The 141,853-nt window shown below is 49.7% G+C and overlaps 5 protein-coding genes across 11 annotated transcripts in view; 1 reads left to right on the forward strand and 4 right to left on the reverse strand.

The window, feature by feature from the left end:
- Positions 1-20,336: 20,336 nt before the first annotated feature.
- DUSP14 (dual specificity phosphatase 14) lies at positions 20,337-22,359 on the forward strand. The gene has a single exon (XM_082493305.1). The coding sequence runs from the start codon at positions 20,531-20,533 to the stop codon at positions 21,125-21,127; it is 597 nt and encodes a 198-aa protein (XP_082349431.1). The 5' UTR covers positions 20,337-20,530; the 3' UTR covers positions 21,128-22,359.
- Positions 22,360-27,524: 5,165 nt separating this feature from the next.
- On the reverse strand, positions 27,525-68,742 carry SYNRG (synergin gamma; the record flags this gene model as incomplete). 5 transcript variants are annotated; one of them, XM_082492883.1, is made up of 23 exons in its annotated part: positions 27,525-28,558; positions 29,567-29,602; positions 30,060-30,170; positions 32,989-33,137; positions 33,421-33,517; positions 34,260-34,313; positions 35,046-35,209; positions 35,565-36,167; positions 44,766-45,716; positions 48,150-48,212; positions 48,365-48,483; positions 50,962-51,098; positions 51,914-52,162; positions 53,142-53,338; positions 54,092-54,169; positions 56,660-56,884; positions 57,628-57,927; positions 59,083-59,194; positions 59,793-59,898; positions 60,221-60,351; positions 62,261-62,379; positions 63,705-63,745; positions 68,657-68,742. In XM_082492883.1, 23 exons carry the CDS (start codon positions 68,740-68,742, stop codon positions 28,427-28,429), a joined length of 4,260 nt encoding a protein of 1,419 aa, XP_082349009.1. In that variant the 3' UTR covers positions 27,525-28,426. The 5 variants fall into 5 exon arrangements, with proteins under 5 accessions (XP_082349009.1, XP_082349010.1, XP_082349013.1 ...); XM_082492884.1 differs by lacking the exons at positions 56,660-56,884; positions 57,628-57,927; XM_082492887.1 differs by lacking the exons at positions 51,914-52,162; positions 56,660-56,884; positions 57,628-57,927 and having other exon boundaries at positions 35,565-36,029.
- Positions 68,743-69,405: 663 nt separating this feature from the next.
- Positions 69,406-78,818, reverse strand: DDX52 (DExD-box helicase 52). Of its 2 annotated transcripts, XM_082493131.1 has the most exons (15): positions 78,713-78,818; positions 78,280-78,523; positions 77,013-77,143; positions 76,631-76,816; positions 76,195-76,338; positions 75,429-75,540; positions 75,059-75,131; positions 74,706-74,909; positions 74,261-74,351; positions 73,633-73,755; positions 73,257-73,407; positions 72,798-72,873; positions 71,876-71,947; positions 71,144-71,236; positions 69,406-70,583 (listed from the first exon to the last, which is right to left on the reverse strand). In XM_082493131.1, exons 1-15 carry the CDS (start codon positions 78,797-78,799, stop codon positions 70,496-70,498), a joined length of 1,875 nt encoding a protein of 624 aa, XP_082349257.1. In that variant the 5' UTR covers positions 78,800-78,818; the 3' UTR covers positions 69,406-70,495. The 2 variants fall into 2 exon arrangements, 1 of the variants encoding a protein (XP_082349257.1); XR_014269845.1 differs by lacking the exons at positions 69,406-70,583; positions 72,798-72,873 and having other exon boundaries at positions 71,210-71,236.
- A 10,790-nt stretch (positions 78,819-89,608) lies between these two features.
- HNF1B (HNF1 homeobox B) lies at positions 89,609-112,999 on the reverse strand (the record flags this gene model as incomplete). 2 transcript variants are annotated; one of them, XM_082493021.1, is made up of 9 exons in its annotated part: positions 89,609-89,629; positions 92,284-92,402; positions 93,143-93,334; positions 93,471-93,603; positions 96,635-96,798; positions 104,355-104,596; positions 105,204-105,390; positions 106,829-107,028; positions 112,662-112,999. In XM_082493021.1, the coding sequence occupies 9 exons, from the start codon at positions 112,997-112,999 to the stop codon at positions 89,609-89,611; spliced, it is 1,596 nt and encodes a 531-aa protein (XP_082349147.1). The 2 variants fall into 2 exon arrangements, with proteins under 2 accessions (XP_082349147.1, XP_082349146.1); XM_082493020.1 differs by having other exon boundaries at positions 105,204-105,468.
- A 12,621-nt stretch (positions 113,000-125,620) lies between these two features.
- The window catches only part of HEATR6 (HEAT repeat containing 6), a gene marked incomplete at its 5' end in the record, with an annotated part of 18,466 nt that continues 2,233 nt past the window's right edge, over positions 125,621-141,853 (reverse strand). Inside the window, 18 exons of the mRNA XM_082493117.1 lie at positions 125,621-126,636; positions 127,108-127,312; positions 127,757-127,853; positions 128,551-128,675; positions 129,722-129,844; positions 131,036-131,170; positions 132,189-132,275; positions 132,857-132,979; positions 133,888-134,246; positions 134,484-134,583; positions 135,142-135,348; positions 135,658-135,835; positions 136,232-136,524; positions 137,659-137,796; positions 138,146-138,247; positions 138,512-138,626; positions 140,326-140,441; positions 141,431-141,571. Coding sequence (XP_082349243.1) covers positions 126,086-126,636; positions 127,108-127,312; positions 127,757-127,853; positions 128,551-128,675; positions 129,722-129,844; positions 131,036-131,170; positions 132,189-132,275; positions 132,857-132,979; positions 133,888-134,246; positions 134,484-134,583; positions 135,142-135,348; positions 135,658-135,835; positions 136,232-136,524; positions 137,659-137,796; positions 138,146-138,247; positions 138,512-138,626; positions 140,326-140,441; positions 141,431-141,571 — 3,195 coding nt within the window. The 3' untranslated portion in view covers positions 125,621-126,085. The remainder of the gene's footprint in view (positions 126,637-127,107; positions 127,313-127,756; positions 127,854-128,550; positions 128,676-129,721; positions 129,845-131,035; positions 131,171-132,188; positions 132,276-132,856; positions 132,980-133,887; positions 134,247-134,483; positions 134,584-135,141; positions 135,349-135,657; positions 135,836-136,231; positions 136,525-137,658; positions 137,797-138,145; positions 138,248-138,511; positions 138,627-140,325; positions 140,442-141,430; positions 141,572-141,853) is intronic.

Consider the following 141,853-nt stretch of genomic DNA (forward strand, 5'->3'; position numbering starts at 1 on the left):
TACCTTTCCTCTTGCCCAGCCTCCTATGCCGTGACACATACCAAAAAGCAGTAGGTGAGCCAAATACACTGGTACCTGCTGTCACCATCCTGAGAGCAAGGACATCCCCCCCCCAGCAAACTTTAGCGATGTCCCTTTGCCCCAAACGGACCTGAACAGGTCCATGAACATGACCTGCTTTGTCCAAACACGGAACTGCCCAAACCCGAGCTGTTGCCGAGCCCTATGCTTTAGACGGTGCTAAATAATTTGGCCATCTGGTAAAATGCTGGGGAGAAAAGATCTCTGGAAAGGTGAGAATTGTGATCCGTTAGCCAGCCAGGAGGGAACCCAGAACAGAGACTTTTCCAAGGTGAGCAGGAGAGCGCGAGGCAGTGGGGAAGCTGTGCTGGGATGTTGCCCTCGAATAGCATCAAAGTACACAAACCAGAGGTTTTCCCCTTTTCACAGGGCATCATCTCCCAAGCAGGGAAGGCAACAGGCTTCCAGCGTGCCTGTGCCAGGGTCAGCGCCTCTTTGCTGCTCCTCTTACCTTTCATTGCCAGGCTCTGACACAACGTTCTGTTGTGCTGCAGAAAGCAACCCAGAGAAGTCACGTCAGGAAAAGGCTGTTGGGTTCAAACTGAGCTGAGGACCGGGGGCGGCACATGGCCATGGCCAAGGCCACCCCACCGAGGCACGGCCGTCCCGCCACTGCTCACACCCACCATCTGAGCGAGCGATCCGTCACCAGAGACGCAACCACAGCAGGATTTTGGGTACAAATCTTCACTGCTTGTAGCACCGGCTGGGGCCAGGCTGGCTGACGGGGGGGAGGCAGGACAGGGACCTCTTCACCCAAGAGCCTTCCAACCACTTCCAGCAAAATAAAACCCAACGGATGGACATGCAAACCCCACCCAGGCCGAGCTCGGCTGCACTGGCTTCAGAAGAGGGCAGGCTTTCTGCGGGAGGCTCCTCCAGGGCACAGGGGCTCAAGCCAAGGCCAACAGATCCCTGTCCCTTCGCTGACAATCACCACGGGCACGTTCTGCCCTCCGTGCTCTCTCCAGCACCATTAAACAGAGAGGAAAGAAAAGCCAGAGCTCAGGCACAGAGCGGCCCCTCTCCCCATCACTTCTCCCCCTCCTCCCAGCTGGGTACACGCTGCTATGGCCCCTCTGAACCATTTTCTGACACACCGGGAAAGTGGTTTTGGGGAAAAAAGCGACCGCCGAGCTCACGGCTGCCTCTCTGCCACGCTGGTCCCTCCTCCTTTAAATCCCGGCTCCTCTCTGACTCCTCACAAAATGTCTCTGTCGCTGCCTGCCAGACCCACTCCAGCCTCCCAGGAGCGAGCTGTCGTTTGGAGAGGCTTTGAAAGGGGGGGATCTATCTTTATCCGCACCGGGAAGCGCCATGCGCGGCTCTGGCACTGTGCAAGTAATTAACAATAATGAAAAGTTGGGGTTGCCATGGTTATGCTGTTCTATTTACAATGCGCAGCTCTCCCCATCACCCAGACCCGCGCAGCAACCCAGGGAAATCAGAACCCCATTCACTGCCTTGGCGTGCGGTTTTATTTTTAACCGGGATGCTGGAATCGGAAGGCAGCCAGGCGGGACATCAGGGGCAGGACAGCGGCTGCTCCTGCCCTGCCGCACACCGGCTCCTCCGCCGGCTGCTCAGGATGATGCTCGGGAAGCTGCACGTGGGGTTTCTGTGCTGCTCTGCCTCACCCAGACACCAGCTGCCAGTGAAAGGAAACCCCATAAAGGCTCTTTTCAAAAACCTCAAAATAACTGGTCATGACTTTGCTGTAAAAAAAGGGGGGGAAAAAAAAATATAAAGTCCCCACACAACGTTTTTGAGAACTTTTCTGCTAACGGGCCCTCACTTTAGACACAGATTTTGGACCAGTGCTAGTTTGGGGGAGGGAGGAGAAAAAGAAAAAGGGAAAACAAAGGAAAAAAGTCAGCCCGGGGGTTGTTTTTGGAGGGCTGCTGTGCAGGTCTCGCATGCACTGCACTCCAGAAACGCCAGACCTCGTTAGTACACTGCGGGCTCTCAGCTAAGTTGGCTTAATTAGAGACTCAGGTGAACATGAAAGATTAAATATGGAACAAGGCTGGGGAAGGCAGGAAGACGGCCAGTTTGGGTTAATGTGCCGATACAGGTACCCGCGGAATTAATTACGCCCGGACTCAGGCAATGCGGGGAGGTTGTCGCTGCTCCATCCCGGCACGGTCTTAGTCACCGCTAATAGCCATCGCACGAGGTATGCACGGTATGAATCTTCTTCGGGGCTGTGTTATTCGCCTGTCATTAAAAGCATCAGTGCTGGGGTTTTTTTTGGGTCTTACAGCTGCCGTCACACCAGCAGCAGACGCACTCGGCCCGGTGGTGACTCAGCCCTGGGAGGTGGGGGCTGCCTGGAGCAGATCCCGGGGGCTCGCGCCGCCCCCGGCACGGCACCGGGCTCCCCCGCTCCCCACGGCCGCTGCAGCGGAGCAGATAACACCGATAACCAAGGCACAAGAAGCCCTAGTTTTAGTGCCTGCTCGAATTCCCGTCAGGTGGGGCCGGTGAAACCTAAACCACCTCCTTTTGGAGACAAACACCACCGTGCTGGAACAGCAGCTTTTCAGCTGCGGTTAAAGAAACACCAGAGCCGCCCTCCTGGCCGGTGCGACATGAAAAAGGGAAAAATCCAAACCACTCGGTGATGCCCCATAGCGTTCTCCTCTGCTTTTCCAACAAACTGGTTCCGCAGCCTTCCGGGAACAACCAGCGCGGATTTATTAGTGAGCGCGGGGAGAGTTCACGCAGGGGTACAAGGAAAGCACACGCGTTCCCACCCCGCGCCCTTCGCCGGCAGCTGACGGAGGGTGCCGGGGAGTGCTCCCACCCGCAGCCTCACACACTCAAATGCCTGCAGCCCCCCATCCCGCCTGGCTGCTCCCCACGGAGCCGAACGCGCTTCCACGGGGGAACCACAGGCCAGAGCACACATCCCAGCCGTGCGTCAGCACACCACGGCAGAGCCAGGTCAGGAGCCGTGCAGGAACCCAACAGGAAACAATGGAGTAGGAAAAAGTCTGAGAAACCCACACAGGGGGGTCAAGCACAAGCTCGGCGCATGCGGGGCGTCCAGCGTTTGGGGTTTGTACACTGTGGAAGCTGGTAGGCAACGCCTGCTCCACTGCTGGCCCCAACCAAAGATCACCTTTTGCACCAGAGGAAGCAACCCGGCATCCCTTGAGCTTTCCGTGCAGTCACTAACATCTCATTTCTTTTGCAAAGCCTGTCTGGAAAGGCAATGTTTCATGAACCAGCATCTGCAGGCGCCAGCACACCCTAACCTTTCCCATTAAATGCGATGGGGACGCGAGCTTGGAGCACCCCTGTGCTGTGCTGGTGGGGCAGGCTCTGCAGGAGCATGCTGCAGGCTGGGCTTCCAGGGGATGGTTGAGGTCATAGAGTCACAGAATGGTTTGGGTTGGAAGGCACCTTAAAGATCATCGAGTTCCACCCCCTGCTGTGGGCAGGGACGCCTCCACCAGCCCAAGTTGCTCCAAGCCCCATCCAACCTGGCCTTGAACACCTCCAGGGATGGGGCAGAGACCCCAGCTCAGCCGCCCGGGAGGCCAGCAGCGATGTGCGGGCTGGGATGGGGAGGGAGGGAGCCACGGTGGGAGAGGTGCGAGGAGCAGTGCGCGCCTTTGGGGATGCTGAGCTGCAGGGCCACGTCAGTCCATCAGCCCTCGCTTCCCTGCCTGGCCACAGAGCCTTTCCCTGGGGCGCAGGGAGAGGGGTCGGGGGAGGACACAGAGCATCACCCCCCAGCCGGGCCAGAGGCATGCATGCCGTGGCTCTGGCTCGCGTGGCTGCACAGCCCCGTGACTCAGCAGGCGAACGCCCGGATGAAGCTCACCCCACCCTCTGAGACCAAGCGGCACCCCTCAGCACCCGACGTCGCACCAAGGGAGCCACCGAAACACAGCCTGTACCATGGGGTCCCTACGCAACGCACCATCTCCGCATCCCCGCTGCCTAACGAGGGGCTGGGCAATGCAACGAGGGGACCCCTCAGTGCAACGAGCATACATAGCAGAGCTGCTTCCCGTGACCCTATAGAGCCCACTGTCACCGATCAGGCAGGAGAGCAGAGGGAAGACTGGCCTTGGGGGACGGTGCTTTCCTCCACGCAGCCCAGGCAGCCCGGCCGGGCAGCTGGGAGCCAGTATGGATGCTCAGGCTGCCGGGGTGAGGCAGGAGGACTGCCCAGTTGTGACTAAGTCTCTGTCACGTGTGACTCCCCGCAGCTGAACGCGGCCAGGCGCAACACACCTGGGCTGCAGAAACACTTCCCGCTTCACCCACCAGCCCCCGTGAATCAGAGCATCCCGCGGATTTGGAAACTGTCACGCACCCTCACAGCCAACGGCACCCCAACCACGGCCCAGGAGCCCCTATCCCGAAATCTGCCCCCGCGCAGGGGGACTCGGCTCCATGGGTTGGGGTGTGCTACCCCCTCTGCTCCTCATGTCGCTGGAAAGCAAACAAAAACCCTGCCGTGTTGTGAAAACCCCTTGTCTCCCTGGAGAGGCCTCTGGTGACCCACATTCAGCCACTTAAATCACATGCGGTGACCTAAAGCTCAGGTTTTCTTTTCTCCTATTAACAAGCCACGGCCTGAGCGCCTGCTCAGGGATCTCTGCTCCGCGCTGTCACCTCGCATTGAACAAGAGGCGACCGATGGCTCTGCAGCTGGGTTTATCCCCGGGTCATCACTCGCTGCCTCCCCCAGGTCCCTGCTGCCGTCAGGGAGGTGAAGGCAGCGCACCCCAAAACCACACCACAGTTCTCCCGAGCGCTGTAAAGGTGCCGGTCAGCTGGGACGCCAGAGCTGTGGGATGGTCAGTGCCTGTTGCTCCATGGTTGAACCCCCTGAGATGCGATCGTTGCTACCAAAAACCAGGAGGTCCCACGTCCTTGGGCTTTTTGCATCACGTGGGAACCTTTTTTTGCATCGCGCCCGTGCAGGCGGCCGAAGGCGGGGAAGAGTAAACTCCGGCGTAGCCATGGAAACTGGAGACGATGGATGGATGGATGGTGGCGGAGCCCTGCACACATGCCATGGCCGCGCAGAAAGCAGCCATCTGCTCCCCACTCAGCCCGCCTGCGTGACCCTGCGGCTGCTGATCACATGCTGATCACAGAGCGTGGCAGGAAAACACCCCGGTGATTAAGCTAATAGCCCTAATGACCAGCTAATGGACTGCGGGCCAGACGCACCCTTCGGGAATGTGCCCAGGACTGCACCTTGCCATGCTCACCCCGGCACGCTGGGCACGGCCGGTGCGTATCTGCCAGGCTGGGCTGCAGTAAGGTGGGTTTGAGCCCCTCCATTGCCATTGCCCCCAAAGGCACTGCAGGGTGTAATGGAGAGGGTCTCGTCCCGCTTCAAGCATCTTTTGCCCCAACGCAGTCTTCATATCTCTTCCAAGAGATGCACAGGCTGCTGTGGGAAGTGGGGGAAAACCTGCCCACCATGATGTCTGCCATACAGGAGAGCTGCTGCTGCCCTGCATAACGTGGGCAGTACCTTACGGGAGCACAGGCTGCCTTCCTGGGGCAGGAGGTCCCACAGAGGCACCGCTGTCCCCCCATGCCAGGACAGAGGGTGAACAGACATCCAAGAAAGCACTCGCTGCCCGACACCTCCCCTGTGCCCCAGAGCAAACCCTCTCAGTCCCACCTGCGCCTCTGCGCATCCATGCTGGCCAAAATGGCTCTTTGCAGGAGGACTGGAGGACACCCAGCTCCCCCCTTCCCCACTCTCGCTCCCAGCGCCTGCAAGCGCACCCTTTGCCGGGGCTGAGTGCGGGGAGGAGCTGACATTTCCTTTTAGCTCCGGTACCCGCTGCATTTGCTGCGTCCTTGGGTCAAAGGCCTCCCAAGTTTCTGTCTTTGCATCCTCTAACCCACGCTAAAAACACATAAAGCTCCCGGCAGGGCAAAGGTTAAAAGCACAAGTTACACCAGCATTAAAAACATCAACACACTGTTGTGCGAGTAGTTAAGAACCACCTGTGACGAGCAGCTAAGGCTGTGCAAGAGCCCATTTCTCATTTAATGATGGCGAAATGGGGGGAAAATGAGGCATTAGGACACTTGTGGGGAGAACCCCATACATCGCTGAGGCTGCCACCCCAAAACCCATCCTCATCGTTCCCTACACTGCCTGTGGCCGACACCACCCCAGGCTCACGCTGCCAGGGCTCCAAGGGCATGGTCCCTCGACCCCAGCTCCCAAGGAGACACCCCCGGAGGTTCATCCCATCTCTCGGCTTTTGGGAAGCCTTGGGATCGCCCAGGGGTTCATCTCTGCCCCTGAAACAGTGCCGCTCCAAGGAAGGCAGCGGAAGAGGAGCAGAGCTGATGCAACACAGAGGCCAAGCAAACCTCGAGTTTGCAGAGCCGAAATCCTTACATTTTCGGTTTTTTGGCCTTTTGAGGTTTTCTTAATTTGTCTATTTTTGCTTCTTGCCCACCTCCGCGCTGAGTGTGACGAGAGCCTTCGCTGGAGAGGCAGGGTTTTAAGGAAGAGCGCTGGCTGTTATAAAGCAGCGAGAGGCTCTTGAAAAAACAGCCTCTGGAGCAATAAACAGATTTGGTGCTGAGGGCTGTGAGGGATGGCTCCATCTGGGCTGCTGAGTCATGAAACCTGCCAAAGTGAGACACAAGCCAGAGGGCTCGGGCTAGGGGAAGCTTCCTATTAGGGATTTTTGCTATTTCGGTCCCAACATGCGACAACAAAACTAGAAATCAAACAAAAGCGGGCCGGGATGGCAACACTTCGCTCCAGCAGCCGGGGGGTTAAAGTGGAGGCTGCCCTCCTCCTCCTTCTCCTCCTCCTCCTGTCCCCTGTGCCAGGCATCCTTGTCCCTTCCCTGCCATGGCGGTGAGGCGGAGGGAGCATGGTGGCAGACCCTTCCACCTTAGCCTGACTCTTCCCAGCTGAAGCCAAACTCTCCCCTTTGCTGTGCAGATCCCCCTCCCCACATTGTCCCTCCATGGGGACCCCAGCCCACCCTGCCGCTGGCAAGGGACCAGCCTGGCCCCCAGGATGGCACCACCAGGACCCATCATGGAAGCAAAGGGAAGCCCGGGCCACCCTCCTTCCTCTCCCCCGTAGGGAGGAGAGATTGGGGGCTGTGGCTCAGGGATGTCCCAAGTCTACACAAACAAGCTCAGCTCCCTCTCCCAGGGCTGTCCCCCTCCCCACATGGCACTTGTCTCATCCCCGCAGGGACCCCACCTTGTCCCCACACACTCTGGGGAACCCCGCCATGCCCCTTCATGGACCCTGTCCACACATCCCTGTCCCCACGGGGACCCCCACCATATCCCCACATATTGCCACATCCCCACAGGGACCCTGTCATGTCCCTTCATGGACTCTGACACATCACCATCTCCACAGGTACCCTCACTCCTCCCTATCCCTACAGGGATCCCAACATGTCCTCTAAAGGACCCCCACTTCTCCCTATCCCTACAGGGACCCCAACATGTCCTCTAAGGGACCCCCACTTGTCCCCATCCCTACAGGGACCTTGTCATTTCCCCTCAGGAACTCCTACTTGTCCCCATCCCCACAGAGACCCCACCATAACCTCTCAGGGAACCCCACTTGTCCCCATCCCCACACAGTGTCATGTCTTCACAGGGATTGTGCCACATCCCCACGCAGACCCTCTCACATCCCCAGAGGGACCCCGCCACGTCCCTTCATCAACTCTAATACAACCCCATCCTCATGGGGACCCCACCATGTTTCCCCAAGGACCCCCATTTGTCCCCATCCTCACAGAGAACCCCATCGTGTCCCCCACAGGGACCCCCACTTGTCCCCACGCAGTCATATCCCCACCCCTCACCCCCGTCGAGAGGGCCCGGGCTGAGGGAAGCGCTATCGCACCCCTCCCGCCGCCGGGACACGGGCCCCTGTCCCCGGTCCCCCTCAGGCGGCGGCGCCTTTAAGGCTGGGCCGGGCGCCAACTGCCTCCGCCCGCGGGCAGAGCCGGGCGGGCCGGGCCCCGCCGTAGCCTGGTAACCGCCGCTCGGCGGGCGGAGGGCGGCCCCGGCAGCGCCGCGGTCAGGTGGCAGCCCCAGAGACGGAGCCCGGCTGCCGCCCGATAAAAGTCCTGCCCCGCCGCCCGCCCGCCCGTCCGTCACCGAGCGCGGAGCCCGACGAGGAGCCATGGTAAGAGCGGGCCGGGCCCGAGCCGAGCGGGGCGGGCGGGATGGGGGGGGGGGAGGGGGGCAACAGGGCCGGGGCCCGGGAGAGGCGCCCGCCCGGGCCTCCGCCGGGGAAGGGAGGGAGGCGGTGGGCGAGGAGCGGAGCTCTCCCCGCTGCTCTGGGGCTGCTTCTGTGTTATTTACAGCTCGCTCTGGTAAGGGGGTGTCCCCCCCTCCCCGGGGGAGGCACGGCAGCTCCGGCTCTGCCTGCGAGACCACTGCGCCCCCCCCCCCCCGCCCCTCATCGCGGCCTCGGGGCTGCTCGTCCAGCGCCGAGGGGAGATGTGTGTGTGTACCCCCCGCCCCGGAGCGGGGTATTCGGGCTGTGGGAGATGGGCTCAGTTCCCCCCCCCCCCTCCAGCGGCTCTGGGTCCGGCAGTGGCCATGGCCAGGGTGAGGGTAGTCCTGCGTGTGCTGAGGCAGTGCTGGCGGCGGTGGGACAGCGCGGACCACCGAGGCAGCTGTGCCAGAAGGTGCCCGAAAGAACAGGACAAGGGGGGGAAAAAAAAAAAACAAAAAACCAAACAACAAAACAAACAAAAAACCTGCTGGCATGGGGGGGTTAAACCCCGAGTGAGCCTGGCTGGAGCAAAGGGAGTGTTTTAGGTCTGCGCCAGAATAGCCAAGTGCAGAGGTCGGGTGTTTCCTCGACCTGGACAGAAGGCTCAGCCCACAGAGTGTCGGAGCGCTGTGCGCATCCCTGGCTGCCGCCCGTCAGGGTGCTGGCCGCCCTCGGCACCCCCGGCTCGCAGGGCACCCCGGTGCCGCCAAACCCTGGCGCGTGCCTGCGGCTGGCTGGCCCCAAAACCAAACCGGTTGCCTGCGTGGCCCTTGACTCAGCTCCGGAGTAGCTGCTTTGAGCAACACTAGTAATCAATGAGTGGCATTTGGCTGTAGGGAGATTGGGAAGGATTATAACCTGTTCGACTGGGCGGCAAATGAGTCTTTTATTCTGAAGCTCTGAGTATTGACAGATGTCCTAATATCATGTTGCAAGTTCAGTTTATCCCTAATGCCACTGCCACAGGAATGGTGGAGGGATTAGCACTGACAAAACAGTGTTTTCCCTTATGATACACCGGATCAGCTGTCCCTACCCTGGCAGGGAGTGTATTCCTCCCCTTGGGCCTCTCCGTCCACCTTGGTGCGTGCAGCATTCCTGGTGGCAGGAACAGGCTCTGTAGCACTCCGGTTCCCAAGCAATGAAAAACAAGAGTCCCCAGTTTGGAGGGCATGTGCCAGTTCCCACCGGCAGAGATCTGCTGCCATGGCTTGGCTAACACCGACCCTGGTGAACATCAGGAGGGGAGCAGTAATGCAGCAGGTTTTAATCGATTTATGCCTAGAAGGCGTGAATGAGCAGCTCTGCCTGTCCTTCCTGCCGTCAGGGGCTCACCCGAGTCCTGGACCTGGGCATGCAGATCCCATCCTTCCTCCAGAGACAAAGGTGAAATCCCAGGGATTTCACCCAAGCCCTCGCTACTCTGCGGGGTCTGCTCTGGGCTGTGGCACCGCTTCCTTGTTGGTCAGGGCAATATTGAAATTTGCGTGGCTTAATACAATACCTGATCCCAGCTGGAATCTCAGAGCTGGAAAGGCAGAGAGCTCATGCTGCTCTAGTGCTAGGAGCATACAGGGTGTGGGGGAAAAAAAATCTGTCTAAACCAGACATTACAGGAGGGAGGAAAGAAAGGCAGAAGCCTACACAAGAAAGTCTCAGACAGACCTCTGTTTTGAGAGTTGGTACAAGCTTTGTCCCAGAGAACCAGCCACGTGGCGCATCTGGGCATCCAGGCAGGAGTCAGGAATGAGGAGAGCGGAAAAGGCATCTGGGCAAGGCAGTGGGTACCGGGAGCAGCTTTGCTCCTGCTCACCACGCGCTGGCCCCAGCAGAGCCATCTACTCAAGGCTGTTCACCAGCACAGCAGAGAAGCCTTCCAGGCTTCCTGCCACCGCTGCAGGACCTTCCTTCCAGGGTGGTTTTCCCTAGAAGGTGGGGGTCATACCTCAAACCAGGTACGGGAGCATCTCCCACCCCCTTTGCTCTCCAGATACACAACCCTTGCCACATGCGTGCTGATTTACCGCTTCAAAAAAAGAAGGCATGCCAAGCAACCATAATGCAACCAGAAGTTTGAACATCTAGCAGATAGGGCTCTGGCATTTGGAAATAGCCAAGAAATCTCTGAACAGCAGCCCCAGCTCCCTGGCTGCTTGGAAATAAAGCCTTAAATTGGTAGGCTAACACACTTGCCACCCTTCCTTGGGCACTGCAGGGCTGGGGGCGGCTGCCACAGCGGTGGTGCCTGCAGAGCACTCCCTACAGCTCGTGGGCTAGTCTCGCACAGCTACTCCCCCAGCTTAAAAAAAAAAAAAAAAAAAAAAAAAAAAGTATAATAAGGCATGTTTTAGTTTCCCAGCAGTAAGACTCAACAGGTGCCGCTGTGCTCGCTCCAGCCCTGTACCCCACAGCCGAGTGGGTTGGGGTATCTGGGCTGATGAGATTTAATTTTCCTCTCTGTCAACATCCCAGCCCACAGTGCAGAAGGTGGCTGTGGGTCCCTTCCACTTGGGGGGAGGCTGAGCAGCAGCTCATGCGGGCTGGAGTCCCAGTTCACAAAGGAAATTTAAATTTGCTCAGTGTCACTTCTGCTGTGGAAAATACAATTTCACCAAGCCTTGAGCAGAGCTACGTACCGGGAGGCGAGGGGCGCTGGCCCTGCACAGCTTACATGGGAAGCATTTGCTACTGCATGTAAACTTGATTCCCAACTAATTGATTAAAACTGGTCTCCCCTCCTGTTACCCTAAGCAACCCCATCGATGTGCTCAGAAGGTGACCTCATTCCTTACAGCTACTGTGGGCGGGTGGCCGGGCACCGCCATCCAGCCCATTCCCATCCTGCTTTCTCACTGCTCTCCCTTCATCTCTCACTTCCTGCTTTTACTGCCCCACGCCGTACCACTGCCAGGCCCCAGAAAACGTGGGCAGCCCCTGCCCGCCCGCAGGGGATTCCTCCAGCAGGGTATGTCACAGTCAGGTTTAACAGGGGGGTGCCCAGGCTTTGAGACACCCCGGAGAAGTGGGGCTGCATTCAGAGCACACAGCAGTTGGCAGCACCCCTGGAAAAGGTCCGGGTGAGCGCCAGCATGGAAGCTCCAGATAGTGTCCAGGGCACGTCGCAGTGAATTTGCAGCTGCCTTCAATTTTATGGGTTTTGAGGTGCACTGGCAGGGAGGGGGCAGACCCCAGGGCTGCTGCCCCAGCGCGCAGCCCTGCCACGTACACAGGAGGCACAGCCACCGGCTGCACCGAGCTGGGTGAGCCTTGTGGTGCGAGCTGAGCAGCCCTGGTCCCAGCAGGGTCACACATGAGCAAACACACCAGGTCCCTGTGTTTTGCTCAGCTAATAATGAAGAGATTGTGTCCCTCCTGTCAGCTGTGACTGCGCAGGGCACGTCCCCAGGAAAAACAAGGCTCCATCTTGCAGCACCCCAGGAGCCAGAGCCAGGCGTGGGTCTGCTCCCCGAGCGTGGCCCAGCTCCTCTCCACGCTCACACTCAGACACAGGGAGCAGGGGAGATTTTTCTAAACTCCCACCTGCAATCCAGATGCGCTACAGCTTATTTCAGCGCCAGCTGATGGCATCAGAACAGATGATATCTCCACTTGGGGCTCAAAAACAGCCCTCAGTGTTCAGCCACTACAGAATTGATGCTACACACAACTGTAAGATCCCATTTATGCCTCCTCAAGGCTTAATTCTTGATGTTTAAAGAGTGTTTCGTGCACCCAACCAGAGTTTTTAAGTAAGGCACGGACAGCTTGTAGTGGGGCCCCACAGGTGAGCCCTGTGCCCCCACCGCTCTCTCCAAGCGACTGCCACGCAGAGCGTGACGTGTGAGAGCCAGCCAGGAGCCAGTGGCTCCAAAATAACAGACACTGCTTTAAAAAGAAAGATGGTTTGTTTTTCTTGCATAAAAATCCTCTTGCTGGCTGCTGAGGGAAGCTTGTCCCCAGAGCAGAGAGGCTGTTGTCGTGCAGGAGTTTATAAATATCAGTGTGGTCTCGGTTGCACCCGTGCCTGCTCCCCGTCTCGCTCCGTCCCTGCCTGCGCACCGGCCGGGAGCTTTCCCTGTGGCAAGAGGTTTTGCTCGCAGCTGGCAGGATCCAGCTGTCAAGCGGAGAAGAAGCAGCCCTGACTGTTCCCACTCCACAGCAGCAAGGAGGGGGCGGCTGCGTGGCAGGGAGCGTGTAACGTGCCCGTGGGCAGGCGCTGCTGCCTCGCCGAGGAAATAGTGGCAGCGTGAATAAAGAGTCCGGAGCTGCCTCCCCCCCGCCTGGGAGAGGCATGCAGGCAGCAGGAAAGCAGGCAGCCAGGGATCCTCGCCGATGGGCCAAGTAGCATCCTCGGGTGGATCCTTCCAAAAACCTCACTACCCATTTTTTTCCTGCTCCTTTGGTGCTGGGAAAATAGCAAATCAGGGAGCCAGGCTTTTGGCACACAGAGTGAGGAGGGGCTGGCAGAGCACTGCTAGATATTTAGGAGCTCATCAGCCGAGTGCATTGGGCTGATTTACAGCCAACTGTAAGGCATGCCCCGATGCTCCATAAACGCTTGTGATGCTACCCGTGCGACATGCATTTTGCAATTGCTCGTTAACCCCTCATAAGTTTGCTCAGTGTATTAACCTCAGCAGCCTGGTCACAGACCGAGGCTCGGTGGCAGAACATGCCTGCAACTGAGCAGAGACCGGCTGCAAGGACGAGGATGCTGCTCCTGGGCTGCAGGAGGCAGCTGGGTGAGGCTTGCGAAGTCCTGGCCTTACCCGAGCCAACCCAAGCCTGCCCAGAGCACCAGGCACGCCATCGGTGCCCACGGAAGGGAGAGGAGCCGTGACACAGGAGTGTCTGCTGTCACCCCTCCAAAGGCAGCGTCACAGCAGGCTGGGACAGGCTAATTAGGGTTTGTCAGCCCTGCAGCCTAGAGAGCTGGCTCGGGTCATGGGAGCAGCCCGAATCGCAGGTGTGTGGAGGAGGTAGTGCCGCATCAGGGGAAACAAGACTTTGTGCTCATGGACTAAATGTGTTTGATCTGGGGTTGTTAAGCAAGGATAAGCCCGGGACCTTTTGCAGCCATACCCTGCAAGTTCCTTGTGTCACAGGGAGTCGTGCCTGAAACGCACCACGAAACCTTTGGGAAGTTACCAGTGCGTTCCTGCAAGTGTGGGAGACCCAGTAGTGCCAGGTACCGTACGAGCAGCCAGGCCTGCTCAGAGCTTCGGGTAGACAGATTATTATCTTGATTTAACATCTGACAGCTTCCATCCTCTGCTCGCCTGAGAGGGTAATGCAGGCTGCAAGCAGGAATCAATCAGGGTTCAGTCGAGGCATCCTCTGTCACAGCCCAAATCACCCCGCCGTCCCCTCCTGCTTCCGCTTCAAAACCAAACTGCTCGTCCCTTCCGTCACAAGGATGTGCTGATGGCTCTGAACCACGCGCCCGATAGGAGTCTGTAACAGCTTCAGGAGCACATCCACAACAGCCAAAGGCAGGAGAGCAAAGACCCCAGTGGAGCAAACAGTGAGCTGCGGTCACTGCTGGAAGAGACAGGCTCGCCGATGGCCTCAAGCCCACTTCCAACTCCCATGGACTCAGCACAAGCAAGACCTGACCCTGAAAATGACTGCAGTTTGTGCTCTCTGCTGAAATCTATTTTAAATGCTGTTCTCCAGGACCATTGCTGAAGCAATTTGTTGTTCAGCCTGGCTAGGAAGAGCCCTGAGCAGGCTCGTTCGTTCAGCACCTGCAATATTGACTCTTCGCTTTACTGCGGAATTAGAGAGCATTTGTCATCTCTGAAATGAATAACTTTTCCTCTCCTGGGAAGGGGAGAAGGCTTGCTTCAGTACTGACATTTCACATACCCAACCCACAAACCTGCTTCGAATCCCAGATGATGCTCTGGGAATAAAACCAGGGGCTTCAGTGTCTTTGCTCTATCAGCAGAGTGGGGCCGGCGACTCACCTGGTCCTTCCCACACACCAAACTTGCCGAGTACAGTGTTAGGGCAGGAGGAGCAGAACGGCTGCCAGAAAGCCAGGGGCAGCCCGCGAGCGGTGGCAAAGCCAGAGCAGGACCAGCCGTCCCTCCCCACCCGGTGAGCTGGGTGCTGAGACACACAGCTCTAGAATTTCACACGGTCCAGGGGCAGAAGGGCCTGGGAGGTGCTCTCACCTCTGCCAGGTACCAGCTACATTGCCATGTTACCCACACACCATCCAACACCAACTGCGAGTCTTACTCAGGTCCCTCAGAAAAAAGTCACAGCCTCTGCTCTCAAGCCAGAGGAACACATTAAAAAAAAAAAAAAAAACCAACAACAACCCAAAATCAGAAAAGCACCCAGTAGCACCAGAATAAGAAACCAGAAGCTCAGACTTGCCAACTTATTGTCTAGAGACAGACAAGGAAGGCTCTCCCCTCCTGTCCTAGAGATCACAGCGTATTTAACTAACATCTGCCTGTTTGACTGTGTCTTTTGAGCTTTCAGAGGTGTTTTCAAGCCTTTCTCAGGAGGTCCAGGAACCAGGAATGCTTTCCTGGGAGAATTTCAGCCTTTGTTAGCAGGACTATGTTCCCGGGAACAAATGCAAGAGAAACAAACTCCAGCTATTGCAAGATTTGGAAGAACAGAGCTGTAAGCACTGCCAGCAGCAACTTTTCCAAGGGATGGGACCACCTGATACGCAAACCATTATGTCAGTATTGCTTTTGAAACCCCCTTGCCTGGAGGAGAGCCACTCTGATGCCAGGAGATCCAGCCCAGGTGGGATGTGACCTGGTGTCAACGTGGTGAGCCCTGCAAAGGCGCATGCCACCAGCCTTCACAAGAGCAGCTACCACAGGCAAAGCACCTGCCCCTCCTCCCAGCAGACCCAACCATAGCCGAACCGCACAGCTTAGCCTCAGGGTACAGCAGAAACACGTGTGGTGCCCGATACGAGTCAGCCAGACTTACCTGAGCAGCACGGCTGGGAGCAGTGGGTCTGCAGGAGAAGGTCTTGGCCACAGTGGGTGCTGGAGAAGTACCCCCTCATCATAACCATGCACCCAAGGACGTCGCTGGCCAGGAGCTGTATGGAAAGGACCTGGAGGCTTTGAAGACCAGAGTCATCTCCAGGCTGTAATTACCCACTGGCTTCCCCCACCCCTGATTATGCAGATGAGAGAAATGGCAGAACCCACCAATCTGCCGGGGAGGGAGGAGGCTGCACTGATCCCGCCCCTGTGCCACCAGGGCCAGGGACCCCAGGGACCCCCGGCCCTCCCCAGCAGCCCAGCGGGTCTCTGTGCATGGGGAAGACCAAGGCAGAGTCTAGAAAGGGGCTTGCTGTGGGTCAGGGCTGTTACAAGATTAATTAATCCATTAATTGGAGTCAGCTCAGCAAACAAGGATGTGGTAGCACCTGATTCACTACCTGCCCACCACCAGCCACTCTGCCTGAAGGACTGCGCTGCACCTGCTGGGAATGTCAGCCCTTTGCAGGAAACCATGACCACATCCCGTCTCCTTTGGAAGGTGGCTTTCGGCTGCTGCTTTAGAGACAGACCCTGTTCCGACCCCTCAGTCTAACAGCCCGCGCCGCCTCCCGTCGCCGCCTCGCAGCCCGGGCACAGCGCAGCGGGGAGCGCCCACGGCCCCTTCGCAGGGTGACACGCTGCGCCACACCAGCTGAGACAGGCTGCAGCACCCCGGGGACACTGACTTCAGGCGTGTGTGACCACCCCAGCCTATGCAACCACTCGGAAACTCAAACCAAGAAGAAATGGGAGATGTGGGGTTTTTTTCACATGAGATGGTACAAATGGGCTGTCTCCGTGCAGCTGCTGAATGGGACAGAGCTGGACCCGCAGGCAGCATTTCTCCCCGTGCCCATGCAAGGAGGCTGTCGGCTGCTGCGCTGGCCTGTTCTGCCACTGTCCTTCGCAGGAACCGCAGGTGGCACAGGCAGGGCTGGCCTGTGTGCACTCCTTGTTTGATCTTCAGCTGGTTTTCTCTTTTTTTAATTTTTTTGCACACAGCAACGGCTGGGAAGAAGCTTTTCACTCTTTGCCTCTCCCTCTGCCCTGGCACAATGACGGGAAGTCCTGCATGAAGAGCAACAGTGTTGGATTACAGCAGGACACAGGATAAATCACGTCTGTTAAGAAAGGCAAATGGAGTTTCACGGGAGCGAAACAGCAGACTGTAGGAGAGCCTTTGTCTGAAGCTGGCTGGGGCCAGGCAGGGGGGTTATGAGACCGTGCAGCTATCAGGACAGATAAAGACTCACACCTGCAAACCTGGTGGTAGTTCCTCATCATCAGCCGAAGGCACTGCACCCAGCACCCAGCCTCTGCTGTATGAGGCAGACGAAGCCCCTTCCATTTTCAGGCTCCCTGCAAGCCGGCAGCTGCTCAGCCTGGTACGTGTGGGCAGGAGGACCGAGGCTTTGTCACATGCCTGAGACAGCATGTCGCAGTCAGTGCCATCCCAGCCAGCTCCTGCTGCGAGAGCCATGAAACATGGGAAGGGACACTGGCACCTGCCCCTCTCCCTTAGTGCCTTTCCCCAGCATCTGCTCCTGCCGCTGCCGGCCGGGCAGCATCCCCGGCTACCAGGGATTTGGTGTGAGGAGCACAGCAGCCTTATCTCTTGCTTATATAATGAACTCCTCTCCAAAACGTTAACTCTTTCTGGATGAGAGCTGTTCTGGTTTGAGCAGAGGCAGTCAGCCATTTGGAGCCCCAGAGAAGTGGCGTGTCACTGGAACGCGGGACTGTGGGCAAGAAGCTGCTCGTCCGACTGCCCATTGGTCTCAGCCGCCATGCGATGCTGTCTTGGGCGGCTGCTCGGGAGCGGTCTGCGTGCGGTGCACAGGCTGTTTGCTGCCAGCCCGGCGGCGGCAGAGTTTGCAGAGCGAGCCCAGCCTGTCACATGCAAATGTCCAGATAAGTTGCTGCCTGCAAACAGGAACCACTTTATGGAAAGCAGCAAAGCCCTTCCCAACCTGCCCCAAGGAGAGCTCCAAGTACCTCCGGGGAGCAGCCGGAGCCCAGGTGCAGCAGTGTGGATGTGGGGCAGGCGATGCAGGCGAGCGTGCTCAACCCCAAGCAGCGTGTCGGAGCCCTGCCGGTGCAGAGGTTCGGGTGCCCTGGTCTGTGGGAGCGAGGCAGGGACACTGCTGCCAGCGGTGCCAAGGCATCAGCAGGCTCTTGGCCAGCGAGTGGGACGAGGTGCCACGGCAGCACCCTCCGGCCTCTCCTGCTGCCCTGCAGCACAGTCGCAGGCTGCCCTCCGCTAACATTTCCCAGCCATCCTCAAGGGAGGTGCAGTGTTAAAAATCCCGTTTGGGTTTGTCGTTTGGCCTCCGGCCGGCTTCTCTCAGCTCCCCAGCGCCTGCCAGAGCCTCCCGGCCCGCCCTGCCTCCCAGCAGTCCTGCGCCGCAGCCATGCTGGCAGCACTGCGCAAAGCCTCCCCGGCCAGCCATCGTGCCGAGCAGCCTGTCTGAAGCACCGAGACACTCCAGGCGCAGCAGCTTTCCCTTCTCCAACCACAGCTCCAAAGCCAGGCCAGCCCATTTCCCCCTCACTCCCGCTCCAGAGCTCAGCATGCAGGTTCCTTCATCATTTTAAGGCCACTCACTGGGAAACAAGAGTCCTTTCCCTGGCCCTCCCTCTGCACAGCCTGTTCCGGGGAGCGGGCACCGAGCAGCCCCTTGCTGTCGGCCCCGCCGTGCCGGAGATGGCCGGTGGATGAGCTGCATGGAAGCAGGGAGGGTCTGCCTCGGTCAGAGCTGTTTTGGGGGCAGGCGTTACTCTGCTCTCCTGTGGTCCAGCAGACGGCTGCTTCACCTGCACTCTGTGGACTTGTGTTATTTCTGGACTGGCTGGAGAAATAAAAGAAAGGGGGTGCTGCCCCCATCCTCTGCTTTCCAGGAGCGGGAAGCTGTGGCTCACAGCACCAGCTCTGCCCTGTCCCGTCTGCCCCTGTAATTCCGGCAGTGCCCCAGGGAACAGGACCAGGTAGCACAGCCCTCGCAGAGGGGTTCCCATGGGTGTGCTTTGGGCACTGGCAAAAGAAACGCAGCCAGTCCCAGACCAGCTGTCTGGGACTAGGCAAGCATCGCGGTGGATGCTAAAGGAGATGTTAGAGCAAATTAATTACTTAAAACTTTTTTTTTTTTTTTTTTTTTGAGTCATGACTTTTGTGCCAGTCTCGGATTCCTCTTGGCCTACCGTGATTCCGAATGCTGTGTTGGCAGCAATTGATGACATTACGCTGTCGGCAGCAAGTGCCTCCCTAAGGCTTCTGTCTCTCCCGGGGGAGCAGGCAGAGAAGCTGTGGTCCTCCCTGTCGGTTCTTGGACAACCACCTACATTGGGTGGCTTAAGCATACCTCAGTGGAGGGGGCTGCCTGGTGTCCTGTTTGGGTCCAGCCCAGATCCCAATAAACCCCATCCTCTCTTCTCTCCCCAGCACAGCGTTGGACACGCTCTATGAGACATCCCAGCTTCAGCAGCCCACAGGGTCCGTGTCCCAGCCAGTGATTTGGAGCAGGACAGTTTGTTACCGACTGTAAGTACCTGAATCCTTTGCGTTGTCAGTAACAGCTATTTGAGAGCAGGGATTTCCCCTACTCAAAGGACTTTACTCCTTTGAAAATCCATGCCTTTCATTGCTGCTCCAGCTGGGTGACTGTGGTGGGGGTGTCCGCAGGGGAAGCCGAGCACTCACAGCTGCAGCAAAAATCTTCTTGTTGGGGCATGAACTCTTGCAGCGCCGGCACTTTGGGCCCATGGTTGCAGGAGCTGCTCAAGTAGCTGCCAGCAGGGAACAAGCCACAGAGAAGACTGTGTTATGCTCATTAAGTTACCATATCGCAAAACCATGCCAAAAATCTGCTGGCAGCATTACCAGCCACTGCTGAGACCTGTCGGTGCTTCCCAGAGCGCAGGATACAGACAGACGGCTGCACTGTCGTGTCAGGCCGGAGAAGCTGCAGTCGGGGTCTCTCAGCCCTTTGAGGACTCTGACCTGGAGAGTTAACTGCTGGAGGGACAGACGCCCTCTCACCCGAGGTGCTGAGCATCCCCCAGATCCCCTCCACGCAAAGCCCGGTGACACTTTGGTGCGCTCAGACGTACTTGGGCAGAGCAGGGACTCCCCAGCCCGTGCTGGCAGGAGCCTCCCCCCCGGCCCACCTCTGGCTGAGAATGCACAGCTAAAAGGGACTTGCAAATTATTGATGCTGCGGGGCTCATCTTGCTTGCGGCTTCCCCCCGGCTTTGGAGAAGTCCTAAAGGAGCAGGGGAAGTAAAAGTGGGGGTCCTTCCTGGGGGCCACAGGTGGGGACACGCGGCTCAGGCAGGCGAACCCCAAGCCTTTGCAGAGCGCGTCTTTCCCCAAAGCGTTAGTCAGTCATTAAAGCAGCAGGAAAAGACCAAAACCCAGCCTCTGCTTCGGTTTTGCTCTCAGCTTCTGACATAACCAGGTCACTCTTTCCACACTTCCCCAGCCTAGATGAGAGCCGATTACTGATCTGGATGGACATGACTCACTGCCTTTTCTAATGAGCAACTTTCCTCTGTTTACGTACCTTGGTGGGGCCTTTCATATACCTAAAAAAGGAGGAGGGAGGCACTGGGGAGAGGGCAGGGTAATCTCAATTGCTGGCACCTGCACCCAGCCCCAGTGAGCTGTTTCTCACCATCCCCTGGGACTCGGGCCAGCTGTGAAGTCGCTGCTTTTGAGCAGGGAAAAGGCGTAGCTAATCTTCCACATGCTAATCCGGGTGAAATGCTGTCCGGGCCCACAGGTAGGCTGTCTAAACCCTTGACGAGTAATTGGAGCTAATTAGGCTGGAAGATTTTTTTTGTTAATATCTGTCCAGGCAATGCCTGGGGGGCCCCACAGTAATAAGCACTGTGCAAACCCAGAACCACCTTACCCCAGGGAGGTTTGCCAGCGGGAGGTTGTCCAGGCCGCAGCAGGGTGAGTTGGGTTTTCCTGTTCTCTTGCGTAGACGTGGTCTCATCGGACAGCTGCCCCGCTCATGTGGCATTGCTTCTGTTTTGCAGTGACTAAGCAGAGGAAGCTCTCGCTGTCCTAGCACCACCAGGCCAGACAATCCTTCCCTTGGCTGAAGATCCCGTTGGATCCCTTCCCATAATGGAAGCGTGAGTGCCAAGATCCTCCATGACCTCCAGAAGCCACAACTCCTTACCGAGAACTCTGATGGCTCCACGAATGCTTTCCGAAGGCGCCCTTGGGGGCATTGCCCAAATCACCCCCTCGCTGTACCTGAGCCGGGGCAGTGTCGCCTCCAACCGGCACCTGCTCCTTTCCCGGGGAATCACCTGCATAATCAATGCGACCATCGAGATTCCCAATTTTAACTGGCCCCAGTTTGAATACGTGAAAGTGCCTTTGGCTGACATGCCCAACGCCCCCATCTCCCTGTACTTCGACAGCGTCGCTGACAAGATAAACAGCGTGGCGCGGAAGCACGGGGCCACCTTAGTCCATTGTGCCGCCGGTGTGAGCAGGTCGGCCACCCTCTGCATCGCCTACCTGATGAAGTACCACAAGGTGTCCCTCTTTGAGGCATACAACTGGGTCAAATCGAGACGCCCCGTTATACGCCCCAACGTGGGCTTCTGGAGGCAACTGATAGACTACGAGAGGAAGCTCTTTGGGAAGACGACGGTTAAAATGGTACAGACACCATATGGCGTCATCCCAGACGTTTATGAGAGAGAGAGGAGACCCCTGATGCCTTACTGGGGAATTTAATGTGACTGCAGACAGGAAGCACAACAGAAGGGACGCGCTGTGCTGAGTCGACCAGACTGGAGACATTCCCTTCTCCTTCTACAGCCAACTTTGGTTCTTTACCATACAGCAGAACCTCAACTAATTCTCACCTCACTAACCTGCAAGGCCAACGATTCCCTTCAAAGCATTTCTCTCTACAGGGATTCCCCCATCCGCATTTCTCTGATTTAGCAGAATGAGGTCTCCTTATAAGTTTATTCCTTTCATAAAGCCTCCCTCCCTTTTTTAGTCAGTTTATTAGTATCCTATGAGGAAAGGCCTAAAAGGCATTTGGCAGAGTTAATGAACAAAGTGCGCTTTGTGATGCGGTAGCCTGGGTATTTCGTTAATAGCTTGTTTGCTTCCTTGCAAAATCCTGTAGTGGCTAGGGAGCGGCGCTAGCACAGAGCGAGCGAGGTCCTACTCTACGGCAGTGGGTTTTTCCAAGAGCAGGAAGGCAGGCGTGCGGGGTTGTGGTGCTAGTGCTGGTGTTTTCTTTAACATCCGTAGTGACTCTCAGTATATAGTGTTTGAGATCTTTAGTCAGCTCTTAATCTGTATTCAAAGGCAAAAAAAAAAAAAAAAAAAAAAAGAGTGAAGTCAGTCCGTGTCGGCCACAAGTAAAGTACAATTTAAATTACTCAAATCAAATAAATACAAGATCCTTCTTCATTCATTCCATGCCAGGGCAATAGTCCTGGAACACTTACACTACTGAAAAACGGTGGTGGTTTTTTGTGGGTGGAAAGTAAACAGAGATCTTGTCCAGATGTGGCTCAAGACAGAAGCGAGAGGTTTGCCCATTTCTAAATCACTCCATTATGTCCTCAAGGTTATGTTGCATTCTGGAATTATTCTGCGCAAAATGGCGATCTGTTCAACCTCCCTCCCGGACAAGGATGGCTTTACGGAGAAGGCTTTGCCTTGTTCTGTGTGTGACGAGAACGATTCCAACCCAAGACGTGGGAGAAGCCTTTCCGTGGCGTTGCCGCTGCCTCCTGGACGTCGCTCCCCTCCCAGCGGATGGGAAGAGACTGGTTTCGTTGGAGCGTAACTGGAGCACCAGGAGAGCAAGGCAAGTCCATTCCTCGAAGAGACATCTGTGTCCTCTGTTGCATCTCTGAAGGAGGAATACGCAGATTGCTGGATGCCGAGATAGCTATCTGGTTTAAATGAGATTCTATACTTGTAAAAAAAAAAATCAATAAAGATTAAACAAGAACATGTGTTGGTTTCCTATTCAGAATTGCGCTAATGTATCTCAAGTAACAGCGAGAACATGGTGTAATCCTGAGCAGTGGCTTGAAACAAATCTGGACCTCAGTCTTGAGAAAAATACTGTGATCTGTTCCTGCCGCTTGGCTCACCAGCTTACAGTCCATCCAGGTGTCCTGCAATTCCTGGTCCTCATCACAAAAGCCAGGCAATTAATTTAGCTATTTTGAATTTTTTATCTTCTGAAGGTGTAGCTGAACAGCTGTGGTTTTAAGGAACACTACCTATGGTTACAGGTTTTCTCTAAGCTGAACCACGCTGCGTGAGGGCTGCAGCACTAGCAGGGGTCTGCTTTCCCCAAGACTAAAAGCCACGAGGGCTGAAATCCTGTTACTGCTGATACAAAACTGCACAAATGGCCTCAGCCTCATTAGGATGAGGAGTAAAACCAGACCTGGTTGGAATAGAAGTCTAGATCAGAGTGAATTTGATACGGAGGCTTTGATCAGCTCCGACCCAGAAGTCAGTTTGAAATTTACTGCAGAGACGTGAGTTTGTCCAGAGTGGGCAAATGCCACTTGCTTGAAGTTTCTCACCAGGGGAAGGGAACGGTGCTTAGCAGTTTCTAGGCTCCAGGCAGAGGTCCAGCAAGGTCAGCGAGGACTGCGCGAGAAGTTCACAGGCTTTAAATTGGGCCCAGGGTCACTCGGTGGGGAGGTTTGGTGGGACACGGGCAGGAGAGCATGCTCTGAACCCCTACACACATGGGAGTCACGAGGGTGGCCGTGGGTTCAAACTGCATCGGTGCCAAAGCTGCGCATGAGGCACCGCTGTGAGAAGAGTTACTGCAAACCCCTCAACATCGCAAGGGCATCCAGCGCCCCAAAGATGTTTCCTGTATGTGCACAGATACGGCCCATTCTCCCTGCAAACCCTTCTCTCAGCCGGTACCCAGGATGCGCTTAGACAAAACTGCGCATAAAAAACCCCAAGTACTTCAACACCATTTTTCCCAACACCATGAACACATGGATCTCGGTGTCCTCCAGTGTCAGGAGAACAGCGCGCAGCCCCATGCTGGCAGAGGGAGGTCTCCTGCTTTTGCAGATGAGCAAGAAGGAAGTTTTGGCCCACTGAAATAAAAGTGCGTTTTGCCATCAGCTGCGTGCAGTTCAGGTTGCACAGTCGTGTGCTGGTTTCAGTGACAAACAGACACAGGAGACTGAGTGTCCGTTGAAAAAGTATACGTTCTGCTCATCTCTCTATTTTTATCATGAGTTAAAACCGCAGCCGGGGAGATGGTAAGTAAGAAAAGGAACCAGAGATTAAAAATCCCAAGACTAATCATTAGTCTGGAGACATTCTGAAAGCATGACATTTCAAAGGGAAAAAAATACTAAAACCTGAAATCTGCTTGCAAAATTAAACTTTACCTAAAAAATGGACTATGTATAATTCAACAGTATTTTCTATCTAAAATCTGGAAGGTAAAAATTCTCCACTTTGAATAATTATATAGACTTTACACACATGCTGCCCTAGTACCTGGGGGGGGGGGGGGGGGGGGGGGGAAGATGCTAATTTTGAGCCAAGCATCAAGACTGACTCTTAAACAAAAGGGGAGGTTAGACCAATAAAAAATAATTGCTTAATAAAGCACATTATGAAATAAAGAATTCACCTGAAATACCCATTAGAGATTACATTATGGAGAAGTGCAACGGTATTAATGCTTGTAGGTATTTCTTGGCAAAAGATCCTCTTGTGTGCATTCTACGAGAAGGTATTTTACATGAGTGTCTGTTCCCCCCCTCAAAATACATTTTTTCATGCATCCTCAAATCTATAGAAACCGAAGAAGAGAAAGAGCCACGGTTTAACTCCGGATTGCTGTGAGCACTCTGGCTGGATCTGGGGGAACATCATTCTTCCTGCTCCCCAGAGGCTTTTTCAAATGGACGTTATCTTAAGCGCTTGCAGGATTTTATATGTTATTCGGTGAGACATCTTTCAAACACTAGCCACAAAGGTTTCACTTACACAGTTTCATTGCATTTAAGGCGCTTTTGGCCAACCTTTCAAGGCTCCTGCCGACTCACGGGAAGATTTCACCCTGCCCATGTGTTTCTGCAGAGAAGCCCCCAAGCAGTGCCTGCGGAGCTCTACCGGAGATGACAACCTTTGGGTACCAGCACGCAGCAAAGGCAACAGATTTTTCTGGCTGCAGCCTGGAACAAGGCACTTTGCGGGTTGGTCAGATATGAAATGAGCTCTTTATTGAAAACAAGGTTTGAATCTAAACAAAGGATTTATAAATCATTGCAAGAATTAAGGGAGTAAACAATGTACTAAAGTCAATTAATAACACTTATTCTCATTGGATTTAAAATATCAGCAGTGACTCCAGCAATAGCACGAACTGAAACAGCTCCAACTACAAATCGCAAAACCACTTCTAGAGGACAAATAACGTTCACCCAGAGGGAAGAATAAAGAATCACAATATAAAGAGAAGTTTTCTGACCACTTTTCTTCATAAAATTATGACATATTTTAGTATTTAGACTGGAATTAAATAGAGGTCCAGAAAGAAAATAAAGAAAATCTTTCAGAAAAAGTAGTTTGTACAATAGCAGCTTTTATTGAAAAGGCAGTTTTTGTTTCAAGTTTAATTAATCTGACACATAGCTAACTAGAAATTGGAACATTCCTTGGGTTTTCATGAGTTTCTTCCCAACCTTGGGTTGAACTTCACCATCACTTCATATATACTGCATGAATCTCAAGGAAGGCGCTGCTCAAAACAAACCCAGGGGAAGAGAAGCTGCTGCCAGAGAGGAAAAGTCAGCGGAACGGGCAAGTGCAGAACGTAACAAATCCTACGCCACAAATAACCTCCAAGGGGCTCCAGCCAGTACGGGGGTCAGCAAGCCCGGGGAGACCCTCAAACCAAACCCCGGCGACGGATGGGCAGGGGAACAGGCTGGAGCAGTCCGATCGCGCCCCAGCACTGCTGCCACCAAGGAACAACTGCACCACGCAAAGACAGCGCGGAAACATCGTGGAATACAACCGGGTAAAGCAATATATACATTAAATAACCAAGCAAGTCATCTCTTCAAATTCCAAATATACACAAATATATAGAAAAATCACTTTCTGTAGGTAATCCCAAGGCAGCTCCAGAGAACGTGTACATCAAATAAAAAAAGAAAACTACGTTTCTCACTTCTTTCCTAGCAAAAGATACATGCAGAAAAAGGAGTTACATTTACAAAATTCAACACAACCAATGCGAAAGGCAGCGTGTCCATTAGCCTGTATGGAAAGGAAGCAGGGGAACGTGGTCCGTTACAATGCACTGTAGAAAAATACTGTAACCTTGGATACAGATTGCAGGGACACTGGGCTTTGGCTGGCGATGTAATATCGGAGAAGATGCTGAATGCAACAGTGAGTCATTTTAATGAGCAGGATATGTAAGTGAGATGATCCTCACTGTGCAATGCCTTTATCCAGGGTATCTACATGCAAAACATTCGGTGTATTCCCATGACGTAAAGGTGTTCAGTTCAAAAGAAAGCTTTCTGCTTGCCACAGATGCAGCAATATTGCCTGCTGCTTTCCCTTCTGGAGGGAGCAAGCAAGCAGTAGTGTCATACTTCAGTGAGCTCTGCTGCAATTAGAATTGTAAATGTCGATTCCTTATTTTTATGGGCCAAAAGACACGCTGGATACATCTTAGAGAGGGACCTTACTTGCTTAACAAGTACAAGAAAAACATCCCTGAAAAATGCTTTTATGACAATATAGATGGTACTGTATTTGACATACAGGTTGCTTTAAGTTTCACATTGTGGCTTCTTTTATTTGTGGTGTTCTCTTTTAGTTAGAAAAAAAAAAAATCCTGTCTAGCTAAGTGTTGAGGAACTGCGGTGGAAACCCACGCTGACAATAAACTCCCTTTTCCTAATATAGCATTTCATAAGCAACATTTGCGTCAGCCAGATACTCCAAACCACTTGAGAAGTCCCCTCGCGAGCAGCAAGACGAAGCGTTTGCTTGAAGTCAGACAATGCTTAAGTGCTTCTGTAATGCGGTATGCAAAAGTGAGCGCCGGCTTAGTGTGCCGCGCAGACCCCAAACATCAATGGGAATCCTTGCCCTGGTGATGTATACAGCAGCCCCTAATTACGATGGAAAACAATGTCTGTGGTCAAAAGCTATGGTGCTGACTGCTGGAACTATTTCACACCTAATAAATGAAACGAAGAGCAAGCAATGAGTGACTGCCCTTTTTTTTTGATAATTACTGGACAACAGAAGGCAGGCAGTCACTGTCACACTATTGAAAATCTGCCACTTGATTAGCTTGAGCTTGCGACTGGAGGCACAAGTTGCTTATTTTATGAACGAGCTAATTTCAGGCAGCAGGACGATTTATTTTAATTTGTGTAAATAAGGGGCCAGACACCTACCACTCTTATTAGCGAAGATTGTTTCATTTGGTATAATTAATAGTTTAAGTTTAGTATAACTAAGCCTTTTTTTTTATATATATAAATATGAAGCAGCCTTTTTCCGCACTGTAATTTCTATTTCAGCAAATAACCACCGGTCAGTGTCAGCCACTTATAATGGAGGCAAGATTAACTTGGAAAAAGCTGTTGATATCTTCGGAGAGAAGGGAGATTTTCTAGAGATCTGAGAAACTTAAAGTCAAAGCATGAAGGAACACGTTATACCTGATGGATACACTCCCCACTTCATTCCCTGCAGACCGAGTAAGACTGTACAGTGATACGGCTCTTCAAGTAACGCCATGAGGCTCCCACTAGGCTTAAAATTCTGTAACTGGTGCTAAAGCTGATTGCACTGTCATCTGGCTATTGTATCTGAAGAGAGAACCGGGTAGTTCAGATGTGCGGGTCGTATTTTGTGACAGTCTATTGTACCACCCTCCTTCTGCTCAGAGCGCGGTACCCACCATAAGCAACGAAACGGCAGGCACGCAACAGCCTGTTTCAAAAACAGCCTGCTTGGGAAGAGCAACTTTCGGTGTTAAATCACACCCACCCAGAGCGGGAGCCAAAGGGCACCTTGTGCTGCCAGTTCTGAGTCAGAGAAACACGTTACTACAGATAGCGCTACACTGCACCAGTTACACACAGGCATCCCATCCGGAGAAGCGTAATATACCAAAAAGGAGCGGACACGCTCTATCAGTAGAGTCCAATTTTCGACAGTGACGCAGCCACACAACTACCAAAGGGGGAGGTGAAACACAACAAATCGAGTCCAAGGAAGGAGTTTATCTAGCATTTACAACAGAGTAGCAAAGATGGCAAGTTTTAAAATCCAGCTGCCTGTACTCCAGATATGACAGGGAACGTTTCAGTTACTTTTTCAAGTCCTTATCCCCCAGCACTAACCAGCTATGCAGATGAATGCAGTATAATTTACAATACGGAACAGCGGAAGTATAAATATACAACGGCTCTACACAGTCTCCTTCGTTCTAAGTCAATAACTCGTTTTGCCTTGAAAGTTACTGTGCCTCGTGCATTGTATGCATTGTAATAGTACAGCAGCAAACATTTAAAGAAAAACATCATGGTCCATATACCAAAAACATTAAAGAACATTTCTTTGCAGATACGTACTTCAAGTATTTAAGTGGTCACTTCTATGCAGACCAGTGTAGCATTTCCATTTTTCTTGGAAGCTCAGTACTGGCCTCTCTCCGAGGTTTACGGGCTTGGTTAGCAGACTGGTTTGTTACAAAGACTAACCTGTTTTCATCTTGAGAAAAACTGCCATGCCGCATTTTTTGCCACACTACAATTTTTTCTAGTTATTTCTGAAACCCCGGCCATTTCCAGTGAAATACTTCACAAGCAATTTGCACGTGACAGTGGCTTTTACCCATTCTTGTACAAAAATCAAACGGAAACATCTCAAACACTAACCACACCTCAAGGCTTCCCACTTACCCTACCACACAATTTACCCCGAGCGTCCTGCATTATTAGCCCTGCTACTCCATCTTCAGTGCAACTGCTTTCAGAGCAGGTCTGGCAAAATGAGACCTGGAGGTTTTGGCTCCACACAGTTGATCCAGAAATTTGCACAGCTCGCGTGGTATTGGTGCCCTCCGTACGCCAGCTTAAAGTTATCCGTTTCCGAATTAAAGGCCTAAAATAACAAGAATTGAAACAAGTGTGACATTCTCATCTACTCCAGGATCTAGAAAATAAGAGTGGAAAATGGATACTGCACAGGTTTTGCCCCAGAATGGCACAGCACGGTAGGACCCTCTCACTCTGAACAGACCCCCCAGTAAACAATACTTTATTTTAGTCTGCCAAGTGTTTGCAGCTGGACAAAGCCATCACACCTGATGCATACTTTGCCTGTTACCCCCTGCGCTAAGGGAGCCATCTGCTTAGCACACTGTCTGAGCTGACACCTGGCAACTAACTCACCTTGTTTCAGGCATCTTCCAGTTCTGCTATGTGTCCGTGCAAGAGAAGCGCTTGTTCTGCCAGTAGAGAGCTACTGCATTTATTTCGCTGGGTCAAATTTGGCAGGTGCAATTCTTGGTATTAGTGTTATTTCAGGTTGAATTTGGTCTAACTTGCTTCTGTTAATTGAACCTGCTTTACAATAGGAGCTTCTGAGCAGAGCGCGTGAAGCCATGAACAAGCTTAAAACATCTCGGTGTTTGTTGCTAGGAGATACTTTGCAGTGCTTCACAGCTACCTCTTTAAAAAATATTCTAACCCTGCTCCCCACACCCTCGATTTCCTGCAGAGATTTCTGAACCTGTCATTGTCTACTACATATAGCCAAAAGTCAATATTTGTAGCAAAAAAAACCCTACAGTTCCCCCCCCTTCTGTGACAGACACACAGGCAGCTACGAACTCAGAAACTCACTGCAGTGAATTTTCTACCACACAACAGAAGTAGCACAGACCCAGAAAGATATTCACAAGGTACAAGCATGCAGACGAGACAAAGGAGAGGCTCTAGAGCATGTTAGTTGATTGGATCAAGTGTTACGGTCACAAAAAATGACTAGAAGAAAGGGATTCATGATTGGTACAATTAAGAATGACAGCTGAAGGCCAGTTAGCAGTTCAGCCTTCCACACTCAACTAAGAATGGTTCTATAACGAATATGTTTTTTACAGATTCATACTTTTCTAGGAAGCTCTTCCACAGGTTTCTCTTCTTTCTGAAATAATGTTGAAACCAAAAAGTCAGCAAACCTGCCGATATATGTTAATGGGTTGGCATTACTCTGTACACATCCTGGGATTCCCTCCCAGCTCTGCTAATTGCAATAGTCCCCTCCTGGTGATCCTCAGAGATGCATTTCATAAAGAAAAGTCATTAACAGATTTTTATTTTTTATAAAATATATACACTTTTTAAGTCTCAGTATCCCAGTTTCTTCCCTGTTATGAACAATTTAACTCCTTGACCCTTTATCCACGAATGTGTCATACCCAAAGCCCAATGAATGTAGGACATTGACTATTTGAGTCCCATCTATAGGTCAGATTTTGCCTTTGCCGCGTCCAGTTACAAATTATAGCCATGAATTTTTTTTTTATTACACCCAAAGGCCTAAATGAAAATCCAAACTGTAAATTAAAAATGAGTTTAGCAGTAGATGCCTTTATCCTTACTTTACTTCTTGAATCCACGTTTAGGAGGCACACTCCGCAGGCGAGATCTTGGGCGTTTTTAATCCCTGGACGCAGCATACAAGAAGAGAAATCCAGTGAGTTTTCATCTGGCTAAAGAAACAAGACAATAAAATGTAGGCATTTTCAGTGACTGAAGAAGTTTCAGACATCATGATAAAAATTATCGATCTGGTTGCTCCCAAGAGCCGTGGCATCACACCGGCAGCATGTCAGGGATGACATATTACATTTTCTCATAGACTGATGTGTGATTTAATCAAAGCCATTAGTATGTATTTGCATCTTGCTATGCAATCTCCATCAGCATTAATTTATAACACTCAAGCCCTTGAAAAAGGGTTAGACTACAAAGGAAAGAATTCTTAAGTTCCCCATTCCCACATCAAAAGGGGAAGAAACTTCTGAGGGAAGAGCCCAGGCGGCGGCTGCGACATTTCAACTGCAGCGTATTAAGAACTGGCGGAAGATAAACAGTGGTATGTAACAACTATTTGTGCAGCTGCAGGGAGACGAGACACGGGCCAGCACAGCTTTCACTAGTTAGCATTTGAAGTGGTGTCTGTATCGGTGTTTATTGTCCTGAATTCCGTATTATTGCCCCATCCAAAAAGGGCAGTTGTTATTCTTTCTGAAGGTTTTTCCGCAGCTAGAATATAGCACAGCAGTACAAAATGGGATATTAAGGTTAACCAAACTGTAGAAGAATTAAAGTCACCAGCCATACACGAACTCGGGTTAAAGGGAGGCAAAGGTTGGGAGAATAAGCCTGGAAATAAGTAATAAATGAATATAGTTGCTTTTCCAGTACACAATCTTACAGTTCAGCCACAAGATAAAAGATAATTTAAAACTTTGCATAAGGGTGGTATAAAACCATTGAAGTTTTGCTCAAAGATAGCAGTGCAAATAAAAACAATGACTAGAAATGCATAAAGCTTAAAAAAACGGTGTAATCCTATAACGTGTACTCTTAATCCACATTCTAGGTATGCTGATCACGGTCCCCCGCTGAATGGCTGGAAAATAATTGGAATCCTGAAAAAAACACCCTTTAATCTTTAAGTAGATCAATCAAATTAATAAAGGCACTCTAATATTTGTTTACCAAATGCATGAGTGAAGCGAATGAGAAGGTCATCCTGTAATTTGCAGTGAAAAACCACACGGCTGTGCATAAAATTACCTTGTAACAAAATCCTTTAAAAGATAAAATTAACCTTTCCAAGCCCATGCCTCTGAGCTAGAATACTTCTCTCTCCTTCATTGGCACTTCTGCATCATATAGCATCCGTGGCTGCAACACGGGGGGAAGAAGGTTTGGGTTCCACACCTTCCAGTGACCCAGGTGGAGAAGAGAAACAGAAAGGGATGGTTTTGAGAGCTACAGGAGTCCCTGTCTCCTCGATAACTTCAGAGGTACTGTGTGTGTAGGAGAAGTCGCTATTTGCGGCTCCCAGTATGTTTAAAATTTATCTGGACCACTGCAGCTCAGAGAACATGTGGCCAAGCTTTGGAGTTTAGGTAATCCCTGTAATCTTGCAGGGAAAAGCACTTTAAGAACTAAATTTTAATCCACTTGTTTAAATCAGGACAGGATCCTGATAGCTTTTTAGATTGTTACTATCAACAACGCCAGAGTTCAAACAGATGAATCCTCGTCTATCAACTTCATCTGCCAAGCAGTAAAATACTGGAAGTATAAATTTCCTGTCATGACAGGCTTTGTGTAACACAGGACATCACCAAAAATACCTGCTTGCCACCGCTGTTTGTGCTGGAGAGGTTTAAAATGTGTAAGAGGTATGAAAAGGGACTGATCATCTGTAATACCTGTTTTGCAAGGAATGACGGTGCGCTGAAGGTGACTAGTTCAAGCAGAGACCGAGTACTCTGGGCCTGACTTATAAACGAGCATTTACTGGAGTGCAAAAATTTTTAATGGCCATAGTTGCATTGGAAGAAGGAAACCACAAATTAAGACGTTCAGTGAAAACATAAGCATGGTAATGATCTACTTATTGATGCTTGATGCAATGTACTGATACTGAGAGAGAAAGACTCCTTAAGTATATACTGAGTTAAAGGGATCCGTTATGCAAGACAATATCAAGCCCCTACAGATGGATGATCCCCTAAAAATATGAGTTTTACTGTGGTTAAAGAAAGTCATTTTTGCACATTGCATTTCCTGCAACATACACACACAAAACGTGGAAGGTATTTAATGGCAAGGTGATTTTTTTTTGCCTTCTAATTGTGTGTATTCTGTACCTGGCCCCAATGTGCCCCTCTTTCCCAGTGCCTTTGCAGACCCTTCCCACAGGATGCTCCTTCTCTTAAAGGCCACCCCTCAGACAGCCCCTCACCATCTCTCCCTGGAACACTCGCCCAGTTACGTAGAAAGCTCTCAAGCTCCTACCAAACTGTCAGAGCAATGGAGCTTTTTCTGGCAGTTCTGTTCAGAGGAGGAAAAGCTATTTAGTCTGTAGTGGGAACCAAAACAAACTCCGGCATTTCCAAATGCAGATAAAAAGGAAAACGGCTTAGTTATTCCCATGTTGCTACATTGTGTGCTCCTGTATTGTGAGCATTAAAATTAATTGCAGGGATATCACAAAGACAAGATACATCCCCGCTATTGTGGCTTCATAAAATGGCTTATTTAAATTTTACTAAATTTCCCTTATTGGAGAGGTCCACAGACACACAGGATATTATCTAAATCATTAAGACACTACGTAATGTAACATCATGTTTGCATGTAAATAACAGTCTTCTTACAGGGAGCTTTAAACTGGATATCAGGAATAAGCACATTTCCATTTTGCAAGAGAAAAATGCAAACTGTAAAGTTAGGACACCCCATGAAATCATTTTACATGTAATTACGACTTATTTTTGGTCTTACCGTTAAAGCAGCAAGTGACATGAAGCTTATTAGGTTGTTCCACACTTTATCAATATCCTTGAGCAGCTGCTGGAGTTTCTCACTACAAACAGCAGTTGCTTTGATACCCAGTTCAACTCTCTTTGTTACTCTGTAGACTTCAACAACCCCTGTTGACAGAAAACACAGCGGACGATTGCAGAGAATTCACTGCAAGCACAGGTTCCTGAAACCTTAACTCAGAAATAGCACAAAATAGGCACAGCACACAAAAGGTAGTCATGGACAGGTATTTCAAAGCAGTAGTTATATTTATTTAGCAGAAGAGTTGTTCATTATTTTGGTACAGGGAAAGGTTAAGCTAGAAAATACCATTCTGAAAAGAGTGATTATATATCGCTGCTTTTCAGAGGAGAACTTTCAATGTAAGAGACACGGTAAATTAAAACATACCTAGTAAATATTCCATGCCTTGAGCAGACTGGATAACTTCAGTGCAAACGGATGAACTACTTATTCCATTTAAGGTATCATTTGCTTTCTTTATGACCTGGTGGAAGTGAATTTCATAAAATTATGGTGCTACCTACCATAAAATAATTGTTACGAACAAGATAGTCCCCAACATAAACTATTATACAAAAAAGGAGGCAAATTAAATAAGAAATAATTGCCACAGTCCATCACATGTTTTTATACGTTCATGCTGTCACGGTAAGTAGATCAGGAGAAAAATATGAACATTTAAAACCTTAATGTATTGCCTCAAATATTTTCATTACCAAAATAATAGTTTTAAGAGTATGCATGCATTGCTATCTAGTTTAATAATTGTGTTTACAGTTTTGCCTGTCTAATACTCAAATGCAAAGGAGAAATTTTAAGGAAAACTAATCTGTCTGTGAAACATCTGACAGCCATTACCAGAAAATCATTGACCCATCCGCACAGCACATTAAACAAGCCCACTTCTCAAAAAGTACAGAAGAGACAGCTGATATCAATGCCCTGAACAACGGGTGTTACTGGGCCCCCAAAACACAGGAACACTCCATTAACTAGTTAACTTCAAAATTTAGGCAAAAGCCAAACTAATCAGAAATGACAGGGAGATTAGTACAGCATCTTAAACTGAGGAGGTAACGCTTCTGCTGCATGACAGCTTTTGGTTTAAAAACCGTAATCCACTTGGGCTGATTCACACCCTTCCTATGCCTGTATGGTCTTAAACACGGAACGAGGCGGTACCTACAGGACGGAGGAAAAGGTTTTGGAGGAGACTATACACTTACTTGCAGGGCACTCTCCAAGCATCTCTGCCACTCATACGCATACCTCTCGCTTTCCTATTTGAAAGAAAAGGACAGTCTGAATCTTGTTCCTACGCTCATTTCCCTTTCTCCTATCACAGCAGACATACAGTAACCAGGCATTTTAAGAGACTACTTGCAGATTAGCTATGTAAACTTTTAACATGCCTATTCCTAATTTTTCCCCCATTCTTTAATTATTCTCTTTGCACCTGAACTCTAAAATTTGATTTCTGGGAGTTAGAACTAGTTTCAAAAGGAAAAACATATATGAATGGGTAAAAAGTTTGCATTGCACATACCTACTCCCAACACATTTGTTACAGGTCTGCTGCTCTAGAAATGGGGATTAGCAGAATTTGAACTGAGTCCTTTCACCATCTATTCTGAAGATGAGCAAGAGAAATAACTGCCACACAGCCAAAAAAGTTAAGCCATTTCCAAAAGCCAACGGTCTCGGTGCCAAAGCTGGGATTAGATTTAAGTCGTAACTAATTTCCAGTTACAAGCTTAGACTGCAAGGTCAAGTGATTCTGAGTGACTTTCAGACAACAGCATTTTTTCCCCACTTCACAAGACTTTAAAGACAGGAGAGAAGAAACCTCCTTTATGAGCAGTCTCCCATCAAAACATCTCACCTTACCCAGATGCTATCTCAGAATCATACCTGAATTTCAAATAGCTATAGTCCCAAAGACTTGGGATACCCTCGATATCACACTGATGACAATCATTGCCAAGTCACTTGTATTCCAGACACTTCCTTACCTCAACTTCCCCAGTCAAGTCTTTGTATTTGTCTCTGATGACAGGCAAAGCAGGCTTCTCACTTAGAGTATTTGAACGATCTCTAAATGGCTGCTCCAAAACTGGTAAAGGTGAAGAGCGACTTATTTCTCGGTCACCTAGGCTTAAGCTCCTTTTATGAGACCCTGAAAAGTTAGGATATAAACAAGTTAGTCTTTTACTCATAAAGGCATGGACTATTTAAAATGAATAAAGTAGTAGCAAGGGATGCACTACTACTCCAGAAGAACAAAGCCTTCTATTTACTCGGTGACTGGAGCAAATTTCCCCAGTTCCTCAATTCTTACAATTTTTTGGCACTTTTTTTTTTTCTTCTAGAAAAAGAGCTGCTCCAAACACAACAGCAATCAATGAGAAGATTCAGCTTGTTTCCAGCAGCCTTTGGAACAATCCACGTTGGCTAATTTTTAATTTGATTAGAAAAATTAGTCTTTGATAAGCACATGCATTATGGGCTTCCTCCACCCTGAGCAGGCTTACCTTGAACAGACAAGTCAAAGGTAGCCAGCTCACTCTTGATCATTTCTTCACTAGATTTCACCTTGCCTTGGGAAGTCGCCACCAAGAAGTCAAACTTGCTGATTTTTGGCTTTTCACTTTGGAATTCTCCAAAGTCATCTGTGGACTCTCTTTGCAGTTCAGAAGAGACACCACTAGCAAGGAAATCTGCCTCTTGATTTGTGTCAGCTGCAGCTGCTGCATCATGTGCTTCTGATGAAGGTCTTGCAAAATCACCGAAGTCGCCAATGTCATCATCACTTGGACCGCTGGATATTGGTCCAGAGTCTTTAAAGTTTGCAAAAGCTGCAAAGGAAACATCCTGTAAAGCATCCTCGCTGGAAAAGGTTGTCACTTTGGAAACTGTTGTCATGGTAATGTTTTCTGAACTGCCAAACAAGGTCTCCTTCTTCTGAAGAACAGAAGTAGCCGCAGAGGATCCACTTCCTGAAGACTGGACAAAGGAGGAGGGCTTCTTGCCCTGATGAATGTCTTCTTTGTCGGACCAGTCATAGCTTGCCAGGCTGCTGACTGCAGACCCACTGTTGTAGCTTCCAAATGGGGCACATTTTAAGTCATCTATATCTGAGAAAAACAAACCCCTACAATTAGAAGCTGAAGCTCAAACGTAAATCTCTGCACTGTGTATAAAAACAATGGCAACTTGCTAAGTGTCTTAAGGAACTGCAAGAACACACACAGTGAATTGTTGTTTCAACAAGGCTTAAACTAGAGTTTGCAGAAAAATAACCTGAAAAATACCTAAGCATTTAATACAGAAATTTCTCCATTTAATAAGTGTAAGCCTTGACCTTTGAATATTGTCTTATATTTTAAGCTGAAAGTCACCATCCCATTACGGGTAGTGAAGAAACACTAAAAAAAAAAATATGTTTCTAGGGAGTACAGACTGCACAGATCACCCGTTCAGTTTCTGATGCTGGCTGCAGAATCTACAATCAAAATGTAAACATTAGCAACTCAAACATCGCATTATTTCATCTTATCAAATCCAACCGCACAGAAGACTAGGCTAACTTTTCCATTCCCTCCGATAAAGTATTAATATATTAATTTTATATTCATGCTTTGATATAAATAGCGTATAAAAATGTGCTGCAAGAATTTTTAAAAAACAGAAATCCTGTTTAAGCTTATCACAGTTCCTGCAGTGTCGCACGGCCGACTCTTCAAACTCACAGGTTCCAGGAACGACACGAACATTTGCGAAGATCGTGTTATAGCTTTTACAAACTATTTATTCAGTTAAGTATAGAGAAAATCCAATTATTTTGCAGAAAGCTCCAAACATTTATACTCACCTGGCAATTATATGGGCCAATAGGTTCTTCTCACTGCCATGAGCAGGTATGAGATATAGCCTGGGCGCTTACATTAGAGCCAGCAAAAGCGCCGGCACAGGGACCAGGGTCTGCTGGGCTTTGTCCGCTACTCATTCAACTGATCTTTCACATTTAGACTGAGATTGATCCACAGCAAAGGCACAGAGAGCCAGAGGCTGGGTAGTTTTCATTAAAGCATTAAAAAAAAAAAAAATAAATCCCTGCTATACTACACTTGGCATTTGTTTTCCGGCATTAACAATTGTCAGTTTGGATCAGACATTCGGCTGCTGCTCAGTGCCCAGGGTCAAACGGTCTCGAGGTAAAGCAAATCCGAACCAGAAAATATACTCTCTGAGCATCGTTTTAGCTGAGAACTCTTCTGATGGTCTTAACTGGCTGGCACACAGTAGCAGCAACTTGGGTTTCATGGAGCCCGGGTGGGAGCAAGCTGACTTTCCAGCTGCCCGCTTTATTCAATCCAGCCACACCAGCCCGAGGATTAAGCCATTTCACAAAACATTTCTGCCTTCATTTATTCACTTTACTGGAAGGGGAGAGCATGCTATGCTTTAGGCTGCTTTCCAGGCATGACCCATATACATCGCTAATTAAAAAGTCCAACAAATATACAATAGAAGGATAGAGTTTGACGGCTGCTGCAATAAAAGGCCCTTTGCAAGGGGCCAGCGAGGCACGGTGTGCCATCTCCCAGATCCTCTTACGGGACAGGCTTCCTGCAGCTGCTGCGTTTGCATGTGACAGCATCTCGGGAACAAACCTTAGCACCTTGCCTATAGACAGCAAGATTTCAAAGTGCCATTCGAATATTAAACTTGTAGAGCAAGCAGTTTACAGAAGGGTAAACAGACGAGAGATGAAATCACCTGCTCTCGGCAAACCTGAACAGAAAGAAGGCTCCGAGGTGAAAAGGAGCTGACTTGCAAGGGATCGGTAATTTATCACAAGAAGCCACACCTTGTGCTCTCAAACACACGGTTTTGTTTAAAGAAGTTAAATGAAAGCTTCACTAGCATTAAAGAGTGCCAGAATAACCTACAAAATGTTAGCCAGCTGTAATTAATCCTGGGATCTTGAAAATACCACAGTGTACTTTTTTTCTCCCAATTTGTGTTGACTCCAAAACCCAGTGAAGATTTAAGCATCGCTATTGTTTCGGTGTTCACCAGGAAATGAAAAGAAAGAGTGATGATCCTACTGTGAAGCTCTGCACAGTCTATTGTGAAGGATTTCTTTGATAAATGGTAAGAGTTTGAACTGGAAAACACATCCGAAAGGACGGGGTCAGTGTATCCCCCTGGATCGCATGCCAGCTCAGGGACAGGCAGGACCAGCCACAGGTTTCGGTGGGAAGCCTGAACCGCAATCAATAGGTCACGGCAGGGGAGGCAGAACAAAGTTTTAATTATTCACTAACTAAGATTCAAGATTCTCTATGTGAACTCGTGCAGACATGAAACCCATCCGCATAGGTGTAAGAGATGGGATGAAAGGCAATAGTTCAATTCTATACATACTACTCTGGCAAATAAACTTTCCTAAAAGTATTATATTACCGGAAAAATATTGTGTTCAGAGACAAAGCGTTTACGGCTAAAGCAGTCCTACAACAATTTATTGACAAGTGTGAAAAATAAGAATGTATGTGTAACTACCCGTAATCTAAGGTAAATTATCTTTTATAAGAATTTTTATTCTGTTGCAAAAAACCCAACCTTTTGCTGTGCCATGCACTGCACTTCATAGAATCATTTGGCACAAGTTCGATGTTTTAGCACAGAGGAAGTAAAATCATAACCTTTGCCATAGCTACGGCACAACTAAAGGCTTATCGGAGCTCTGAGCACATTTGCTGCATAATGAAAAGAGGAGCTTTTCCCCCGACAGGTAGCAGAGCAACTCGCCATGGACTAATAAGCAAAGAAACAGTTTACACGTGAAAAGCACTTCTTGGTTGACCCTAGAGAGCTCTTTGTGATGTGGGTATCTATTATTGGCAAAGAGATTGTTTTATTAAGCAGTGTTAAGAACTGCTCCTCCAACAGCCTTTTTCTTAAAGACCACAAATACATTTAAGGAATAAAAAAGCTGTAGTTAAAATGCTGGAGTTCCAGCCTCTGCTGTAATAAAAGCTGCATTTTGCTGGTATAGCAATTCATTTGAAAAGATGCAGGTGTATCAGTAATATTTTTTTCAAAGCAAGAGATGATTAAGTGGAAAAAAAAAAAGGATTACTTCTAACTAAGCATCACACTTAGCAAAGACAGGTGCCACAGAGCTACCGCCATTTCCTCCTGCAGGAAACTTTTAGCAAGAACAGAATGAGAAACATCAAATTTTATCCAAATGGAGAGCATACAGCAAATTCCCTGTCGAAGCAGGGCAAATCATAAATTGATTGTGTGTTCGGAATCCCGTAATCCGACCACAAGAGCTATATCAACAGATTTCAGTGAAATATATCGCCATAAAACAGTATTCCTTAGTAACCTCAGCAGCAATTCTGTGGTGTTTTTCAGAAACACCACCACAGTTTTGAGTTTAGTTTTGTTATAAAAATCCAAAAGCTCTTACTTGCAATAGAGTTAAAGCCACATGTCATTAGCACCGCCAGCTTTGCACTGGTGAGACCCTGAAACACACCCCAGGTTGAACACACTGGATATAGATTCTCAGATTGCTTAAAGATGGGGGCAGGGTGGGATGGCTGCGTGTGTGTCTGTAAAAATCAACGTCAGATCCATTCAAATATCACGTAACCGCATTTTTTTTCCCCTTAAAAATATTGTTCTAGTGAACTAAGAATGGGAAAAGCGATCTTCACAGCGTCATGCTGGAGCGCAGTTAAGTTTCCAAAAGCTTTAGAAACCAAACCCAATTTGTATTTCTTCCAAAGCAAAAGGTTTGCGATATTTACCGTTTACTTCCCAGCTATTTCGAACTACCCAACCCATCATCCAACCTGCCTGCTCATCGCCGGGGGACAGCTACAGCTATACACACCAGCCACGAGCTGCTGGAGAGAAGCAGAGCAATAGCTGCCAAGGAACATCCAGAATACTGACAGAGGATGAAATATAGTTAAAACACTGTTTCCCAGTGCTATCTCATCTACAGAAAAACTTGACATCTTTCATTTGAGCCAACTATAACAATTTATTTCAACTACCAAGGATTAAGTTATGGCTGGAGGCAATTTACAAGCTGGAGCCTTCAATGTCAACAGTTTAATCATTTAAGGAAAACCCTTGACAGCCTTAGTGATATTCTAAAGAAAACTGAAGAAGACAATTCAGAAGATTATAAGATATTTAGTGATTTTTACCAACACAGGAGACTTTCAAGTTTTTATATTTCATTTTATGTTAAATTGTGATGAAGAAATACAACTCTTGTGTCATTTTTTCATTGTTAGGGTGATGCAGACGGTAGCTAGTTCTGTTCCCAGCAAAACAGCATCAACGCACCGAAAGCGGAGCTCTCCACTGGGAGCATCACCAGCAGCCTGAGCACGGAGCCCAGAGACAGGACCAGGACAGGCACCACCTCCTTACCACCCCCTGTGGGGCTTCACCTGACAAAGGCGGAGAGCAAACTGGAAGAATACGGAGGTTTGTATGTACTGCTGCTATCTGTTTCACGCCTATCAGCCATCGGAAAAATTCAAAGCCCATTTCTCAGCTGGTGAAGTCTGGAACAGCGTTAATGATAAGGGAGTTACTCCAATTTACTTTCGCTAAAGAACAGCAGTACCGAGCACCGCCAAGGTGAAAACCATCAGGAATGCTGACCGGAAGATAAATTAAAACGAAGGAAAAAGGAGAGGAAAGCCTTCAAACCTTGTGGAATTAAAGAATTTGCTAATTATTTTTCAATTTTCATGACAAACACCGTTTCGCAGCAGAATAAAGACCCCCTGAGCTTGCACTGGAAGCGGAGAGAGGGCTGAGCTCAGCCCTGCAGGAGCCCGGGGCAGCTGCCCCGTCTCTGCGCCCTTTGCCTCGGCATGGACGGCGCTCGGGAAACACGCAGCGCCCTCCCCTCTTACAGGTCTTCTCAGGATAAAGAAGTGTTGTTAACCGCTTCCATTTGCAGAATTACACTAAATGAGAGCAAGTGAGTGAATGTGACTGTCAAGTCTGGACAAAAACGTAATAAAGTACAGAGTCATGAACATTACTCTCCCTCCTCCAGGTATGATTAACTGAACAAATACTAATAGCACAGTCCTGCAGAATTATGTCTCTGGTTTATGCTCAAGCCTTCAGTTTAAAAAGCTTTAGGGCTAGGCATAACCTACTGGTTCTCCAGAATGAAAGAGGGGTGGTGTTTTGTTTTGTTTTCTTTTCTTTTCTTTTAAAGTCTCTCAAGATTGGTGTAAAGAAGACAAAACATATTCTGGTTTCTGGTCTGGTTTTTGCTCTTGTGGCAACAAACTATAAAACCTCAGTTTGCGCTGGCATAACGCTTTAACTTTATTCCACATCTCAATTATTTTTAGCTTTTTACCTTGTCTGCCAATTTGACATCAATCCCATACTGTTAGTGGCCCATGATCTGGAGGAATTCAAAGTGACATAATTACATGACACAAAGTTGCCGCTGTCATTCGTGTTTGAAAGCTTCAGTATTTAGTAAGCCAGGAGTTCCTCAAAAGAAAAAGGAAGCAGGGCCCTTTTCTTTGGGGCACCGATTAACTCACCCTAGATTAGCTAAATAAATATGAGAATGTTGTTTAATGGGCTCCTACTCATAAAGGCCTTGATAGCCACACAGTTTCCAGTTGGTCCCCTCCACAAAAGCGTAACATAACCTTGGCTGGCAGCGGGGAAATCCAGAGGAGGAGGCAACAGGACAGAGAAAACATTATTTCTGTCTTCAGTCTGAACTACCACGGCCTCACAACCAACTCACAGAAACAACCCCGCCATCCACACCTCTCCTCTAGTCAATCCCTCTCCAAAACTGCTCTTCTAAAAAATATTGTTTAGCTTGATATGTAAAGTTTGAGAAGCGCACAGAGAGCGAGGGCAAAGCGCTGGAAGAGGAGAAAGAAGCTCACCCACACGCTGCTGTGCAAGAGAAAGGCACCCGCCACCTTAAGGGGATACTATAACTTTAAACTTTGTATTTTTCAGGAAAAAGAGAAACACTGCTGGTTTGCAACAAATCACACACATCCCCACGTTTTCAAAATATGCCAAGATAATATTTATTAACACAACAGGACTTACAGATCACAAAAGATAGTGATACATAGGAGCTCGTAAGGGCGTTATCGAAGAAAGCATGCAGGTCAATACTCGCAGAAGAGAGATATCAAAGCAGATCTGAGAAGGCACATTCACACAGGAAATGTTTAGTTGAAAATAGACATTAGAAAAGCAGAAAAAAAGCCTGAAGTTGATTAAAATATACAGAGTTCTCCAATAATGCCAAAGAAAAAGGTACTTTACAGATTAGTAAGTGCAGCAAATGGATAACCCTTTGAGAATACCCAGGCGAGGGTACACTCTCGCTGCAACGTTTGGCAGGACGCAGAACAAATTAGGTTGATATAACATGACTAGGTGCTAATTAAAATGCTTTTGTCTTGGAGTGAAACGTAAATTTGGTTTAAAAAGAAGCGGCCTGGTTGAAACTAACAGCATGCAGCCAGTGCTCAAAGGGTTATACGACGTAAATGCAAGAGAAATCAGGCAACATTAGTATAATCTACCTTCCACACAAAGAATTATAGCAAAGTTTAAAGAGACAGTATCCCCTTTGGAGAGAGCAAAACTGACAACCTTTCTTCCCTCAGAGACCAAAGTCTGTTGGATGGGAAGCAACTCAACAATTTCTTTCTGATTCCCAGCGTAAGCAACCTACCTGCCACTACCTGGATGCTATGCAACATGAAATCTCGATAGCCAAAGGATAGAGACCTCTGTATCAGTACGTCAGAAAAGTCAAATCATGTCTCAGCACCTCTGTCCCGCTGCTGTTTCACTGGAGATGTTACACGGTGCTTGCAAACATACGGTTCCCCATGACTAGCCTCCCATTTCTCAGCAGTGAGGATAACAAAGGGATACTGTCCCTTTTTGACATTAGATTTACAGATTGAAGAAGATAAAGAGGGGAAAAAAAATCTGCTTTTTAACTTATGTAAACTGAAAAAAAAGGACTTGAACATCAGCAGTCCATAGCTTGAAATGTATCAAACATACATAAGGGAACACACGAGCACAGAAGTATTCGTAACAGATCGTCCAAGAGCACGCTCCGCTACGAGATCCAAACAGAGTTAAATGGAGTAAAACTCTCCCTGTGGAAAAACATCTAGCTTGGCACCATAGGAGAATACAGACTCGTTTAAGTTTAATAAAAATAGCTTCTAATTAATACTTCAGAGTTCAAAAGTTTAGCAACAAGCATATGATCGGCTAACCCCTTTAAACAAACCAAAAAAGTCTCTCCTGCCACAAATGGCAATTTATTAATCACTGATTTCTGTGGCAAAAGCTCACATCCTGTAGAAGAGCTACGTAAGTCAAACTACCACCAAAAGAGGCTAGAAAAATATTAGGAAAAAGTGCTTTCAAAACCAAACCAAAGTAAACATTCAAGAATACACTGTAGGTGCTACGTTTCTGAAAGCTCACTCAACTTGGAATTTTACCAAGTAGTAATATGAAAATTAAATGTCTTTGCTAATAAATTATTCCTGATATTTTGTACCCTGTTATAGAGTATCTTCCATGTCAAAGTTGCCAACTTAATTCTCTCTCCTACTTAAAAATATCATATAATGCAAAATTACAGTACTGTGTAGTTTCTCTACCCATAGCTGCAAAACTGGAAGAAATATTTCATATGGAAATAACCAATTCTTGCAGTAACAGCTTTTACATTTATAGTTTCTATGCTCCCCCCTGTTCAGAAAAGCCTTTGACTGCATAATAGTTGTCGCTAGAACACAGTAATAGTTCCCGTATTATTGAAGGCCACAGAACATTTAACTATATCTTATCTTCCTATGTACATATGAAAAGAAAAAGCAGGACACTTGGGAAATTTGTTTTACGATATGCGATCAGATCGGAGATGGTCGATTCACTCTCTCAGGCGTACTTTCATAAAGGGAAATTAAAGAAGGTGAAAATCTGATAAAGATACAGTAAAAGGCCCATGGTTTTAAATTTAGGACCAAGAGTTACCAGTCACGAGACTACAATTACAGGCCCTTTGCACAATTATTCCAATGAGGGTTTTAACTCTAAAAAGTGTATGCAATACTTCTACTTGCAGTCCTGCAAAAATACTGGCTACACGGATTAAGCCCCACTGTAACGGGAATATACTAGTGTTGTTGATTAGACAGCTTTTCATTAACAGCACAAATTAGTGTTCTGCCTACCCTTTTAGAAGCGCAGAGCGGGTTTAAGTCCCCAAGCCAAACGCTTTGTTGAAACCAAGAGATTAAAGTGAGACTCTCTGCCATTCATCTTGCTAATATAAATGGAATGACGTTGTTTGCATTAGAAAATTTTCCACTCGAATCCCTTAAGTGACAATAGCTAACAGGTACCAGTAATATGATGTTGTCAAATCTCAAAAATAAACTGGCATGGAGTTCAAACTGTTCAATCTATTTATAGCCATCTAAGACAAAAAATAAACACTGCCCTGCTAAGGGGCTGTTGGCTAGCGGCTGCACAGGTTTGGAAGTCTCTCACTATTGAAAGACTAGTGCATAATACTGTAATTTAGCACACAGAAGAACACCGAAATCTCCATCACCTACGTTACCAGAGCAATCTAACCAGTTCCTCACCTGCTGCTGGTGGATGCTGGCCACTAACTGTTGGCAAATCCAAAGAGCTATCAGACATGACATGCTTAAGATCTCCTCCCATATCAGCCAGTTTCATGTCAAACTGAACAGACAACGCGTCTTCAGAATCCTCCTTGCCGACACTGCTGCCACCGATAGAAGGGAGATCCAGAGACTTCACCGAAGCAGAGTCTTCTTTGGCCTGCTTGAAAGCTGTGACTTTGTCCATGAGGGACTTTTCCACGCTGTTGCACGTGGAAGAAAACTTGTTAGAGTGAAAGTCAGCAAAATCATCATCGCTCTTCACTGAAGAAAGCGTGTTGTCCTTCGCCTCCTCAAAGCCTACTCCAGAGCCTTCCAGAGAAAGCTGTTTGAAGATATCGTATTTGGTGGGCGTAGCAGCGGTGGCAGAACTCTGCCCACTCTTCACCGTGCTGGCAGATGAGCCAGAATGAGGAACAGGACCGGCCTCTAGCTTAAGCGCATTGTATTTGTCATCTGGTTTTTGTTCAGGAAATCCACTGCTATTGTTGAAAGCCATAAAATCTGCAAAGTCATCTTGTCCACTGGCTGACGCGCAATTAGAAAATTCCCCAAAAAGGTTGAACTCTCCAAACTCATCAGCTAAGCTTGAACTTTTGCTGGGTGCTGGTTGGGCAGTGGTAGGTGGAAGGGGCGGTGGAGGAAAGGAGCCTGATTTTGATGTATTAAATGCAGGTGGAAAGGATAGCTGCTTGTTTTCTCCAGTAGAGGAAAAGAGATCCAAGTCTGCTAGGTTCAAAGAGGTCTTCGCTTGCGTTTGCTGTTTTGACTGAACGGGCAGAGGAGGGAAGGATGTAGGGAAAGTTTTGTCTTTTGTAGGTGGCTCTAATGGTGAGATACTGTCAGCGGTTTTAAAATCTGTGAAACCATCATCGGTTCCTGCAGGCTTGAATTCTGCAAGGTTATCTCCTGAGAACAAAAACAACGAAAAAACAGTAAGACACCGCAGTGACAACAAATACATCATACTCACACCATGCAAGCAAGCAAATTATTTCATGCAATGTCAGAAGTTTTTATGCAAACTATTTAAATTAAGACCTCAGGATGCACGTAGAACTGCAAGCTCAACTTCTATGAACCACACAATTTTCAAGGTCAGCGATTCTAATATTCATTCCAGCAAACACTTAAGTCTTTCAAATAGCTTCAAAGTTATATTAAATTCCCTTTGCACTGAGTTAATATCAAAACACACCATGACCAATAGATTCAAAAGGTGATCACTATCGTCTCATTCAGCTTCCACGTAAGTTCTTTTTCCCACCTCATCCTTCCCATATTTGCTAAGCAATGAATGTAAACTTGAATTTCACTTATACTGATATAGTATTTGCCTTCTTACTCAAGCAATTCTCCCCCTCCCTCCCTTCAAAATATTGCCCAAATGCAGTTTCTTCGTGGGGCAGAGGGTGAAACCCTGGAGATAAGCTGAAAGGGGAACATAGGAGAGACCAACTAGACCTGCTCGGTGGCTGAAGGTATTTTGAAAAAAGCTCACTTAAAAGGAGGAAGCCAGCCCACACGTTTATCCAACTGGGCACAATGGGGAACCCAGGGGGTGGAAGAGACAAAGCCCCAAACAAAAAAGAATGCAAGGCAGTGACCCTGACCTGTTGTTTTAGAACATTTTTAAGCTCTCATTTTAATCTATCATGTTTTCTTTCTGCCGGGTTCACCTAAGCATACTATAGTGTCAAGCGATCAGAACTTCAGTTAATGCAATATAACTCAGCCATCTTCTGGCTTCTGCTAAGACTGATTACAGTTTTACTCGGAAACTTGGAGACAGACTTTCACGTGAAAATCAGCACAATTAACTGTAAGATGTGCAGATCTCTAGTTCAACTACATACTGAATGTAAGATAGTACTATGTACGGATTATACTTTAAACCTAAATATACATTAGTTAACAATGTTTTCACTGAATTTACATCAAATAGTTTGGTGTACTTATTTTACAAGTTTCTTCCTGTTCATACACAATTATTTTTTTATGAAGCAATTTCTTTTGAATGTGAAAAACGTTGAGTTAACCCATTCACCAGCATGTACATACTTAGACTACTTGTGAATTTAAAGTATGGATGCATACTTTAAGACAGGTGTCCAATAAACAGATTTTGCTCTATTTTAGAAGCACACCATTAACATTTAATTCTTAACCTACCACACAGTGTCATACTTTATAATGGTAGTAAAAGACCATGACTATATCTAACATATTCTTGCATTCTCCCTCCCCTCCAAATCAATTCACTTCACCCAGCAACACCACAAATATTCGTGAAATTGCTATTCAATGATCAAAACTAAAACATCACAGCAAACTAAACTTACTGATGAATTGCAAACTTTTCCATTAGAAATGTAAGCTGGTGAAAGGGTTAAGAGTGGTCAGACCTGGATTACAGGCAAATATAGTAATTTTCTATATTTTAGAACATGTATGGAAAGAGATAAAATGTTACTTCATTTCATTGCATGCATTTAATCCTGAAGAGGTACTGAGCACAAAACATTACAGAAGTTTCAGAAACTCAGTGTCTGAAAAAAAATAATTCCATCTTTGAAAAATAAGGAATAGGAGTGAACTCAGGTAAGCAGTTTTATCCTAGAATCTGAAGTTGTTTTCTAATAATGAAACAAAATGCTGGATATGACATAACTGTGCAGGTCAGATTAAGTTATTAATAGACAGATCAGAAGATAAACATATTACTAATATACGAAAGTTAGCCGAGTTTGAGGTTTTTTTCCCCCCATCTGATTAAAAAGATGAGATTACCACTTATATCGCATAAATGAAACATAGATGGTTCTGGAAATAGCTTAGGAAAACTCTGCTTTTGTAATTACACAAAAGTTCCACTTCAGATGCCATCTAGGTTTTACTTTTCCCAATCAAAAACAATTAAACACAAATTTCAAAATAAGTGATCAGATTTATTCTTAGAGCACCAGAGACCGTGAAAAGTTTAAATTCTGCGCTAAGAATAGAAAAAAGTTGTGATTTTGTCCAGAAGCATCTTATTCTGTCTTCTAAGAATACATGACTTCTTACTTAAAATGAACAATTATCATTATTTTAAAATAAAACTCAGAAGCATCCAAAAGAGATGCCAATCTTCCAAAATATAATTTGTAGATTGTTCCAATAGTATATTGTGCTATTTTTTCAGGATACTTCCTGCTAAGGTTAGAGGAGCAGAAGCACCATTATTCTAGAATTCTAACAATGGAAATTCTGCAGCTCATAGCGAATCGCTAATAAAAAAAAATAATAATAATAATAATCATGAAAGCATATCAAAACAGTTCCAAAAAACACACTGCTTACCTAAGTATTTGCTCTCTGACGGTTGTTCTAATTCACGGAAAGCACTATACTTGTCTCCACAATCTACTGAATGTGAGAAAAGAAATAAATTTACATAAAGATATTATGAATTTCTTTTGTAAATTTCATAGTGGCATTTCTCTGATTTTTTATATTAACATTATCAATGCCAAACTCAAGATATATGAAATACTGCAATGAATTTTTCCCTTTACCTCCAAAAGTAGCTGTACTTTCAGAAGGCTTCTCAGCTGCAATTCCTTTAAACACAGCGTACTTATCAGTGGATGAGAGTGTCTTATTACCTGGGAGTGGCATTAGTAAAGAAGGAACACTAAAAACAAAAGAGATAAAAGCGAAGTTCCTTAATTTATCCATAAGAAATCTACATTTCCAGGTTTTACTTAGAGGAGCCTCTTATTATGACTACACAATTTGGATCACTAAACCTAAGCTTGTATCCTAAAGAGTTCTTAATCAAGAACCTGATGTAAACTACCTCAATATCTAATAAGAATAAGAGCATGTAAACAGGCAGCTGGGTAACTGATGGGTGTAACTCACCTAATTGTATTTCTTTAGGCCAAAAGTCAATTTTCACCCTTCTTGATTTTAATTGATACCAAAACACGAACAAAACACTCCAGAACTTTAGACCACAGGAATTCTTAGCCCAGGAGAGAATAAGCACACAGGCATACCCTGGAATCACTGCTGTTTAATTTATCACTTTGCCCAGGGCAGCATAAGGACAATTGTCCTTGATAGAACTAGATACAGTAAAGAGTTAAAACTGCATGAGATCTCGCCAGCTCCATATTTCAGCTTATCTACTTTTGATTATATTTCATTACATATTGCAAAGTTAAGAGAATAAAGTGGAACCACTGTTCAAAAGGAAGGAAAGGATAACTTTGAATTTCTGTCAGCACAGACCAGCAAGTTCAGGTAGCTATCTAATCAGCAAAATAAGGATTAGACCACAGTTACACAAGCAAATCTTTTTGCACATAAACACACTCTACTTTATATAGTAAAACTGCCGTAATAACCTAACACTATGTTAGCAACTGCTGTAAGATTTAAAAGACGTTCCGCGAGAGCTTTGCTTGCCCTCCACACAGGCCCCCTTTATCAGACCTTGGCAGCTCTACTCAACAACATCCTTCACATATGAATAATGCATTTTACCTCTAGTTTATGTCATTCAATACTATGCACATTGAAAACGTGAATGAATTTCTATGGCGTTCTTTGGCCTGAAGCAAGAATCTTTCCAGAGCCATTTAAATCTCCTTATCAGCAGCCTACAAGCAACATACAAACCTAGCACTTGCACACACGTGCTAATGACGGTCTGCGATGCTTGCAGACAGACAGCGCGATGTCAAAAAAAATATAGCTTATGGTAACATAATTAAATTTCACATCACTGCAAAACAGGCTATTAGATATGCAATCTTGGCAAATGTAATGGTTAATCATCTGTACTCTACAGATGGCTTTTTTTTAAATAAAGCTCCATAAGCAATTAGATTATAGCTCATTGTAACATTCTGTTCAAAACTGAACGCTTTTACAACTGAATAAAGAGAACTGCTGCAGTGAAAAAGAAACTTTTTTTTTTTTTTAACGATCCCCTACTTCCCATTGCGGAATTTACAAACAATATTTCTGCTAAAACTTTCAGTAACAGAAGAGCTTTAATTGCAAAATGACGTCTAATACAAATAAAGATATACTTAAAAGAGAGCATCTTCAGATACACGTGGCATTGATTGACATCAGCAAAATTAAATTTCTTACACAGAATGCCGTTAGGCACAGTGTAACAGAACAATTTGTTTTAGTATCACCATTTGATGTCACTGTTGAGGAAGCGACTGGTAATCACTGCTTACCTGGAAAGGGCTAGTTCTAATTGCAACTAAGAACAGTCAGTTCAATACACAGAAATTTTTTACGTTCACAATTAGACACCTGGGAGGTACAGAAAAGTTTGCCATGTGCAGTAAAAGGAAACAACACTGAAATTTTGTTATCACAGGACTCTGAAGGATTAATTGTAAACTTTCAAAGGGAGTAAACACGCTGACTTATTTTGTTATACAAAATTTGCCTGATGGGGAATTACATTTTGGCGGTCTCCCAAATGAAAAGCCAAGATTGCTTAAATCTGAATGAGATTTCAATTGAGATTTATAGTCAGTTATTGAAAGTTTAAGCACTGGCCAGAGAAATGACAGAAATAACAAAAACCCTGTCCACCGGAGTGCTCAGTCAGTTAAGATTATGATGTCATGCTCTTTGCATGAATTTTGGGGTCCATATTCAGGGCCCGAAGAAAGACCTTGATGTCAGCAACTGGTTTCTATTACCTCCAACAAACATGGGGTCCTACTTCTAATGGAAGCACACAGCACTAAATGCAGAACTCCTCTGTCCCAGCGTATTTTTTCCTGAAGAGCTTTATGTAAGATTTTCGCCTGAATGCACAGTATGAAGTAACTTTCGATTGCCTGTGCCATAGTATAAACACTTAAAAACCTATCCCCATACCTTGTAAACGCAATTTACCTCAGCATGACGACTAGAATGCTAAAGAATGGCCAACCACCTATGGCACATCAAATGTCATTTTTGATTCAGAAAGCCTAATTGTAGTTGTAACAACCTTCAAAAGAAACTGTCAGAGAAGTCGGGTGACAGAAGAAAATTACAGGCTAGAAAGCTACCCACAAAAGAGGAAAAATACTTCATTTCTTAAAAGAGTTCTAAAATACTGAAGGGGTGGAAATTAAAGATCTACTACCTGCTCCTGTGCTGTGAACTTGCTGCTTTGGAGGAGGCAGTTACATCGCCTTGGAAATCAGTGAAAGAATCATCCAGTGAGCCAGACTTTGAAGCATCTTGAAACTCCTGGAAGTCATCATCTTCTGGTTTTACTACCTGAATTACAAACAACATGTAAATTGCTATATTGTTGTCTTTTCAAATTGTCATATAGCACGAAAGCAGCGTAGTGTGATCAACTTAGGAGGAAAAAAAAAAGCAAAAGAAGGAAAAAACCTTTCAACGTTAGCACGCAAAATCAGCATGGTCAGTGTTTCTGCTTTGCCTACACCTCACCCAACTCAGAACACAAGGTGCACAGGACTACAAGTAGTATGCATGAAGAACAGGCGAATAAGGAACTCTGCTCTTTTCACATTAAATGTATTATTGATCATAGCTATGTAATCTTTTAATATAGGACAAATATTAATAATTTAAAATCAATCAATAATTTAAAAATCAATACACACAACAAAAGCACCAGAAGAAATATTTTCCGAAGAAGGATGAATCATATTTGCAAACAGCAAAATTTTATCACCTGCATGATTTAGTGAAAGGTTTTCATAATTCTCAGCACCTCCTGAAAAGTCTGACTTATTTACAAGCTAATAGTCTGTTGTGTAGTTTAATCTAAAATTCCATTTTATGTGCATTACAAAATCCTAACTACAATCCTATTGCAATGCAATTAGTCTGTAATGGGGAATGCTTTTGTACCTCTTCTAATGCCACCAGAAAGAAATGGAAAAAATAGAAGAACATCCTTAGTGGTGTGACTTCATGTTTTCCGACGTCACGTGCTAGATTTCAGCTCCATTTTTTGCTGTTTACTTAAAGCCTGTTGTCACAGCGTAGCTTTGAAAGAGTCAGGCTAATTCTCTTTCCAGGACAACAAGAGATTTGCCACACAAGAAGAGTGAGCTAACCTGGCTGGGCGGGTAGGATGGCACGAATCCTGCCGAAGGCTGTGCTGCAGCTCCTCCCGCTGGTGCCGTGATGTTCATCCCCATCACGGCCGGCCCAATGCTCAGAGGCATGGAGACGGGTGGTGCAGAGGGCATCAGAGGCTGCTGGCTCACCGTGGCAGGCAGCGGCATAGGAAATCCAGTTAAAGTCGGAACGGGGGCCGCTGGAAACTGGTTTAACACATCGGGACTCACTGCAGGTATTCCCCTCTGCAAAGGCAGAAAAGCAAAGACAACCATATACACACGTATGCGTCAACACAAAGGCACACTGCATTCTCAATTCCAGTTTCTAGCTTGTATTACTGAAATCATGAAAGAGCAGGCTACTGGTCAAGCTTCAAGTAATCCTTCCAAAGCAAAACATGCTATCAAGAGCCTGTATAAGTGAATCGTACGCAACACCCTGACTGCTGGAGTTACACAGAAGGTAATAATAGAATCACAGAACGGTTTAGGTTGGAAGGGACCTTAAAGATCACCTAGTTCCTATCCCCCTGACATGGGCAGGGACACCTTCCACTAGACCGGGTTGTTCAATGATACCGGCCTGGTGGGCAGAGGCATTTGACAGCATTCTTGTTCGGCTTTTAGTAAACCAATCTAGAAAGCACTGGCAAGCAAAGCTATGCCAAACCTTGTGTGTGCTATATCATCATCTTTCCTACCCACCACTGCCACAAAGTACCTCAGCATCCATCTCCACTGCTCAAGATACCTTAATTTTCATACAGGGCTGGTATTTAGAAATAAACTAAGACATGACAGTATGCTGACAAAGAATGGAAGCCTAAAATTAACACTCCACTGGTTCAGGAGACAGGTATCAAGTCTAGCTATTCACAGACTAAGGGATACAGTAACCACGTAGTTTGAGGAAAACGAGTATACAACAGAAGAAAAGCAGCCAGTATTTTCTACTAGAAATGTGTATATATGTGTTTGGTAGGTATATCCAAGAACTACCTTCAACTGACACTAAAGAAAGGAGTAACTGAAATGTAAATACAGGGGATGAAATTATAATCCCACTGACGTTACAAGGGGAGTTTCTTCTCTGGACTTCAACAGAAGTAGTATTTTACCCCAGGGTGGTATGCCTGCTACTTGTGCTGACACGCAATCCATCTGTGGCAGATCAGTTAAGCGAACTGCCTTTTTGCAGTAATCGCCAAAGTGTTAGTCATACCTGAGTGACTGCTATCATAGCCAGGACAGCGTAGAGCTCTTCTTTTGTCAGCTTCCCAGGGGTGGTACGGTTGGCTAAAGCCCATATTTGTCCAAGAGTCTCTCTGGGCAGTCCAGATGACATCAGTATGGGATAGAGTTTAGCTGTATCTATTCCAGTAGGAGTCAAAGTGGTTTCTAAAATTTTCTTATACAACTCTGTTAAGAGGGAGCCAGTAGCAGACAGTGACAAAAGTCAGTCAGTATTAGTCAGTATTAGCAGTGGCTCGAAAACTGCTGTTTTCAAGTGAATTTAAGATCATTTTTCTATTTTGTCTCAAACTTAACATTATATCTAATTAGTACCACTCAAAGCATCAGGTAAGGCATCGGCATTCTGGCATTGTATTGTATCATCACATTTCATCTAAATATGCTATTGGACAGTCTTTACAGACAAGTTTAAAACAAACAGAAATAATTTATAAAAAATACAGTTAATGCTCTATTTCAAAACATGAAAACATGTTTCATTAATGAAATTGCAGGACAACCCATGTAAAGAGATAGTTATAACAGCTTTATGTATTTAAACCTCAGTGTAATCAATATTTATTGCAGCATTTAATTTTCTATTTACTATGTTATTTACATATATAAGATAAATAGCCTTAAGAAATGAGCCTGCTTAATTAGAAGACGTGCCAAAAAACAGACTACCCATGAAAGCAGTATTATCAGCAATGCAACCTCTACTAGCATAATCTTCCGTCATAACAAATTCTAGATTAAACATTTAACATGCTTGAATAAAAATCCATACTTCTTCAAATATAGATAAAGCCACCATAAACATGTAATGTATCAAAGATATAGGATTCATTTAACAACTGAATAATAATACTTCGATCAATAAATGGCAAGGTAAGCACACGAACATTCACGCCTTACACTGCCCGCTTTCTTTTTTACCTGGGACCAAGCTATCGTTGTAAATCCAAGGAGGCATCATTTGCTGAATTGGGTCCTGTGAAGGGAATACTCCAACTCCTAAACGTATTTCGTTCAGTAACAAAAAGAAAGACAGTTGTATTAGGATATACAGATGCAGAGTATAAAGATCTTAGACACTAGATCATAGCTGGTCAGTATCATTTAGCATTTCAGGCAAAGATTTTAGATCAGAATCACTGCTCAGAGGAAAAACAGATACTGCAGGAATATGTATTTCAACATAACTAGAATGATTTGGCAGTAACAGCAAGAATATAGTTATATACATAATGAAATAAGGAGCTCCTCATTTGTCTCCCTCTTAATTTGTGGTTGTACAGAAGCTCAAGTCTCATTGTCTCTGTAAAATTTCATAGTGACAGTTCTGCGCCATATGAAATTTAGTCTCCCCATCAACTACACGCTATTAGGGCTATTTGTGGAATAAATAAATTCATACCAACCATAAGAACCGCCATGTTCCTCCAGAACATCTTTAACAGGGAAATCCACAAACAGCCTATTAGACTGAATCTCAGCGAGATCCTACCCCATGCTCACAAAAATGTATCCATTGCCCCATTGCTCCCAGCCTTCAGACCCAGAAGCTATCACAACCGCCTTCACTACTACAGGCTTCTATAACATGATCTGCCACACTTTACTCCCTGCAAATTGTTTATTTCCTTCTCCCCTGTGTGGACTTTTCCCCTCAGTCTCATGGTTTTACCTCCTATCTAGTCTCCCTAAGCAGATTTTATGCTCATCTTGGATGGAACGCTGACAAAAATCAGAATAATTTCAGACTTCATTGTCTTTCCCAGTGCCCTTGCATCTCCTCATCTTCCACATGGATTCTCTCCTGACTGCAGTCTAATTTCCAATCATCCCGGAACTCCAAGCACATTTTAATATAAGCAATTCCTTCCATTTCACCAGCCGAGCAAAATAAATTTGCTACTTCCTCCAGTCTCATTATTCTTCAGCTTTAACCACCCTTCCATATACTTCTGCATCCTACCAATTTTTGCATCTCACCCTTGAATCTCTTCGATAACATTTACCCCCTTAAAAATCAAATAATATGAGAAGTGAAAAGGAATTCTCAGCCATATTTAGTTGACAGATAGGAGAGTCTTCCTCAAAACTTTGATAATATCCAGGTGAGTAAAGGTCTGGCATTTTTCAGCATTATCACTTAACCACTAAACTTCTGTTCCTCACAAAGTATTTCAGCTCATCCTTCAAAACACCCCTAACAACATTTGGAACTAGGCTTAACTATCGTTGCTCTACATAACCACTTCCAACACACCCTCCTCTGCAGGCTGTATTTAAACACATTCTGTCTCACACTCTTCAATAAGGGTAGTTTCCTGCCTCATTCCATTCCCCCCCCCCCCCCTCCAATTTTTCTTAAAAAATCAGGCATCAGATTGTGTTGGATTTGTACAAAATGAACAATGCATTTGACTGAACTATGAAAAAAATGAACAGCTCCTATTTCATGCTGTATATTCTTTAAAGTCAAGTCACTTCTAGCAATTTACTGTGTATTACAAAGCCCTTCCACTTATTAAAAATGTCCATTCAGACCATTTAATATCATCCAATAATGCTTTTTAAATATAGTGGCTAAGATAACACTTGAAAGCAACATAACCAATGACAGACGACAGGAACACATGAGTTTATTAATTAAAAGTCATGCTACATCTAGGAAAGAAATAACTGTTTGAGAAAGTGCCCAATTCAATTATCTGCAGACCAGGAGCTTTCTCCCCCTTCTCCGTCTCTTCTCGCCCCCCCCCAGTAAAGCAAGATTACACAAAGGACTATGTGTATTTTTATCATACATGACTACAGTGGAGCCCACGTGTCACATAACCCTTGAGTACAACAACATCAGAGCACTAATCGAGGTGCACCACAGACCTTTCATTTTGATTGGAATAAAACAAAATGAAACAGCCAATAGACAGCTTTAATAAAATCTAAATTGAAACTAAAGCTTGCTTGAAGTTTTCATCCTGTCCAGCTTTTGAAATGTTGATCCCTGAAGCACAGATAGTTTTAGATGTAATGCATATGAGCAGCAAATTGTCTTAGAAACAAGTATTAACTAGCTAAGAGTCGTAACCTAACAAGATTTTATCCCCTCAAATTTAAAAGATGAAAACCCACCATGACATTGACCATCTTTAGAAATAAGTTTCCTTGAAAAAATTAAAAAAAAAAAAAAAAATCTTTAGAGAGCACATATTCCCCCTCCCCCCCCAAGAAAGAGGACAGAATATTTTAAAACAGCAGACCTGAATAAACAAACATGTTAAAAGTGATTACAGCAGTAAATTCACGTGGAAAAAGTTCAGAGCAAAATCACAGTTGTTATACTTTTAGCAAGGAGCAGGAGGCACTGACATATTATTCAAGCAGGCGTTCAGAGCAAAATTATGCAGGATTGGCCTTAGAATTAGTGTACAGAGTGTTAGCATTCAAGCAGCATCTTATTAAACTGAAATTCTGTCAAATGTTTCATTTGCTCACCACACTCTTCAACTGCTATGTTTTGTTCTGAAGCCTTGTGCACCTCTGCAGCAGTGACACCACTTTCATGTCCACCTACAACATCCCAGTCATTGATGGACAGACTGGGATGAACTTGGCTTGCAGCTGAGGCTTTGTGCTCAACTTCGGATGTTTTAAGTTTGTTTTGCTCTTGTTCAGATTCATTTGAGCCATTATCTAAGACTTTCTCCTCCAAGGAAGAGCCTGAATAAACAGCAGGAGCAATTATTTATATTTCATTATTAACCACCCAGATCCCAATTCCACACTTTCAAAGGAAATGTATTATTGGTACCACTGACGAGTTATCAAGAGGAGTATCCGTCCCAGCTCAGACCAATAGCACCACCCTGTTCAAACTCTTTTATAGCCTGATTCTGCACTTTACTTACCATGCCTACACAACAAACTCAACTAACAAAAAGCAACAAGCAGGAGAAGGAATACACAAAACTATTTTCTGTGTTAGGATTACCATTGCATAATCATCTAGGCCTCGGTAGCAGAAATGTCCAATATCTACTCACATCTGCAAAATACTTCACATTAATCTCACCAACCTCCATTTAGCCTCCAAGAGAGGAAGCACACAACTGCTCCACATTAGCGTAATAGTTATTTTTTATACCACCATCTCAACTGTATCGTTTTCTACAACACAGGCTTACAAAGACGCTAGCACACAAGACTTCATTCACTTAAGATGAGTCATATGCATATTTAGCTATCTCTGGATCCACACGCGACTTGCTTTTACAGGGCAGTTCTAAGGGAAGGAAGAAGGGGACTTAAGTCATCTTTTCCCACGGATCAGCAGTTTTCTGCTTAATTGCCTATATATTATTTCTTTCAGCCACACTGAAAAAAAAATCCAACAAAATAAGTAAAGACTCTGTGTAGCTCTATGACAGAAGGTGATAATGTAAAAAAAGATACTTTAGAGTTACCTGTTTTATGGATATTGGGTGAAGATGCACAGGTAGGAAAATAAGGAACCTGCCCAGTTGTACCATGCAGGATGGGTAACACTGGAGTCTGGGCTGGAGGGAGAGGTTGGACCACAGCCTTTTCTGAAAGCAGCTGCCCAGCCTCAGTAGCAGAATGGAAAGGCTGAAAAGGCTGAGAGGTGGGTTGAGGCACCAGTTTGGGGGTTTCAACAGGCCCTTGTATAAAGTCACTAAATTCTTCATCATCGAGAAAAGCAGAGTGGGAAACAGATACAGCAGAATGGGATGATGTGGGGTGATCTGTAAAATGGAATGAACACACAATGCAAAGTGATGAGGAAAAAGGTTCATGGGTGGAAAGGTAGGAAAAGGGGCAAATACTAGGCATACATAGCAAGTGGGTGAGGGAAACAGCATTATTTGACAGAGATGTGAAGAGTTATTATTGTCAGCATAACAAACACATAAGGTAAAACTGAGCAGCCACTTCCAACCATGCATCTTCTCTCCCAGGTTTTTACGATGTAAATACTTTGATTGCAACTTGACTCCTAACACTGGCTGTGGAAGTGTTCTGTTTGTTTTAAACAGACTGGGTCAAAACAAATAAAGAAGTAATATTTCAAACTGGACATAACGAGGGTGTGCACCGTGGGGACATTCTCCCTCAAAGGAGTGTTTTGTCCTCAAAAGCTCAATAATATATCATAAGATATGTAAGAAACGTGTACTTATTTAGACAATATGCTGTTTGATCCCTTGCATAGTTACCCGTTTTAACAGAACTGACTTAGGATTGGCAAATCTACAGACAACAGAAAATTGTCAGAAACCACCTGTAACTTCAAAAGTATCAAAGAGCAAATCCACAGTAGTGATAAACATTTTTTTTACAGAAAAAAACTTGTCTAAATAAGCTTTCTTTCTGGCTAGACACAGAACAAACTATACAACCCACAGGAAATCTTTAGTAGTAATTGTTACAAATATAGTAATTACTGAGAAGAGAATACAGAAGGCTTTGGTTTGACCATACCCAAGCAAAGGTACACAAGTAAGCTGTTACAGTACACTGAGGTCATTATACAACGTTTTGATCATTTTTAGCACTTGTATAGCACTTCTCACCTTCAAATGCACTTTGCAAAACATTATTTAATGCTTTGACTAGAAAAGAACAAACACATCTATTTCCATGATATTTCACATTAAGGATAGCACATTAAGCTTTCTTTTAAAGATTTCAAGTCTTCTAATAAAAGCTGATATCTAATATTTCACACTCATAACCTGACCAAGCAAACAGGTGCTAGAATGACACTTTATTTTACAAAACAGTTAATCCACTCACTTTGTTCCACCAAATAAAAATACTTATTGGAATTAGTTCCCCCTGCTGAGGATTTCAAACGTTAGAGTTTTATTATCAGTTGGAATATGAGAAAAATGACAAACCTGGCTTTTTTGGATGTGATGCTGGTGTTGGGTGCATTTTAGCATCTCTAGAAAAACCATCTAAATTTCCTTTAATGGCTTCCAAAGCATCATCCCTGCTTTTTTCACCTGTCTGAAACACCACAGAACACATTTTGAAAAATTCACAAAATAGCTCGGTTTTCTTTCAATATCCTCACAAAAATGAGCAATTACTGCTGTTAGATTAAACCCTTCTTTCTCCAGCAGTGCCTTCCTGAAGCGTATCAACAATAACTCCCAAATTTAGAAAGCATTTATTTTGCAGACTACACCATAACAGTGTCTCTCAGTCTTTAGACATAGCTTTATGCACAGGAACAATATACAAACCTTACTCAGCTATTTCTATTCTTGCAGCCTTTGAGCTCATTGCAAGTGTCCAAAACTTTGGATAAAGTTAACAAACAAGGGACCAAACATTCTTTATTCCAGAAACGAAATCTGTTCCCAAATGTTACAAACCAGGTTGGTTTATTATTCAAAAGCTGATTTCATTTTCAACACCAGACTTTGTTTACATTACACCAAGAGCGTGTAAAGGACTGCCTATTCCAGATGCTTTTCAAGATGTAATCTGATGTCTCATGTAAGTTCCCCACTTATTTGCTTGTTGAAAGAGACCATCCCATTAAAAGCCATTAAAAAAATAACTGAAGAAAGAAACACCCCACTTGTTATTTAGGACATACCTTAGGTTTCACACTGCTTAGGAGTCTCAGCTTTTGTTTTTGCTCTTCAAACTGGCGCCGTTTTCTTTCTTCTTCTAAGAATTTCTGCTGGTGCTCAAACCTCTTCCTGAAGAAAAATAATTTAAAAAAAAATCTCAGAATGATTTTTCATGACAATTTTCATGGCAAGCTTCTGCTTGATTTTTCCAATTCTTCTGTCTCAAATTCAGGTGGCTTGGTGCACACATTTCTACTCCTTCTCAGAGCTGTATGACAGCCACTGCCAGCTTCACAGGCGGCCTTCAAATGCAGTGGAATTACCTCAACAATAAATGGACTACTTTTCTAGAAGAAACTATCAATAATTTTACTGTGTGGACCACCCCCCCTGATTACATCTCCCCCTTAAAGAAGAATAATTTCTCAACAGTCAGCGAAGTGTCACTTACTGTTGTTCCTCTGCAAACTGCTTCTGCATGTCAGGGGTGTACTGCGGGGCTGCTGGACGCATTCCCAAAAAAGAAGCCTGGCCCATGTAAGGCATTCCAGTCGCTGGCATCGGCCCTAAAGGCATGCCACCCTAGAACAAAATAAAGACGATTATTTTTTTGCCACATAAAAAGCCAAACCACTGGCAATTAAACCTTGCCAAATTGTGAACCAGGTAGATCTCGTAAAATTAAGAGCATTAAGTACAGCTGGATGAGCAGCGTCTGAGCACAGACTGGCTGTTACAGAGCAAAGCATTGGTCATTCAGTAGATGGCACTCTTCTCTCTCAATAACGAGTTACAACTCTTAAAGGATTTTAGAAGGCAGGACAGTCTTCTGGCAAAAATCAGGACTTCAAATCCATACAACCTACCTTAAGAGCAGAAAGGTTACTGGCATCCTACAGTGCTACATGTGGTTCCGTACCATGCTTTTGGGTTTCCTTGGGGTTTTTTGTTTCCTATTCTAACGGGTTGCACAATACTTTTAAATTCCCTACTGGAGGTGCACAGTCCTAACCAACAAAGGATGCTGGCAAAATGTGGTCTGATCATTTTGCAAACATAGCTTATCCGGGGGGGGGGCAAGGGAGGGAGACAGCACACAACACCCACCGAGAAGAGACTTGTCTGAATAAACTGTACCTATGTCAGAAACATTTGCTGAGAAATATATTCTGGTACAGCTATAGCAACAAAGCTTGCCTAATATAGAAAGGGCCAGAAAATAACTTCCTTTTCTTACCATTCATTTTATATTTGGTATCAGAACACATAGGCAGAGAACAAAAGCTGTTTATTATTTTTAGACCAGCTCTCATAAAAACATCTTACTACCATAAATTTTACAAAATTAATCTAATAAATTCCAGGTGGGGGTGGGAAGGGAAGATACAATAAATTCAATTTGTCACAAAGCAATTTGGCAATAAAGCCATGCCAAAACATTAAATGTCAGCAAAGTGCAAATTTGTACATAAGCACATATGGTGCTAAATAGAAAACAAAAGATGAAAAGAGAGAAAACATAACATTAGCTACTCATATTCCATTCTTATTCTTCAATTAGCAACAGCAAAGTTAAAGACAAAGTTACTTTAAGCAAGAAAAAGAATGAGAATGAAACACAGGAAGTAGGACAAATGGGAAAATCGGTCACGTGAGACAATACAGCACATTTAAGTGATTTCTTGCTCCCCAGAACAAGGTATTTAAAAAGAAAGTTTATGAATTGACACCTACACTCAGGAAACTTAATTCTATTAACTCCAGCATTTGAGTTACAAAGGGATAAAACAATTCAGTGAGTTGGCCATGATCAATCGGATTGTGTACACAGCCACTTCTTATCAGCTTATAAAGGTCTCATTTAAAATACTACACAATACACCACCTTAACGTTAAGTACATAAAACCAAAGCAAAAGAAGAAAAAGCACGCAGCAAAATTTAAAAGGCAGAAGTGGTATGTTGTGGGAGTTTTGAATTATAGACTTAACAATTCAGTGCTATTACTAACCACACTTTGGAGTAGAAGGCATCTGGTAGCTTTTCAACATCTTGCTGTTGCTTTTGTTTCCTTTCCTGTTCAGAGACCATGCTTCTCTTACCACACTTTGGTGTCATAACACATATAATGAAATGAAAGTTCAGATTCTGACATCTTTGAGTGGGCTATAATGTCCAAGTTACATTAAATATTACCGATACTGTCCTTGCACAACACCCTCATTTCTCTCTACTCTACAACAGTGAGTAATGTGTGCCAAACTCCACCAGAGAGGAAGATAGAACTCTATCCAGATCCCAAAGAAACCTGGAGAACTCTTTAAATTATCAGAAATATCTTCAAAGAGAATACTGTAAACTATGATGTCCCACTATGGACTAATCCCCACACTTCAGTTTCCAGCCAAGTTCCACCCTCTCAGCCCACTGCAGTTGAGAGAGGACTATGGCATCAGCTGTCACCTTTCAGTCCACATTTCATTGCTACGCACCTGCATGGTCATGGGTCCAGGAGGCATCTGAGAACCGTAATTCATTCCCATCATGCCTGGCATATTGGACTGCATGACAGGAACCATTGGAAATCCTTGCTGTTGCATAGGAATCATCCCTACAATCAAACATTAAACAAGGTAAGCTCCCAGTTAGTGGTAAAACTTTTTTTACCTTTTTTTTGTTTTGTTTTGTTACTAAACCAGCAAAGGAAAGGAAAAAAAATCAGTCTTGATGGACTGTTTAAAAAAAAAAACAAAATGCTATGCTGCAGGCAGCCACAGAATTTCCTTAGTTTAGATACTGGTCAGTCTAAGGGAAGAAACATTATGGGGCTTTCCCAATAACTAAGCTGATGAATTCTCCCACCATCCTAAGGATTCTCTGAGGGTTTCTTCCCGTATGATTTTTGAAAGGGTCATTTCCAATTAACAAGATTTAATTAACCACGTTGACTGGTGCTGATAATTGTCCGTTTCTCTTGAAAGGGAAAACTTACAAACTGGCAGCTTGGGAATATAAGTCTTGGGAAATAAACGCATCATTTCACAACACAACTTCTCACTCTGATCTGGCTGGATAACTTGTCTGTAGGTTAATTAGCCCACTACATATATTAGAATGGTTACAATATTTGTCAGTAAAAGCTAAAATTCAACAAAACTGGGCAAATAAAGCTGGAATGTATTAATTTACTGAATAAAGCCAAGTGGATTGCATTTCAATATTTTCATATCTCATATTTTGCTATCTTGGAAGACATACGTTAACACACATTTGTTAGCAGCACACCACGAGATAATTATAACTGTGCGTAACTGAACATCACGGGCAAAAGCACTCCAGCGGGGACGTGACACACTCGGGAATAATACATAAATCAAACCCTGAGATTTTTATAAGAAAACTCTCCATTTTCACTGCAAGTTCTCTCTGTATTTTCCATTAATTAAACAGCACTGCAACAGGAATGAGAACAAAGGTAATTTAAGGCTGAGGCTCTCCTATTGTATTAATACTTTCCACACAGGTTGTGACTCTTGTCCCAGGGTCTCGCTGTGCTTTGTAAATATTTACCAGATCTTGCAACACCCACACAATATGGGTATACACAGCTGGTAGATGAAGCATAAAGAGGTTAAATACCACACTCAAAATAACACAAAAAAAAAATCTTAAAGGCAAATTCAGGTTAAAAACGGAGATGTAGTTTTCCTAGATCTTTAATCTAGCATTCTGGTAACACTGCTTCTTCAACAACGCGTAGAAAGTTTTATAAATAGAGTTGCGAGAGTCAGCTTACCAGTACTGAATTGGAGGGGAAAAACAGCTACGGAGTTCAATTAATAATCACACTTCTGAGCATCGGTACAAAACTATTTTAAGTTGTTTAATGTATCTAAACAAAGTGAAGAACTTTGTGCTCAAAATGTTGATACATACCTTGAGGGGGGCCTAAACCACCTGCGACAGGAAACATGAAGCTGTGGGAGGAAAACAACGATACGTGAAAGTCTGTCATTTTAGTGCAAATATAAACGACTGAAAAAGCTACCTTGACTTGCACGGCAGCACCACCACCCAAAGCCTCCCACCTTCTGGTCAGTGCATTCATCTGCTCCTGCAGGTCTCGCAGAACCCAACCCCACCACAGGAGAAATGCCACCCCCCGCAGGGATCCCCCAAAGCACCGGAGAGTCCCACCAGCGCCGTCACAGGCTGTAAAAGCTAGGAAGAAATAGATCTTATCCTCCACAGCAGCACTAAAATGGCTTTGACTCATCGACATCACCCACAAGAGAGCTTTGGCGCCTACGCAGGTTGGTAACAGGTCAGTTTGTGACTAGGCCTTCACGCACCACAGAATGAATAAGCAGCTCCTGGTGAAAGGATCTGATTCAGCAAGACCATTAACTGCACCAGACAACAGTTCTCAGCTGTGCTTAATGACAGTTTTCTGCAGAGAAACAAACTATCCATGAAACCCCACCACTTCTGCATTTTTGCCCCCTTTGAAACACTAAGTATCCCAAAATAACAGCATTTCTCTTTTCTCAGTTACATCTAACTACAAGAAAAATAGTGCCCTGGAAAAAATATTCATCCAAGGATCAAGGACGAAGTGCACCTGGAGAAAGAACTTAAAATTTCAATTGAAATCACAAGGGAAATTGCCAGCCCTCGCTTTCAAAAAGAACCATGGGCTGCGCTGCCAAAGAGCAAAAAAAGGACCTAGTTTGAAAGTCTCATTTGCAAGCGACTCTCAGAAACCCACATCAGCAGTAATTTACCAAACAAGAACCTCACTCAGTGTCCCAGGCAGCTATTACATCAAAATACCATGAAAGAGAAACACACTTATAGATATTCAATATTCCTCAGCACGAGGGTGGATGTAAAAGAAACTGCCTAAGAGTAAAGGAGAAGATGGTATCATAAATGACTACAGACAGTTTTGCAAAACCTGCAGGAAGTTCCGAAAGCCAACCCGGTTTATAAATATAAAAGAGCTGTGTAATATGAGTACTAAGATAAAATAAGGAGTTTAAATTATGCATTTATCCAGGAGTACATTGCATCTACCCCGCTATACGGACAGCGGGTTACATGGTCACCAAGACAACCCATATTACTCTTAATTTCATCCTCTAACTATGAATCTTCTTAATACTGAAGCTTCTTCTTTCACCCTGACCGCTATGTGCTAATTTCTCCTTCCACAACTAACACACGCCTACACTTTCCAACGGGTCCGGGTCTTATCGTCCTCAGTCACCACCGTTTTTGGTTTCTCTCTCGAAGCACTGTGCAGACGCACGCTACCTCATCTCAAAACAAGTGCCGGGCTTCTCTGGGCTTGGGTTCAGTTCACACTGCGGCCAAGGGCTGTTCAGCTGCCTGGTGTTCAACTCGGTCATTTTTAATCCACTTCCTAGCATACAAATATTGACATCATGAAAACAAACAGCTCATTGAAAATCACAGAGGAACCCACGACTGAACTCCGGTGCTGGTCAGAAAAGCTACGCTCTCCACACAAGGGCTGAAGCCCAGTGAATTAACTGGATTTCGCCTGCTTTTGTTTTAACCTATAGAAATAGTTGTTTTGCCCACGGGAGTGTCAGTACAGAGCACTCCTCAGCAATATACCCCCTTAAAATGTGTTTAATTCCAGACGTGTACAATTTCTGCCATAAAAATACACCATTCTTAGTTTCGTCACAAGGATGAAATATTAAAAGCTCACAAGTACGGAATAGCATTTGTAGCTTCGTGTTTCCCCTTCTTATTGGGTAATCCAGTCAACAAGAATTCTTCCAAATCAGCAAATGCAATGTAAACTGAAGCAGCATAGCAAGGTACCACTGCTTGTTGGAAGCAAATAAAGGCCAGACAATTAAATATTTATCCCTTTCTACAGAGCTCCTGATTTATTTATAAGTCTCTGTTGAAAAAAAAAACAAAAACAAACAATCAACAAAAAGCTCTGCAGCTAATTAGGGGGCACTGGATGAAGAGCTAGTTAGAAGTAGCAAAGCAAGTTCCTGCAGCACAGCACTCCGTAGGTGCGGGGCAGATCCATCACCGACCTCGCTCCAAGATTTAGCTGTGCAATTGCCAACATCAGCCACACGTCCACATACATAAACCTCATCAACTTACTTAGTCAAGCAACAGGAACTTTACTTCTAAACTACTTTTTGGAGGTGCAAGAGAAATGCCCACACTCATCCAGTTAAAGCAGCTGATTCTCATCACGGAGAAAGCAAGCTAAGGCATGGTCATTCTTAGATTAACTGGAGCCCTACAGAAAACCATCGCACTTGATGAACTCTAGAGTGATAGCAGCAATGCCAGAAGTAGCTTTCTCTTAAAGAAAACATTTTAATTTCTGTTCTCTCAAAATAACAACACTGACAGGATGAATTTAAACAGACAAAATTAAAAGTCTCCCTTTTTAAAAAAAAAAAAAAAAGGATAAATTAAGCCATCTGTAAGGACCAGTATACTACTGTAGCCAAGTATACTACTTGTGGGGTAAAAGAACATTTACAGCCAGCTGATTGTATGTTCTAAAATCACCAAATGCACTTTTTAGACAACAGAAACCCTCAAGGCCCCAGATATTTAATATATATAGATTTGTTCACTACTATTAAGTATGCTATTTTAATATCCTTTTTCTTTCCACAATGGATTTAAATGCACCTGCAGACATTTCTGTTGTTCTCAACAGCAGAAGCACTTCACCACCCAGGTTCACACAACTAACTCTAATACTTTGGATAACACAGTAAGAAAGTGTAACGTGTGTGATACATTGCATAAAAGAAAATAAGGAAAATGAAGCAACTGCCCTACAATAGAACTCTTAAAGTAGTGATATGAATTTCCTAGCAGATAAGTATGTTAAATACAGAGCTTCAAAAAAAACCCCAACCTCTAAACAGACCAACCAACAGCTTCAGTCAAAAGGCAGGGGTGTGGGGAGAAGCAACTCCTTTTCTGTATTCATAATTCACGATAAAAGCTCCAAACTACACATAACATTTTCCTATGTACAAGTGGATCTTTAAACCCCTTAATTCCCAATCAGTACACTCTATCAACACAACACAGACTGTCACAGTATTTTTGAATGGCAGAAATCCACAAAAATTAAAGTGAAACAAGGCAAAGAACCCACACAGAACTGAACTTTTCCTCTACCTTCAGACTTCATTCTCAAAGAAACCAAAATACTAACAATGGGAAATAATGATTTTTAAATCCTTTTATTTTTCAAAACCTACAGTTTGCTGATAACATTTTTGTTACTTTCCTGTTAAGCTGCTGAGCAGGCAGCGTTGCTCTAAGAGGTTAGACTGTTTATCCAGTCCCTCGCAAGAACTCTGTCAGATTTATATCCGTGGGGAAACACAAAGACAGCCTCCCACCTCTTCCACAGCACGCACAGCCAGACACATACGCTTCAGCTTTTCTCTTCCCAAGTATTCCAGAGCCCTGGGATGCCTCTTCGGCAGCACAGAGCAGCGTCTCAGCTCAGACAGCCGATGGGGACACCCCGGCCCCACAGGTGAATGCCACCCTGGTGCAGACACCCCCTCTTCACGTTCCCAGTAACGCTGACAAAACTGTAGGCTTCAGACACCCAAGACGACTCAATGAACTTAAATTCCCTTTGTCAAATGCAAAATTTACCCAGTCTTCCTAGAAGTAGGACAACAGATAAACAGCACGCAAGAGCCCACGTTAAAAAAAGAACTACTAAGTCTTCGAAGGTTGCAAAATACAGCTTCCTAACCTTTCCAAAAACACAACGCCAGGTTCACGCATCTCATTTACTGTTTCTTTCTCCTGACACCATCCTCAGTCCTCCCTCTTTGCTGAAGGGCCCTTTGTGGGACGGAGAGGAAAAGAAAACTCCCCACAGCAGCAGCAGGCGAGCAGAGGCTCCGTCCTGCAGCAGCCACAAACCTGCCTGGTGGCGATAAGCAACATTTATCGCTGCCGACACCAGCGGCACCCGAGCAGGGCTGGCAAAATCCCCAAAATCCCGTCCCGAACCAATATTTGAGATTGCGGCTGTGGAGCCTGATGGCAAGTAGGCTACAACTGCCCCAGCCCAAACCAGCTGGGGGATAAGGTGGGCTCCCAAAAGGCAAATGCATCCCAGCAAACAACAGGGCCACCATGGCTGTGTCCCCCACACCCTGCCTGGCACCCCCACATACTGCCCAAAACCCCCACAACCCACCGAGGACCCCACATATCCCACCCAGGAAAAGGTTCCCCTGATTTGGACCCCACATACCCCACCCAGGAACCCCCACACTGTCTGGGTCCTCCACAACCCACCAAAGACCCCATATAACCCAGCCGGGACCCCCCCACACCGCCCATGACCCCCAGAACCCACCGAGGACCCCACATACCTCACCTGGGAACCCGAGGACTCCCCACAACCCACCCAGAGCCCCATATTGCTTGGAGCCCCCCCACACCCCACTCAGAGACTCCCCACGTCGCCCGAGACCCACACACCCTCCTCCAGGGACGCCCACAACCCACCGAGGACCCCCCAAACCCCACTCGGGGTGCACGCACACGGCCCGGGACCCCCCCTCACCCCACCCGGGCCCTGACCCCTCTGTCCCCACATCCCACCAGTCTCCCCCTCACCTCCGCCCCCTCATCGCCCACCAGCTCCCCCCATCTCTGTCCCCCCTCGTGTCCCCCTCAGTCCCTCCATCGCCCCCCGGTCTCTGCCCCCACACCTCCTCTCCACAGCCCCCCCTCACCTCCGCCCCCTCGCCCCTCATCTGCGGCCCCGCACCCCGGCCGGCCCCGGCCCTCCAGCCCCGCTCCCCCGCCCCACATCCGCCACCACCGACCTGGCGGTCCCCGCTCCGCCGCCGCCGCCGCCTCCTCCCGCCGCCCCTCCGGCGCCCCCCGCGCCGGGTCCCGGCCGCAGCGCCATCTTCCCGCTCCGGTCCCGGCTGTCAGCTGAGCGGCGGCGGCGGCGGTTTCCGGGGCCGGGCCCAACCGCGGCCCGCCCACGGACCGGCCCCACGGCCCCGGCTCGGCCCCACGGGGCGCGGCCGCAGGGGGGGAAGGCACAGCCGGGCGGACGCGGACGGGGTCGACGCCGGCCTTAGGCGGGAGAGGGGCCCTGCCTTCTCTTCAAGAACGCTTTTAAAGCCGAGGCTGTACGTTAGGAGGTACCTAAACGAAGCTCTTTTCCCTGAAAAAGTGCCGCCCTCAGCAAGGGGCCGCGGGGATACAGAGCCTGAAACCCAGCGGCAGCTGCCCCCCGACTGCTGCTGCTCAAAAAAATAAAATAAAATAAAATAAAAAAAAAAAAATCAAATCCAGCCTGAGAGAGAAAGCAAAATGAAATTTAAGCTCTCATTTTGAAACCTCGGAAAGAGAACTGTGGCACCTTCTTTCAGCTGGATTAGACAAAGGTGCTCGTGATCAAAAGCAGTTTTCTCTCCCATTACCAGAATAAGCACATCTATTCCGTGTATTAGCAGTGCCTTTAAAGGTGAATATTGGTAATTTCTCGCTCAAACTGTTAAATGTATTCCACGTTGTATCCATCACCAATATCTTGCAGCAGGCAAGACAGTATTTACCAGCGCATACAACTGCATTTTTATTAAAACAGCCAAATTTGTTCATAGATGTCAAAATTAAGACATTGTTTCCTATATAACCCAAAGAGAAGATGCAATTCTGCAAACAAAGCAAAACCAACTCAGTCTAGCTCACAAACAAGCAAAACAGGACGCAGGGAGTTTTCACCAGTTTCTCACAAACTTCACAGAACAATTAACAGCGCTCTGCTGTAAAGGTGTTATACAGACCTGGGATCCACTTCCAAATTGGATAATGTATGACAAAGCAAGAAGGCAATCCTGGACACCCGCTTCAAGAAGGATTATAGTTGAGAAAAAGAAGCCATTCCCGCATTACCGGCGTTCCAACACAACAGTAGACCAAGAACACGATTAGCAGATGAGGAGGTGGAAACTGTGTGGAGCCAGGCCTTTACAGGACAACAGGCTGAGGAATAACGCCTGCAGGGCTGTTCCGTCAAGGCAGTATAGACAGACAGGTGTCTATATCAGACTCTTTCATGGCCTTGTTTATTCTGTTTTGAAGCTTAAATATGCAACAGTACAAAATTGCTAGAGTTTACAGACATGTAGAAGTATTCATTATTTCAAAATGACTTTATAGTAGGAGGAGCAAGGCTTACTTTCACATAAAATACAAGCGGGGTTTGTTTTTGTTTTTTTTTAAAGTGTCCAGGGAAGTCTTTGACAGCTGCATTTATTAAGCCTCACAGCAAGATTTGTGTGTTTTCTTACACTGAATCTTCTGGAAGTCTGACAAACATATTAGGGATGATCTGAACCCAGAACTGGCAGTATTTCCAAGCAGTGATACAAAGCTGCATGATAACAACACAAACAGATGCTATTTTTTAACTACTGTTCAGAAACACAAGGCATTTACTGCAAGAGCACGCTCTTCAGCTTCTATAAGAAGCATTCAGGAATCCACTACTGGTGTTTCAGTAGAGACTTTCTTGCATGTAAACATCCATCCTCACCCAGATGGAAACATAAGAAATATTTTGCCCCCTTCGCCTTTGCTGATATCTTCATTCTTCTATTCTTCACAACAGATACAGGTTTCAGTCTCAGCTCATGAGTACTCTCTTGCTACTCAGCTTTTTGAAAGTCTAATTTACTGCCACTTTTATCTTCTTTAACTTTCTTCTTTTCCTTAATATTTTCCTTTGTAGTTTTCCTACAAGAAACACATTGAAGGGTAAGAGACCTGAACATTATATATAAAAAAAGATGAAGTATATAGCAGTGACGCAGACAGTCATTTTACAGCAGTGACACAGGCAGTCATTTTATATCATATTAGTACAGCTGAATATAAATCCTTTGGTAGCAACACTGCAAAGTGTGGGTAATGTTCTTTATGACCACTTCTACTACACCAAACTGCTACACACCAGTCTACAATTTAAGATCTGCTGCCTGTATTGGTACTCCATGCGTCAAAAACAAAACCAGCCCTGTGCCAGAAGAGGAGCAGATCAGTTCTGTCAACTGATAGCTAGGCAGTGGTTTAAACTCAGCTTGCTATCACCTGATACATGGCACCATGTAAGGCAAACTGATGGCATCAATCCAATTTCCAGTAGACAGATATTGACACTAAAACTTCACCATCCCTAAAATCATGATGAGTGGGTGGTCCATCCAAATACTTTATCGTTTACTTTGGAGGAAGCTTGCTGGGCCTGCTCTGGATAGACAGCATCTCTTACCTCCTCTTGAGAAAAACCTACTTACGTTTTCCATTTGGCTTTTTTTAAGAAGCACTGAGGGGTGGTACAAATGGATTCTCTTTTCAATGGTTTCTTAATGAATTTCTTCTTTTGTTTGCTGAGAATGACATTTAGTAAAGAAGGATTACATTACTTTAAAGGGCAAAAATTAATATCCAAAGTAAATAGAAAAGGTAATTAAAAAGGTAATTAAATCCTTTACTAGTTGCTAGGAATTTATGGGCCCAAATATATTTTCAGTATTGTTTATGCCAAGATTTGTTCAGGCACTTTATTTCCCAGACATTCAAACAAACTTTATTAAAATAAGAGTTTAATATAGATATATAAGGACTTCTAGTTTTAGAAATTATTAGAAGTTATGAAAAAGCATGAAGAGAAGCACTAATATTTATCTATATGCATACACCCCTACACCAATTTTTTCTAAAAGTAACTCAAAAGAGTAAAGGATTTCAGAAGCCCAATTCATGAGCATGGGCCTAGCAAGTCTAAAGCAGATTTCAGGGAACTCATAGAAAAATAGTTAACTCCAGGAAAACCTCAAGTCAAGAATTCATTTTGTTTCCATTTTTGTCTGGGTAAAAAACTGCCGCGACCACCCTGTCTAAAATTCCTTTCAGAGCTGAACTGCAATTACACTACAAACAACTAGATCTTTTGTAACCCACGCAGCACCACTCATGCAGGCTTTCAAAATGGGAAACAAACTGGTAAACTATTCAAATGAACATACCTTTGCAGCTTGGGAAGGTGTTTTATGTAGTCTGGCACAGGACAGCCAGCTCGCTGAATAACATTGGCTATACTGGAAAGGAGAGGAGGGAAGAGATTAACTCCAGCAGTGAATGCTTGGACAAGAGATAAGCATCTTCTGTGGAAAACAGCAATCCCTAACAACTGGCTGGTTTGTTGTTGTTTTTTGGTTTTGTTGTGTTTTTTTAAAACAAGAAATAAAAGACACAAAAGCTAGTTTGAAGTAAGGGGAGGAAGAAACAATGAGACACAAAAGGTTTAAATGAAACTAATGACTCCATCTGGATAGTTTAAACAAATTGAAACTGTAGGCAAGTACAGTCTTCAAGGCGATGAAGAAAAAGCAATAAGCCAAAACAGAAAATTGTACCAAGTAATTTTGGACACAAGCAAGTTAAAGTACCGGGCTAGAAAACCTAAAGCACAGCATGAGGCAGTCATACTTTCTACATGGCAAATGACTCGGGAAAACCAGAACATGAGCAAACTTAGTTGTAAAGACTGTTGAACCTGCCCTTAGCAAGGTTCAAGTGAGAATAATTGAGTGTCACTGAAAGGTGCTACCAAGCCAGCCCCCACATTGTCATTACTGGCAACATGACTGAAAGAAGTGAAAGGATGCTAGTCTCTCTCTTGCTGCATTAGTGAAAGGCTTCAAAAAGAAACTTTAAAACTGAAATGTTGGCAGTCTTTCCCATACTGTGGTACCACCTTGCAGTTCCACCATGTTGATACAAATATAGAGAGAGAAAACTCTGTAAGAGCTTCTTACAGTAGTGGGTTTCCAGAGCATGGCAATACTGTGCTTACGAGGTGTGTGGTACCAGACACAACCATACGGTTCAGCAGTACACTATACAAAACACAAAAAGCATTTTTGCTGTGTCATGTTTCCAATTTACCTCCGTAATAAAGGTTTGTCATCTTCTGTAAAGAAAGTGACTGCTTTTCCTGTGTGCCCTGCTCTTCCAGTACGACCTGTCAAACACAAATTTTACAAAGAGTAGAGATTTCACTTCAAACATCTCCCTTTTTCTTTTATTCCTCTGCACAGTCCCAGCCTCCTGATGTGTGCTTATATACTAAGCATAACACCAGGCAGCTGATCCCCAAAGATTGTTCCTATTGAACAAAAGCACAGGTATGTCTGAAGTGTCTAAATATTTAAGGTTCACTGAAGACTGACAAAAAGTAGCATGGTTTTACTGGAAGTTAAACCCAGATATCAACCTGCTCAAGTGATGTGGAAGCTAGTGCTGCAGCAATAGAGGTGGCTTGGTTTCAGGATTTTTGCTCAGGCACAAGAGCATCTACATTAAAGACCTAGGAAATAAGGACATAATTTGTGAACAATCACTCACCTATCCTGTGGATGTATTCCACCGCACTCGTTGGCAGATCATAATTGATGACCATATTCACTCCTTTGAAGTCAATCCCTCGAGCTAGTAAGGCTGAGCAGATGAGCACCCAGATCTTCCCAGCTCTGAAACTACGCACTACGTTATCTCTCTAGGAAAGGAAGAGAAAGGTACTTGGAAACAGCCTAATTAGCAGTTTGAGAAGGGAGGTGAACTTGTTTCATGAAAGCTGCCAGGATGTTAATGAATAAAACTAACCCTCTAAATAAAAACCTGCAGTAATTTACTGTCAAAGTTACTTGAAGTTACATCAGAAAGAAAGGTAAAAGCAAGAGCGTTGTAAAGTGTTTCTGGAAAAGAAATTATATCCTCCTACCTGTTGCTGAGTTTTGTCTGCATGGATGACATCCACATTGATGCCTTCGTAAATAAGTTCATGGAAAAGCTCTTTAGCCCTCTCAATAGACTGTACAAAAACAAGGACTGGAGGAGCAAAACCCTGCAAAAGAATAAGCTTGTCTAAGGTTCGAGTCCTTTTCCTACCATTATTGGTTACAGACACTGAGCTACTAAAGAGACTTAACCAGCCCCGGTATTTTCCATCTCAGAGGATGATTTTTATTTTTTACTAGCCAAATCTTTGGCAGTCAGAACTAAGGAAATTCAGCTCCATTGTCATTGATGGAATGGTTCCTAACTTAAGCATCAGACTGCATTTTAATCCACAGAAACAAACAGATTTTTTTCTTCCACCCAACGTGAAGAACCCACTCACACTGCCAAGTAAAATTAAACAGACTGTTAATAAAAACTGCTCCTAAGCAAGACTGAAACATATAACCAAGAACGGGGAACACTCAGTTTACACAGGTAGGGTACTTACTCTTCCCCTTGTACAGATTTGGACAATGGTTTAACACATGTCGCAGAGAAGCCTTTGCCCTAGGAAATTCTGAGTCTCTGACAGAACACACAACTCAGTTCAGTAGAAAGCAGCAAAATACCTTTTTAACAAGCTCTCTCATTGCTGTTAGTTTTCCTGTCTCAGATCCAACGAACAAGAGCTCTTGTTCTACTGTTTCCGCTGCAGAGTTTCTGAAACCAGAAATCCAACACAAGTGTGCTACCGTTAATTTATTTATAAACACTAAAAACTAAAAAATATTACGTGGTGAATGAGAAATATTGCACGACAAACTTATTTCACCAGTACATGCTTTTAAGACTAATGCTTATGTGATGATAAGGGGTAAAGGAATATAACATTTTCCCCAATATGTGAGAAAAAAATGTACACCTACACAATTTTTCCTGGAGACAAACAACCTGCGGTACTAACACTAACAACAGAGACATACAACCAAGCAGACCGATGATGTAAAAAAAGCAAATAATTTGCCCAGGAAAGGAAAAAACAACGAGAGAATCAGAGTACAACTGCACACCGACCTTGCTCCAACAGACACCAAGACAACACTGTCAAGGTGGAGTTTGCACCACTCCTCTACATCATGCGCAAAGGTTGCGCTGAACAAGGCTCTTCTCACCACATGGGATGTGCATGCCAGGAAGATGGAGGCCAGCTGATCTCGAAACCCCGACTTCCCATCCTCAAACAGTTTGTCTGATTCATCCACCACCAGCCACTCAACACTAGGAACAGAAAGGTTTTGCTTTCAGCAGGTCACTTGTGGAGAAAGCAAAAGTTCTAACAGACCATCACAGACACAAAGGACTATGCACACATCCACTTTTCAGTGGCAAAAGTAGCAGCAAAGCCAGATTTGATAGACTTTCAGTACCTGGTCAAGTCTATTGCTGGAGGATCTTGTTTCAGCAAATAAATGAGTCTGTTCGGAGTAGTAACTAGTATATCTATGGGGGAAAAAAGAAAAGGGTAAAACATTAAAAAACAATACAAAACACACAAGACTAACAGCGCCCTGAGAAACACAAGTTCCAATCCAATCTGCCAGAGGTACAATTTCACAGGATCCACTGTTGGGCTCACTTCCTATTTCTTCCATGCCAGCTACTTTTTTAGGGTTGAGCAACAGATTGCACATCTTAAGTGGTATTAACCAACCTCTTTAAAGCCACGCAGGCCACAAGAGAAAGTTCAGTGACATTGTTTTAAATTTTCAGAAGCACTTCAGTCGTTAAAACAATTACCAAATTTCTTAGAAGACTTGGGCCCAAACTTCTTTGCTGCTTCTGCTGCCTTGTGGATCATATGTACTCTGAAGCCTGTCCCCTCAGCCAACTTCACCAGCTCCCGATGTGTCTGAAAATACAGCAAGAGATTAAATTTTCAAACCGAGCTGATTAGCTTTTCTAACCAGAAAATCTGCACACAGTCCTGAAGATACAACTTCAAATATCACCCTAGTTTCAGTGTTGAGAGAAGGATGTCTAGTTTTCTTAGCATATTAAAAAGCAGCTTTCCATTTTCACTTGAAAGTTCTCACAGGCTTGACCTCCATATCTTGACTCTAACGATGTAGCTCCCACAAGCCCCCTCTCCCATTTGAATAAAAAAGGAACTCTGCTCAAAACTGTAATTTTTATTTCAGTTTAGTAACAAAGCTTTACATCAAAGTTATTCATTGAACTTCTGTGTTTGGGACAAACACAAACCTCTTGTAGCAATGTCAAATATGAGGATAGGTACTAAGAGCAGCTAAGGACTGGGCAGTTTTAAAATATGATCAAAGAGTCTTGAGCCTCTAATCCAATAATCCAGATTAGATTGAGATGCTAGATATGTAGCTATTTCACAGACTAGAGACTCAAAAGAAACATTTAAATTAGCCTTTTCTGATATCTGAGGTTAATAAAGGAAAAAAAAATAATTTACTACCTGCTATTTTACTCATTCAGAGTGAAAACTTTGAAACACATTCAATATGACAACAACCCCTTTCCCCTCCACACACACCTGGCTAGCAAGTTCTCTGGTAGGCGATATGATCAGAGCTCTGAATCCTTTGTTCCTAGGTTGTTTCAGATGTGTTAAGAGAGGAATACAAAATGCCAGTGTTTTTCCAGACCCAGTAGGAGCTGAAGCTAGAAGTTCCCGACCCTGTAAGAAAAAAACAGAAGGGTGTTATATTTTCCTAGAAAAAATGGGAAAAGAAAAAAAAAGCAAACTCCAAAAATCACATTCACGGAAATATTCATGCTACAAATTAATTCAAAATACATTAGTAAAAGCACAGATCAAGAATACTGTAATGGCTAAGTAAGTTTTGAACACTGATGCAGCGATCTACCTCTAAAGCTGTGCAACTAACCACTGCCATGACCCTAAAGAAAGGCCACCCTACAAATTTTGCAATATTCCTCGTAATAAAATGCAATAGCAAAAAACTTACATGAAGCATGACAGGAATAGCCTGCATCTGGATTGGTGTTGGGACCTGGAAACCAGCAGCTTGAATGTTCTCCATGATTTTAGGGTGGACTTTGTATTCCTTTTGAAGTTGATCAAATGTGGCAATTGGGTCAGGAAGATCTGTTCCTTGAACACTAATCTTGTGTTGATTTCTGAAGCGGTTTATCTAAAAAGGCAAAAGACAAACTCTTTCTTTGACAGCACAAAACTAAACATATATGGTTATATAGCTTCTGGTTATTTTCCCTATACTCAGTCACCATCCTCCCAAGAGGAATTACCATAAACGAACCTCAATTTTCTGATGAAACACCCACAGAAACCAAGTAATCTGTTGCTACATCAGAACTCCATGGCCTCACCTTTTCTCTTCTCAAGCGTTCAAGTTTTTCTGCAGTAGGTCTTTTGTCTTTTGCATCATCGAATTTTGCTTCCAGAGAGGACATCCACTTTATTCCATTACTTTCTGACAACTCTGGCATTGATGCTGCTTCTGGGAATTTAAAAAAAAAATAACATTTCCATTAGTAAAATCCAGACAAAAATTATTTGGTAAAAAAGGACATTTCAAAACCTTTTTTCTCTCATTCTCACTAAAGTTAATGAAGACGTCAGAAGGATGGCAACCACATACCCATGCCTTAACACCAAATCTTGGCCCAATTATTTTATCAGCTCTGACACAGGCCAGCCAAAGAACTCAAAAGCCTCTTTTATTCTTGTTGTGGTTTAAACCCAGCAACTAGGACCATGCAGCTGCTCGCTCACCCACCTTCCCCCCCCCACCCCCCGAGAAGATTAGGGAGAAGATAGATAAAAAGAGGGGAAAGGGGAAAAAAAACAACTTGTGGGTTGAGATAAAGACAGTTTATTAGAACAATAACAGAAAAAGAAAATAACAACAATAATGGTAAAAGAATACAGGAGACACAAGTCACTCTCACCACCCATTGAATTGGTTGACCGGCCCGACCTGAGGAGATTGCCAGATCTCCCCACTGGACAACCCCCATTTCTATACTAAGCAGGACGTCTATGGTACGGAATATTCCATTGGCCATTCTGTTGTTCTGTCTATGCTCCTTCTCAGCTTCTATGGGAAGCTGAAAAAAGTCCTTGAATACTATAAACATCACATTGCAACAACTAAAACAATATGCATTACTGACATTCCTTTCATACCAAATCTGAAACAGAGCAGCTACTAGAAGGAAAATTAACTCTGTCCCAGCTGAAACTACAGTGCCTGCAGACTTCATGGAATCACGGAGTTTTCAGAGTTGGAAGGGACCTCTAGAGATCATCTAGTCCAACTCCCCTGCTAAAGCAGGACTGCCTGGAGCACATTACTCAGGGCTGCATCCAGGCAGATCTTGAAAATCTCCAGAGAAGGGGTCTCCACAACCTCCCTGGGCAGCCTGTGCTAGTGCTCTGTCACCCTAACCGTAAAGAAGTTTTTCTGTGTATTCGAATGGAACTTCCTATGCTCCAACTTGTGCCCATTGCCCCTTGTCCTGTCACTGGGAACCACTGAAAAGAGTCTGGCTCCATCCTCCTTCAACGCACTCACATTGACTTAAAGCAATGTGAAATAAGTAAGAAGCGTGAACTTCGTCTGGGTATAAATACCTCGTGTCTTTTTCTTTTTTCTTTTTCCTTCACTGCTTTCTGCGGTTCTTTTTCTCTTTCCTGCCACCTCTCCGTCGTTATTCCCTGCTCCATCCTCCTTCTGCTGCTCTCCACCCTTTACCTCCTCGCCAGCCCCTGCGAGCCCCCAGTCCTCCTCAGCAGCCCCCAAGGGGGCTCCCTCTTTGCGCCCGAAGAAGTCGAGGCTCTCCAGCGACACACCGCTGACGCCGCTCCCCTTCACCACCTGCGGGCGAAAGCAGGGAAAACGGTGAGACGGCCCTGCCCAGATCCCAGCGCCTCCCGGACCGCTACCGCAGGGCCGCAGGTAGGCCCGGGGTCCCGCCGCACGGAAGGGATGGGCCCCGCGGGCCCGTGTCGCGGAGGGAACGGAGCACAGACCTATCCCAGCCTCCCCCCTACGGTGGCACCGCACCCCGAATCGCCGTGCATCTTGCCCGAAGCGCCGCACATCAAAGCGAGCACCGGCACCCAACCGCCTAAACAGCTCTTGAGCCTCCATGCCGCCGCACAACTCCCAACGCTCCCCGCGCCGCCCCCCTTTGCCGGAAGTAGCGAATACTTCCGGCGGCGCGGAGGCGGATCCGACCAAGTAGCATAGCAACCACCCCGCGGGGTGTCATGGCGCCGCATTGCCATGGCAACCGCGCGGCTCGGCTGCACCGGGCCGCCCTCCGCGGTAGGCCGCACCAGGCCCGGGGGCACCGGGAGAAGCCTCTCCGCTGGGAGAAGCCCTGGAGGGGCTCAGGGTCAGCGGTTTGTGTCACTGCTCTGCTGCAGTGAATGGGTTCTGGAGGGGGCCGGCTGGGAGCGACCCACAGCAGAGTGGTGTTTGTTGATGCCCTGTTTCCTTTTATTTAATAATTTTTAATCATCTGCATGAGGTCTAAGTGAATCAGAACTATCGAATCCGGCATATGAGCTGTAAAACTGTTCTACATCTTTATAGTCTGGCAGCAGCATTTTGTCCTTTTGTGTATTCCTGATGGCGAGTTAATTGTGCTGACTGCTTCAGCTGTTTTTAAGGAATGGCTCAGCTGAATCAGAGGACAAAAGCTTTTGTGGGAAGTTTTTGTTCACATATGTCTGGGGTTCAGTGATTTACAGTATCATTAGCTGGTCTCAGAGGACTGACCTCTCTTCTATCCATCACAGCGACAGCAAGTAGAGATTATCAGCTCCACTCTGCACTCTGCCTCTTAGAGATGTAAACTTAGGCCCTAGACATTTCTGAGGAGGTAAACCGGTGGCTTATTAGCAATTTTCATTGCCTGTGTCATGCCTTGGTTTATATTCTCTTTGTGGATTGACCGTGGATTCCCTTTGTGATCTGCAACAAGTGGTTCTGCCTTTCCCTGTGGAAGTGGAGGAATGTTCTCTCTTGGTTTGATTCAAACCCACTTCATTAAAAAATACTTAGGGCACAATCCTGCGCCACCGTCCTGATTTTAAGACCTGCATCAACTGAGCGTTTCAGTGTGCGTTTGACGTGAAGCTGGTTGGAAGTCCCAGTGACGCCTAAATTAAAGGCAGGAATGTGCCCAGTTAATTTGTTTAATCCCTGATTTCCACTGATACAATCCAGCCTCACAACTGTGCTCGAAGAGGAAAACGCTAGAGGCAATGGCAGGAGCAACCCAGCAACTGGCTCAGCTGCTCAGGGCAGTCAAGAAACTTTGCATAGATTAAGATCAGAATTTATTTAATTCATGTATTTATTCATTATGATAAACTGTGAGACCCAATAGTACAGGTAAGTCTCCTAGTACTCTGTATCAGATCAAAAGATACAGATATTTTTCCTGGTGTTCTTGAAGTAAACCAAACAGAAATCCAATTAAGCAATAACAGCGTTACAAAAACTATTTTATGTAATAAAAGTCTCAGGGGCTAAACGTTTACATTGCCGCAGTCCAAGAGCCCTAAGAGATACTGGCAATGGCTGTTCCTCCTGTAACGTTCACTACTTTAATAACAAACTTTGAGATGAAAAATTGCATGAAGGCGATCCTCCCTGCAGCCCCTATCTGCCTGATTTATAGCGCTGCTTCTTTGCCAACCTTTTGACTTCCCAGCAGATGGGTGGAAGCAACTGTCCGAAGACCTGTGTGGGTGCAGAGCACCACGACGCTGACGCTTCCCTCATTGGTATCCCCAAGCCATTGGCGATGGTGTATTTACAGTGAATAAAGCCAGTGCGGGAGAAAGACTTGACACTGTGTCCTTCAATTGTTCCCGGGCTGAAGCTTTTCCGCTGGGAAAAGTGACTAATGGTTGCTGTGAGAGGACAGGGAAGAATGTGGAGGCATTTGTGTAACAAAGAACTATAAATCATCTCCAATATCCATCACTCACCAAGAGATGCTGTCAGCAGATTCAAGAGTGAGGAAACGGGAAATATTCTCCTCATCAGTTGACTGGGAAATCCCTTTGTGTAAGGAATAAGGAGCTCTGCTCCCGAGGCGGCAGCGCCGGGTGCAAGCCGGGCAGAAAGCCGTGTGCCGAGAGTGAGGGGCCCTCCGGCAGCACGATCCCATCTTCCAGCACGTGCGGCCCTGGGGGCTGAGCTGCTGTACACCGAGGTCAATCTGCCCTGGAGCGGTCGGAGGGGCCAGTGCGGGGACTCGGGCTACGAGGGGTCATGTCGTGTCTCAGGGCTGGAAGGGAGAAGTCGGTGAAATACAAAAATGGAGCAATTTAACGCAAAGCAAAACTGCTCTTGTCACGGCGTCGGGTTTGGCTTTGCTTCCCCGGTGCTGCTCTATCAATTACTCAGTGCTAATTGCCACGTCAGCGCTGACACCAGATGACCAGTGAGGCCTTTGCAGGGTGCGCGTGGTGCAGGAGCACGGGCCGTTCAGCTCAGCCCAGCCACGGACGCGGTGATTAATGCTCCAGCAGCCTGATGTAACCTGAGCAATCCTGTTTTATTAGCAGCGCTCACCGGGCTGGATCTCAATTCCACAGAAGCCAGCTCAAAACTGCACCTGACTTTAAAACTGATTCCATATCTGGATCGACTGGAGCCAATTTCACTCTTTCTGCATTGCTGCTGCTTTGCTGAGCAATGTGACCTAAAGCCTCCCAGTGGAGAACCCCTCTCAGGTGCACACTGCAGAATCACCACAAGGCAAAGGATGACTTGCTTTGTTCCCTATAATTGATCCAAACCAGTGAAGAGAAAGCACAGTGCCACCTGCCAAGGAGTTCTCACTCCATCTGCACCGCAGCAAACATGGGACAGCTACCTGCAGCAGCTAAGGGGGGCATCAACACCCCCCCCAGCCACAGCCACACTCAGACAGGGTGAACGCAGCAGTTATTGGACCATCTCGTGGTCTTTATATTTACCCCGCTGCACCTGCCTGTGCGTGCCGGGCAACACGGTGCTTCCAGCACACCCGGGCTGGTATAATATTATAGCAGAGGAGGGTAAGCGCTAGCCTTGCTGTGTCTGGAGCTGCTGGCAGGATGCCTGCAGACTGGACTGGTATGTGGGGGAGAGCCCAGGCTGTATGGTTTTCCCCTTTCATTTGTTATTCTTGCAGACAGTCCCTGGGACCACAGCAGGCACAGGCAGGTGGTTAATAGCAGGGAACCCTCCCAACCCCGAAGCAGCCCCCATCCCACAGAGGTGCTCGGGGAACCTCTGGGATGGTGTAGAAGCAGCCCAGGTGAGATACATTGGTCAGATCATTGGGCCCTGCCCCAACGTGTAGGACTGAAATAAAAACTCGTAAGATTGCAAAGCAAATCTGGTGAGCATGTTCATTTCATCACATGTACAATCAGGTCAGAGATGCTTACCTGTTGCCGTGGGCTCCACACCTGAAGAACGCCAGCTAAGGCCACTGTCTTTTGTGTGCATGTGCGTTTGTTTAGCAGGTGTAAGACAGGAATTACAGAACGGCTCTTGTCAGTGGAACTTTTGCATATCTGCTCCCCATGTCCCACAGTCCTACTACATTATCGTCGCTAATATGCACATAACAGTCAATTAGCCTAGCGGAGTGCACTCATGACCTCTGATCCCTGCTGTGTCCCCCAATCCATTAACAGGCCCTCATCCTTTAGCTCTCAGTATGAATTGATCTAGTATCCATTCTCTTTCGGCAAAGAAACATGCTTCCTCATTCATCTGTCCATTTCCACTTTCTGTTCCTTTGTCCTCCCCTTCTGTTCCCTGTGTTGCTAACCTGGTCACAACTTCTTGACCCCACGTCCTTGTCCCTCCCACGGGTGTCGTAATCCCAACCACTACCAAAAAACTTTTACTTTCTTTTCCTTTACCCACATCTTTTTTAGCAAAAATGGTTTCCAGCAGTGTGGGAGCTTTGATCCCCTATTCAAGAAATCCTTGCAATGTTTTTTTAAAGACTTTCTTTCTAAGGCAAATGAATTCTTCATAAAGGGGGAAATGCTGTGCTAGTTGGTCTCTGTTCATCTGAGGAAGACAAATGATCTCTTTTATTACTTGAAAAGCATAACAGTTGAGTGTGTAGATTTGTGATTTATCTGTAATTAAGAATCTATTTGAGCAGCATATTAATTACAGAAAGGAGAATTAATTTTGCTGAATATAAAAGTAAAATCAAAGTTCCTTGAATTAGAAGATAACGTCTGAGGTTCAGGCTTTGTATGGCTCTATTACACACATACTGGGATGGGACAACCCTTTTTTTATCGCTGGGTCAGAGAAATAAAGTCCAGGGGGTCAGAGACCTCTTCCCCCCCGATGCTGGTGGCCACCACAGCACTCCCATTGCTGGTTCCGCTGAGCTCTTCATGGCAGTGCATACCGCTCCTTTGCCCCGGTGCTGCTGCAGGACCTGCCAGCCTTCCACCACCTGCAGCAGGGGTAAATCAGCCTTCAGGATTAAACGAAGGCACACCCTGCGAGCTGGGCTCCCTGTGCTGAGTGCCAGAGCCTCCCACGGGTCTCTGCCCATCGTCAGAATGTCAACTCTGAGCTTTTATTTAGCCATTTACCTGACTGCACCGAGGAGTAGCTAGTCCAGCTCCCCAGCCCATGACGTACAGTCCATGGCACAGTCTATTTATGCCAGATATTTAACCTGACCACATGCAATGAAACCAGACTCCTACCACAAAGCATCCGTCCTTTATTCCCGGAGGACCCAGGGCCATGTCTTGCCCATCTCATCTGTGTGGGAGACCTCATAGCACTTGCAGTGAGAAGGCAAGTGAGCAATTTGAGTGTCTGCCTGCAAAGGATCTTCACAGAGCGAATGGTGGAGCAGCTCACGAGCTTTTCTGGCCGGACTCTGCTGGAGAGGCAGCCCTGGTTGCTCCACCGTGGGATGTGGAGCATTACCCATGTTGACCTGTCATGGTAGGAGAGCTGTGGGATATCAAGAGTCCCCGAGATCTTTGCAGACTGGTGAGCCCCCAGATTTGCAGGTCCCTTGGCTGTTGGGGGAGGCTGGTGCGTGGCAGCGCAGCAGCAAGTGGGGAAGTCACAGCAGCAGAAGCTGCAGGAGCAGTCAGAGATGCACCGGAGCAGGCAGAGAGCAAGGCTTTCTCTGGCCGCTGAGAGCATTTTAAGGTGCTTGGCAGCAGTGCCTTGGTTTAGGACAGTAAACTGTTAACAGTTTACTGCTGCTGGTCTTTGTGGCTCACATCTCTCCCCGCAGTCAAACCTTTTCACATTTTCACAGACTTTGTGAAGACCTCCTGCAAACACATCATGGAAACCCCACGTCAGCAGGAGATGGGATCAATGCACGCTGCCCGAAGCTGCCACCTGCCTGGCGCAGAGGGACTCCTCCGGCTCCGTATACCTGTTCCCGTGGCCAGACCGCGGCGTGGCGGGGAGCCGGCAGCACCTGCAAACAGCCCGGCCTCCCAACGCAAGCACTTTCTGCATTCCTCTCTGTGTACTCCTCAAACTCTGCCACCAGCCCAACCAAATCCTCTCAAAGGCTTCAAAGGACAGAGTGTGTTTGCTGTCCGCCGGGGACTGACAATGCTTTCCCTTTTGACCCGTGGCACAGGAAGGCAGCGCCGGGACCACTGGGCAATGGTGTGCGGGGCGCAGGCTGCGCCAGCGGGGAGCACAGCCCCAGCAGAGCCAAGGCTCTGCACAGCCCCACGCCACTGCTGCAGGTTTTCTTGCCGAAATTTCCAGCAGATCCGGCCATCTGGCTGGACTGGCAGAACGAGTCTGGAAAGACCACGTGTTTGGAGCTGGGTGCTGTTGTGCAACTGCGCGTTACGTTTGCACATGCGCCAAATGACATTTTTAAAGTTGCTGAAATAGCTCATCTGCATTTCGGTATCCCTGGAGAGACCGTTGCCTCCATGGCAGGCAGGACACCTGCTCCTCCACGGGGATGAATTGGGCCTTCCTTAGCAATCCGTGTGCTCGGTGCTGGCCAATGGAGCTGGACTGGCCGCAGCAGGGCCAGAGCCTGGCCAGCACTGGGGATGGGGGCTGAGCCCCGGCGCTGCTCCGGCAGCGAGTTCTGCACCGCCACCAGGCTGCCGTCACACACCTGGGGACGGGGAGCCCAGCACCAGGGTGCCCCAGCCCTCCGGCAAGCAGCCAGCACTCAGGGTTTGGCCCTGGATGGGGTTTTCCTGGCTCCGTTCCTCCCCACAATTACGGACCTGATAAGCGCTGAGGAGCCCTGCTCCCCGGGGACGGCCACAACCCCTCGCCAAGGGCTCGTGCTCACGGTCTGATAAAGCCTTATCATGGCTCCGGGGAAGGCAGCGAGGGCAACACTAACCTGGTTTTGACCCAGTGACTTCGCTGGCAGCATCGCTGGTGCTGCAGCGCAAGCGGGAGGAATTCGGGGCATGGGATTTACCCGTCCAGGCAGGCGTCACTGGGCTGCGCTCTCCTCTGGAGGTAAAGGAGAAGGGATGCTCCTGACCAGCCCTCCCGCATCCCACCTCTGCACCTCTCGGAGCTTCCCCGTGCCCTTCCCCTGCACCACATCCTGCACATCCCAGTTGGGCAAAGAGCACTGAAACACGCTGAGCTTTGTGTGATACCTCCCTGGATCGCAGGGAGTCCCCACATCGCAGAGACCCACGACAGCCCTGACCCGGGGTATTACCTCCTGGCCTCGGTAAGCCTGGCATTTTTAGGATTTTTCCTTTGCACCCACACCTGCACTTCAAATTAAATGCAGCGGTGTCCCTGTGCTCTGCCACAAAGGAGGCTGCAGTTTGTTATGAACATGAAGAGTGACCGATACAGCCTCATGGCAGCCTGCGGATCCTCATGGGCAAGGAATTCCCTTGTGAACAGCTTTGAACTGTAAGATAATCACCCAGCCCTGTAAAACTGTAATGGCCATAAATGAACTTTGTCATGTTTCTACTAGTTTCTTTGCTCCATAACGACTGCATCACGGACAAACACAACGTGCCTAACAGCAATGGGAGATAAAAAAATATATCTTCCAGGAGTCTCATTTAACATTACATCGTATTTTCCAACAATTTAATGAGGCTGCCAGGGCATCTGCGGGAGCAAACACCCCACCCAGTGCTTCTCCGGCACAAGGTGAGGTCTGGGCAGGGACAGCCCCAGCCCCAGCCGCTGCAGGGGCGGCTCAGGGAACCACTCATGGATGATGTTTCCCTGAGCAGAAAGGTTTTCTCAGCCAGAGGTTAAATCCAAATCAGGGGAACCTTTCTCCCCATGAACACATTGGTATGTGTAACATCCACAGCATCCTCTAGCAACCAGTAGTGATTTCTACCTTCTCGTCTCCTGCTACCCAGAAGTGGATGACAGCACACAACGAGCTGTTTGGCAACTTCATAAATTCACACCTTTTGGGTAAATACTATTTGTTCTTAATCATTTGTGCTATTTGTATTGTTGACTTCATCCTGCCTGCTCTATCACACGCTCTTTGCTCCATGATAGTTACCTTCTCCATCTGTGTCTCTGGATGTGTCCTATGCCCTTTTTCCCCAGTTTTCTTTTGGGTCGGTCCCCCCTTCCCTCCCCAGGTCCCTCTCTGGTGGGGTTGCATCTCTCTCCTTTCCCCAAGATTCTCACTTACCTGCTCCGTGGGGCTTTCTGGAGAGCAGGGCTGATACTGAAGCACTTGCCAAACAGTGCCAAACAAATAGTTTTCACCCCCCAAGCCCCATACCTCTCATTCTGTGTCTATCTTAAAGCTGGTGCAGAAATTAAGCCCCAGAAGCTACCACTGCCCTTGGAGCAGGGGCTCAGATGCAGCAGGTTATCTGGTGCCTCTTTTTCCCCACCGGATCAGCCATTCCTCTGCAGGACCAATTCAGCCTGATGCTGGATATGCATCAGCTGGGGAAAGCTTAGCCCATTTGGTTTCACGAGCCACTCATGGAGCAAAACACAGTTGGCATAAGTAGAAGAATCCAAGTCGTTTCCACCCTGACTGGCAGGAATGCGATATTTAGGAGCAGAATTTGAAAAGGGCTCAGCCTGGCGCTCAGGTGTGTTGAAAGGGACTTGCTGAGCAGGAAGGTGCAAAGGGGCTCTCAGGATAAAACCAGCATCTTTTCTCTCCAAACTCTGCTGAAAGAGCACAGCGCTTCTGAGCGTGCATGAAAGGGACTGAGCAGTCTTGATGCCCCCCGTCCTCTTCCAGCTCTTGTCTGGGGTAGCTAAAATTCACAGAAACAAAGAAACTCTGTGGGAAGGTTTTTATCGGGATGTCCTGCTCTGGTTATGGAGGTGAGCAACAGATTGCTGCTCCGAAAGCCTTTCCCACAGCCACCCACACTTAACTTATGAAAAAAAAATAAAAAATAGTGCTAAACAAAACCCAGGCATTTTTGAAGGTGATTAAAACCAAAGCCCTGCACTGCATCTTCAGAAGGGCCACGCTTTCCTATGGATGTGCTCGGAGTCACTCAGCTGTGTTAGCTCTTCACAATCAAAGACCTTCAAAAGCTTTACAGCGACCCGCTGTGCACCCTCCCACCTCCCCCTCGGGCTTTACTGGACCCATGGGCTCAGTATCCAAAACAGATGGGGTTTGGCTTTGGCACTCGGCTCCTAATTGGTTTGCTTAACACTCGGCTGCTAAAGTTAGCGGCGGATGAGGAATAAACTGTGCTGGACTAAGGGCAACATCATTAGTGCATCATGAGGAGGGTGAGGACACGGCTCTCCCAACCTCCTAGAGCCTCTTGCTATTTTTGGCTGGTACCTGGGGCTGCATACGAAACACGTCACTTGCCACATTCAGGCAGGTAGAAACCTCGATCAGCATTGCAAGGGACAGCAGGGACACATCACTGCTGCCAGCCTGCATCCCTGCCGCCTGACGGACCGATGTCTGCCAAACCACGGCAGAGAAGGACTTGGGGAATTTACAGACCACATGGCAGCAATGAGTCAGAAGAAATGGTATTTAATTATGGTATACATTAAATTAAATGTCATTCTGAATATTGTTCTCCAATTCACAATGACTTATTCACTGTAGGGCAACCCCTATTAGCCCCAGCAAGGGTTAGGGTCCCACTGCGCTAGACATCATACGAACACAGAGCAAAAGAGCCTTTCTTGCCCCAAAGAAAGCATCCAATGTTTTTCTTTTTAGCAGTGGTCATCCGTCCACGGGCACCTCTACTGCTCTTGGCCTCTCCAAATCACTCTCAGCAGGTGGCACATGCGGCAAAGTTCAAGAAAAATTTGCACAACTGGGGAGCGTGAGATCCGCTTACAAAGGGGAGCAGGTACGGAGGAGTTGGTGTCTCACGGGAGGGGAGATGACGCCTTTTACAGCTTCTGCAGCTTTGGGAGGTAGGACTTGGGCACCTAAAGCCCTTCAGAGCTTGGGGGGGAGGGTGGGAGTGGAGCCCGGTGTCCTCAGCGGGTGCCCAGCTGGGACGTGCCCTCCCCGCAGAGGTGGGCTCGCTCACAAGCTGGAGATCTTGCTGCAAAGCTTCTCCTGCAGGAGCCGCCGCCAGGCGAGACGGGGCAGGCAGCCGCTGGTGGGGACCACGGGCCGGCGCGTTCGCATCACAGCTCAGCGCCCGTCCGTCCGTCCAGCTGCGGCTCGGAGGTGACACCACGAGGATGAGAGCACCGTTCATTGATAAGGGTGGAGCCAACAAGGCTCATCATCAACCTGCTAACAGCAGAAAATAAGCCACCTGTACTGGCCGTTTACTGGGCAGGAGAGGAGGCAGTAACTGGGCACCCAGACCCTCCTGTGCCCCAAGGAGGGGAGAAAAGGGAAATGGTCTCTGAACCCCATTTGAGGAAGATCCCACCTGAATTTCTTGCAGCCTCATTCACCCCTGTAGCAGCAAATGCTACAAGTTCATCTGAAAACTGCTGATGCCGAGTGCTTCCCAGTGTCGACCGGGCTGCTGACGCTTCCCCACCCCACCATGGTCCATCTCAGAGTCCCCAAAAGCAGAAGAGTCCCTTGAGATCTCCGTAGCGGCAGTCGTCCCCAGCCAGACCGTTCAGGTCCTGCCGGGGCTCTGCTCAGCTCACCCCGCCGTGCTAAGGACACGCGCCTGCCTGTCTCCCCATCGAGCAGAGACCGGTGCTGCCTCACCGGCACCCTTGCGTAAGCCCAGGTCCTTCCGCGTGAATTAACTCATTTAAAGGAAGAAGAGAAATACAAAACCAAACCCACCCTCAGCTCTGACCTTTACCAAAAAAAAAAAAAAAAAAAAAAAAGGGAGAAAGAGAAGAGATTCGGGAACAATATATACAGATGGGGGAATTGCACTTAATTACAGTAGTTTACATCCATTGGACAAAATTTACTTCTTTTATATAAATCTCTATGTATAAGAGTGGGGAAGGGTGAGGATGGAGCAGACTGTACCTATATTTACAGTTTAATTGGCTCAGTTCAACAGCACATGCAATTCCTCCGTCCAAACGCCAAGTAACAGACCCAAGTCCCTCAGTCCGTCGGGTGGAGGAGTATAACTTAAATATTATCCATCTTCCCCTTCTGCCAGTCCCCAGTACAGCTTGTTCCTAGTTCCTCGGGAGAGCCAACAGCCTCTTGGAAGGCAAATACTTAAGAAAAAAAAAAATCCCCAAGACATGTCTTGGAAATACTGCGTGGAGAGAAAGGAGAGGCACGGTCCCGGGTGGGCACCCCGCGGATCCGGGCTCATCCCCCGGCGAGGCACAGAAGGGCGACGGGGAGTCTCGAGCCTCCGGCTCCATTTCGGGTTGCTGGGCTCCTTCGCTGCGGCGCTGGGCTTCGCTCTGGCGATTCCCCGGGCTCGGCGCGCGGGTCACCGGCGGGATGTTGTGGAAAATAAGATCCCGTTGCTATGTGCAAAAGCAGCGAGGTGTGGAGCATCACCAGGCTTGCAGGGGACACTGGGGAGGGAGAGAGCAGCACAGTGACCGGCAGGCAGGAGGCGAAGGCAGCACCGCGGGGGGCTCTCCGGCGGCATTGCAAAGCACGCGGAGGCATCACCTCCCGCACCACCCGGGGACCTTGGTGGTGCCGCACAAACCCCGCTTGGCCCCGAGCCCTCCCCAGCATCCCCGAGGGGGAGGCGGTGGGAAAAGACTTTCAGAGCCAGATAGTGCCCCCCCCCCAATAATAATAATAATAATAATAATAATAATAATAATAATAATAATAATAATAATAATAGGGCCTGTTTGTGCGCAGAGATTGTGTTGCAGAGATTGTGCCGCGCAGCCCAGCAGTGCTGCCAAGAGCAGCCAGGGAGTGGGGCCGGTGGCCACGCTCATCGCTGTCCCCCAGCGCTGCTGTCACCTGCGGGGACTGAGCTGAGCAGCCCCCGCCGCCGCATCCATCCCACCGCAGCGGCCCCTTCTCCATCGCTTGGAGTGGGTCCCCCACCCAGGGTCCCCCCCGGTCACCGGTGGGGTGGGGGGCCAGGAGTCGCGGGTGACCTTGTGGGCTGGAGCACACAGCAAACATCGTAACGCGGAGATAAGGAGACGCCAGGAGCCTCCCGTGACATGTCATTAGGGACGGGCCGTGGCTATCAGGTGTTTGCTAACGTAATAAAAATGGTGGCTCGGCCTCAAGCGTTGTCAAAGGAACCGGGAGGTATTTGCCCCTTCCAGGTCTAAACAACAACATCTGATAAGCGATCCGCAGCGCTGGGCTGCGAGGGGACAGCTGGGGGGGGGCTGAGGGCATCCCTCCATCCTCCGTCCCCACCGGCAGGACTGGGAGCAGCCGGGCTCCGCCACGGAGCGGGTTTGCGGGGTCCGGCGTGGGGGCCACAGGGTGCAGAAGAGCCGCCGGGGAAGGGCAGCAGCTTCGCTTTGCAGGAGGATGCCTCTCCTCTGCAAGACGGGGGTTGCAGGGGAGTAGCACCGCAGCCCCCCAGGCTTGGTGTTCCGTATGGGCTGTGCATAAATATTTGGGGCAATTGAGCCATTTGGGGGGTGAGCAGCATTTACGAGGGCTCCCCCATGCCACCTCTGTAGCACTTCATTCACCCCTTGCTAATGAAAAGGGCATCCACTAAAGAAAAAAAAAAAAAACAACTAACAAAATCAATGTTCAGGGATAAATTTTTGCAGCTTTAGCTTGAATATCAAATGGCTGGTAGGGAAAGGGCTGTGCTGGGGGGGGACGACACCACCCCTGTGCCCGCTCCCGCTCCGTGCAGGGGGACAGGGGCCAGATCCTGCCTCTGGTGCTTGCAGGACCAGCCCGCGCCCGTTTATCGTGTACAGGGAGGGGGCTAACAGGGTGGGTGCTCCCCCCTTCTGAGCCGTGAGGCCTCCTCCTGCTTTAATTAAAGTGCAAAAGCGTGATGGAGGGGGCAAACCGAGGGAGCCCCCGGCACCCCGGGGGCAGCGCTGCGTCAAGGTAGGCTGATCGCAGCGGCCGGCGGAGCAGCGGGGATGGCCGGGTGCTATCTCCCTGCCAGGGACATTTCCTGCGTGCCCAGGGCTCCGTTCGGCCAGCCCGGCATCAAAGGCAGCCCGTGGCGGGAGAGGACGATTAATCAGGGGGAGTTCGGGCTGAGCGCACACCAGATGGGCTGATAAAGCCGCGCGGAGGAAATGGTGCTCCCGAGGAGCGCGGCCGTGCCTGACCGCCTCCCGGACCGAGATGCGCAGGCGCAGATAAATGGTCACCCCCAGCACTACAAAGAGCAGGAGCCCCACCCGCTGGTGTTCATCACCCCTTCCCGGGCACCCCAACCCCCCCCCACCCCCCCCCGGGCAGACCCTCGCCCGACTTCTCCCCTTTGCAGCCCCGGCCCCTTCCTTTGCCCCCCGCCGGGCATCCCCGGGGGGGTCTCACAGCAATCCCACACCGTATTTACTCTGTGGTCATTGCAGACATTTTTTTCCTCTCCCCTGTCAAACCTGGGTAAGAAAGTTTATCTGAATGCAAGTTCAAGGCTCTCTCTTATTTATCTAGGAATCAATAAGGGCCACATATTTCCCACAGTCCCCAGAGCTGGCTTTTAGAAAGGGACTATTGTCTGAGTAAGGCCTCGCACACCTGATTTGAACCAGGATAAGTCCTGCCTCACACCTGCGCCGGCACCGGGCACGTGATAATGGTTTACGGGCTGGGGGAAGTCGGGGCGCATCGGAGCCCGGCTCCTCCGCTCGACTCCAACCCGTGTTGATTCACCCTGGACACAACGGCAGCGGAGCCTGCTTGGTCCTGACCTTCTCGGCCCAATTTGAACCCCAGTAGGATGCTCCCACTCTGACGAAGTCATCCCGGGGATGAGCATGACCTGGCTGGTACCACCGGACGTTACACAAGTCATCCAGCACAGCCAGACCATCACCCAAATCCCCATCACGCCTGCCATCCGCAAGCAGGATTTTCGGTGCCCGTGAAGAGGCTGGGACGGGGTTCTCGGCGCCCTGAGGCTCATCCTCAGCTGCCCCCATGGGTGCACCAAGGGGTCTTTGCTACAGCCTCCTCCAGCCCCACCTCCAGGGGAGAAACAGCCCCGCTCCACCCCCGCACACCCACCCCTGCGCACCCTCGGCCACCTCTGCCTGGCCATTACCTGCTTACTGGAAGACATATTGGTCAGCGTGCTGATGCTGCTGGTATCCGTCACCACCATCGCCGAGGGGAAGCGGGAGGTGTGGGAATACTGGGGAGGCTCCTGTTTGTGCGTGTACACTGCGGAAAGGAGGGAGACAAGCAGCCGTCACGGAAAAGCCACCACAGCGCTCGCGCCGGGGCAGAGCCGCCGAGCGCTGCGGTACGGCAGGTCGCAGGGGTGCTGCGTGGGAACGAGCATCACGGAGACAGGAATGGGATAAAATAAGCCACAGAAAGAAATGACCACCGGCCTCTAAGGTGCCGCTTTCCCAGTTACCCGCTCGCCCAGGGAAACCAGTGGGGATTGAAGGGCTGCGGCTGGACCAGACGCCGGAGGTCTGCAACCCCTCCGCAGCCAAGCACGGTGCTGGAGCGGGGACGGGGCCGAGATGACGGATGAGCCCGAGGGCCGAATCCAGATCCCTTCGGGGCAGCGCGGGGAAGTGTTTGCTTTGCAGGGAGCGCAATAGGCCCGGCCACCTCCTTCCCCAAAGCGTGTGTTTTAGTGATAAGAACACGGAAGGAAAAAATAAAAGTTTTGTACAAAACGCCGGTGGGGGCTGCGGCCCTGCCGCGGGGCAGCAGCGCAGCGGGCAGCAGCGCAGCACAGAGGAAGGAGAGGATGGGGTGGGATGCGGCCACCCCGCACCGCTGTGCATCCCGCTCGCAGCCCCGCGCCGGCTGGTACCCGTGGGAGAAAGGCACGAGCCAAGGGTGCGAGCTTGGGGAGGGGAGAGCAGGAAGAGAGCAAAAGCTTATTTTCCACCCAAACTCATTTTCTGGGCCCTTCCCTTCGCTGCCACCGGCCAGACCCTTACTGTGCGAGTTCTGCAGCTGAGTCACGGTGGCCATAAAAGGCTGCTGCGTCATATGGCTGGGTGACTGCTGCATCAGCGGCTGCTGGTGCGGGCTGTGGAGCTGCTGGGAGAACTGGACCGGCTGTAGAGCTGCCAAGCTGCCGGCAACGCTGTTGATAACAGGTACGCTCTGCGCCTGCGAGGTGTTCAGACCTGGAAAGAGGGAGAGAGCAGAACGGGGAGGTCAGCGCCGGTGTGAGCGGGCAGGGTGCCCCCCTCCTGCTCGCAGATGGCGGCGAGGGGGGTCCACGCGGGGCGCGGAGGTGAGCTCGGGGCGCGCAACGCTTACTCTGTGCGATGGCCATGACTCCCGAGAGCGGCGTCATGATGAGGTTCTGGGACTGCTGCGGGTTGTGGTGGGACAAGCTGTGGATGTTGGTCAGGGTGCTCACCGGGGGCAGCCCGCCCCCCGAAACGGAGATCTGCCAAGGAGCGAGGCAGGACAGCCACCATCAGAGACACAGCCAAGGGCTGCTCCCGGCCCCCTCCCCGGCCGCCTGCCCGCTTCGGCAGGGAGATTGCAGGGGAGGGATCAGGAAAAATCCTTCCCAAGAGGTGAGGGGGCTGCAGCCTCGCTGGGGCACCTTCAGCTCAGTGCACACACAGCCCCCACCGCCCCGGGGCTGCAGACCCCGGCTGGCACGCCTGAACGGCGTGTTAATAAATAGCGAAGCAGCAGCAGCAGTGAAGGACTTTGCTGGCACCGGCTTCCAGCTCCACCGGAGCACAGCACCGGGACATGGCGCATCCTGAGCCTTTGCCACTTTGTGCCCCAAGTCCAAGCTCCTGCCCTCGGGGACAGCTGAGGACTCTCAACACTTATTAACTTCTCACTGTCACGGTTGTAGGGGAAAGTGGGAAATACAAACTTGGGAAGGTAAAGAAAAAAGACAAAGCGGATCGAAAGGACCTCGCAGAGATGATCCTAGTCATCCGCTTTTGCAGACGGGCAGGATACTGGTGAGACAGGGTGGGCACGCTTGGCCAGAGCCAGTTCCCGGGATTTCAGGTCGGTGTTTAGGGATCAGACACACAAAGGCGCTCGGAGTGTGACAAGAGGACTGGAGTGGGTCCCCAGGACAATCAGGGGGCTAAGTGCCTGATTTCTTTAATTGCTGCCCATTCTCCTAATCCCTCTAATTATACCTGTTGCACTGAGCAACCTCGATCCCAACTCGGAGCCATCCTTGCGGCTCTTCATGTGACATTTCTGGACACCGGTCCGAGCGCTTTGTTTGTTTTGCACATGTGAGTTGGAGATAGCTCCGTTGCAATTGAAACAAATCCATCAATAAATTCCAAAGCCCAGGAGTGACTCATATTTCCTGATCCGGTATTTTCCACTTTCAAAGTCTCTTCAAGGCCAGGTTACACCACACTTGGCTGCACAAGTCAAACAGCTCACGGCAAGCGCGCGCTGCTCGCCTGCAGCCCGGGCTCCTTTCACGGGGAGGAGGGGTTAGACCCAAGGCACTGCACCCAAAATCACCTTCTGGAGATGGCATGACTGGAAAAGACCCTCCAGACCCCGGACCCTTGGGGGAGACCCTCTGGCACTACCCGGGTTGTGGGCAACACTGGCGCATGAAAGAGTGAACGGCCACAGCTTTCTGCAGCCTCAGGAACACTCCTCCCTGAAAAAATCGATTGCCTTCAGATGCAGCAACTTCCTTGGCAGCTTTTGGTTTCATGTGGGGTAGTAAAAGCACATGTTTACTTACTAGAAACCACAGCCTACAGCATATTTTTATTAAATCACTTGCAAGCACCAGCTAGCCCTGCTTAAAGATCAGAGATAAGCTGGCAGAGCCACATGCTGCTGGGGACCCGAGCGGTCCCTGACGGCGCTGTGCAGCGGGGAACAGTTCAGCAGGGCTTTTGCCGCTGCACGCCTCTGCCTACTGCGCTTCAACGGGCTGTTTTTCCCCGTTTTAACCCGCTGCGTTTCCACACGGCTTTGCCCCGTGCTGCCCGGCCGCGGCGAGCTCCCTCTGCCCCGTCCGAGGGTCCCTCCCTGCGCTGTGGCAAATCCGACCCCCCCCCCCCCCCCAGACATGGCCCCTGCAAAAGGAGCTGGCGAGGGGGGTGCTGGCGGCCGCCGCCACCGAGCTCCGCATCGCTTGGTCCTCGTGGACCCCCGCCCCGGGGCACTCGGTGCGTGCTGCTGCCGCCTTTATTCCTGACTCATTTTATGACTGAGGCTCAGGGTTAGAAGGCTCAACACACCCCTGGGGCGCGTTCGGGGCAGAGGGAGCGTGCTGGGAGTACTGGGGTTTTGCTCTGCGATATCCCCCCCCCCAGCTTGGCGGGGGACGCATGGCGTTGCAGGGTCGGCGTCCCAGCCCGAGGGGCTGCGCAGAGACCCTCACTGGCCAGAGCCAGAGCGGGGCAGGAGGAAAAGCAAAATTAAAGGGTGCCATAGCTGAGGGAGGGGATGCTGAGCCCCTCCGCAGCCACCCAGCTCTGCGAGGAGACTGACGCCGTGGCCCGGGAGGGCCAACCCTCCGAAAATGGAAGTGAAAACCAGGGAAGAGCGGGTTTGGCCCCGCCGCCCAGTGCCATGTTTGACTTTCGCTTTCAGCAGAAAAAAAACCCCAACCTCCTCCCGGAAGAGCGGCGGCTGCACACAAACCTCCGCCAGCCTGTCCCGGCGACGGGCTGTTGCTTTCCCATCCCGTCCTGCCCCGTGCCCAGCGTGCCCCCTCCTCGCCCCGCTCCTTCCCGCACACCCCCATAGGGCCACGCACCCGCAGAAAGGAGCAGCCCGAGCGCCCGGGCACTGGAAAACTAGCCCAGCCCTAAATTTACAGCTACTTTTTTGCAGCACCCGGCACGGGGAGGTGTCAGGCATGATGCCGATGTCCCTTCTCTGCTGCCTGCCGCCTGGAGTGTGCAGCTCTGCCCAGCGAAGCCCTTACGGCAGAGCCCCGAGCACGCGGGGAAGGGGATGGGGAGGTGCAGCAGCTCCGGGGCCGGAGCTGGCACTGGCGGGTTAGACGCTCTGGGTGATGCCAACGGGACAAGAAGGTCCCATCTTGCAAGGAAAGCGCTTCCCCAGCAAAACCCCGAACTTGGGAGGGCGTAGGGAAAAAAATAACGAATGAGCATTTTATCAATAGCCATGTCATTGGCAGGAGAAAACAAACAGAGATCCACCCAGCGCGCGTTCAATGCGCCAGGCATGCGATCGATAGAAACCCGAGAGAGGCTCTGTCAGATTTATGGGCCGCGCTCAGAAAACACGCCGTTGCCCGCCGGGGAGCGTGGGGGCCGAGCGCCGCCTTTGAGGCGGGTGGCGGGGACGGTCGCGCGCCCGCGCCGCGGCCCCGGCCCCACAATGCCCCATTGTTCGGCGCGGGCCGCGTGTGAAACCCGGGGAAAGCGTGTTTGCTTTGCCCGCTGGGCCCTCTTATCTTATCAGCGCCGCCGCCACAATAGGCCAGGTGTACTCACCATTTTACCGTCGGGCGAGAGCAAACCGTGGCCCGGGTCCAAGCCGGCCGGGGAGACCTGCTGCAGGACCGCCTGGCTGGTGGTGACCATGGCACCGCCGCTGTGGTGGCTGATGGCCCCGGAGGATGCCGCCTCGCCGCTCGCCGCCTGGCTGTACCGGACCCCTGCAAAACACCGCCAGGGGTTGGCATCGCCCATGGGAACCCCGGCGAGGGTGCCCTGACCATGCCAACCCCCTCTGAAAGTGGCCCTGCAAAGGGGAACCCCCCCCACCCCCCCTTCCCCGGCTCCCCCGGGGTGCGCGGCACGAGGATGCAGACAGAGGTGCAAAGCTCTTAAATGACACCCTTGAACGATAAACCGCAGGGGCAGCACCGGACAAAATGCCCCTTCCTCCAGTGCCGCTTCCCAGCGTCTCCCCAAGCCCATCTTCCCAAACTGTGGCACGGAGTTTATGGTGAGGGATGCTGAGCGCCCGGCGGGGCCGCGGCCCCCCGGCGCTGTGGGGCGGAAAGAGCTGCTCCCACAGGAGCCCAACCCGCGCCGACAGCCTGGACACCCATCTGCACCCCTCGTGCTTTGATTTGCAGCGTTTGCACCCGTCGTGCCAATTCCTGCAGCGTCCCTGCAGCTCTCGGACACCGGCCTGAGGGTCCTGAGCCGCGGGGCAGCGACTCTGCGTCCTCCAGCTCTTCCCTCCGCGAGGCTCGCCCGGCTCCGCGCGGCCCCCCGCCACCCCAGCGCTGCCCGGCCCCCAACAGCGGCGGCTCTCGCGTGTTCCTCGGGCCCTTCCGATTCCCATTTCCCTCTCGACCCCCCTCTCGACAAGTGTATGATTAACAGATTACTGCAGGAAGACGGAGGGACCAGACACACACAGACCTCCAAATCGGACCACAGCCCACCGCCGCTGAGGAGGGAAATCTGGCTGGAGCACAGGTCTTCAATATAAATATATTTAATTTGGCTAAAACACCCTGCACTGATAACCATATGATCAGCCATGTGTCATGGAAAGGCATCTACAGATCACAAATAATTAACCGAGGAAAACCCATGGGAAACAAAAGCGTCTTTTACGAGGCTGCCTTGACGACTACGGCAAAAAGCCATTTATTACGAGGAGTTCGGCACCGTGCTCCCGGCTGGGTTCACTGAACCGCTCTGGGATCGGAGCGGTGGATGGATGGACGGATGGACAGACGGCTCTCCTGGGAAAAACCACGGCGGCGAAGCCCACCCTCCCAACGGAGACCACCAGGAGCATTGTCCGCCTGTGATCCCCGGCCACTGCACAGCGCCGTTGGGGACGGGTCCCCAAAACGACCATCAGCAGAGGCTGCTGGCGGCTTCTCGGCTGTCCCGGCACAGCACGGACACCCCCAGCTACAAAACCTGCCCAGGTAAAGGATCTTCTTCCTGGGATTTTGGGATGTCCCTCTCCCGGGTGCCTGAGGGGAAGAGGTGATGCAGGCTGGCTCGGCGAAGGATGCTCTAAGGGCCGCCCTAAAAGTCTCTGGATCAAGGAAAAGGAACGAAAAGATAACTGGAATCCCGGAGCTTTCCACGAGCTCCAAAAGCATCTGCCAAAGCGCAAACGGCTACCTGCGCCTTCCACCAAAACCACAGCAAAGTCACGCTTTAGTTGCCTCCGAATTTTCCCCATCAGCTGGTTAAACACGTCCCACAGATAGGAATCTCCCCGCGATGTCTGGTTCCTGATCATTTCCCAGCAAACCCCTTTTATCCCTGATAATAAAAGAATGTCCTCTGGCAGGTGGATATTTGCCGGTCCGAGTGGACGTCCCTGCCGTGAACAGGGTAAACATTACTCAACCGGGGCACTGTCACACACATTCTTCCCCGCGGTCCCGGCCTCGTGCAGAGTGTGCTTCAGCCGCTGCCGCTCTGAGATCCTGCAGCGCTGGTTAAACAATGGGAGGGGAGATAAAATAAAGCCCTTTCTTCTGAGCACGATCTTAAAAGATAGACAAGGAGCACAGGCAGCTCCTATTGGAAAGAAAATCAGAGTTCCTGCTCGATCTTCGCTCTCTTTTGGGTTCGGTGAAGCTTTCCGTAAGAAAAAAAAATAAATCCATTTTAAACCCCAAATCATGCCATACTCAGCTGAGGATGCTTGTAACCCATGAGTCAAGATACCCAGAGTCACGAAGCTGTCTTTGAAACGTATGAGAGGTTAAAAGCTGATTTTCAAGCTTTTCCCTGCAATCCCAAGGACAAGACTTTAATTGTTTGAGAAACAATAACCAATGCTGAGATTTTCAGATAGGCTGGTGACCGAGATTTTAGGTCTCTAGATAAAACCGCTGAAGACTCCGAGTCTTGATGAAGATTAACTCTCCCGAGGAGTGGGAGGTCAGGCTCCGGGGGAGGTGGCAGCGGTGCCACTGTCCGCCCCCCCCCCCGAGGACCCCGCTCCCGTGGGGCTGCGCTGGCGGGGGGCTCCTGCGTCCCCAAAGCCCATGGGCACCAGGGTCTGCCCCAAAACATGGGTCTGCCCCGAAACCCTGCCGGGCAGGGTAAAAGCCTTCTGCCACGACTACCTTGCAGCCCTTTAGGGAGCCACCAACTATCCTGGGTTGGGTTTTTCCCATTCCTAGAGTGGGACGGGTATTATTGTTAATTATATGCCCTCACGGTTGGCTTGGATTTGGGCAGATTAGATAGTTAATATTGGGAAACCCGCACAAGGCGTTATTGCTGTTGTCACTGCTATAACAGAATGCTCCCCGATGCCGGCGGGTACCTTTCCTCCGCCTTCCCCGTCCCCAGCGACCACGGCGAGCTCCAGCCCAGCCTAGCCTAAACCATCCACCCAGGGGACAGCCACCTCCAGGCTTCCTTCCAGGCTGCCCCCAAATGCACGTTACTCCTCGCCAGCCACCTTGCTGGCCACCGCTTTCCTGCTTTGGGGCTTTATCTGTGACGGCAGCAGGACCCCGTTGTGCGCAACGCCAGGACGCGGCGTGCTGCCGCAGGGCAGGTAACCCGTGCCCAGGCTTCCCCGGCAAACCCTCCGCGGCCATCACAGGGGGTGCCAAACCGCGGGAACCAGCCGTCCCCCGGCACCACGACCACTCAGCCCCACCACGGCACCCCCCACAGGACCCCGCCGCCCCGGGGACGGCTCCGGCGGTGGTTTGCACCGGGACATGAAGGTTTCCTCCCGGAGCGAGCGGGGGGCTCTGTGGTCCGGGCTTTACGAGCAGGGGCTCAGACGGCCGTTGAAGCCCGACACGACTGTTCTGCCGCCGCTCTCCTGCGCCGCCGCAGCTGGAAACAGCTCCCGCGCAAAGAGATTTATTCCTCCTCGGCCTCTCCCTGCAGCCGCCCGAGAGAGGAGCCTGGATGGGGATCACCGGGAACGGGCCCGGCCGCGGAGCTGCCCTCCTTAAGGCACTTTTTTTTTATTTTTTTTTACTGGAGCTACAGCCATAATATAAAAGTCTGTTTATGGGACTCGGCTATTGTGCAGCCCCTGAGCTGCACTGCCCGTGAAATGTTTTACTGCTTTCCCATGCCTCCAGACAAGCCGCGGGCTCCGGCTCCCGCAGCCTTAACCCTGTGTTTCAGCCGACGGGGACGGGGCTGTGACAGCCCCCAGGGGCACAGGGGGTCCCGTGCGCCCACGGCTTACTGCAGCCGGGCCCAGAACCCTCCGGCTCCTCAGCGGTGCCAGACCCTTTCCCTCAACCCCACTTTTGGGGTGGGGAGAGCAATGGAGGGGGTTATGGCAGCGATCGATAACTTTGCTGTTTTCATCACAGGCTTGTGCCGTTTTCGAGGTACACACCAATCTTGTGTCTTTGGCAGGCAAAAGCAATGAAGCAGCTTGGTTCTCACCTGCTTTAAGTCATATTGATATGATTAAATTGTACTTTAAAAAAAAAAACAAAACACCTCACTGTACTTTTAAATGAGGAGCCCCTGCCGCCATCGCATGGCACATCTCCACCTCCTCCGGCCACTCGCCCTGACACCAGGCTGCACTTTTGCCCGGAGCTTCGCAAACGTCCTGCAAATCGCCAGCGATGCCCAACACCAAAACAGCCCCGGTCGCACTATGCCTGGTCACCGATGACGGGGGTGGCGGCAGGGATTCAGTCCCGGCTCTGCCCGACCCGCAGGGATGCAGCCGCCAGCGTGGACCGGGAGCCCGGCAGCGGGGCGAGAAAGGCAAAGCGTCATTTTTGGGGTCACGCTGGACTCAGCGATGCTGCACCTATTGACATCGGGTCGGTGACGGGACCGTTTCACCCTCCCAAACGCAGGTGCAGGCAGCGCCGAGGGCAGCTCTGATTTTTGGGCTGCCACTCAAATTGTCCCTAAAGTGTTAATTTTGCTAAGTTACAGAGGTGCATAGTTTATATCCATTATAAACCTGTTTATGGGGACTGGACCCTCCCATTTTGCTGCTGTCATAAAGTTCTAATTACCCCCCATAAAACCGGGAAAAGCTCCTAACAGCGCACTGTACCTACCGAGCCCCACAATGCGCCCAACAGTAAAATATTACAACCGCTGGCACCGGGTCCGCAATCAGAACCGGCACATACCCCGAGGAACAACGTGTAGGAGCCAGATGAACCTCTGGACCAAGGGTTTATTGGCAGGCTCTTCAAGAAAAAGTTAAAACACTTAAATTGCCCTTTGGTTTTAGGAAGGCTCTCAGGGGTGACACCGAGTTATTTTTGTTTGTTGTCTACACCTATAGAGATATCTAAAAATATATACAAATAATGTACATTCATATAAATAAGTGTGCATATACGTGATTGCTCTGATATTTCCCTGCTCCTTCAGCCTAGGAACTGCTGGATGGATGGATGGATGGATGGATGGATGGATGGATGGATGGATGGGTAGGTGGGTGGATGGATGGATGGATGCCTCGACCCCCTTTTGGTGCAGGACAGCCCAGGACAGGCTGGAGGTGATGCTGCGACCCCCGGCCGTGGGGACGGGGCTTTGCGGGGTCCGACGGGCGCCGGTCGGCCCTTTGTATGCAGGGCGGGAGGCGGGGGGGCGGCTGGTGAGCGGGGCGGTGCGTCACCTAATCTCATCAATGCACTGATTGTCTTCAGGGCTCTTGAAGATAAAAATGGCATAAGCCAGAGTCTACGGCATGGCACCGAGATAAAGCCCCGAGTGACCTTCAAATCAAACAGGGAACCAAGATCGCTGATAATGCCCCATAGGAAGGGAAAAGTCCAGAGTCTGAGAGAAGCCTCCGAGATAGATAGGCTTTAAGTATTTACCTCCAAATAGTTAAAAACTACGGCTTGAAGCTTGACAGATGGGTCCCCAAGAAGAGGCCGGGAGGATGTTTGACTTTTACAGCTCTTATCCCTGCCTGGCCGTCATTACGCCCTTTCGCAAGACCCCATTGACGTCCCGAGGAGCAGGCGATCCCTCTTTGTCTGCGGGCACGGGAGCGATTTTGCAGCTGCCCCATGCCGCCAGCCCCCATGGTTTCCTGCCGGGGGGACGTCACGGGGGGGGGATGGGGCCGTGCGGGGGTAAGGACGCGGGCAGCGTCCCAGCGCCGTCATTAAGCTGTTAAGGCATTGAGCGCTCCAGACGCCGCCGCACGCGGTGCAAGGGCAGTTCAAATCCCAGCATGGCCGGCCCCGCGTGGGGTCAGCCAGGCAGCGGTCAGCCGCCAGCGCTGCCCTCAGCCCCGCCGAGGCGGCGGGTCCCCAGACGTCTCTCAGAGAAGGACAGCGATGGACCCAGCGACATTTTGGGAGCTGCAAGCCTGCTGCACCCGGCTCAGTCCAAGTGACCCCAAAGCAATCACGGCTGAGCTCCGTCCCTGCCCATCGCCCCCAAACCAGCCCTAAAACCCCACGGTGGCCCTCGCTGTTCCAATCTCCTCCTCCTCGGCAAGGCCGATGGATAGGAGAGTTGGCCACCAACAAATTCCCGCGGCCGAGCCCTCGTGACCCCTCCGGAGGGGCCCTTTGCTGCCGCTGTGGCCATCACTCCTGCCCTGCTCAAAAGCCCCTCCGAATGGGCTGTCATCAGCCCTATAGCCGCGGCCGGCTCCTGCTGGCCACTGCTCCGACGGGAAAATAAAGGCTGGGGCTTAACGGCCCTCCAGCCCCCAGATAAATGCCCGTGGTTACAGTAATTGCCGTCCCCTAATAGAAGAAAACAAAGGCTCTCGCGGGGTGCCTGCATGCGCGCTGGCAGGACGGGGGCACATCAAAGGCAGCGGGGTTCGTTCAAAGCCCCAGCTTAATTGTCAATTAAGCATGCACAGGGGGGACAACGCCATGACAACGCGGGGCTGCATGCTGGTGGGGTATTGTAAAGCCCGCCGGCCGACACTGAAAACAGCTGATTTTGCTGACAATGTGCTTGTAGGGCACCTTGTAAGCAATCAGCCAGTGACAGGAGGGCAAACGTCCTCCCCGTCCCTGCCATTGTGCGGGGCATTCCTGGGGCAGGGTCACATTTTGGTCACCGCCGGCCGGCCCAACGGGGAGAGCGGTACCCGGCAGCGGGTCGGATGCTGCCTTGTCCCTCCCACGAGCGGGAGCTGGGTCGGATGCCGCACACCCACCTGGAGCTGGCGCATCCCTCGGGTACCACTCTGGGGGCTGCTCTCGCTTGCTAAAAGCCAAGGGCCGGTGTCCAGCCACAGACTGGCACCGTCCCCAACTCTCAGCCTCCTCTCCCCAGGCACCTTGCCCTTCCCACAGGGACTCTCTGCCACACGGGTTTCTTTTAATTTGCCTTTGTAACGAGCTGGGTGTGTGTAACGAGCCGGGCAGGGTCATTTCCAAGAGGAGGCTGGTTTTAGCCTCCTCGGCCGGGCTGTGCCGGTGCCGGTGCCGCGGCCAAAGGGGGGACACGGGGCAGCTGGGGCGCAGCCGGGGGCTGATGCGTTGGCTGCAGAGGGCAGGGAGAGGGACAATGGGGATTGTTCTCCCAACAATGCCTCTCGCCCCATGCCGCGCTGCCCCCACCCGCCCTGATTAGCCTCCCCGGGCACGCAGCCCCCTCCCTGGAGGCGTTATCTCCTGCTTAAATCCCCCAAGGAGTTTTCCGCGGGTCTGATCTCCCCAGTCAGCTCCTCACTATGAACAACAGGGCCGGACCGTGGTGTGGAGAGGCTGAGGCTGGGGTGAGCCCTGCACCCCCCGAGCAGCTTTCTTCGTCCACCTCCTTCTGCTCCGGCATGGGGACGGTGCAGCACCACACACTCAGCCCAGGCCAGCTCCAGCCCTGCAGCGAGACCAGGATGCGCTGCCACGTCTTCCTATGGGCTTTGCAGCATCACTTGTGCACCCCCTCCTCCAAAACCAGTGCTCCCCAGTGGGCTGCATCCTGCGTTCCCAGCATCCGTACGTCAGGCGCAGAGCAGCCCAGCTCCCCTGCCCAGCCCAGCCCACACAGGGACTCCGGTGAATTAAACCAACCAAGCAAACGCCAATTTAGCCTCGGCAGGACGGAAATCCAGCCCCCGCCACGTGGCTCGCTCGGCCCTAACGCCACAGCGACAGCGCTTGCTCCTCTCCGCACCACCATCACTCGTCGAGGATGCAGCGGGGACCAGGGCGAGCATCTTCCTCCCTGTCACAGCAACCCACGCACGGCCCCGAGGGCTTGGCACCCCATCCCCAGCAGGAACGGGAGGCAGCGCTGCAACTGCTCCATCGTCATCGCCCGAGCGCCCTCGGCGAGGGCTTACCTGGCATTTTGCTGGGAGGCGAGGCGCTGGGCTGGTTGTGGTGGGGGGAGCCGTGGGACAGCAGCAGGTTCATGCTGTGCGGGGGCTGGCCCGAGCTGTAGGCGTCCATGGCTAGCTTCTGGCGGAAAGCCTCCTCCTTCCGCCGGTTGGCGAACCAGTTGTAGACGCGGACCTCCGTCACCAGGTTGGAGCCGAGCCCGTGCGCCTTGGAGGGAGACACCCCTCGCTGCAGACACTCGGCCCTGCGCGTGCAAGGGGACACGTTGGAACAAGGGTGCTGCTGGGGGGGGGGCCTCTGACAGCATCACCGGGCAGGGGGCCTCAGGAGCACAAGCGAATTTGGGGACATTGAAGCCCTTCCTAAAAGCCCACCTGCTCTTTCCAACTATATCCATGCTGTAAAAGTCCCTCCAACATTGCTGTAACACTGCAGCATCCCCATGGCAGTCCTGCAGCATCCCCACAGCATCCCTGCAGCATCCCTACAGCATCCCCGTGGCATCCCTGCGGCATCCCCATGGCATCCCTGCGGCATCCCCATGGCATCCCTGCGGCATCCCCATGGTATCCCTGCAGCATTCCTACAGCATCCCCATAGCATCCTGCAGCATCCCTGTGGCATCCCTGCAGCATCCCCGCAGCATCCCTGCCCCATCATGGAGCTCGCTCAGCCCCGGACATCACCCACATGGGGAAAACAAGGCAAAAAGAGGCCAGGCAGCTCAGCAAAGCCGTGCCACGAGCCGGTGGCCAGGACTGCAAGACAAGAGCCTGGCATTGCGTGCAGTTTTTGGCAGAAAGGCTGCGGGGCGGGCGAGGAGGCGGCGGGCGGCGTGGGGCAGCCTTTACCTGTTGCATTCCTCCACCAGAGCCTCACGCTCCTCCTTGCTGGGGTTCTTTTGGCGGTCGTAGGCTTGGTACAAGATTTGCTGGGAGGCCGGCCCCCACTTGAACCGATTGCGACGCATCTTCTTGCTGGGGGTTTCGGAGCAGGCGTCGTCGAGCTGGGCAGCCCCCTGGTTCTGCTGATTGAACTCTGGAAAGAGAAACAGCAGCTGATCCTGACTGCTTTTGTCTGTCATATTTCCACAACCCTGGACTGCCTGGTTGAACTCTGAAAGAGAAAGGAGCAGACGTGAGCTGGCCTATAGCCGCTGCTCGGAGTCACCGTCCCGCGCGGAGGTGGCCCCCCCCCGCCCCGTGTCCCCCTCCCGCAGCACCCTGAGCCCACCGTCCCAGTGCGTTTCGGAGCAAGGCGGGTGCTCCCTGCCACCCACCCCAGGGAAGGGGCCAGCCCCGCACGCCAGCGCGGGGGTTATCACCACCCCAGTGCAGAGTGTTTAATGGGGAGGCACGCTCAGGGCATGCATATTCATGGACTGGGTCTCTGCCGGCGCGCACTTGTTTCGGGAGGATTTTTGCAAGCTAGGAGCCAGGCGGGACCACTGCAAAGCCCCCCGAGAGGCTGCCTCTCTCTGCTCGCCCGCAGCTCCCCTCCGGCTCCCGCTGCCGTGCCAGCGCGGTGGGACGCCGTCCCCGCGCCGGGCAGGTGGGCAGGGACCAGAGGTGACCTTCCCCGGCAGCCCGCCTCAGAGCCGGCACACGTCGCCGCAGCGGTAAAGGGAGATTAATGGAAGGGGTTTATTATTCTCAGTTTTGCAGGGGAATTCTCCCTCTTTTTATAATGGCTTTTCCCCCTGTGACGAGGGGGGAAACGCGGGGCAAGGCTGGCGCGGGCTCTGTTTGCTCTGACGTCTCAAGGCGTGTTTTCAAAGCAACGATATTTGGTGCTAAAACCTATTCTGCACTTCCCATCCACTGGATATTCCATCCTTTAGGAGGAGGGAGGCAGAGCCCTTAAAAGGGGGGTGTCAGTGCCCCAGCCTGCAGCTCGGCCGAAAACGGGGCTGCTTCCAGCGATACGGGACTAACCCGGGGCAGGGGGCGGTGGGAGAGGTGCACAAAAGGTGCACTTGGCCAAAATCACCTGCATTTTAAATAGCACAGCCTGCCCGAGACCGCGCTACAGACAGGAGCAATTTACGTTTTTTTCTTTTCTCTCTCTCTACATTTTTTGCAAGCGGTTGTGGAAAATGAGCAGTCTTGAGAAACAGAGAGGAAAAGGGGCCGGAGGTGGGAAAGGCATCTAATTGTGTGTAATCATTAATTCCTTTCCCAGCTCTAACGAATACAAATAGACAGAAACTCAGCTGCGTGGATGGGCTTGGGGGAACTCACACAGTGTTACCGTGACCAAGAAGGGCTCCTGCCCATTTTTCCCGTGCCATAAATTCATTTTACGTGTAAAAATATTTTGGGGCGGCCTAGGTCCAGGGGCAAAGCCAGGGAAGAGGGCAGGGGGCTGCTCCTCGCCCAGCTCCGGACACGCCAGGTACCCACAGGCAGGACGGGGACGCGGGGACCCCCTCTCCCCCCCACAGCCCCCGAGGGCGAGCGCTGGTGCGGGTACTTACGCCGGAGGATCTCCCGCTGCTTGCGGACGTACCACGTGTAGAGGGCGGCTCTCTTCTGCGTCTTCATGGGGGTGCCCTTGTTGAGGTGTTGGGAGAGGTGCGACTGGTTGAGGCCGGTGACGTCCACCACCTCCCGCTGCGGGATGTTGTGCTGCTGCATGTACCCCTTGATCATCTTCGCCGCCCGCCACGGGTCCTCGCTGCGGGGAGGGAAACGAAGGGTTAACCTCTCCCAGTGGGGGAAAAGCACCCCCAGTATTTGCTCCTTCCCATGATGGAAACCCGTTATTATTATTCTGAAACCTGTTTCAGAAGGGCACAAGATCCCGTGAGCATACATCCTTCCCCGACTGCCATCCCAGCCCCCCAAAACAGCCCCGTCCTGCCCCCCGGGAGGCGGGGGCTGGCGCCATGGGGGCTCACGGGGTGCCACGGCCACCCTGGGGATGGCCACCAAGCTGTTCTCCCAGGGACGAAGTAAAAAGGATCCCGGTGTCCTGATCACGTACAGATCTCGTTAATGCTGGTAAAGCACCTCCAGATGCTTCAAGGTGAAATTTATTCTATTCTATTCTATTCTATTCTATTCTATTCTATTCTATTCTATTCTATTCTATTCTATTCTATTCTATTCTATTCTATTCTATTCTACCTCTATTCTATTCTACTCCATTCTATTCCATTCTATTCCATTTTATTCTGTTCTGTATGCAGCTCATCCATTAACCGCTGCAGCTATTAGGTTCACTGCAATTTCTCCCTTTGAAGATACACACACCCAACGGGATACACATACACACAATGGGATACACATACACACAATGGGATACACACACGCACTCATATGTATGGATATGGGAAGACCATATGGATATTTCTCCAAAGAAAGAGAAAACTCTCCTCTGGAGGTGCCGAGGATGCTTTTCCTGCCCCGCTCCCGCGTGCGGTACCCGCACTGCGCCCCGTGCCCCCGGGTTTGCAGCCGGCTAGCGGGGACCCCCGCATGGCCACCAAACCCCACCCACCGCGCTTGCTGCTTTATCCTCTCCCTTCCAGTGCCGGATGGGGTAATTATCTAAAAATCTCAATATTCATTTAAAAGAGACCCTATTTCCACACTCTCGCAACAGCAGAGCACACACGCGGGCCACAGGCAGAAGGCTGAGAAGCGAAGGTCAAACCAGGCACACAAACCCAGGCAACTCCCCCAGTGGAAAACCAAAACCAACCGCCCCTCCAATAATTTTATGACATTCTTGAATATTTTTAAAAACACTGGAATTTGGCTCCTGCAAGCTAAAATGAGCCTTTCCTAAATCCACATTAATTTGCTGTCCTTGGGGGTAGCTGACACCAATCTCGGGAATAAATAAAATTACAGCCAGAAATCCAAAGGCTGTCTGCGTTCTTTAGCTCTAACAAAAGCAGAACGCAAGAGCGGAGGCACAGGCCAACGCACCTTCGCTGCATTCAAGACCCCTGGGCTTAGCCAGGAGGATGCTGGACTAAAAGGAAGTGCTTTAAGGCTGAAAAATCGGTGTGGAGCCTGAACCTGGTCACAGTCATGCACTCAAATAATGCGATACTCAAACGCTTGCGCTTGGCATAACCGTCCCACTGCTTTCCCGATTCATTACTTATTTTGGATCCTTCAACCTGTCACAGGGAAAAAAAAAAAAACAAAAAAAAACAAAAAAAAAACCAAAAAAACAACAACCCAACAAGTACATTTCTTACTTTTTGTCCTGAATGCAGTGTGAAAACAAAGCCGTTTGGATCCGAAGCAAAAATCCCCGAGCGGCACCGTCCCGCTGACGGCAGCGGGGGCTTTGTCACGCCCCGGGAAGGAGGGCACGGAGCCCTCCTAGAGACGTCGTCCCTGTGCCCAATCCCGCATCCTCCGGGCAGGGGAACCCCACCGTGGAGATGGTGTCCTCTACACGGCGACGGTCACATGGCACCGCACGCCTGCGGAGCCGTACGTACGCACGGGCACACGGACACGCCGACTCCACTGTTCCCACCAGCCCGGACCCCCCGACCCGGTTAAGCACGGTGCAAAGAGAAAAGCTCCCTTCTGTCCCCAAAACGCGTGGCACTGCGCGGCCGGGCCATGAGCTCAGCAGCCACGCGTGGCACCGCTCGGCCGGTCGGCACCGCTGGCCGCCGGTCGGCACCGGGAGCCGGCGGGGACGGCCGCGGCAAAGGGGGTTTGGGAGCTCTCGGGTCTTCGTGCTGCCCCAGGAGAAGGCGGGAGCCAACGAGAAGGTTGCGAAGAAAATGTCCTTCCACCGCAGCTCTCCTCCGCGCGCTCCTTCCCGGCCAAGCGGGGCAAAGCCCGCCGTGCCTCGCGCCGTGCCCGAGCCAAGGGGCTCACACCGACGTTTGCCACCAGCGGTTCGTGTCACCTAACCGATCCTACTAATTACTGGTTAATAATAAGTTAATGGAAGAGAGCTCGTTACAGTTTGTAATAGCGGTTTGGTTCACAACTAAGCCAAGGGCATCGTCTTCCCAGGGCTACAGCACGAGGCAGCGCACCAGAGCACGCGTGTAAATAGTCACGCAAGCGACTCGGGGGTTACAGGCGTGATTTCTGAATTTAAATAAAATTTGGCAGCATTTTGGCTGGAGAAAAAAATCTGTGAGAACGAGGAAAAAAAGTCCCTGAGTTTCCCTCCGTTTTATTATTTTAAGAAAGGCTTCGCCTTGCTATTTCCAGCGCGGTTCGCACTTACACTTTCAAAACAATTATTCGGCTCTTAATTTCTCAGCAGTGATTTTTCTTTACAAATCAACTTGACCGTATTCAAAAGGGTTAAACAACCTGAAACCAAACCCAAACATTTTGTTTCATGTTAAACAAAATGCTTGGACTTGACCCAAAATGAAACTTTGAGTGTTTGTTTGGCCTTTTTTTTTTTTTTTTTTCTTTTTTGGTTAACCTAAAAAGCCAGAGAGGAAAACCTTTTGATTCAACACAAGCCCATTTTTTTTGGTTCTGTCACCAAAGTGAAAAAAAAAAAAATATTAATTGTCCAATCTTCACCAGGACTTTACACACACACAAAAAAAAAACAAACCCAACCCAACCCAGGAGTGCTTTGTAATACCGGAAAACCATTTTATAGCCCTGGCTCCGCGGTCTTTCTCCTCCGAAATCAAGGAAAGGTGTTTTTTTCTTGCACAAAATTAACCCCGAGGAAGCCCGGCCACCAACGCCGATGGAGAAAGAGGCATTTCCCACCCTCAGCCTCACGCGCAGGTGGGGGGCAAAGCCCGTCCCTCTCCCCAGGGATTCCCGGACCCTCTCACCCCCTTTTGTCAACCTTAAAAACAGGTAAATACACTCCACATCCTCGGAGAAATATGCCAAGAATTTATACGGATGGATTATAAACCCGTCTCCCTACAGAAACGGTCTATCTAATCTGCATCTCCCCGTGCACGCAGGGAATCGGAGCGGGGAGCTGTGCTGCGCCCGCCGCTCCCCACACCTTTCGGAGCGGCTTTGGGGCATCTCCGGCCGGGTGGCGTTCCCCCAGTCCCCAGGCCCATGGGACCTGGGTGCAAATAAATATATTATTGGCCCCAGCGGGGTCTGGGCGAGCCCCGGCGAGCGGGACGGGGCAGGGAGGGAGCCACGGGGCGTCTCGCCCCGCGGCGGGGCTCTGCGTGCCGCCGGCACCCCTTTGGCTGGGCTCTGCGGGAAACCGCCGCGCCGGCGTGGGGGCCACCCTGCCCGCCGCGCAGCACCCTCTCCTCTCCCACCCGCAGCAGCTGAAGCCCTTTGGGCGCCGTGAAGGGGCCCAAGGGAAGGCGCTGCTTGCCGAGGGGCCGCGGCCAGGGCGAACCGTTCGGGACCACGGCACAGCGATGGGCGATTCCTACCGGCGCCTGTGCACCACGGTCCCAAAAATAGCGGCGGGGCTGAGGACCCCCAGGGACGTGGGAATAGCCCGCGTCCCAGCCGGTCCAGGGCTCGGGCCGCCGACGCCGGGGGAGCGGGAGCGGAGGGGGTTTCGCCCCCGTGCGCGGGTGCAATAAATGGTTCCCAACTCCCCTACCTGGCTCCCTCTCCAAGTACAAAGGCCTCTCAGAGCAAACACGAGCTCTTTGCAAAGGCTCCTCGGGGACATGTGCCTGCTCTTGTTTGCACCAAAGGCAAACTCCGCGCAGAAACACCTGTGGGAGCGCAGCGATCCCGGGGCTGAGCCCCCCCTGCACCCCCACTGCCACCCCGGGCGCCCCCGGGGACGGAGGCAGCCAGCAAGAGGGGGGGACTGGGGACGGGCAGGAGCACCCAGAGGTGCAGGGCACGATTCTACGGTGGAAACCCAGCGGAAGCGGCCTGCAATGGTTGCTCCCTCGCACGGAGCCTCTTTAGCACCCGGTGTGTCCCAGCCGAGCCCTTTGGCAGAGGTGCCACCACCCAGCCCCGTTCCCAAATGGCACCGTCTGCCCTGCCGGTACTGGGGCAGGTCTGGAGCCAACCGCACCGACCATGGCGGTGTCCCCATCCCCAGCCGGGCTTTGGCACGCCGCCGCCGAGGCACCGGGGCTGTTAGGGGGTAAGAGCCGCGGCTGGCAGAGGGTACGGGCAGCACCGGGGGCTGAGCCCAGCGGGCAGGATCAGTGCCGCACTCAGGGTGCCGCTGGGGCGTCCAGACAGGTATGAAAATTGCAGTGCATGGCCGGGGAGGGGGGGGACACACATAGAGGTGCCCCCGCTACACGCAGGGACGTTCCCGTGGGGTTCCCCACCCGCTTACACCGGCCCCGGGGGGCCCTGTCGGGGGACCCCCGATCGCCCCGGCGCCCCCGGCTGCGGCAGGAGCGGCGGCTGCCCCGGGACACAGGGGGAAGCCGGTGCCGAAGGGAGGGGGGGGAGCAGGCGGTGCCCGCGGAGCCCGGGGCTGCTCCGCCGCGCCCCGACGGCGGCCCCGCTGCCAGCGGCGCGGCGCGGCACGGCCGGGACCGGCCCGGCTCGGCTCGGTACGGCGCGGAGCCGCATCCCCGGGACGGGCGGGAGCCCAACCCGCCGCCTTTTGGGGGTTTCCTCCTTTCCCCCCCTCCCCGGCGGCTTTACAACCTCGGCAATGAATAACCCGCCGCTCCGCTGGCCCTAATCGCGTCCCTTTGTGTATCTTTCTGTTGATGATTTATAGAAATAAATTAATAACACCCCGGGCTCCACGTGTTGCAGTTTATGTTTTATCTCCCGGCGCGGAGGGAGGGCGGAGGGACGGAGCCGGCGGCCGGTCCGAGCCGTCACGGCCCCGGTACCCCCGGCCCCGCCGCGCCGGGCGGGCGGGCGGCACCCGACGGGGCGGGAGGACGCGGCCGGCGGGCTCCGACCTGCCCGGCCCCGGCCCCGACCCCTCTCCCGGACGGGGCGCACCGGTACCCGCCACCGGCACTAACGGCGGGGCAGGCAGGGAGCAGCGGGGACCCGCCACCGGGCAGCGCACACCGGGCAGGGAGCACCGGGATTAACCACGGGGCTGGCAGGGCGCACCGGGACCCGCCATCGGGTAGGACACACCGGGCACGGAGCACCGGGACCCACCGCGGGGTGGGCAGGGAGCTCCGGGACCCGCCACCGGGTAGGACACACCGGGCACGGAGCACCGGGATTGATCACGGGGCGAGAGGGCGCACCGGGACCCGCCACCGGGTAGGACACACCGGGAACGACCGCCGGGCAGGGCGCTTGGGGCCGGGGCCGTCGGACCGAGCGCCTGCGGACGGACCCCGGTGCGCTGTGGGGTGCGCCCCGTCCCCGTCCCCATCCCGGTCCCGCCCCGCTGCCGCTGCCGGTGCCCGCCGGTACCTGATCATCCTGTCCACCTCGGCCCGCTGCTCCACGGCCTCCTCCGTGTTGAGCGCCTGCAGCTCGCGGAGGATCTGCGGCGTGTCGAAGTCGTCGCCGTCCTCCGAGCCCTCGTCGCCGGACAGCTTGCCCTTGCCGTGCCCGTTGGCCAGCGGCGGGAAGGCGGCCTTGCCGTCGGGCGGCCCGCCGGGGGAGAGCGGCAGGCTCTCCAGCTTGACGCCGAAACCGGCGGCGGGCACCATGTCCTCCAGGGCTCGGATCAAGCCTTCTTTGGTGGCTCCGGAGCTGAGCAGGGCGCCCAGCAGCTCCCGTTGCAGGGCGCTCAGCTGGGACACCATCCTCCCGGGCGCCGGCGGCGCGCCCCGCCGCTCGCCCCGCGCCTCCCGCCCTCCCTCCGGCCGCTGCCGCTCCGCCCCGGCCGGCGGGCTGCTGCGGGGCGCGGGCCGCCCTCTACCAAGCCATGACCGCCTCCATTAGGCAATATACCTTATGCAAATCAGCGCCGGCAGGCCTCTCCTCCGGCCGCCGCCCGGGCCCCCGCGCCCCCGCCCCGGTCCGGCCCTTATCGGTCGAGCTGGGACGGACTTTGCCCGCGGTCGCCGGGAGGCCCCGGAGGAGCGGGAGGAGCGGCGGGGGCAGCGGCGAGGCGGGACGGGACGGGACGGGACGGGACGGGACGGGACGGGACGGGACAGGACGGGACGGCGGCCCCAATGGCCGGAGCCCCGGCTGCCGTCGGGGGGCTCGGTGCGCGGCCACCGCCCGGTGCCACCCGCAGCCCCGGGATGGGGAGGCGCTCCCCCGGCCAGCACCGCCGGCATCCCCCGTGCTGCACCGCCCCGACGGCTCCGGGCACCCCGCTGCCTGCGCATCCCCCCCTCCCCCCCAAGCCGGGCGGCAACCCCGCAGTGGGGTCGGCTCCCTCGGGGGCTGTGCCCTGCGCTGAAAGGGGGCCAAGCTGAGAAAGCTCCCCCCAGGCCTCGCAGGGGGGGGTTCTCCCCCCACATCCCCCATCGTGTGGGGTCCCGCTGCCCGAACCCCGGCACAGAGCGGGTACAGGCTGCGAGGCTCCGGGCCCCGGGACAGCACCCCCGAGCCAGGGGGTTCCAATGGGGGTCTCGGCCCCCACTGTGGGGCAGATTTGAGGACGGGCTCAGCACAGGTTCACCGCAATTTAGGACTCTCAGCAAGTTAGCAAAAAGGACCCTGTGGGGACAGGGGTGCTCAGGGGACACGAAGCCCCGGTTGAACTTTAGCAGCCGTCAGGGGTGGGAGCAGGGAACGGGGTTGGAAGTGGGCAGAGGAAGAGATCCAAGCCGGCCTCTGGGATCAGAACAAAACCTGCTTTTCCTAATGCTGTTAATGCACCGAGTCCCAAAGATCAACAAATTCACTTAAATCAAAGCAGACACGAATACAAGAGTCACCACCACCCCCAGAGCACGACACAGAGGGGCCTGGGACCCTGCAGCGGGAAGGCAGGGCCGGTGTCCGAAATCTCCGGTCGTGACCCCCCTCAGCCTCCCAAAGCGCTTTCAGTTTGGTAGCCCAGTTCCCTGCCGCTTTTGGCTGGCGCCTGCACATCAGCCCTGGCAGAAGACGATAGCTTTAAACCCAGCGTTTCCAGCCCAGATTCAGACTTTCACAGGGTAGACAGTCTCGTAGCTGCCTCCCCAGCTCAAAAGCCCCCAGAAAATCCCACCAGCCGCCAGCACCCGTGGCAGACCCCGAATGCTTTGCAGGGCCGTCCCGGAGCCCCACCGGAGCCCGGCTACGCGTCTCTGCTGCTGCTGCCCGTGGGTCCCCCTCCCAGCAAAACGCTCCGGCGAGCCGGCGGCAGTTTGGCTTCCAGCAGAGCCAGCGAAGGGAAAAGCCCCACAGCTCGGCTGGGAACAACCTGCGGGAGCGAGTGTGTTGGGAGCCGCACGGATTGAACGCGCTGCTGCGAAGTCAGATGAAACCATTCCTGGTTTCTCCGTGGAGCAGCGCGGGGCTGGGATGGCAGCGCAGCACCCTCGGAGTCCCCCTGCCCTTCGGGGGACAGAGCTGCAGCCGGGGGTGGGAGGGCTGGGAGTCAAGGGTATCCCAAAAGGAGCGAGAAACCTTTCTGCGTGCTCGGGAGGGAGTCTGGATGAGCGCGTGATGGCGGTGCAGGTTTTTCATGGGCACGCGGCAGGCTGAGCACAACCTATCAAAGAAAAGACTGAAAAAAAACCCAAAAGTCCTCTCCTGGCTCCCAGCGTGGCCAAGCATCTTCCCCGGCTCGGCTCTCGCATGCTCAGGGCTGCTCAGCCGGGGAGGCGAAGGAGGTCCCTTCGCACCCATCCTGCACCGGGCGAGCCCTTGCTCTGCTGCACCAGCGGTGAGGTGGGGGGGTGTCCCTGGCTCTGCTGTGCCCATCACCAACGGGTTGGTCCTCTCCCAGTGCCAGCCCTGCTCAGGTCAGCTCAGCACCCAGATGGATGAAACTCCCCGTGCCTATAGGGTGCAGGGACCGGGGTGCTGGGTGAGTGTCCCTGCTGTGCCCGGATTCACCACCTGCAAGGACGAGCGAGCGGTGCGTGCCCACCAGGTCCCTCGCACCCATAGGTGCTCTCATCCTTCACACCGCAGCGGGTCTCTGATCACCCCAAAAGCTCCCCTGGTCCCAGCTGCCGGGTGAGACGCCAAACCACCCACCCGCCTTTGGGGCTGGGGGACCTCGGAGAGCCGCTGCCATCCCTGAGCAACCACCCACTGCCACCGGGACGTGGGCTTAGTCCCGCTGTGCCCCCCGAGCTGTCCTCCCACGGCTGCCTGCCCAGAGCTTGCAGGAGGCGCTGTGGGTGCCGGGGGGTGAGCAGGAGCCGGGCTGAGCACCCAGCCCCCCCCGGCACGGGCTGCACCCGCCTGCAGATACCCCCCACCCTGCCGCCAGCCTGGGAATAGCCTGGCTCTCGCTCCAAGAAGGTCCCCTCTCCCTTTCAAGTGGGCTGGTGAGCTTTGACTTGGTCTTTGCACAGGCTTCATGGCATCGCATGATAATAATGTTCTGTCACAGTGGGTGACCTGGACCTTGTCCTGTTTCCACACATTTGGAGCCACCTGGCTAATGAAGTGGATATCGTTTTCTGGTCCATCTCTCTCACCCTATTGCTCTTCCCCCTTCCTCCACGCCCAGCTCCTCCGAGCGGTGGCGGGAGCCTCACTGCAATCCGCCTTTTCCCATCGTTGTCCGGCACAGCTCATTAACTCCTCTCAGCAGAAGAGCGTGGTCATTACGGCTCGGGGGGCCGATGGGTGCCCCGCGGGGCTGGGAGCACATAGTTTCCCAGCCGGGGGGAAGGTACCAGCCCGATGTGAGCATCAGCCCGAGCTTTCACCAGGAGGTGACGGCGGCTGGGAACACAGGACGGCTGCACAGGGTTGTCAGTTTGGGGTTTTTTTTAAGCTGAACATGCTCTGCTCTGCCCCCCGGCCCTCCAAAGCCACCCAGTTTGCAGCCAGCACACGCGTGTCATGGAAGGATCTGGGTGCCCGGTGCTGGCCACCAGCTCCCATGGCTGGAGGTGGCCTCGCTGCCTGCTCCCCCATCACTCACAGCACCAGAGAGGCTCCCCAGTACCAAACCAGAAGCACATCCCCTCGCAGTCGCTACAAGGGCAAAACCATCCTGGTGAGATTGCCTTGGCCAGGCAATCCCTCGCCTGCAGCCACAGCCACCTCTGTCACCCGTTGAGGGACCAGCAGCGCTTGCCCAAGCACAGGCAGCAGCTCCCACCGGGGCAGCAAAGCCGCCTGTGCCGCACACGGCCACCATGGCCAGCCCCGCGGGGTCGGCACGGGCAAGGCGGTGGCACGGGGGACTTTGCTCCTGGCACCGTGTGGCTGGGTCTCGGGCAGAAGAAAGCTCGGGGCAGGTGGGGGCACCTGCCAGGGCGCCCTGACGTGCCCACCGGGGCAGGCTGGGGAGGCAGGAGCCGCGGGACCTGGGGACCATCCTGGGGACCAACGGGGATTTCTCCCGAGATCCGCCGCGGCGGGCCAGCCGGGCACAGCGCCGTGACTCACGTGGCGCCGGGGGATTTCTGCCACGGACGCGCTTACGCATTTCGTATATGCCTCTCATTTTTTTTCTTACAGTTTCATTTAACGCCTGAGCGCGTGCAGACACACCGCCTCTGACCTCGCGGGCAGTGGGCAAGAGAGTTCCCACCAAAACAGGGCCATTAAATCCCCTCGCTGATATTTTTTCTCCTCTGCCCCCACTTGCGCCGAGATTTTCGCATTCCCTGCCTGCCTCCGCCTCCCCCACACCGAGGTGACGTAATGTTTTGAAGCCTTCTCCCATCCCCACCTTTATTAAATATGACCCGCGGTTGATCCCTGTGCGGGGCGAAGGGAAGCTGTGGTTTCGGGAGGGACCAGACATGAAAGGGAGAGCTGCCCGCCCCGCGCAGGGCTCGCTCTGCAGGGCTGCGGGGAGCCCTTGTGCTCCAGCCCCCCCCCGATGTTTGCAGCCCTCCAACATTGCAGAGGTGGCAGGGACGGTGGCACGGACGCCACTCACCCCCCAAGGGTGGCCGGGTCTGTTGGCTCTTTGGTTTGGGATGTAAATGCTCTCGCACCTCATCTCAGCCCTCCGGGATGATGGACAGAGCTGTGGCTCTCCTTCTGCAGAGCTTTTGGGATGGTGGCTCAGCTGTAGGGCTCTGGTGCCCCAGCTCCGGGCTGAGCCCTACTGTCCCTGTCCCCCAGTCCGGCTGCTGGCCACGGCCATCAGCTGTCACCCACGGTCCCCAGCATGGAGACCCCACCAGCACCAACACCCCACAGATGTCCCATCACTCTCCCTGCCGCACGACGTGCTGGGCACGAGGCCGGGCCGGGCCGGGGCTCCCGGGAAAGGGGAAGGGACGTGCCCGAGGGGTCTTCTTCCCCGCCACGTGCCCCCAGCTCTGAACACGGCGAGTCCTGGGTGAAGCCCAACTCCCAGCCCTGCGGGCAGCTGGGGTGAGCTGGGCTGCCGTGGCAGAAAAGATGCTCCTGGGATGCTCGAGCACCAAATTGCTCCTCGCCTGGTTTCCACCATGGTGTTGTCTCACCCAACAGGAGCACCCAGGGCCGGGGCACCGGGTGGGCTTTGCTGGCAGCACTTCTCCCAGCCCACAGCCGAGGACACAACAGGGAACGCCCCCCATGTCGCCCCTCCAGCCGTGGCAGCCCATGTTGGGGACATCCATCACCCCGGTCCCATCACCCAGGTTCTCTGCGGCACCCTCCGGCACACCAAGCCCCAGATGGAGGGGAGACGAGGCAGGAGCCGGGGACGGTGTGGCAGGAGGGACGGGAGCGCTGGTGCCACCCGGGGCTTGCCGGGAGCTGCCGGGGGGCTGCCGGGACGGGGTGGAGGGGTGGGCAGGAGGACACCCGGCAGCGGCGTTTGTCTGTCACTTCGGTAATTAATGCTTCTCCCTTACACTTTGCAAATAACTCGCGACTCTCTTTGTCTGGTGATAAATGGCCCCTTTGAAGTTCTCCTTTCTCAAAAGCAAAGCAAAGAAACACTTTCATAATCCGGCTTCACCCCCCTGTCCTTTGCCGAAGCTCTGCTGCTCTTGAGGGGGGGACACAGGGGTGCTGGCGGCCCCTCGCCCGCAGGCGGGACCCCTCCGGGGCTGCTCGGCGTCACCGTGCTCTGCCAGCGGCACAGGCAGCGTATTCAGCACTGTCTTGGCGTGTTCCCCTGCCCGTGGCCATGGCAGTGTGTCCTTCTGCGCCGGTGGCCCGGCCATCGCGTCCCCTCCCCGGCAGCATGCTCCCAACTCTCTCTGGGACCCCCCTAAAACCTCCCATTTTCAGAGCCTGGGGGCTCCCCTCGACCTCCCCAAGTCTTGAGCCGGAGGGGAGCGCCGCAGTTGGGTGACGGTGGGGGGAGCAGCGACCCGCCGCGGGGGGCGTTTGGGGGTAAGAGGGGTGCAAAGGTGACCCAGCACCCACCGTGAGCCACACGCGCGTCCCCCCGCGGCTCCCAGCCCGCACTCGGGTTCTGCTTCGCTGCCACAGCAAAACAAGTTCTGCTGGGCTATAAAAAGGGCCGGGAAGCGGGGCAGGCTGGGAGCCGCGCAGCCGGAATCCATGCCAGAGCTCTTGCGGATTGTCACCGGCTTACGTGTCAGGGCAAACAATGCTATCTGCCCGGGAATCGCGGCACAAAGAACACCACAACAGCGGCCCAAACCCCAAACATGGGGTCACGGGGCAGAGCCTGCCAGCCGGCGGCTCCCCGAGAGGAGCCGGGCTGCCCCGCGCACCCCGAGGTCCATCCCACGCGTGGCTGTGCCGCGTGGCGGAGCGCAGCACCGGCACGGCACGGCTTCCCCCCGCTGCCCAAGACCCCGGCCCCGCGCGGCGCCGGGCAGGGAGGCAGGGGCAGCCCTGCCAGCCGCCCTCTCCCTACGCGGGGCAGACATTTTGCGGATGCCATTCTGCTTTACCGAGCAGCCGCGCGTCCCCTGACTTTTTATTAATTTTAAGACAAAGAGGAGGGGAAGCGAGCTGGAACCGGCGCGGGAGGTGGGGTTGTTTTCTGGGAAAACAAAAGCAGCGTGGCGGCGCGCCGCGGCCCGGGAGATGCTCAGGGCTGGAGGGGCTCCCTGCTGGCGGGGGACCCATCCCTGGGGACAGCTTTGGTGAGACCCCCGGGTCCTCCGCAGGGACCCCCTGGCCCGGGTACCCCAACCCAAACTCCGGCCAGCCCCACCGTCCTGTGGCTCACCCCATGGCTATGGGGGCATCACTCTGCGCATCGCTCGCCCCTTCGTGCGAGGACGGTGGCACCGGCAGCACTGGCGTGCACCGGGCAGGGGGTCACCGCTGGCGGCTCCCTGGGCTGAGGGCGAGAGCTGCCGGCATGGAAAAAGAATAATAAACCCCAACTCCCCATAGGCAGCGCAATTAAGTGCGGGTGGAAGAGGGATTTTGGAGGCAAGCAAACGCCGTGGGAGGTTTGCAAACGGCTTCGTACCTGCGGGAAGGGCCCCCGTGGGCACGGCCGCGCCGGTCAAGCGCACCCCGGCCCCCGCCACAGGTGGGACCCCCACCCCGAATGCGTTTCTGTGCTGGGTGCCCTCCCGGGAGGGTCCGGCCCCAGCCCCCAGCGGGGTCTCCACTGGGCCATGGGGGGAGCTGGGAGGGCAAAAATCAAAAGCAAATTGCGGGAGTCAATGGCGCGGAGCCGCGGGCAGCCTCAGCGGCTGCCGTGTGACTTTGATTCCCCTATCATAACCCCGAATTAAAAATTCAAGCAATTACTTGCATGGCTTCCCTCCGATTAGGCTGGGCCTCGCGTTCATTAATGCGGGCGCACAGAGAAAAGCCATTAGGGCGGGAAGCGGGGACGGTTTCGCTGAGAACAGTTCCGCTCCAGGAAGGAGCCGGCCAAAAGCCGAATTTCACACATCTCAGAGGCCGCCCAAGCACGGCCGGCCCCGCCGGGGCACTGAAAGCCGCCTTTGTCCGCCCGGCCGGTCCCCGGGCGGGCGTCGAGGGTCCCTCGGGGCAGGCGGTGCGAGGAGGAGCATCGCTGGGGCGGGCAGGCCGGTTAAAGCATCAGCCCGGTGCCCACGGCGCCGAGGGGAAGGGACTGACCCCTGAGTCACCGCGATGTTACCGGCAGCGCCAAACCGGCTGCCCTCCCCGAAGTATTTACCCAGCTCAACCTGGGACCGGGGCAGCCGCGCGCGGCGCAGGGGCAGCAGGAACGGCGGCGGCTGTCGAGTAAAGCTTTTCACGCAAACCCGTCGCAGCCCCGTGCAGACGGGGCCAACGCTCGAGCAAGACGCGGCAAGTTTTCCAGCCACAAGCCTGGTTTTATGAGCGAATTTCAAGTTTCGCATAGTTTTTCCACCCATTGCAGTGCAAACGTTCCTCCCGCCTCCCCCCCCGGCAGCCAGGAGCAGGCACCGGGCACATCGCCTGCGCAGGACTTCTGCCCCCCGTGCCCCCGCGGGAACCCCCCCACCCTCCGGCAGCCGCCGGTGCCAGCACACCGAGCGTGCTCGTGCTTCACTGCTGGGCCATCAAGGAAATTTCCCGGACTGAAAAAATACCAACACGTCTAGACTGAAATACCAGTCTGGGCTCCCGGGGAGGGAGGAGGAACCCCCCGGGGTGGCATGGGCTCCGTTTTCCCAGGGGTGGGTGGCACAGGGAGGTATGACCCCAGGGATCCTCCTGCTCCCTGGGGCTCTCCGAGCCCCTTTGTGGACTCCATCACCATCCCCGCTTGGCACTGCCCGTGCCCAGGGCCCTGTGGTGCCTCCTGGTTTTCTCCTGCCTGCGCCCTTTTCCTGCTGGGATCATTCCCAATTTCAGCCCCGGGGGAAGAGCATCGCCTCGGAGAGGAGGTCGGTGCAATGGCCAGGTCAGAGCGGCCGGAGGAGGTCGGGTCGGGCTGTGCCAGAAGCCCCCTCGCCGGCCATCGCCTCCTCCGGCCATCGCCTCCTCCGGGCGGGCGCTGCCGGGGGCCATCCATCAGCGACGACCCCGGAGCTGCCCCGAGGAGGAGCGGCGGGAGGTTGCAGCGGGGCAGAGGGGAGAAAAGGAAAACAGACAGGATAAAAATCACCGAATTAGCGGGTCCTAGGGAGGGGCGGCCTGCAAGATAGCGCGGAGCCATTTTTTATGGGAGAGACAGCAGGCATGAACTGCGGATCAGCCTCTTCCCCCTGACCCCGCCACTGGAAGTCACCCCTGCCTTCGCCACCCCATTGCTCATGTACCCGTGTGCCGCTACTGCCACCGCAGCCCCGCAGCGCTCCGCACTGCTGCTGTGACCCCCCACCACCACCCCAGGGTCCCACAGAGGGGGCAATCCCCCTTCCCCTCGCCCGGGGAGGTGGCCATGTGCAGGATGGGTCCTCGGGGGCTGCACGGAGCACCCACACCCCAAGGGACATCCTCATGGCGGCCCTGCGGTCCCCAGGTCACCTGTAGAGCTGGGGCCGTAACGATTGGCGTCACGCGGGGCCGTGCGCCGGGGAGAAGAACCGTTCGGTGTATGACATGGAGCAACACACTCGTGCCCGTGTGCCGGCACCCGCTGGGATCCCGCTGCTGGGGAGGGGGGCACCTCCCTGGTGTGGGCTGGGGGTGCCCTGGGAACCTCCGGTGGGTGCACGGGCTGGTGGCACCCACGGCCTGCGAGGGAACCCCATGACTCCTGCAAGGGGGACCCCACCACCACCCCTGCGAGGGGACCCCCACCACCCCCGCGAGGGGACCCACCATCACCCCTGCGAGGGGACCCACCACCACCCCCGCGAGGGGACCCACCACCACCCCTGCAAGGGGGACCCCCACCACCCCTGCGAGGGGACCCACCACCACCCCCGCGACGGGACCCACCACCACCCCTGCAGTGGACCCCCGCGGCGGGGGAGGGCGCCGGCAGCCGCCCCGCGTGTGCCGCCCGGACGGCGCTCGGTGGTGTCCCGGGGACGTGGTGCCACCTCGCGGCCCGGCGGCCGCGGCCCTTCCCGGCGCCAACCGGCCCCTTCCCGCCCCCGCGACGGCCGGAGCGCCGCCGGTCCCAGCCCAGAAGCGGCTGCAGCGGGACGGTCGGAGCGCGACAGCCACGGGGTAACTCGTGATTTTATCGGCTTTGCTCCGAGTCCGTAAAGAGAGAGTTACGGGGGAGAAAGAAAAAACAGGAGGGGAAAAGAGGGGGGAAAAGGGGGGAAAAAGAGGGGAAAAAGAGGGGAAAAAAGAGGGGAAAAAAAGAAAGGAAAGAGAGAAAGGAAGAAAAAAGAGAGGAAAGAAAAGAGAAAAAAGAGAAAAAAGAGAAAGAGAGAAAAAAGAAAAAAAGAAAAAGAGAAAAAAGAAAAAGAGAAAATAGAAAAAAGGAGAAAAAAGAGAAAATAAGAGAAAAAAGAGAAGAGAAAAAAGAGGAGGAGGGAGAAAGAAAGAGAGGACAAAAGAGAAAAAAAAAAAGAGAAAAAAGGGTGGGGGGGGAATCACTCTGTGAGATGTGTAACTGTCCCCAGAGCTGCTGCCAGCCGGGCCTGGTGCCGCAGGTGAGGAGTTTTGCCCAACAAAAGCAATAGCTTCAGTTCACCGAGACTTCACCGCACACGCCGGCCCGGTCCCGCCGCGAGGCCGGTGCTGCCGCGCGAGGCCACGCAGGCTCTGGGGCAGCACATGCGCATTTACTGACCCCGTACCGCAGTTACAGAGAAAGGGCTTTCCAACGTGAGCCGTGACCTGAGCTTTGAACTCAGTGGGTTGCTCCTTGCCAGGTTGCGCCGGGCAGAGCCCACCACTGCCCGCAGCCGCGGGGAAACCCACCGACGGGGCTGCAGGTGGGCACAAGCGCCATCGGCACGGCCCGGGGAATCGCTGCCTCCAGGGCTCGGCCACAGGAGACATCCCGGTGCTGGGACCAGGCAGGTTGGGCACTAAAGCCCTTTTGTTTTCACCCACCCAGTGACCCCGCGCGGAAGAACGGGCGGATTGTCTTTCAAACGGAGCCGATGTGGAGCTTGAATGTCCCTTGCCACCTTGGCTATAAATCATCCTGCATGTGATAAGGTAATTACCTTCTCCTTGAAACTATTCATAGGAAAACCTATAAAGCGCCTGGCTTGTAAACACAACAATAAAGAGGCAGGACAATAAAACCTTGGCTGGGGTGGGGAAGGTGCTGCCTTTTGCCAGCCCCGAGCACCTCGTGCTTCGCCAGTCCCTGGCCGAGGACGGACGCTGCGTCCACCCCCGCTGCTCTCGTTGGCAGCGAGCGGGAAGCACAGGGTGTGCACAGCCCACGCTGCTCTGCCAGGCTCCAAAACCGAGCATCTGACGCTAAAGGGACACATAAAGTCATCTCTGACCTTGGCATCAGGCAGGAGAGCCATTCCCAGCTCTGCTCCAGCACCCTCAGGACCGCATCCCGGTGCAACCACCGGCAGCAGGAAAGAGCCGCGGGGCTGATCCCCCTGACTGATTTTTTGGTAATAAATGTGTGGGGTGAGACCACAAAATCCAGACTCTCTACCCAAACTGGTGCTCCAGTGCTTATTGCTGTAATGTGGCGATGGGTCGGGTCAGTGTGTGGGACGCTCGGAGCCTGTGAGCATCCCTGGGGAAAAGAGCTGCAGAAGAGAGCAGCTAGCGGTGCGCACAACCAGGCTACAAAACCCGCCTGCCACCGATTCAGCTCAGACGAACTGAACTCCACCGGGCAGTCAGACACGCAGCCTTGTTCTTGGTGCCGAGGGAAAGATCGTAGCTCAACGTTGAGGAACGGGCTCAGATTGGAAGATGCTGAACCTCTTCTGCTTCAGCATCCAGCGAAGAGTTGGGCTCTTTGTTAAACGGATAGCTCACACGGAGAAAAATGCTCGTGCCGCCTTCAGCCAAGGCTACCTAGAAACTCCTTTTGCTCCCAAAGATATTCTTATCTTTCTGACTGAGAAAAGTTGCAGGCTCCCCACTAGGGGTTGAAGTACTGGATGTGGTTACTTAGAAAGCTTCACAGAGTGGGCACACTGCTACTGTGCTCCATGGGGATGCTCACTTCTTTTTTATCCAACCGCTCGAGCTCTCAGTTTGCCTCTATCGCTCGTTTAGAACACAAATCCACGTTTCCTCAAAAGCCCATAGTGTTCCAGGAGCCAGGTAAGACTTCACAAAAGTTTTTATTAAAAGCAAAGAGGTTGGCTGCGCGCTCCTGAGACTCCCAGCAGCTCCTATCCGCTTCTTGGGGCCCATAAAATCAGAGGTTTCTCCATCCAGAACACCCCGACAGGGGATGTGGGCTGCTGGAGCAGACGCAGCGATGGTAGACCCTGTGTCTGCTGCCCGACCACGCATCACAGAGTCCCACCGCTGCCTCACCGCCAGTATTGCAGCTGGTGCAGCACACGGGTAGCTCCAGAGGGGTCAGTAAACCCAGGCGAGAAATCCAGGCACAGTTGTGTTTTCAATGTAAGGGACAGGTTTCTTCTAGAGGCAGAATATAGCCGTAAAACACAGCCTTGTTTCAGATGGTGTAATCTCAAAGATGGATACAGGGACAGTGGCAGCAGCCAAAGAGAGAGAAAAGGAGCAAGTGTCAGCTTAAGTGCAAATTCGTACACACAGCCAGGGGTGTTCCTGAGCCAGGATGGGGCCCATGACCCGCTGGAGCCCAGCGAGGGCAGTGGTGGTGCTGGGGCCCAGCAGTGATGCTCAGCTCTGCTCCTCTCTCCCTCAGCTTCCGTCCCAGGTGGCTGCTCAGCGTTTCACAGCCCTCAGCCGCGCCAGGCGTTGGCAGAGCTGCTCCTGCTGCAGGCTGCCACGGCGGGAGAAGTCACTGCTGGCAGGGAACCGGCCCCACACATCCAGGGAAAAAGGCTCCATTACTCTGAAGGGGTTTCGGATACTCACACTACTTGAGGCCCACTGAAACCAGCGGCAAGGACGGAAAAACAAAGCAGATAAATTTTGTCTCCCAAAGAGCTTTTACGACAGCCAGGGCTTGCACTGAGCTCTGTTCAAACATCCACCCAGAGGTTAGGACAGCACAGGCACTTAACTCTCAAAGCGCCCCCGCAGACCGGCTCATTCCTGGAGGCATTGATTCGTCCCCAGCAACACGGGAGAGCTCAGTCCTCCAGCGGCTATCAGCCCAGTAAGCACACAGCAAACAGAGAGTAGCATCAGCACGAAGGAAGGGGAAGGGGACAGAACTTCAGAAACAAACCCACGCACGGTTTAGAACATCACTGTGCTTCCCATGGAAAGGCGACAGAGCTTCAGGGGTAGCACTGCTTCAAGAGCGGAAATTCCAGCTTCAGAGGACCTACTTTGAATTTTCTGGCTTACGCAGCACAGTACCATCCACCTGGAAACAAGGAATTTGGAGTTGTTGAGAGACAGGATGAGCGAAGGCAGCAGGGAGGCACAGGGCAGGTGTAAGACACCAGGAACGTAGACAGGTAAAGGCAAAGTGTGTTTGCTCTAAGCTATTATGCAAATATTGGCATATTTGGGTTTATTGCAGGAACACAAGAGTGATAACATTTGCATTGGTCAGAAAAACAAAATTCTTCCAGATCCCTCCTTTACAAACATGACTTTGAATATAGCAGCAATAGTAACAAAATACCTTTAGATAAGCTCAGAGAAGAGGCTGGTTTTATAAAACATACAAAGAAGGAAAAACCATTTGTTTTCCAACTGGTAACATTGTAACAGTTAAGTGTACAAACAAAGCAATGATAAAAATGAAGTTCTACAGATCTTTTCATCAGGCATTATGAATGATTTTAACAAGTTTGATTTTTTTTAATATCAGCAACAGGGAACTTCTCTTCTGGATGGCCTGTGTAAATGAAAGCAGTGCGTTTCCTCTCCGTGCCCAGCCAGAAGTGCGAGTTATTGGTCACCGAAACAGGTGTTTCTTTCTAAGCCTCTGTTAATTCAGTGGCATTGGCATGGTTTGTCAAGACATCTTCCAGATAACCAGACACTCTTACCCTAGCTTTGCCCTCCAGCTGTTTCTCTATCCCACTGAGGTGTTCGAGAGCTCCTTTTAACACACTCTCCCTCTCGCACAAGTCCGTGTGCGTTCCTGCTTCGTTCTCTTCCACTCCAGATTTCAAATATTGCAAGATATAGGATTTGATCACGTCCCCGTTTTCTGTTATGGTTCGCCAAATGACTGGCAGGTCCGTGCTCTTTGCCAGACTTAACAAATGGAGCAGAGCCTGGCAGATCTGCGTCCTGAGGCTGGCACTGTACTTGAATTCCAGAAAGTCCTCGGTGTCCTCACTCTTCTGCAAGGCCACCACCAAGGCACTCCAGATTTGGCAGAACTGCTCAGTGGAGCCATAGCATTCCCTCCTGCTAGGGATGGAGAGAGCCATAGCTGATTTGATTCTAACTTTAAAATTCTTGCAGGACTTCACTACTGAGGAAAGCGCACTATACGCTTGTGTGGTCCAAGGAGCCTCTCCTACAAAAAAACAAAACAAACAAAACAAACCATAACACAAAACCCCCTTTTCAATCAGTCAAAATATACAAAATTGTCAATGTATCTCCTAAACATTTAATGAGCTTACATTTACTGTATTTATTCTGATCCAAATGAGAGAATCAAGGGTTATGAAATGAAAAATTAGTTTAAAAAGTTAATCTTCTGAAGTTCCATAAGAGGAAAAGTGACATTTTCCATCTCTTCACAGCTATAATCCCATCCTCACGCTCTTTTCTAACATGACAGATCCAACTGAATACAGCAGTTATGCCCACATTCACAGGACCTGAGCCTATCTCACTGGCGAGAGTTCTGGGGAAGGCATGACAGCCAGACTCAGCTCAGTTTGCTCTCCCCCCTCTCCCCCAACACATTTATAACAGAGACCTTCTTATCAAACCCACAACCTGCTGTGCAAATCCACAGCCAGTGGGACAAGTTACTCACCGAGTGGCAAGGCAGGGTTCTTAAAGACATTCCCCAGCGCGTAACAAGCATTCCAGCGCACTTTCATAGTGGCCTCACTCTGAACAGTAGAAATAAGGGCCTGAAGAGATTCCTCGATGGCTTCCCTAAACCTGGGGTTTGCTATGTGATACGGCTGAAGGAAATGAAGCACGTTCCCAAGGGCCCGGACTGCATTACTCTTTACCTGGAACACACATACACAGAAAAAAACAACAATTCTGGCTTTCAGCTTATAGGCCAAGCTTTTGTCAAGCCTGCTACAAAAGCACGCTCAGAGCCAAACAAGGAGCCCATCTGGAACCAGACTGGTGTCTTATCAGACAGCAACTTCCTAAGTGCCACCAGAAAGATCGTTCTCTGCAAGTGGTCACCCTGAAAAAAAAAATTACAACCAACTCCCACCCCACACTGGGGAAAAGTACAATCAAACGCTCTGCAGGTCAAACAACACGGGAAACCTCCAAACACCAGCCCTCGAGCGAGGATGCTGAGCTGCAGCTCCCTATCCATTGAGGCAAATGGCCCCTAAGTAACTGGTGCCTTTTTTCCTTTTTTTTTTTTTTAATTTTAAATAAAAATGCAAGGGTTAACTACGCTATAACTCCACCCTCCTTCCCCTCAGTCATACCTTGTCTCTGTCCTTGGATGCTTCAGTCGCAGATCGTAACATTTTCAACAGCAGGAGATCAGAAAATTCCTCTTGAAAACTTTGTCCCATGGTTTCCCTAGCAGAAGAATCGCGCTGTGAAATGCCAGCTCAGACGATCCATCCCCAAAGACGTGATACAATCCTTCACAAAGGCGTATGAACAACCTTCACTCTTTAGAAGGCTAATATGTAAGGCAGACCTTACTACATGTGACCACTATGTTTATTAATTTAAAACCAAACTATCAATGCAAGAAAGCCGGTTAGCAATGCATTAAGTCTGTAATAAAAAACTGAGGGCAATGAATTGCTCAGAGGCAATTCTTTAGCAGGAATATACGATAACTATTTCTCCTGTTAAAAATGTAACAGTAGGTTAGACTTCCTTCAGTCTTTGATTTGAGGAAGTGTTAAATATTTATTAATCTTACTTCTGTCTTATGTTGAAAGTGAAGTAACCAGGGAACGTGCAATTACACAAAGCAACGTACAAGAAACAGAAAATTGAAAAGTAAACGTGGAATATACTCCAGAACTAATGATTAGAAAGACCTGAACCCGAGCAGTTTAGAACTCAACCCCAGATGGATACGGGATATCCACGTGATACAGTGTCATACACAGGTAGACACACAGGCTGAAGAATGGGTAAAAAGAAGCATCCAAGCCAAATTTGGGCTTTTTTGATCCTAAGTAGATCAGTACCATCTGTCTGACGCTATGGGAATACGGGCAGAGAGAGGAGTTCCGCGGGCCACGGTGCGCTTACGTACATGTTGATGATCAGAGTGTCCGTGAGATTGCCCAGGGACCAAGCTGCTTTGGCACGGACATTCGGAGACTTGTCATGGAGGGAATTCAGAATAGCGTTTGCCGTGTCTGCCACAAACATCACATCCTGTAAAAGTAAAAATTGCTACAAAGTTAGAAAGTTTTAAAAACTCAGGTGGTTTCCTTAGTAACAGATACATTCTGGCCTTTCTAGGGAAAATGATACCTGCACAGAGACCGGCTCTATTCATATACTCTTCTTCTTTTAGGCAACAACTTTTAACGTTGATGCTCTCTGTACAGCTTTGTTTGACCTTTAATTAACAGTCTAAGCCTGCATGCTCACCAAGTTCACCACTCTCTCGGGTTGCTGTTGCAGAAAGGTTTCAATGTATTATTTAATTTCATTGCTGCTTTAGTTACTTTGGATTTTAACATAATTACCTGGACTGCCAATCTTACACTCATCAAATCTCACTCTTAAGAAAGTAATTGCTTCTCCAAAGTCCTTGTTGAGCTGCCTGTCTAATTTTCTCTTCTATGGCACATTACATTTTATTTTCATTGCCTTGCCTATGGTAAAGGATTTTCTTTCAAAATATTTGGGACTCAAATCTCAATGTCAGCTACTGCATAATTTTTTTATTACAATCACCCATTTAAGGCCACACTAGTACAGAGTCTTCCAGCTCAGCCAAGCTAATTTAAAAAAAAAAAAAAAACACACAGCATTTTTCCCTAAACAAGCTTTACTGCTTAGTTTTAAGCAAAACTGAAGCCTTCACATTAAAAACTCACTAAACTTTACAGAGTGCTGTACAGCTGTTCCCTTCTTCCCAGCTCTACCTCACCTCCTGCAGCTCCTTCGTGCCAAGCTAGCCCTTCCCACTTGTCCCAGAGAGCTCGGGGAAGATCCTGACCTCCCTCCTTCTGCTCGCACTCATGAGGCACTCTGCCTTCTGCTTCGTAACACCTAAAAGCTGCACTGGTTCTGTTCACCACACAGGAGGCAAGAGCAGGTCTGGAGACGGTAAAGAAGTGCTACACGCACGCTACAGACCAAAAGCAAGAAGGAAGGCCAGTTCATTCCAAAAGAACTCACATCCCGCATCTTATGGTTCATCAAACCCATTATAAAATGGCTCAAAATAAGAAAAATGGGCCAGTTCTGACCTGCCGAAGGCAAGAGAAGAGGATGTAGACTCCAAGCGCACGCGCAGCAGCAGCTTTCACCAGTGGGTTCTCACAGTGGTTCAGGCCAAGAAGCAGAGTGACGCACAGGATCTGCTGGTCATTCTGCAACGATATGAAGTCATGGCAATAGAGAGAAATTGGAAAGATCTCTGTCCCACAAAGACAGAGAACTGACAAATACTCTGGAAGACCCTAATATCTGGAATCTATAGAAGCTACCGTTCAGAGCTTACTCTTTTATTTAAAGTAAACTGACTGGCACTTCAGGATGCCGCACAAGAAATGGGAATGCTTCCAGCAAACATGATCTTGTTGCTGTTAGATAAGACCACAAAGGAAACCAAAATATTAGTTATCATCCAAACGCAGAAGGCACGGCCCATCAGAGGTAAACCAGACTGGATCGGTGGCTTTTTCCTGTCTTACTTCACTCTTTCCCCCTCGTTAACAAGGACAGCCAGGCAGATTAAGTTCATCTTGGACAGATTGTCAGTTTACCAACCCATGACAAAGATCTTTGTTTCATCGGAGCAAAGGGTCAGTGGGCACTGACTTGACCCCACATGGCCACAGGGGCAAGAGAGCGTATGGGATCAAAGTACAGAGCGATGAAGTACATGCCGTACTTGGGAGAAATCAGACGGAGAATTCCAGAGATACTGCTGTACTAGCAATTCTTGGGCAAATGAGATCTGGCAGAGTACTCCCCATCAAGAAGGGCACAGTGACATAAAAGGAGCTGCACAATGCAGCGGTGATACGCTGCCAAGGCTTTCATGTTTAAAAACATATTTCATGTTGCAAAAGGAGAGTAAGGCCAACACATTTGTCTGCTTCTGCCAGGGCTTAGTGTTTTAAACACCAGCCAAAAGAAAAAACATGCTTGCAAATCAGTGAACGTCAGCCTATGACTGTTAGCTCAGCTGTCTCTTCAAACACTTAACCAGCAAAATAACAACCCTTCACCCCTCCCTCATGCAATGAAATTCTTGCCCTCCATCTCCCATGCATCACTGCCAAGGCTGAGTATTCATGGCAGGGCCAAACAGCTTCTGTGACCCATAGTTTAATTGTTTTGACAGACTAATTACTCCCAATGCTGCCTTTTCCAGTCTTCAATAGTCACAACTTCTTCAGAATGTAAAAAAAAAAAAAAAAAAAAAAAAAATATTCTGGAAGATTCCTCTACCCTCTCCTTGTAAGTTTTGAAAGGCTTTACACTACTGCAATCTGGTAGACAGGAACAAAGCCTCACTAGGTAAAAAAGCCATGCTTAGAGGTGTGCTCTCTTACCTGTAAATTGCTGAAAGCTTCTGGCAAGATAGAGGACAGGGCATCACAGGCACTTGTCTGAAGAGTCGCATGTGGAGAGTTCTGAAGAATGCCAGGTAAAGGGCCATTTAACATCATAGTCCAGAAAGTTACAACCTACAGAGGAAGCAGCCAGGTTTACTTATTTAAACTCAGCAATTATGCTTAAGTTTATCATAGATTGTCTTTTTCTTCGATCATCTTTAAGACATACTTACAGCAGGTAGCATAATCACATGTGAAAGTGATTACAACTGTTTGGAAGCCTAAAATACTTCACATTCAGAAACATTTTAAAGATATTTTACTATTGCTATCAAGTACTTATTCACCGAGTTCTGTTTGTTTCCTTCTCAAAGACACATACACTCAGATTAGATTGGATTAGATAGAATTATGATCCCAATCTTGAATCCACACAGCTGGCTATTTTCATTTGCCTGAATATCAAGCAACAGAAACCCAGTGCTACAGGACACATTTCCTATCTTGTAGGGTCACTGATGACCAGCTCAAAACTTTGCATACACCAAAGAAATTTATAAACTCACCTTCTGTTCACACAAGCAAGACTTAAACAGGTCTATGTTACTACTAGAATGCCAGTTCCTCAGTTTCTGCAAACTTATCCAACAAACAGCCTCAAAAAATTAATTTTTCTGAAATCACTTATGTTACAGTTCTGGCCACTCCCTCTACACTTGTGAACAGCCAGAACATGTAAGATGGCTCTTGTAACAATGCAAATTCACCAAAGCTCTAAAAGCATATGTCTAGGTTTTATGCAGCAGTAATGATGTATGCAAAATCTGCACTGTTCTTCCAGCTTTCTGACTTACAGCAGGCAGGAAGAGGAGGGATAAAGAAAGGCAGAGAGGCAGTGTTAACATGATGTAAAAGGAAAAAAAAAAAAAAAAAACCAAAATCCCACACCTGCCTACAGACAAAACCAGATACCAAAATAATGCAGGAAGTCTACAAAAATTGTACGTATCGGCACCTATAAAGCCACAGGGTAGTAAATCCCTTTCTGCTTTCCTGCAACTGATTTATCTGTATTCATACCAGTAACCTTGCAGAGTTCAAGAAAGGAAGCTCAGTGAAGTGCAATCTCAGAGGGAGCCCACACACTTACCACGCTGACCGGTACTCTCTGATCAGGGGCAACGGCTGAATCAGGTTTGTACTGCTGTAGTACACCTGTGCCCAGCTCCTCCAGAAGCTGCAAGGAAACAAAGAGCAACTAGGTCTTTATCAGGGATAACTCAAGTACCATGGAAGCATAGCAACCTCTACCTAGGACTATACGTACTTACCCAGTAAACAAAAATAAAAGATTCAGTATTGTTTTGGACTCTATTCTATCCCTGCTAGTGAAAAAATTAGAGGAAAAGCCTTTCTTGCATAAAGTCTCCAGCTAGAACGGCGCAACAAATTGCCAAAGAGGAACTCTCTCTGAGCTTTCTTTTGGATGACAGACACAGCTGGTTCCTGCATCAGCTGATGCTAAATCAGGGAAGGGCCAGTGTTACAGTCCTTGCATGTCCCAAGCTTCCTGGTAACTCAGCAGAGCAACAAAATGCTGCTGGGAATTCAAGATTGGAAGCAGAAGGTGCATTTCGCAAAGTGTCAGGGTACTGCATTTCTCAAAGAGCTACAGCAGGCACCAGCTCTTTACGGTGTGCTACATCACACACACACAGATGCCCTGAATACACATCACTACTCATCCGTATTTGCAAAGCACACCAATAGATAAAATTGACTTGGTAAAACAACATTGATGTTTCCTCATGCTCTTACTTTGGCTCCATGAAGCTGAATGGATGGATCCATTTCTTCCATGCATCTGCAAGCCACTTCTCCAAGTTCTAGGATATAGCTCTGAGCCATAGCGAAATAACCTTTTACAAGAAGAGCCAATACCTAAACACAAACAAAAAATTTCATTCAGCGTTTTTTTCCTTCTGTTAAACCAAAATACCCCAAATACACACAGAGAGGATGTTCATGGGTTAATCAACACTGGGACCATATACTAAACTCTGATGCAACAGATATACCTTGCAGCACAACTTCTAGAATACTAGAGCTAATTAAAAACCTCCCTCTTCCATTATCTTGTTCAGAAAAGGGCCACAAAAGCACTATCAGGTAGCAACGCAATGAATTATTTACTGTAAGTGAGGTCTCCTGTAGCTAAAAAACTAAACAAGAGTGCCTGCAAGAGCAACACTCTCCTATAACACCACTGCTGTGTTCTGTGAAGCTGAATTTAACAAATATTCATTGTTCCAGAAAAAGAGTGAGACTCCTCAGGATGTACGTTACAAAATCTTACCATTTTCTGTGGTTACATGAAGGCCAAATCTCAACATTCACAAGTACTCCTTTAGTCAGGCCAGCATCACTCCATAGTTCCTTGCAGACTGTTCTTCAACTGCAAGGTTCTTCCCCACTGCTTTCCAGCAAACTTTAACTTAGATTCTGTATGGAGGAGTTTGCATGGGGAAGACTCACAGCTTTCACCAGATGCCAGCACACACAACCAAATATTGAAAAATAATGAAGGTAAGAAAAAAATCACAGGCAGCTGAACTTGCTGCAGCAGTTTTTCTATGGGACAGTTATGCTGCGGCCACATGCACAGAAACAAAACATTTCTGCTCTTTCAGTCACAGCGGCTCAGACATGCTGCACCAGCAAATGCTTTAGGCTAAACCTCACCGAAAGAGCTAGGAGCAAAGGCAACCCACAACTGAGGCTTGGTAGACATGAGGGAATTTGATATTGTACCAAGCTGCTCATTTCACAAGTTAGCTGTCCATCCCCACCTGTAAGGATTCCAGTCGAAGGGGACACGGTTCATAAACACTGGAAAACGATGGAAAGTTGGCATCGCTGTCAGAACAGGAATCCTCTCTGGGCAGAACGATGATGGAAACGCAGAGACGGAGAAGCCAGCACGGTTCTGAAGACGCACATCCTGCTGCATTATCTGGTGGCTCCCCTTCTGAGGGGAGTGTTTTTCTCCACTGCTCCAAAGAATTAAACCGGTGAGGGGTTACACTACCACTGTTGTTTAGCCCTGAAGAACTGGGCTGTTGCAAAAGTAACTGCACCTCTGGTAAAGGAGCTTGGACAGATACTATAGCCCCTAATAATGTGAGGCTGGAGACTCGAACATTAACATCTGCAAGAAAGAACAGGGCAGAGGAAGAAAAAGCCAGCCCGTTAGCATCTCACTGACATGTCAGTATCCTTCTTCAGCAATTTTCAGACAAGACAGGTCATAACATATGTACTGCTATCGAATTATGTGTTTATGAAGCATGGGGAGGGGGGGGGGCATCCACAGCTATTCTGTAATAACCAATGCTGAATTAAGATATAACATATGCAAGTGGCTCGAGCCAAACAGAATGCAAACCTTTGTGACAAATGTATGGCTTTATCTGGTTCCAAACTCTTGTCAGCAACCCAGGTTTTAAACGGCCGTATGGTGCATTTGAAACCAAATTTGCAAGGCACTGAAACACACAAAAGAACATACGTGCAGTGGCGGTTACAATGTCAGCCTGGCCTCCAACAGATTTGTTTTTACATTTGCAATTTAGGTCATTTAGACAGCTAATTATCTGAGGGCACCTGAAAACAAATGCCCCAATTATCTGCTGTTTGAAAATTGGTTACAAACTTGGCTCCTAAGAACAAGTATTTAACTACTGTGACCTGGCAAAAAGACCAAGGAATTTCAATAGCCCATGGAAAGCTTTTTTTGCCAATTTGAGTTCCAGTTGTAAAGCCAATGGGAGTCTTCAGAATCATTTCATAGGTTCCTTCAGCTCCAAAAAGACTACACAAAAGAAATGCAGGAACACTAGAACTGTGCTGAAGAGAAAAGAGACCTTAGGACTCTGTAGGAAGAGTCAGTCAACAAAGCCTTGTGAGACGACAACAGCCCATTTCCCACCACCACCTTCGTCCTCCACAGCTACAATAATTTCTGTGCAATCTTTCTTCAAGACTTAATCTAGATACCAATATAATCTTTTGGGCAGCATTTGAAACATTTACAGTACAGTTACCTTGACTATTTGTGTCAGTGTTTGAGAAGAGGATTCTGCCACCAGAGCTAGCAGCAGGCAGCGGTGCAGCTCCCGGATGCTAGAAGCAATAGTTACGGAGAAGGGAGTAAAAGCTCTCTTGTGATCATTAGCGTCTTCAGCAACAGAAAGAAACTGCTTAGAACCTTCCAGGATGGCTGAGAGAACTTGAAGAGCACAGGCACGGGTCTGAAACGATAAAACACTTCTGTTACCCACTTTTAACACCTCCTTTGAGCTGATGGAGAATTTAAGTTTATGAAAGTCTCTTTCTCCAGCAAGAGAAAATTCAACGCCGCCTACCTTTTCTCCTAACTTTAAGCAGCATACAAACAATCCTTTGTTTCCTTAAGCAATACATCCTCTTTTGTTTCTTGCAGTACAGTGACCAAGCAACACTAACACACTAGCCAAAGTACGTACTGAAGGTCAGAGGAGACAACTCCTAAGATTAATATGGGAAAAATACAATGTTTTCTCTACTCAGAACCGCCTCACCTTTGGAGAAGGGTCCTTTAAAGCAATAGTCATCAAGGACACTGACTGGGGACTGCCAATACCAGGTGCATCAGGAACAAACGCTGACCAGTAGCCATAAAGAACTCTTTTTTCTATTGATTTTATAGCAGAGAGGAAACAGGCTAGAGCCCCTTGACGAACATTGGCTTGATAAGATCTTAAAAACAAACAAAAAGATCAATGAAATAGCAGCAGTGAAAAGTGATGGACTTCACCTCTTTCACTTATATTAGCGGCTAGCTGTGAGAAGACATTTTTTAGACCAAGAACAGGAAGAGAAAGAACAAATTTACTTTCAAACCAGTATGAGAAAATTGGAAGGCAGTAATTCATACCACCACATAAATCAAAAGGAAAAGTGATTTCCTCAACAGTTTTGATTAAGAACAAAGTGCTAGGATCCTGTGGAAGTGTAAGAGTCTGCACATGTGTAAAATTTGTGCGAGATCTACAGGAACAAAAGGCATGCTTTAATGTAATACGCGAGCTTAAATTGTTATGAACAACGGTTTGCTCTGCCACCACGCTTTATGTTTACATGAACAACAATCACCTCATTTTACTCTGTATTCCACCTTCAGCATCAGAATATTCCGACTCACTGCTGCTGATTCTTTTCCAACCAGTATAATGTGAAGATAAGTGATCCTTTCCAGCAGGCACGCATGCAACATCTGATGTGTGAGTCCGAGGATCTGAACAAGGACTGTTCTGCACATCCCCCAAGCGTAATTTCAGCATGTCTGCTCCAAGGACTGATTCATTTCCTGCATCACCCAAACCTTCTCTTCCTTCTTCCCCAAACTCTCCCTTCTTTTGTTTCCCTTTGGACTTTTTTCTTCGGTTCTGTTTTAAGATGAAAAATATTCTTTTTCAATCTTTTGAAACAATATCTAGAAAGATATGCAAACATTCTATAGTTGTAAATCTTTTACTAAGGGAAAAAGGTCTCAAGTGAAAACAAAACTAATTGCTAATCCAGAATAAAAGCAGAGTTTAATATAATAAATCATGCTGTCTGTATAGTACAACAAATGATACAAGTTTCTAAATGAGTTTTCAGATGAAATTTAGTTTAACCAAGAGTTATCACAGCTATTTAGCATCTTCCGATACAACAATACTGCTCATAAGTGCAATTACATGTACGTGCAATATTGTACATACAGAAACAATCACTTCTTTCGTATCAGAGTCTGCAAACTCTGCCTAATAGTAGCAACAGTAACACCAGTATAGTAATACTTTAGTGTAAGTAGGCAGTTTATATCTGAATAGCCTCAAAAATTAAGCTCTGGCCTCTTCATCAGTAAAGCAAAAGATTTCCAACAAAACTTTTAGTTAAAAGTCATATTTCACACAACAGTGATTTAAGAGGAGGAATAGTAAATACTTCTCTAGTTCTTTTAGATTTACAGTACATATTTAACACCTAAAGAGAAACAAGTCAACATGACTATACAACTTTATTTTCTCTAATGTCTTTCAGATAATTGGTAATCCAAAATGTTTACAGGGTTAAAAAATAACCCGTAAAAGGATTAAGCAGAACAGATGAGGGAGGGGGAAGTAATCAGACTCTAGATGAACTTGACTTCCTTAAGAAAGAGTCAAACAATTGCGCAAGTGTTAGGAGAGAAAACGTAACTTATAAAATAAAAAGCTTTGGCTAGTCTGCAGGCACCAATCCCACGTCTGCAGGCCAAGAATTCTTGGCTATAGATGAATAACTGATGCACACAGCTTAACTCAGGAAAACCAACCTCTGCAGAGCCGTTTGTTCTTGTCATCCAAGTTTACAAAGCAATTTTACTCAGCGGAGAGATTTATAATCAATACCTTTAAAGCAAAGAATGTGAAATGTATCACAGGCTCAGAACACAAAGCCTGTTAGCCACTGGTATCACGTCAGGTAACACACAACCACAACAAACATGCACACAATGAGCACGCAGTAGAATAAGTATAGTTTCAGCTTACCCCTGTCTGCTTAAAGGTGGCTGGTTCTGATTGTTCTTGTTTGATGGGCGACCTTTTATCATACTGAGGCAACGGAGCTGGGTACAAGGCTGCAGGCATTTCTATGCTCAATCCTGGCAGTCCATGAAACATACATTTCTAGAACAGTAACGAAAATGTTAACATTCCTTCCCTTTTTGATGCACAAAGATTTACTGCGTATTTACTCAGGTGTTCACCAAATTTCAGTTGGGCTTGTGATCCTTCCCCCAGGTCTTGCCTCTCCCCACGCTATGTAACAGCTATGCAACATCTGAAATTCAACTATCTCTAGAAGGATTTTAAGTAGGTCCAAAAAAAGCCAAGCCTCCCATCTTTCTCTCACATTCTTTTGTGGGAAGCACAGTTAAGATGCTGTGAGAGAAACTCTGTTTTTTTCTTTATATCTCACACTACATTTCCCCCCACGCAGCTTTCAGTGTCTGCCTCTTTCTCAAGGTGGATTTACCTTTAATACTGCAAGAAGAGTTCCAATTTGATCAGTTTGCATTAGTTTCATCTTCCCACCATTGAGAAGTGACTGGATCCCTTTCAGTGCATTTTGCAGTAACTGAAAACCAAAATACAGAATTACTTACTTTTCCTTCCCAAAATACCGAAGGTTCACATTTTTCAAGTGACCCTCTAGGCAATTACTATTTTGCTCAACGTAATCACCGGGCCAGTTACTCATGTTTATTAAGAACAAAGATATTAGACTATTTAAGCGAAATCTCAGTTGACAATATTCCAGGTTTCATATATTCCAAATTCCAGTATTCCAACAGCACAATCTCCTAATTAGAGTATTCTAGACAATTAGACTCGCACTTACCATGCAAAAAGTGATGTCATCTACATCAGCGGTTTTTGAAGACTGTAGAACACTTAGAAACGTTTGAAAACAGACACTTCTGTAGGACTCATCCAAGTACGGCTGCCCAGGCACACTAAAATTAAAGCAGGAGGAGACAAATGGTTGGTTACAGTCCGTCCCACAGCTTTATAACATTACACAAACTCAGCTCCAAGCCCTCCGCTGGACTGAAGAGCACAGCCCCAGAGGAGGGATGGCTCTTTGAAAGGGATCAGCTTTGCCACTATAAAGAACAAAAGGAAACCTTCTGCACAAAGAGCTAGAACAATCATAGTGTGCCTTACACCTACTCTGCTACTGTGGCCACCTTCTCAATTCCAACAACTCTCCAAGCATAGCTTAACAAGCTGTCATGCTTACAAATGCTTTTTAGGCAAAATTTGGCATTGAAAAGGGCCTAGAATGACTTTTGCCATTTCCCGAGTTTCCATGAAGTCTGGGCAATCTTAATGTGCTGAAACATTCTACTATCCACTTGGCTCACTGCATGAAGAGAGGGCAACTGCATTACTTCATCTTTGCAACCTTGAGTACCATTTAGGAAGAGCTGGCCACTGTTGCAGTGGATTTAGAGTCATTTAACAAATTCTTTTGTAATGGATTCCTAAGTATCTCGTTCCAACACATTTAATTACTTCAAGCCATCAACACATGTTTGATAATATTTGCAGGACAACTCTAATATTGCAAGAGATTTTCCTGAAATTAGAATCAGAGAATAGTTGAGGTTGGAGGGACCTCTGAAGATCATCTAGTCCAACCCCATTGCTTGAAGTAGTAGGGTCAACCAGAGCAGGTTGCCCAGGACTGTGTCCAGTCAAGTTTTCAAGATTTCCAAGGATGGAGACTCCACAGCCTCTCTGGGCAACTGGTTCCAGTGATCGATAATCCTTACTTTTTTTTTTTTTTTTTTCTCTCCTTACATTTAATTGGGTTTTCCCATATTTCAGTTTGTCCCCATTGCCTCTTGTCCTTTCACTGGGCACCACTGGGAACAATCTGGTTCTGTTGCCTTCGCTCCCTGCCATCATGCATTTATACACATTGGTAAGATCCTCAGTGAGCCTTCTCTTCTCCAGGCTTAACAATCCCAAGTCTCCACACAGAAAAATCATTGTGCCCCAAACTGCCAGATATTGCATTTATTTACATTAAGTAGCTCTTCAGACTTTATCTATAAATGCCAAAATTCCAAGATTTTGTGTTTGGTTGTGGTTTGTTTGTTTGTTTGTTTGTTTTAAAAAAAAAGCCATCTGTTCAGGGGAACTATTAACCAAAAAACTTTACAGCAAGTCCACGTATCTATTGCTTTTATTAATTGCTTGCTTGCCCAGAGTATGGTTAGTCAAAATACATGTATACAGCTAATAAAGATTTGACATTGCTGTGGCATCAGCATATTTACATGTGGAATGGAAAAATGGATGATTTGCAAAAGAGTATCTGACAGTCATTACAAAAACTTGTAGCTGACCATTTCTTATGCAAAATTAACCCAAAGAATCACTGCAGGGACCAGACAGCACACCACTTTTTTTTTTTCCCTTCCCTAAACTAATCTCTGTAACATTATTTCTGGAAGACCTAGAGTTTATGGTTTTATCCACTGATGATACAATATCCTGGAGCACTAAAGTATTAGATTTCAAATCCATGCTTACTGGTCTTGAATTTACCATTCCTAGCACAAACAGAGCAGACCAGCTGTCTGTGCCGTCAGATGTACATCTTCTAAAGCATCCACTCCACCATCTGAAAAGGTTTGCACGCACCTGAGACACAGGTTTGCCATGCTGCGTACTGCTGCCCTCCTGAGTTCCACGTCTGGCTGAGCAGAATCACTGAACTGCACCAAGAGCCCAGTCTTGCCCAGCAAATCCGGGAGATACTAGAACAAACAACCAAAAGTCATTAGGGGTCAGTGCTCTTCTCTCAGCCTCCTGGTTCTTGTTTAGTAGATAAACACATCTATACTACGAAAAAAAGATTTGTCGGCTGCAATTTCAGATTCCATAGAGAGATTATGTTTATAAAAAAATGACATGCAAATATTGATTTCCAAAGTTCTCTTATTTTGTATTAAAAAAAGTGTTGAGCGCAAGCATGGTTCAGATTGAGTCCCAATTTATGCTTTCTTCACAGACAGAAAGCTAAGTCAGTAACAACTGCTGTACCAAACTGCTGCAGTTATACAGGCTACAAACCCACGCAAGCTGGCAGCTCCAAAACTGCCAGCATCACCACCCCGCGCTTCGGCTCAACAGCAGAAACTGCTCTGCAAGCTGCCAAGAGCTGGTGACAGCAGGGGAATTCAACACATCAAACACTACCAGTCACACTGCAGCAACAAGGGGCTTTGTACAAACCTCAGGATTGAGACCTGACAGTCTCCAGTTTGAAACGGCTTTGAGCCCACTGCACACTAAAGACCTGATCTGGTTACAGGATAAGTTTCAGGATCCTCAACGGAGCCTGCTGAGTAATGTGCAATTTGAAGCTCCCCGTGCTCTTCCTGCCTGATCTACAGGCACATCAGGGTGGTTAGGCTGCAGACTAAGCCTGGTGTCCTTCTGGAACAGTGTGTGCCTTCGGCTCAAGGCAGGTAGCAGGTGCTCCCTACAGCTGCAGCCTGCAGGTATGTGGCATGGAAAGAATCTTGCTATCTACTGATTATTAGTATACGCACCTATCACACCTGAAATTCAACTTTTCCACAAATATCAGTCACTATTTAAATGGGATTATTCTTAGCATAAAAGGGGTGGCGATTTGACAACGTGATACTTTTTTAGTCTTTCTTTTGAGGAAAAAGAAAGTAAGAACAGTAAAAGGGTGCAAATATATTTGTGGTTACTTTCTCTTAGCCTGTAAACTCACCTTCTGACATTTAGGCCCATTATTGTAAACAAGAGCTGCTAAGGCTTGCAGAATTTCAACATGCGTCCAAGAGTTACATTGCTTAAGTGCAGAGATGCAGTAGGAGAGAAGAAAATTCAAGTTCTGTTCATCAACCATCACCTGTCCCAACAAAAAAGGACCGTGGTCAAGAAAACATCCTCATGTACTGCTGGAGTCAAAATAGCCAGACACGTTGGTTACAGACTTGGGTGATCTGGCTGTTAAAATTATACACCATCACAGAATCAGCTGACACTTAAGAAATGGATAAATCAACACAAGTATCCTATAACCAAGAGTATTTCTGATGGTGTATAGCTTCTGACTGAGAGGAACCACACCAGAGCCACAGATCAGAACCTCAGCTAAGAATAAATAAGCAATACAATGAAAATCCGGGAA

This window comes from Vanellus vanellus (genome assembly GCF_965231255.1).
Source record: "Vanellus vanellus genome assembly, chromosome: 19".
NCBI classification, from domain to species: Eukaryota; Metazoa; Chordata; class Aves; order Charadriiformes; family Charadriidae; genus Vanellus; species Vanellus vanellus.

Coding starts and splice junctions, on each gene's coding strand:
- DUSP14 (XM_082493305.1), top strand. CDS start 20,531: ATGACCTCCAGAAGCCACAACTCCTTACCGAGAACTCTGATGGCTCCA.
- DDX52 (XM_082493131.1), bottom strand. CDS start 78,799: ATGGAGGCTCAAGAGCTGTTTAGGCGGTTGGGTGCCGGTGCTCGCTTT. Junction 75,541..76,194: donor CCAGAGAACTTGCTAGCCAG/GTGTGTGTGGAG, acceptor CTGTATTTTCAG/ACACATCGGGAGCTGGTGAA. Junction 75,132..75,428: donor CAAGTCTTCTAAGAAATTTG/GTAATTGTTTTA, acceptor TTTCCCCCATAG/ATATACTAGTTACTACTCCG.